The sequence below is a fragment of the Ixodes scapularis genome, unplaced genomic scaffold, assembly GCF_016920785.2.
Source record: "Ixodes scapularis isolate PalLabHiFi unplaced genomic scaffold, ASM1692078v2 PGA_scaffold12__126_contigs__length_90152505, whole genome shotgun sequence".
Taxonomy (NCBI): Eukaryota; Metazoa; Arthropoda; class Arachnida; order Ixodida; family Ixodidae; genus Ixodes; species Ixodes scapularis.
The window spans coordinates 12462684-12571810 of NW_024609838.1; the positions used below are offsets into that span (position 1 = coordinate 12462684).

General features: G+C 46.7%; 3 protein-coding genes across 3 annotated transcripts; 1 reads left to right on the plus strand and 2 right to left on the minus strand.

The window, feature by feature from the left end:
* Positions 1-399: 399 nt before the first annotated feature.
* Positions 400-11085, minus strand: LOC8032289 (kelch-like ECH-associated protein 1). Its single transcript, XM_029970525.4, has 9 exons — positions 10916-11085; positions 10217-10495; positions 9637-9786; positions 9206-9484; positions 7695-7928; positions 6558-6724; positions 5252-5457; positions 4558-4734; positions 400-2700 (listed from the first exon to the last, which is right to left on the minus strand). The coding sequence occupies exons 1-9, from the start codon at positions 11039-11041 to the stop codon at positions 2549-2551; spliced, it is 1770 nt and encodes a 589-aa protein (XP_029826385.2). The 5' UTR covers positions 11042-11085; the 3' UTR covers positions 400-2548.
* Positions 11086-12606: 1521 nt separating this feature from the next.
* On the plus strand, positions 12607-16283 carry LOC115311746 (probable ATP-dependent RNA helicase DDX46). The gene has a single exon (XM_029970532.4). The coding sequence runs from the start codon at positions 12837-12839 to the stop codon at positions 16161-16163; it is 3327 nt and encodes a 1108-aa protein (XP_029826392.2). The 5' UTR covers positions 12607-12836; the 3' UTR covers positions 16164-16283.
* Positions 16284-16505: 222 nt separating this feature from the next.
* On the minus strand, positions 16506-87654 carry LOC8034193 (ubiquitin carboxyl-terminal hydrolase 24). The gene is made up of 59 exons (XM_040211572.3): positions 87057-87654; positions 84939-85101; positions 83308-83375; positions 82927-83073; positions 81693-81791; positions 81071-81106; positions 80909-80971; positions 78256-78396; positions 77152-77310; positions 74613-74727; positions 74319-74422; positions 74050-74157; positions 72202-72297; positions 71941-72099; positions 71712-71795; positions 71144-71293; positions 68667-68798; positions 68469-68580; positions 68261-68337; positions 67572-67712; positions 67408-67461; positions 67054-67166; positions 66596-66773; positions 65898-65996; positions 64015-64122; positions 63587-63691; positions 62804-62889; positions 62506-62590; positions 62059-62241; positions 61391-61572; positions 59336-59504; positions 58252-58414; positions 55764-55922; positions 53911-54121; positions 52051-52112; positions 50240-50422; positions 49735-49837; positions 48898-49042; positions 43491-43651; positions 41796-42059; positions 39840-39978; positions 39153-39272; positions 37247-37440; positions 34434-34573; positions 33737-33890; positions 32195-32444; positions 31423-31526; positions 29271-29381; positions 28564-28657; positions 27554-27673; positions 26734-26829; positions 26171-26282; positions 24011-24126; positions 21035-21148; positions 20126-20191; positions 19924-20011; positions 18867-18945; positions 18291-18456; positions 16506-17767 (listed from the first exon to the last, which is right to left on the minus strand). Exons 1-59 carry the CDS (start codon positions 87306-87308, stop codon positions 17600-17602), a joined length of 7650 nt encoding a protein of 2549 aa, XP_040067506.1. The 5' UTR covers positions 87309-87654; the 3' UTR covers positions 16506-17599.
* Between the last annotated feature and the right edge of the window lie 21473 nt (positions 87655-109127).

Below are 109127 nucleotides of genomic sequence, written 5' to 3' on the forward strand. Positions count from 1 at the left end.
TTCTTCGCTTAGCCTCTGCGGCTTTGGTCTCAGATGTTGCTAACGTTGTTTCTTTCAATGATGATGATGATGATAATGCGCCCTCGCAGTTTCGGTTTGCGTAACAGTTGCGGCGCGGAAAATACCGCGGTACCGCCACGCGCTCTGATACGACTTCAATTTTTTTTTTTTTTTTTTTTTGCTACATCTCAGCTTGGCGTAGGCATGGCGCAATTCTTCAGTAAAATGACGATTTGGCGCTACATGTAGCAGGATTGCAGGATGAAACGTCCGTTACCACAGACTTTTGGGTTTGGTGGTGCAAAACCAAATGGCGAGATTATTACAGTGAGGATCAGCCATTTGACAAAGTGACGACATAGACAAACTTTTGAAAAGTAATTCAGTCATTCGAATAAATAAGAGCTTTCAATTGTAATGCGGTCATTTATTATGTGACCTCAATTGTCACAAATATCCGCATCGTTGCACTGGTGTCCATTTGAACAAGAATGTATATTCACAATCATGTACACCGTGGGAGCGTAGAACAGGGCTACACGACAATGAAAGGTGAGATTCGAAGTGTAGAGACAAACCAATGGTGGTCTACTTGTATAACATGGACACACACCACAAAATGGAAGGTTTCAAAAAGGATTCCTCCCATGTAAGACGTCAACCACCGGAATCGAGTTTAGCCTCTGGGCTAGACACTTCTGCCCAGAACTAAAACCCATCGTTTATGAGTTTGGAATCGGTGAGCAAAAGTGGGAGACATTTCTGTACAAACAAAAGACTAGATAATGTCACAAATTGTCTCATTTTTGTTGCAATGAACTTCCAGCTAAGAACAACAGGCGTGCTTTCAGCACGACCTCGAGACATTCTGAATACCGATAGTTACTTTGTAACGTGTAGTACTGGGATGGGCCAAGAAATTTATATGCCAAAGCACACATACCAAATGCATGCACTTGGTGCAACTAACAAACGGGTGTCACCAAGTTTTAGAACTAATCAGTTCAATCTTTCAAACCTGACTTTACAGATTTAAATTAACATTCAATATTTGGTTGAGTGGATGGCACTTTATCATTTAATTATTTTACTTATCTACCTTTCATGTGAACATAAAGGCGAGTGTTTAAAAAAGGGTAGAGATACAAAAACACCACAAGACAATGCTTCCTTTCCGATTTCAAGTGCACCGTGTGTGCCGCAAACCTTCATTTCCCCCCGAAATAAATAGTTCTCTCCTGGAGAGGAGGCAGGCAGACGTCTTCTCAATGTATGTGAAACACAAAACACAGACATACAAACACATGTACATCTATGTAATGACTATATATGTACACAAGATATATACAAAAAATTTTGTAAATCCACCAAATGCCACTCACGTGCCACAGCTGGCCAGCCAGCCTCAAAAATGCATTTTTGGACTTCAGTAGTAGCGGTGCCGCCCTACCGAAAGCTCGGTGTTCGCGCAGGCATAAAGACACCTTCAATCGAGTTGTTCCCAAGTTTCAAAAGAAATTCTCATCAACGGACGCGATCGACGGCTCTCCCGTCGACTCACCACAACCAGCGAGCCAAATCAACGAATGCGGCAGTGTGAAACTAGTCAACTAGTCCGAACAATCGCACCAACTGGCATTTGCACAAAGTAACACTTTCTACCAGTTCTGCTCCCAAACAAACGAGAAGAACGCTTTCCGGCAGCTTTGGTTGTCATCGCCTAAAATATGGCAGGTAGGAGCTTTGGGCACGACGCGTAAGCCATCACCCAAACTGCAAAATAAACTGCAGTTAAATCGCAGGCCGTACCTAGGAAGTGTTACAATGCCGAACCAATATGAAGACCACAGTCTGGCCCCAAACACACTTCAGTCTGTAACTTGAACCACAGCCAAATAATGGACAGACTGCAGTTTATACACTCGTGCAGGAATGAATCCAAGTTCTAATAGTCAGTCGGTCTAAAGCTGAGGGTGCCATCCAGGTTGAATTGGACACCTTGGTCCCCATTGAGTTATGGCATCTAACCACAGTTCAGAACATACTCCGTTTTGCCTTACGACGGACGGCAGAGGACGCTACAAGCCATCCCGACCAATCGAGCACTGTGAAAGCATCACGTGACAATGTGCCCCTTCCGAACGTCACGCGACAATCACACGGCATTGGAATGACTTCGACGGCCCACAGGGTCTTTCACCACGAGCCGTTGTACATTGTAAAGTGAGACGAGTTATAATTAGAAATCCAGACCCGAACCAGAGGCTCTAAGTCGGACGCTCGGCAAGAAAGTCGTCGAGATCGCCGACCGCCGCGATTGGCCAGCGCCGCACTCGATCTCGGCGTTGGCCAATTGCGGCACGGCGCTGGCAAAATTGTGGCGGCCGGCCACCTCGACGACTTTCTCTTTCTCGCCAAGTGTCCAACTCGGAGAACAGAGACCGACAATGCTTCAACCGAGTCGACGTCCGGCCGGTGACGATGAAGTGCAATTTACAAAGTGACCGCACGGGCGCGTCGTCGTTCGAAGGAGTGGTGCTTGGTCGGCTCATAAGATGGCGTGCATGAGGCACGGCGCCCGCCAGACGGCGGCGGCGTGACCGCTTTTGCCCGCCTGCATGGTTGCTCCGTCGACCCACTGCTCCGTTTCCAGGTCGAACAGCTCGACCGTTGACAAAAAGGAGCTTCCGTCGTAGCCACCTGGGACAAGACGCGAACAACGGTTTTGGATTGCAGTGGAGACTAAACGAATGCCCTAAGGATCCTGGGAAGTTGTTTGGGTCTGTTAAGAGTGAGCGTCTCTCGCAGTATCACTGTGGTATGGTTAACTACGGCTTACCTATACTTTCTCTCTCACTATCCTCCGTTTCATCTTATGGCGGATTGCAGTGAACACTACAATCAAATCCAATCAATCCAGCGATGTAGACGTATGACGTTGATTACACGCCCCGTGTGTTGCATTGCCTTTCTAAATGTCACGTGATGCTCAAAATGCACTTAACTGGCTCCGGTGGAGCCAGTCAAGTGCGTTCATTAATACTATAGATTAGACAATAATATATAAAAATATAGAGTGAATGAAAGATGTCGACCAGACACCCTCTGTTCAATCGTATTTGAAATCACCTAGCCATATAATACACCACTTTTCGACACCCTCCCCCTCCCCCTCCCCCTCCCCTCCCCGCCCCCCCCCCCCCCCCCCCCCAAAAAAAAAGTCACACATGCAAAAGAAAAAAAATCCACACTGAACTATTACAAGCCTGTTTTTTTAACTGAAGAGCTATCAAGATGTAAATCCATTAATCCCAGCAAGCCAGCTCCTCAACAAGCAAACGTGACTTCACGCAAAGTGTTTCCTGTGTCTAAACAGTATACAGCATGACCCTAAGAAGAGAAGGGCAGCAATGCCCTAAACCAGTCAAATTGCAAACCCCAAGAAAGCTGCAGTCTTAAAGAGGAGCTCCAGCAAAATACTGATGGTCATTGGTTTTTATAAAATTTTCACCACCAAAATCCATCCGGTGAGTGCGACTATAAAATATTTAACCAAAATATTTGCTTTGTTTCTAGAAGATGAATTTTGACAGTTACGCGCGCACCTCCGAATCACTTGCTGCTGCTCTACTGGCAACAGCAAGCGGGGGCACTCATGACGTCAGAGGTCGTGTCCGAGAGCAGACAACACTCCAACTCCACGGCATTGTGCACTGTAGTGATAAGGTTGAGAGTTGGGCTAGTTGGTAGTTATTAAACATAATAAGATACAACAGCACAGAAACGTGCAAGAGGATTGCGTCTGCAGAATGCATCTGGCTTAGGCTGTTTGCAGCATGCGATGGGGGGTCGGAGGAATTAGTGACTGGCTCTGGGGTGCAATGACACCACGAAGGAATGCGGCAGAGTGACGTCTTATTGGTTTCCGACCAAGAAGTCTCTGCGACAGAAGTTGGTTTGGGCAGTCCAATGTGAACGCCGGCTTCTAGCGTTTGCGTCGCGCCAGAAAGCGGTTCACAACTTGCTAGCAAACAAAATCTTCCGTGCCGCTCTGCTTCGAAGCAACATCCGGGTCCACGTGTCGGCGGGTCACGAATGCAGCCCCCCGGGAGGTCCCCTGGTACGCGATGCCGGCGGATCGAACGCAAGCGGCGAATCGTCCCAAACTCGGCGCCGAAAATCCTAAAACATTTGCTGGTCATTGCTCAACAAAGACAAACTCGGTGAATCGTAGTCCGTTATTTCCCTCCAACGATAGCGACGGCCTTCCTACTGCTTCTGACGCTGGGTGTAAACAGGCTCAAGCTGCCCACGTGCCGATGTTCATACAACATCTGACATCGCAACAAGATAGCGGATCGGCAAAGTTGCAGGTAATTTCATTTACTTTGTATCTCGATGATTAAAAAATTATTTTAAAAGTTTAATGGAACTTTATTTGCTGCTCTTGGCTCAGTCTTTTTAGCTCTTTCAGAGAATGTGTTTAGCTGAAAACGTTCAATATGACACCGGAGCTCCCCTTTAACGAGTGGTCGCAGCAGAGAACCGAGCACTCACCAAGAGCGTAGATCTTTCCTCCCAACAGAGCTACGGCGAGCGCGCTCCGTGGCGAACGCATGGGGGCCACCGGCTCCCACTCGTCCTTTTCGGTGTCGTAGCGTTCCACGGACTTAAGTTGGCTGACGCCGTCGTAGCCGCCGATTGCGTACACAAAGCCATCAACAGCCAGCACCCCTGTTTGACAAAAAAAAGATGTCTACAGGCAACTCCCAGCAATCCCATGCTCACCGTGATGAAGAAGTGAACTTCGAAGATTAATTTCTATAGAGTTAATGTAATAATCCAGAGGGGGAGGTTCCTCTTACGACGAGAAAATACGACACTGGTACGCTGGAACCACCTGCGAGGTGACCCTGGAACTACATCTCATTGAGCGAAGGTTTTACAGTATTTGCTAGGTCAAGTGTATGTACTGTTTAAGGGAAATTATCGTTTGTAACACTGTCAAAAGCTTTTTGAGTCGATAAAGAAAGAAGAATGCGTAAAAAGAAAAGAAAATATACGAAAACTGGATGTGTTCTACAGGATGGCCAATGGAGAGAGCCAGCTTGTTACCTCGTCGAAAGAGATTTTAAGAGGTGTACAGCACACGTTTGTGGGTAGTAGCAAAAGTGTAAACCAATCATTAAAAAGAAAAAAAAAAAAAGTGTCTGGTTCTGCAATGCATTGCTCCACAGGTAGAAACACTGACCTGCTCCGCTGCGGTTCGAGTTCATGGAGGCCACGGGAAACCAGATGTTGCGGTCGGGATCGTAGCACTCGACGGTGCAGAGGCGGCACTGGCCGTCGTAGCCGCCCACGGCGTACAGCAGCCTCCTCACCACGGCCACGCCCACTCCTATCCGGGGCGTGCTCATCGGCGTGACGGGGGCCCAACGGTCCTCTGCTGGATCGTACCTGGCAAAGGTTTGCCAACCACACTTCGTACGACACTGGCAGTCTATACAAGAGATGGCAATCATTGTTGCGATAGACACGCAAAAATCGGCTAAACTTGCGTGCCACGGGAACCGATATCGCGTGCGCAGATCGCAGACAAAAAACGCGGGAACTCGCTACAAACTCGCGTGTCACGGGAACCGATATTGCGCGTGCGGATTGCAAACAGAAACGTGGGAACCCGCTGCAAACCCGCTTGTCAAACGTAAAGGTACTGCAGATCGCGCGATTGATGCGATTCCGGTCAAACATCACACAATGTCTGATGAGAATCGGGGGATGGGGAATGTTTTGGAATTTTTGTGTTACGGATATTTAGCAAGAGAACTGGGATGGGCGGTCTCTCGGGGAAGGGTGCCCTTACGGGATCTTACGGTACATCAAGCCACGTTTGTCCACAAACAGTAAAGGAATTATCAAGCAAGTTTTGGCTTTTCACGTCTCACTTTTCATTTGCTACACTTTCTGCACGGGGTGCAACTATGTACACAATAGCGTGAACGAGCGATTGTCGGTATTTTGTTTCTCTCATAAAATTGAAAGGATGTCATCAAAACTGCTACTGCAGTGGAAAGAAGCATTAAGTAAGTGCCATTACAGAATAACCTCTTCATAGTAAAGACAGATAAGTCAAAAGTGTGCTCATAATATACTTGTACAAGCATTTAATGTTCTAACATAGCGAAAATATTGATACAGTTAAGGTTTCTCTTGAAAATCCGACTAGAGTCTGCTGCAGGTCAAGAAAATCGAGACAAGTTCCTTTCACAAAGCCCTCCACCCTTCCCACTTTAGTAGAGCAAATGCCAAGAGACTATAGTATGCTCAAGCGAGGTTCTACCGTAATTTCACAATCCGTGACAAGGTGAAAACGGCAGGGGGAGCTTCAGTGAAGCTCCCGTCTAGGAAGCGCCCTACCTTCGACGATGCTTCGCTGTCTCGTGCACCTCGAGCGGTGCCGTTCTCACTTTCTCGGTCACTATAGATCGCCACACGACTTCAGCCACAGGCGTAACACGCGAGTTCACGAACGAGACCTCAGAAGCACACGGGCTCACCTCTCCACGGAGCGGTGGTGCAGGGCACCGTTGGAGCCTCCTACGGCGTACAGGTGGCCATCCAAGACAGTCGCCCCAACCCTGTTGCGCGGTGTCGACATGTCCGCGCACGCGCTCCAGGCATTGGTTACGGGGTCGTAGCAGTCGACGGATGCGCAGTCGTAGCTCTGAATTCAAAAGACCAAAGACAAAAACAAAAAAAAGAAACCTATACTTTATAGGAGAAAACACTCAAGCTTTATAAGGAGCTACGTTTTTGCAGACCACGTTTCTGATAATGTTGCACACAGCTTGTAAGGGCGAGTTCTAGCGTCAGCGTGGATGGACAGATGTATACAGCTAAACACTTTGAATTGGGCGGCAACTTACACCACCTAGCCAGTGTTTTTACTCTCAGCTGCTAATATCCGTGGCAATTTTAAGCTCTTTAGTACAAAGCACCATTTATCAAAACTTCCGGACCTCGTGCAACAGAAGTGCCTGTTCGCAACTTGCGAGACCCGCTTACGAGAATGCCCTTTTACTGCAGACTACCACAATGAGTATGTGCACGTCGGCATCCTGAGAAATTAGCACGGGGTAATTCGATCCTACAAGAGGGACACAAAGGGACGCTTCCCAAAATAAATGCTCCCGAGACGCAACGCGCCAGGGCACAGATGCAACGCAACAGGACACAATGAAACGCATCACCTAACAACAGGGCAATCGGACCTGCTAACTGGTTATCGTGCAGAAATGCCAACTTATAAAACAATGTGACAAAACCCCTTATCAAAGTGTCCATCTTATCGGCATGCCAGGCCAATCATCATCAGATTCGCTGCTACAGTACATGGAACGCATCTCAGACTGGTGCATTTATCTATCCATGCGTTGAAAGCGGTCCCAAAGTGGCAACAAATGTCATCACCGAATTTGGAGTGCAACGCTTTCGGATGTTATGATCCTGGCGGTCAGACATAGAATGTCAGAAAAAAAAACAAAAAACACACAGGATTGCGGCCGGCCGGCGACAATGTGACACATCTATGACGTCATCAAGCAGAAATCGATCGAACCACTTTTTTTCGGATGCGGTAAACAAACCAGTCGGAGACCGGTTCCCGGCACCACAACTCGCGGCCGCATCTTTACCTTGTCCCTGGAGTTGTTCCGACCCCCGACAGCGTAGAGCTTTCCGCCAAGAAAGGCGGCGCCCAGCCCCGACCGGGGACAGGCCAGGTCGGCCAGGCGGAACCACTGGTGCGGTGGGCACAGGCACTCGAGCGCCCCCAGCGAGTTCTGCTGGTACCCGCCCACGCAGTACACCACCTGCGCCACCTGGGGCCGCCGCTGGGCTACCGTGTACTGGCGACGCACCGTCAGATCCTGTGGGGCCACCACAAGCGTTGGGGCGGATTTCGGAAATCGATGAATTTTCGGGTCGATCAATCCCGTCGAGTACCGTTGAAATTTCATAGACGCTTCGCAGCCGCTGTGCATGGACGCCGCCATAACTAACCTTCAGTTTTTGTTTCCTCTTATTTCGTTTATTTCACTTCATCTTTACCAGAGCAGGCCAGGCTATTGCCACATTAGATTCAACTGTGTCCTTTTCTAAAGCATCGGCCTTTGTAGAGGATCGTCAACTACCGTTACAGTTGCTCGGCATCTCGGTAAGACAAGAGATGGTCAGCAATGGCGGCTCTAATTTGGCGCATGTGTAAAGCGTCTATAGAATACAATACACAAAGAAATTTACAAAACAATGATCAGACTCTGTTAATTGAAGCACACAAAGTGTGCTGCGATTGAGAGTGGTAGCTGCTGAGTTGTAAAAAGGCATGTTGAAGGCGATTTTCCTTCAGTTAGTGTGCTGTGCAATGTTTGCGATGGGTTCTTTGCTTTCAGCGGAACTGATGTAGGGGACGCATGTGAGGAGATGTGTGCTTCGGTAGAATGATTGTGCGAGATGTTGCACTTGCTAAAGGAGGACTCAGAGACGTGCTTTTTTTTTGTGGCTAAAACGCTCTTTCGAAACAGGAAACGCTCTTTCGCCTCTTCCACTTTATTCGCTTGACCTTGACCTGCATGTCCGTCCAGCCTAATGTGACATTTTTCTCAAAAAATCCAGCCTTATACCCAAGTTTTTGGGTTCTTGAGGATTACTTTTTTTTTTTTCGAATTCAGGGATGTTTTTTTTGTGGGGGGTCATTTTTTTCCCCCAGACCGAGTGTTTTTCAATACAAGTTTCTGTTGTCGGACAAAAATTGGGGTTTATTGGGGCTTGTGTCGTAGAAGATGGGACACGGACACTGGATTACACAAAGTCCAGGGAACATGCACGTGACACAAATACTTGAACGGCATCCCCATACCAATTAGAAGAAATGAGAAGACATTTATGGTTCCGAAGTGAAAAGAAGCTTCGCAAGCAGTTTGTTGAAGGCCGCATTTCGGGTCGACATAAAAGAAAGCCGTAGACAAAGAGTTTGTTCCCGTGAAGCTCGATTTTTGCTTTATCTAGGACAGCTCTAATTCGGCGCTTTTCGGCTTTACTCACTTTAGATAAAATAGGGTCGGGTGTTAAGAGCATTTACCGAAACCACGCAGGCCTAGTTAGTATACCATGCTGCATCAAAAGGGCAATGCAGGGACAGACTGACCTGGATGATGCGCGAGAGATAGTCGCAACACTGGGGCATGCTCCGGACCAGGTCACAAGTCTGGAGCTGCTGCTTGAGGAAGCGGGGCGTCAGGAAGTGGCAGCGCACCGCGTACAGCACGTCGGCCATCTTGGAGCGCCGCCGCCCCTCGTCGTGCTTCACCCACCGCAGCACCGCGTTGAACACCTCCGACTCGCAGCGCACGTTCAGCTCGTCCCGCTTCACCAGTGCCACCAGCTGCCCCGCCGTCAGGCTCAAGAACTCCTCTCCCTCGGACACCTGGGGAACGAGCGCGGGGTTTCGGTGTGGCTTCTGGAACGTGTCTCTGCCTGGAAGGCGTCTTGACGTCGTCGGGTGAAAATCAAAAGATCACGATTGATGACGCATTCCAGGCACTGCAGCAGTAGTACCAGAGAAGATCCGCCACTCACCGCGGGGAAGTTCTGGTCGATGAACTCGTTGACCTTTAGGTAGAGCTGACTGCAGCCGTGTTGCAGGGCAAAGTCACCGATGCCGATACAGTTGGACGGTTCGAGCTGCTTCTCGAGGAAGCCGCAGCAGGCTTCGATGATGTGGCTCACCTGCGGCGACACCAAACAGCCGCAGATGCTAGCTTGCGCAAGACGGACGTGGTATGGCAGCTTCGGAGAACAAACCGTCCGAGTGACACGGCCCAATTTCAAAACTGCGACACACACCGACGCCTACTTCCGTGGCAACATTAGATGGAGCTTAAATCACCATGGAACAAAGACTTCACAATGACATGAACATTACTGTGGCAAAGGCAGTGGTAACATAAAATGCATTGTGCATTTCTTCAGTGATGCTGCACAGATGAACTCGGTACATGTTTTGTGCCTCGATGGCACAATTGTCGTAGTGCGTAACGCCTTTTAAAGAAAACCCTGCCAAAGCCAGCCGGAAGTCAGAGTTTACAAAAATACTTATCGTATTCAATACAACCAGGCTTTGGCAGTGCACATGCATTCCGCATCAAACTCGTCGTACCTGGAACATGGTTGCGGCAGGGAGAAGCTGGCAGACGTTGTGCTGGTCGATGCGCACGCGTCCCGTGTAGGCGAAGCGCACCACGGCGGCCATCGTGCTGGGACACACTCCCTGGATCTGGACGACGGGCAGGGCCACCTCCCTCAGGCCGCCCGCAAACATGGCCCGGAAGTACGGGGACATGGACAGCAGCACTAGGCGGTGGGCGGGGAACGACTCCGAGCCCACGCGGATCTCCACGTCGCAGAGCACGCGCTGCCGACGCATCAGGTCCATCACCTGCGCACGTTTGGTCAGAGTCGTCAAGGCAGCGAGGAATATGGGCTCTGGATCCTTCAGTATCAGTTAACCTAAATATGGTGCCCAGAACACCTCTCCGATCGGTATGCTTAATGCGTCTTGAAAAGTGGTCCCTCGATTTCCGTCCAAGGACGTCGTAACGTCGCCGGCTGCAATCCTGGCAGTAGACTCAATAGATGCCCGGTCCGACTGTGGAAGCTTTCACGGCCAGGTGTTGGAACGCCGCAACAGCGCCCGCTCGTGACTTTTGGCAGCACTTCTACGCTCGCCTGCCAGGACTACAACATCCGACTTTTGTGACGTCGTTTGTTGTTACTTCGGGACCACTTTTGTTGCGCGGGCAGAACGGGACGGGTCGAGGGCGTGTTCTGTGCACTGTGTCGAAACTGTAGGGCTTACCTCAAGGGCTTCTTTAGGAAAGGTGTCTATGCTGAGCAGGGTGCCGTTGCCCTCTGGTGGCACGTCCATGCCAGAGTCGCTGCACAGCAGCTCGGTGCAGGACCCGTCTGCCACTTCGGACATCATTGTGGAGGGAGTACTCTTCCTTTTCTGCGATCAAACACTCTCTTAAAGAAACGCCAAACCCCCTGGTATCATTAGTTTTCTCGCTCGAAAGACCACAACAATGCCGAGAGTTTCGTTTTCCTATAGGTAATTGTGGCGTGACCCCTTTATAGGGAAACAAGTTTAGAGCAAATGGCAATGTCTCCTTTTAGCGAATTCAGCCGCCACGAAGCGATGTGCATGGGTATGGGCCAGGTGGGTTAATATTTAGGGGGTTAACACGTGCCCCAGTGATACACGCGTGAAGCAGGGTAGCCTTTTTTTAAACAGCGTCCCCTTTTTGATAAATGGCATTTCTCTAAACTATGGCTCCACTTTCTCTAAGCCAAGCTTTGATCAGATGTGCCTGTTCTCAAAAACAATATGAAATGGCGTTCGATTAACGATAGCAAACGACAGCACGAGAGGCTGCAACATCACTGGTCCCATTCCCCTTCTCAAAATACACAAAAAAAAAAAAAAACACGGTAAATCAAGATTACAAAACAAACAGCTCACCTTCAATACTAGCAGACCATTTACGTTGCAATATTTTCAGTCACTGGAATTTTCTTATACTGGGCACGTGGAAAGCAGTTGAAGAGCGTGACTAGGTTGAATTCATCTTCTACATACATTTGAGTTGAGCAAAAACTCTGAAAAGACAAAAGACGACGATGAGAATCGAAAGTGAAAATGAACCTGTCATGGTCCATCGCCTCATCTTTATAAAGTCGTACTACTCAAAGTACCTATGCTAAATGGGAGGATCGACCACAGGACCTAGAAGCTAGGTTAGACACTTCGAACACGGTGAAAAGTACCCGAGGCTGAGGTTACATACGGTGTAACATAAACACTTCGTCTCAAACACAGCCATAAGATGTGCTGTTTGAGACATTTGCGTTTGTGTAATGTAACCCGAATATTTCCTCGTGTTATACCCCTACCAGCTCATCTACGCACTGAAGTTGCAAGCTTTGAAGCTTTCGTTGTTCTTTTTAAAAAAATGCAGCCGTCGTTGTGAGGGTCGTGAGCTGACCGCTTAGCCGCCTCGAAGGAGCGGGAGTATCTCGGCGCCTCACCACCACCTCACCTCTGCAAGTCCGCCTCTTCGGTGATGTGAAAGGGTCGTCCAAGACTCGCCACACGGCCACTAAACAGATTTTCTGTCATTTCGATGCAACATTAAACGGGAATTTTGGGTTTCGACCGCTCGCTTCACATTTGCGCAAAGCTCGCGGTACGAACAGTACGAAGCATTGTGGTACGGAGAACCGGAGAACGAGCGAAAACGAACAACAAAATGCAAACTCGAGAGTAATAAATATAAAACAAAACAAAATCCCTCAAGCAACCAACGCTAACCAACAAAAAAATGTTTAAATTTTGTAAATTTTAACTTTATATAATCAAAATTTGCATATACTTAGATAATATAAATTTTATTTACGCTCGAAAAATATACTTTAAAACGTAGTACATAGGTGGCGTAAGCTTTTGCCCAACTGCTAAGTCAAACACAAGTTCCTTTTTTTAATACTTTCTACCCATCTTCAAAGTACAAAATGGCGCCTTCGTGAGCTTTTTGCTGTCGTGCATCATTTGTGTTTACTCGAAAACTGCATCTTCAGGGCCGTTCCGCGAACATTGTAAAGTGACAATGACTTTCACCTGATTTTCACGGATTGCTACGTAAGCCCTCTTTATCCTACTTCGGAACACTGAAAAGCGCCGAGGTGTTGTCGTGCGCTGACCACCCCAACCACACCAAAAGATGGCCAGGGACCGCAAAAAACGAAGATCGCACTCTCGGAGCTCTTCGAGTTCGCCGGAGCGAAGCAGCCGTCGACGACGCAACAACCGTTCTCGAAGTCGTGACCGACGACGCCGCAGTATCGAGAGACACCGACGCTCGCGTTCGCGTGATCGTCGGCGGAGCCGCTCTCGAGACCGCCACCGCCGATCCCGCTCTCGTGGCGGTCGTCGGTCGCATTCACGGTCGCGGTCCCGCGATCGGAGATCCAGGAGTCGTGAGCGACGCTCGCGCAGCAAGGACCGGGACCGCAAGCCCGAGAAGAGCGCCGAAGACAAAAGAATCGAAGAGCAAGTAGCGGCCGCGAAGGCAGCTGCCGAACTTGCATGCGGCGCGCTTGAAAACGACAACAGCATGGACAAAGACACCAGACAACAGCAGCTTGACTTGGAGATGCAGCGAAGGCGTGAGCGTATAGAGAAATGGCGCGAGGCACGGAAGAAGACCGAAGAGGCCGCCATGATTGTGCTCCCTACGCCCGGGAAAAAGTGGAGCTTGGAGGATGACGACGAAGATGAAAGTGGACCACCTATCAAGGAGGAGCCCATCGATGACTCCGAGTTCGGACTTAAAAGACCGCTCAAAAGTGAGGATAAGGAAGAGGACAAGCTGGAAGCCAAGCTTAGTGCCAAGTCGAAGGCCAAGTTGGTCCCTGAGAAGGTCATCAAAGAGGAGGTCAAGCAAGAGGAAGTCAAGCCGGAGGTCAAAGAAGAGGCCATGGAGGTAACTAAAGAGGAGGTGCCAGCAGCAACAGAGGTAAAGCAAGAGGAAGAGGATGACGTGGATCCACTGGATGCTTACATGATTGACATCCACAAGGAGGTTAAGCAGCTCAAGGACAAGGCCTTCAAAGGCAACTCGAAATCCGAGCAAAAGGCCAACAAGGTTACGGTCATTGTCGGTGTGGCAAAGAAGAAGGAAGACAAGAAGAAAGGGGAGCTCATGGAGCAGAACGTCGATGCCCTCGAGTACTCTTCAGAAGAGGAGGGAGAAGACCTGCAGTCGGCCATGCAGGGACTCCAGAACAACAAGGCTAAGAAGCCAGCTACAGTCTCTATTGAGGACATCTCCTATGCCCCCTTCCGCAAGAACTTCTACATCGAGGTTCCGGAACTGGCCAAGATGACGCCTGGGGAGGTGGAGCTGTGGCGGGCGGAGATGGAAGGGATAAAGGTGCGGGGCAAGGGTTGCCCCAAGCCAATCCGGAACTGGGCCCAGTGCGGAGTAAGCAAGAAAGTCATGGAAGTGTTGAAGAAACACGGGTTCGAAAAGCCGACCCCGATCCAAGCACAGGCCATCCCTGCAGTCATGTCCGGCAGGGACCTCATCGGCATCGCCAAGACTGGATCGGGGAAGACGCTCGCGTTCCTTCTACCCATGTTCCGGCACATTCTGGACCAACCGCCGCTGGAAGACGACGACGGCCCCATCGCGGTCATCATGACGCCGACAAGGGAGCTCGCTATGCAAATCACCAAAGATTGCAAAAAGTTTACAAAGTCGTTATCACTGCGCGTCGTCTGCGTCTACGGAGGCACTGGTATCTCCGAGCAGATCGCAGACCTCAAGCGAGGAGCAGAAATCATCGTCTGCACGCCTGGCCGCATGATTGATATGCTTGCTGCCAACAACGGACGAGTAACAAACTTCCGTCGAACCACTTATGTGGTGTTAGACGAAGCGGACCGCATGTTTGACATGGGCTTCGAGCCCCAGGTGATGCGGATCGTCGACTCTGTTCGGCCAGACCGGCAGACTGTTATGTTCTCTGCCACGTTTCCAAGACAGATGGAGGCACTTGCAAGGCGTATCCTCATGAAGCCCATCGAAATCTTGGTGGGAGGAAGGAGCGTCGTCTGCAAAGAAGTGGAGCAGCACATCGTGATCATCAATGACGAGGACAAGTTTTTCAAGCTCCTGGAGCTCCTTGGACTTTATCAAGACAAGGGCAGTGCCATCGTGTTTGTGGATAAGCAGGAACATGCAGATGTCCTGCTCAAGGACCTGATGAAGGCGTCCCATAATGCGATGGCACTCCACGGTGGCATTGACCAGTTTGACCGCGATTCCACCATCGTGGACTTCAAGGCTGGCAAGGTCGGAGTCTTGATCGCCACTTCCGTAGCCGCCCGTGGCCTGGACGTGAAACATCTGATTCTGGTCGTCAACTACGACTGCCCCAATCACTACGAAGACTACGTGCACCGCTGTGGACGCACGGGTCGCGCGGGCAACAAGGGATACGCTTATACGTTCATCACGGACGACCAAGGACGTTACGCTGCCGACCTCTCCAAGGCGCTCGAGCTCAGCGGAAATCCGGTACCGGAGGACCTCCAGCGGCTCTTCAACAACTACAAGGCCAAGCAAGAGGCGGAAGGAAAGAAAGTCCGCGGAGGCAGCGGGTTCTCCGGCAAGGGCTTCAAGTTTGACGAGGCAGAGTCACACCTGAAGTCGGAGAAGAAGAAGTTCCAGAGGGCCGCGCTCGGCATGCAAGACTCGGACGACGAAGACGCCGAGGCCGACATCGATCGCGAGATTGAGTCGATGCTGGCACCGAAGAAACGCGTCATCAAGGAACTGCCCAGTCCGGCCGCACCTACGGTCAACCAGGGAATACTGGGTCCGGGCTTCGGGAGGGGAGTTCCACTCCCAATGATTGCGCTTGGGTCGACCGCGCCCGCGCCGGCTGGCGGAGTGTCTGAAAAACTCGAGATGGCACGCATGCTGGCGTGCCGGATTAACATGACACGCACGTTCAGCGCCCCGTCCCAGCCGGCACCAGACATCCCCCAGACTCCGCAGTCCGCGGCGGAGGCCATGATGCGAGGACAGTTTATCCCGGAACTGCCGACGCCGGTGGTCTCGGCGAGGACCATCGCGGAGCAGCGGGCGGAGAAGCTGAACACCCGGCTCAACTACCAGCCGAAGATTATAGAGGAGGAGGAGGTAGAGCTGCCTCCGCAGAAGGAGAGGTTCCAGAAGTTCGAGGAGGAACTCGAGATCAACGACTTTCCGCAGCAGGCCCGGTGGAAGGTCACGTCTAAGGAGGCCATGGCGCAGATCAGCGAGTACTCGGAGGCTGGCATCACGGTGCGCGGCACCTACTACCCTCCGGGTAAGGAGGCCAAGGGAGGGGAACGGAAGCTCTACCTTGCCATCGAGAGCACCAACGAACTGGCGGTCAGCAAGGCGAGGGCCGAGATCATACGGCTCATCAAGGAGGAGATGGTCAAGATGCAGCACTCGTACCAGCCCATCAACAGAGGACGCTACAAAGTGCTCTGAACTTGGATCGAGTGGCTACCTCGCTCAGTGTTTCTGGTTGAAGCCTGCGGTCTGCACAGGCTTCTTCCTGTGCGGAGACGTGTCAATAAATGCGCGTGTCTGTGGCACGTGGTTACTCGACTTCCAAGTGCTGTTGTAGCTCCGAGATAGAATTGAAGCACCTAGAAAAATGTATATGTCCACCAATTTTGAAACATGCATACGCAAGTCATGAGAAGTGTTGGTCATTGTGGCAGTAGCGAAAAGCACGGTTTGCCGGCAGTGAAAGTGATAGTTTTGTGTTTTGCAGCACATTCAGTCGTCAGTGTAGTCAAATAAACTGCCACAAGGACATCCTCCGGTACTTATATACAGTTTTATTGAGAGTTAAAGCTTTGTCGGCATTTGTTCTTTTAAATGCCTGAGCTCACGTTTTGGCAGGCACACAATACTGATTAGACCACTCCTTTTACAACAAAACCTTTCCTGAGAATGAAAAAAAAGCATATGCTCAATTGCTCAACCTTCTAGCCTTTGCATACACCGCCACTTCTTTTTTTCTTAATACACTCCTCGGCATTTTTGTTTATAATGGACACTAAATGGTATTAGAATTGCTCGTATGAAATATTTCCAAATCACAGAAGCAACATTCTTTGTAGTGCTTCGCATGTCATGTTTCCGAAATTAAAGAGTCACTAAATGGCAACGCAAACTGCGCAGTCGTTCCGATGCAAGGCACTGTCGGCATTTAAAATCGCACTAAGCTAAGAAACAAAAGGCAGACTGTTCAGAAAGTTGCTATAGACCCTGCTACTGGTACGGGTTCCCTCTGCATCCATCCATTTGTTCGCGACTCTGCACGTTCTCGGCATGTTGACTTGAGCGACCGCTACTGCACTAGGTCTCCGACATTCTACCGACCTTGCATACTGCCACGACGCTGACTTGTTCCGTGCGACCGGCACACGCCGATCGCCATATAGATGTCACGTAAAAACCTTTAAAAAAGTTCAGGTACGAAACAACGAGGAAACAAAGCATTTGCACGTCTTGGAGATACCTTCGCACACACACAGGCAACCGTACACACTTTCTCGCACCCCACACGAGGCGTCCGTATAAAAAACTCTGCAGGAACTTTTGGTTGGCCTCGCTGCGACGAGCGCGGCTGCGGCGTTGTCCGTGCAAAGACTGGATTGGAAGGAGCACCTCGGCTTTTTTGGCTTCTCCACTTCGCTCCGCATATTTGCAAACGTGGTTCTTGTCGCGTCGGTTGACACGGAAGCACCCTGAGACGCTCGTAGAGCCTTCCTTCCGAGACCGATCGGTCTATGCTAAGCTCGCGGTAACGTCGGAAGAAGCGCAGCGTTTTTGCCGTAGTCGGTGGGAGAACGTTTCCTTCCGGCGTTTTTCTTGATCTGCGTCGTCCCCACTGACTGCCTCGAACTTTCCCGTCATTCCCGTTCGATCTCGATGTAGTGCAGTCCGTCGTCGAGGCCGCGCGTCCGCTTCAGGCGAGCGTCTTCGTCTTCCCCGTCGTCCTGGTCTAGTTCCATCCCGAGCTCCGCCGCTTCCGGAGAGGACAGCTCCGTCAGCAGGGCTGTGGCTTCAGCCAGGGTGTCCTAGAAGAAATAAAAACAAAGAGGTCTTTCTGAAGTCGTACAATGTAATTTTGCATCTTGAGTCGGGTAACAACATGTGCTATGGGGCATGCACGGTCTGCTAACTACTTTTGCGGGATGTCTGCAAAGCTGACGGCACTTCGAACTCTTCTAAAAAAAACAGCCAAACATTTTTCTCAGTTTCTCTACATACTGTTTAGATGTGATACCTGATGTCTCTAATATATACGTGAAATCCTTTTTCAGCTTCTCGTGCTCACTGTTGCACGGAAAATGCCAGAAAAAGTCGAGTGGTGTTAACCTTTTCCAGTTGTGGCAAGTATGAGCTGTCGGGCTTATATAATGCGCTCGAGTTGCCCAAGTTCATTGCAACCACAATGTATAGTCACCAACATTCTAACCAAATGCCGTTTCTAGATGTACCCTTGCATTTCAATTGCACGTCGAGGAACAACTCAATCGTAATTTCCGTATGAAACCTCGTAGTAATGCCACACGGCTGGTGCAGAGTGAGAGTCCTCACCTGAGCACTAATGGTCCGCTGGAAGGTCTTGGTGTTCGAGTCCTCGTTGGAAGTGGCCGTGTTGCTCCACTGGGTGTTGAACTCAGACATGGTCTGCTTGAGCCAGTTCACGGACCACTGCCAAGTCGGGGGCGCTTGGAGGAGGTAGTCCTTGGCGTGAGGGTACCTGCGATCCCGTAAACCCGTCTTTGGCATGCCTAAATGACTTCCCTAAGACTGTCGTAAAAAAATTGACTTCGTTTCACCTTGCCAGTTGATGCAACGAGCCGAAAAACACTACGTCGCCGTGCTCGTCTTTTGAAGCATATGGAGCATGGAGCAAGCTTCAGAAACTTTTACCGAGTCTTAAAATACCTAAAGAGCTTCGGGTAGCGGGCTTGGACATTTCTTTAGGTATCCGGATTAGTCACACAAAGGTTCGTAGGCCGGCGCGGTTCAGAGGATCGTAGCAGTAGCCACCAGGGATGCTCCAAACATCGCGGGAACGGTTCGTAGCATTATATCCCAGTCATAAAATGTGACCCAAGATACTTTGTCAAGGTGGGGAACTAAACACGGCGTAGTCGACAGACTTGCCTGTGAGCCATTGTGACCAGGAACTTGACTCCTTGGTACGAACGTCTGCTGTCGTTGGTGTGGTTTGCCTTGATGATTTCTGGAACCGAGAGCAAGTCGCAAAGAAGGCTCAGTATCTTGGATGCAATGCTGCTACGGCACCACGGTTCGTGGCCAAGAAAGCATACGGCGTAGCTTCTCCACCTACCGTGCGACTCAACCGTCATTTGTATCGTGAGTGCGCTGCGAGACCACGCTTGCTAGCAGAACTGAGGGTCTGGACTCACGGTCTTAAGGCTGGTTCGTGCATTTTCATCTGAGCACGATCGATTGCGTTGCAATAGACCCATTTAGAAATGACGCATAGTTTATGTGCGGCCGCCATTAGTTGGTCATGCTCCGAGTATGCATTGGACACGAGCACTTCGTCAGCACTCGGAGCGTATACACGGATCGAAACACATTCCACACGAGTGTTGAGTCGGTGCTCGGCACGAACTCGAAACCGATTGCGGGATTCACGCCGGAAGCAATGAGACCAACTAATGGCAGCTGCGCATAATCTATGAATCATTTCACTATTTCGGAAAGGGTCTATTGCTCGTGACTGCTTATGACCCCCCCCCCACTCCCGCTCGTCGCCCGCCACAACACCCCGTCCCCCTTTCACTGCCTAACTGCACCCCCCTCCCGAGTGTTGCACCCAAGGCAGTCCCCCCACCCTGGCCCGCACCCTCCCGCCCCACTACTGACACCAATGACTGGAACATTTCTGACCTGCACACATTTCCCGATTCTTTTACATATCATATCAATAATTCCGACAACATCATAAGTGATTATTTCTCATAAATGTAGCGTAAATTTGATCCTGCAGATGCCACCAAACCTTCATTCCAGTTACACGCAAATCGGAAATGTTCCAGGGCTAACCGATAAGTGGCCCCGGCGTGCTCGCTCTTTGCAAACGGCGACAAGCAGTTGCAATGCGCTCGGACACACCTCTGACACAGATGCTAAGGTGCGTCCACAAAGCTGGAGTCGGACTTAGACAATTCCGCCCATCAATGAGACTCACCCAGGAGTCCGTCGAACTCCACCCTGATTTCCCGGGAACCGTCAATGACGAGCTTGATCCGCGCGTACTGCAGCGAGTCGTCCAACTTCTAGGCGTCGAGGAAAATATAAAAAAGGCGGGTGAGACGGAAGTCTCGAGAAGGGAATAAAAAGAAACGGATGAGACGGAGGTCTCGAGCTCTGGGGCGGTCTCCGAAACTCACCAACATCTCGAGAAGCAGGTGAGACAGGTTCTTGAGTTCGTTCGAGGGAACCGAGGAGTACTGAGTCTAAAAAAGAAAACGACAAAATAAATTTAAAAAAACGCGTGCGCCACTTTATGACGTTTTTGTGATAGACGTCTTTTCTGCGCCGAGTGAAGAGTGGAAGTACTACCATTTTTTTATATAAAAAATCCAATGCGAAAAAAAAAAAAAAAAAAGATCAGAAGGCCTTCTGTAATTGCTATATGATAGGCTTTTTCTAAGCCTATCATATAGCCATATTATAAAAAATTTTTTTGCAGTCCCTCGTTGCAAGGACCCGCTTCGGCCAAACAAGCATCTGTCGCTACGATTTCCAAAAACTAGAAATATCGCGTCTGCACAACAAGACGAGAACCTGTCAGAACGGAGGTTCGAGCGAGTTTGTTGTTCATGACTGACAAGGAAACAGTGCTTGTTTTGAAGGTGCACTGTTTCCTTGTCAATCTCTAGGATAGAAAGAAGAAAATATGACTGAACAAGAGCATTTCTTAAACATATAGAAAAGTATGCCATGGTGGGTCCCAGCAAAAGAAGAATCTTTCCCAAAATTCAATCTGACCACTCTGGTAACTATCACCATCCGAGAGTTTAAGCCACACTAATGGTGGCCTTCTGGTGGCTGACATCAGCACAATCAGACGTACGAATTAGATATATGAACGCGGTGTCAACATTAATTACAGACTCGGGTAATGATATTCGACGAAACATGTCTTCATCACCACCATTGGGGACACCGTTGGGGCATTGAATTTTAATTAGGGTCTACTGTGTCACTATTATTTCTTTCTACCTGAAAACTCTTCAATAGCAAAATGGGGCAATAATGCTACTGAACCAAATGAAATGGGGCAAAGCGAGACACACCATGACGAGCCTTATGACCAGTTCGCTGAAGGGCTGGTTGCAGAAGCTGCACTGGACCAGCATGTGGACCAGCATGTCGATGGGACCTGATGTTTCTCTGCAGGCAGAGACAACCTGGGACAAAGCAGAAATGCGGCACAGTTGAGATTCACGTCCCGACGTGCACTTCCCTTCAGACTCTCCAAGTTTCGGAAATTAGGCCCCTTTCTCGATCGAAGTGAGGTGGATGCGGGGCTATCAATACAGCGTTAAAGGCCAACGATCAGTACGTGCTTTCCACTTTTCTATCGCTTCCTCCTCTCCCCTTTCTACCCTGTCCACCATTGCCTGTCTCTTCCCCCCCCCAAGGAGAGGAGGATATTCTGCCCTGCAGAATCTCGAGTCTGGTCGTCGGCCTTTAACTGTTTGCTGAGTGAGCCAGCCTGTCGCCAGAGTAAACCCGGCACGGGTAAAAAAACGTTAGCAATCACAAATGTTCCGCAAATCCGTCGGGAAAATCACAAAATCAAAATCACAGAATAATCTGATAAAATGAGAATAAGGTGTATAATGAAATAATCACAATTTCAGGACCAAACCACCACCAAAGATTATACTAAAAGCTAAAAAAATTAAGATAACTTTTTCGTTACCACGGGGAAAATACCAGTCTTTTAAAGCTCTCAGAAAAAAAAATTTCCTATCACAAATAATGCTCCAGCACATATTGCAACACAAAAAACTGTAGACAACTATGAATGTTGTTTCCAAAAATGTAAGTTTCAAAGCAAAAACCTTTATTAAATAATATACCAAAATTTAAAAAAAAAAAAAATTTTTGTGGCCAGTTAAAAAGAAATAAGCGTGGTATTCACAGAGAGATTCACATAAAATGGAATTCAGAATATACATTTTGAAGATAAATACTGTAAACGACTAAATTTTCGAGAGGACCTAATTTTCGCTAATCGCCTACAATTTGCGAAAAATATGTCCCGCAAACAATTCGGGCTACATGTGAACGCTAAGGAAGCTTCACTCGATTCGCGAATGTTAGAACCCGCGAATATTTCTAAACTTTCAGCTTTGGCCCGATTTGCAAAAATTAAGTCGTCTACAGTAAACCAAAAACACTTTCTAAAAATAAATAAAATAAAGCTCGGAAAGACTGTTAAGACTGCTTACATGTAGGAATGCAAAAGCATTCCTACATGCAGCACTTTCCTATATGCAGCGCATTCCTACAAGCAGAACGCCAAGGCTTCCTTTTTCATTCGGCACTCTGGCGGTGACCTCACGCTCCCCCACTATGCGAACGCGGCACCCGCCGCCGGCTCTACGGCTTCCGTGACGATGCATCCGCGTTGCTGTGCTTTTCTTTGTGTTCTTTTTTTTCTAAGGAGAGTCCGCTTTGACCTCGAGTGCCCCGCCGACTTCTGTGACGGAGCATCTGATTTGATGCGTCGCAGCCAATGGGAATTTAAGGCTTGTTTTGCTGCTACCGACAACGCCGGCTTCGCTCCACGGGACGGTTAATGCTTCTGCATTAAAAACTGCATACAACTGTTTTTTAGAGACAAAAAAAAAACAAAAAAAAACAACCAACTTAGTAGTCATGGTGCTTCTGCCATGCGCCGAGGCAGTTCCTGTTTTTTGTCAGGCAGAGGTACACCTTGCACTTTTGGCACACGTTTGTTTTTCGCTCGACCTTGCGGTCATCACGGCAGATTTTGCAGTTTCGCTTTTTCGGCATTTTCTGGGGGGGTGGTGCTGCAGTTGTTTTGGTACAGGGTCAACTAAAAGAACGTCTTCATCGTCGAGCCCAAGCAGCTGCTGGATGAACTCCAGAGTGTGCATCCACGCATATTTGTTGGTGTTCTCATGGATGGTCCCTATTGGCTCCGTGGTGAAGAAGAGAAGAAAAAAATTCTAGGCAGCTGTAAACTGCCTTGCACTGCCCTGTGGCACTGGGCCGAGACGCCTCTTTTCGCCACAATGCACAGACTTCAGTTCGCAAAAATGTTTGTCAAAAAGTATAAGTTTGCCAGAGCAACGAAATCAAAACTGATTGTGGAAGCCCATTTCCTGGGCTAACCACTGGGTGGCATTAGGAGCCGAGAAAAGGCTTTCGCGCATTGAAATTGACGATTGAAATCACTGATCACTGGTGAGAATGATCTGAATAGGCATGGTAGCGAACATGCCAAAGCCCGTTAGAATTATGTTGGTTAACGAAAGGAAAATTCAGCAATGATGGCAGTTGGGTGTTGTGTTGACGACGGGGCATGTTTCTTCACCCGTCTTTCTTATATCAGCTTTGGAGCCTGCTCAAATTGCAACACGCTTGTGATTTAAAGACCTATGTCTGCGGAAAAGCATTTTGAGCAGAACAGACCCTTTTCGAAATTCGGTGCCATCTGGTGACTCCAAAGAGCAGCTTTCTTTCGATGAGCTAGTGGCAATCATGAAACTATTTCATTGGGCTTGTACTTTTGTACGTCAATGGCAAAGGAGATATAATTGTCCGATCGCCTCGCAAGTCTTTCTTAATTTGATGCAGTTTCGACAGCGTGAACGCAAGAACTGACCAATACAGACCGGCGACTCATAAGCGCCTCGATTAAACTTCCGCCATAAAAAGGCTTTGGAGCCAAACTTGTACCAAGGGATTGGTTGGAACACACTCCAAAATAAACGCTTATGCAGCCTTTGCATCCAATTCCTGCGTCGTGTTGTACTTCCATCTTGAACGTCCAGACCTCATATTGATCCTCCGTTTGGTAGTATCTCCAGATTGTTTTCCTTCATTAGCCTCAAGAAGGCCACCATAGCTTGGCACGAATGCCATACACAGAGACGACGATAGCTATCAAAAATGCCAGACGGTATCTCGAAAAGGGTCTATTGAGCAGACACTACAAGTGAGGTTCAACCACCATACGAAATACGCTCGTAAGGTTCCAAAAGCTTGCAAGAACCCGTCCACGAAAAACATACCTCCCGGATGTACCTCCAGGCGCCTGGACCGCACAAGGCCTTACGGACGTCGTCGGGCAGCTCCAGCAGATCCGGCGGACGCACCAAGGCCTCGCGGGTCACCAGGGGCGGGGCCTCTGGGTGTTGCAAGATGGCATATGGCGCGATAGCTTCGAGCGACCCTTCACACTCTACCCATGCATGCTGAAAAACATCTAGAGGTGAGACAACCAGAAAAAATTGCTCATCAATCGCATCTGTCTAGGATTCTTGTATTGCTTTTTTTGTATGGTAACGACATTTTGATCTCAGGGAGAAAATGTTGCTCATTACCTGCATTCAACACAGGTCTTATCTAAAACCAGGTCAATCATACCTTGCAAAAAGAAAACACTGGTTCCTAATGCCAAAATTTTAAACTTTCACTAGAAAAAAAAAAGACAAAAATACTAGTCATACCACAGGTATATGACAGCGTAAAATGTCATGGAAGCCACATTATTTGAATCGTAAGAACTCGTTGAAATGCTTTCACTCGGGAAAGTCCCAGGTGGCTGAAAACAGCTTTTTCCCCCCATGTCTTCCAGCAACAGTGTATTTTTGTTAGACAAAAAAAAAAGATATTCCGTAATATTCAGAGTCATCACCCCCCCCCTGCCACATCAAATCCATAAAACAAAAAAGTGGGGATGTGTTGATGGGTAAGCACAAAACTTTTTAGGGAAAAGCTGGAAAAACGCACATTTTTCTGTATGTATCTAGCACGGCTGCACAGGAGAGACGTTAAACTCTAAACTCGAATTATCGTAAAATACCGGGCAAGCGCCCACTCAATGTTTCGAGATAATCGCAGAAAAATGGGGGATGAGCACTTAGTCCAGTCATCAATTTTACATATAAATGTACCGCACATATTTTCTCAGATCTTGCAAATCGGGGGATGGGTGCCTAGTGTGCAACGGGCATATCCGCGGTATTCTACGGTAGTTTCATCGTTTTCGTACAAGAAATGGTCACGAAACAAATGTTTTACTGTCGCAAAGTCTGTTGCTTGCGTACGCGCGATGAAAACTGCATGCAGCGGGAACGTCTGTTCCGTGAAAGCACGTTTCTAAAACTGTCATGTTCTCTTTGTTAGAAAAGAAAAAAAAAAGTCGACAAAAAAACAGAAATGCCGACCAGGAGCAACGAGCAAGCGAGCGAGCGAATAGGCGAAAGAAGCGACAAAGAGCGATGCTGGGGAAGCAAGAAAGCCTGTGATCGCGTTGGCAAATATTTTGGCGTCGGGCCAAGTCGGGCACCTTTACGATCACAAGGAAAAGGCTCTTGCGCAACTTTCTTGTCTGGTGTATACATGCGTGTGTCTGTGCGCGACATGCCATCAACGCTGGTCAAGGCAACGTTGCTGCGTGGCGTGGACGGAACCGCCAACGCGCAGCTCGAAATGGGCCGCTTTACAAATGTCCGTGTGCGGCGTTCCAGCAAATCTTCATTTGCCCGTTGGCTTTGTCGCAAACACTGCACAACCTTACCAACTGTGGTCGCGACGTTCTGGAAGAGTGACCGGGTATTCGCGGTGACCTAATTTCGATGGAGACAGACTTTGATCTTACGCTCCGCAGTTAAATTACAGGATGTGGGGCGTTCCCTGAACTCGCAATCTTTGAATGGGTACCTGCTTGTGTTATCTTTCCGACTTTGTTTTGTTTTTCGTACAAATTTTAATTTTGTTATCTCCATTGTTTTCATTTCGCACGCATGCACTCTGACTTTGGGGTCACAGAGGTCAGGGAGGAAATGCGTAAACAAAGTAACGTGTCTCTCCTTCGTTCACTTTGCTTTGTCACAGGCACGCTCCAGCTTCAAAGTCCGCGGCCGCGTCATTCGGGTAGGACGACTGTTCGCGGATCACGGTGCCTGCGTCGGGGTGTTTCTTAAGGTGGGCGATCACTCTGCTTTTTTTGGAAATCAATGTTTGCCCAGAAAGTCTGGTGGGCAATGACTCGGGTATGGGCAATGACCCAGTAATTATTGTTATTATTTTTATTCCGGACACACCGACTTTGGCTATTTACTTGTGCCAGATACTTGCAATGAAAAGATTATTTGTCCCCCGAACTTCAGCCTGAATTTGCGACCCGATACTGCCTCGCAACAAAAGCTGCAGTTTGCGTGACTCACCACACGTGTACAGAGAGGTCAGGTCGCAGAAGAGGACCAGGCTGACCAGGGTGCTGTGCAGGTGTCCAAACTCGTGGATCTGGGCATGGCTCCATCGTCGTCCAAAGGAGTCCTGCACGTGCCAACCACGCACGAAAAAGAGATTGTGAAGCAAGGGCAACTGGTTCCAAAAGACAAAACGAAAAAAGAATGATTGCTTTATCTTGATCCTACAGATAGAGTCGGTATACACACAGTGTGGTGGACGTAGCAGTCACAGCACAAACTGCAGAGGGTGACGTCAAATTTAACAATTTCCTTGATAAATCTTCCTTGTAAACAATACCCAACTTGCGTATGCGCGGACAGCCTCTAAGAAGACGAATAAACATACATACAAAGGAAATGTTTACTAAAGCAAAGTTGTTAGCAAGCTGTCTTGTCCCATTCTGTCCTTTCTTCGTTTGTTTCTGTGAATTCGAGCGGACCCTTGACAAGTACACGAGAAACCCACCGACGTAAAAATGGCCAACACTGACAGCAAGCGGCGACAACGATGTTGCGAGAAACGAGGTAGGACGCACCTCGCAGTCCATGTTGGCGCTGAGGGGACCCAGAAGGAAGGACAGCAGCTTCTGGAAAGCGTCCAGCTTGAAGAGGTTGCCGCAAGCCCTCACTCCCTGCGAGTCGGTCGATGCTTTAGCAGCAACTCTTGTGCCGTGGCATTCTCAATGTACAAATTAGCCGAGCACAACCTCGCTACAACAGGTTCACCTGAAGCGAACCAGTTTCAGTGAGCAATAAATAAAGCTTGATGAGTTTATTCAAATATTGTCAACTCAATATACTAATTAAACACTAAAAATACTAGCGACATTTCCTTTGTTCAAGTCAAAGACTGTGTTCCGAAATTTACTCGAAGTCGCTTTAGATTAAAGGTTTTGTAGCTTGGCATTAAAAAACTAAGGCAGTCCAGCATTGTTCTATTTGTGTTGTCGAACGACTATGGCAAGCCGAAGTAATTTGGATCCGGTCGAATAAGATTTGGTGCATGGCCATAGATCTACTAGGTGTCGATGGCTGGTCTGACATGAAGGCACTGAGCAGAGTGGACTACTGATATCACAAAGCACGTACAGCAAAAAGCAATCCCAAAAGAATTAAAAAAAACCAACGCCCCAATCTAGCACTCGAAAATCCTCACAATAAGGATCTACCTTCATCACAACTTTATCGTAGTGAAACCTCAGTCTCCATAAAAACCCACCTGCCACCCAAAAGCGCGAGCAGATCTTTAGAAGGGGGTAGAGCAATGTTATATTAAAATTTCACCGCGTGAATTAGAGCCCCAAAATGCAACGCCGTGTCAGCGCCATCCCTTCCTGCAACATTGAGACTTCTCACCAGGCGTGAGTAGCCGCTGAGCAGGCAGAAGTACTGCGAGGAATGCCAGCAATTGTCCGCCACATCTTGGTCCAGAAAGTTGATCAAGTGGCCCAGCACCCGATTCACGTCCAACTCGCTCTGTCGTGGGAAAATAAAAATGAAAAAGAATCCCAAAAATTCCCGTTTCATTTTGTAAACAAGCGCGGTACATGCTACGCAATCCCAGTGGTTCCATTTTAGTGCCTGCAAGAATGAGAGTGAGATCGAAGCCTGGCTCTCGCGGAGCAAGCCCTAGTTGTCCGCTAAGTCTGCTACGAGATGTCGTTCGCCGCCAAAAATAAATGAAAAGATGCCTATGTGTCGTCGACTAATGGAACCGAAGGAAGGTGCATCGTCTGATATGAATGAAGTCCCACGGCAAAGTGACAGAAAGCAAGTTTAAATTGCAAACATCTGCTATTTCTAGAAGGAAGCAACCGGCAACCTGTGCTTCCCTCGCAAACGTTGAGTCGTTCTGCTATCACATGTGAACCGACATCTACTGGTGAAGGAAACAAAAGTGTTCAAGACAAGTACATCCAAGGTTGCAAGACCTCTCTTGTCACCCGTCTGCAGGTGAGAATTCCTCGCCAAAGTATCGCCCATTTGTGGACTTGCAACGAGTCAAACATTTCTCGTTGGTCGGCATCACTCGCCTAGCAGAAGGCTGCGACGCCTCGTCCAATCCGCAGCCGAAAAAGCTCCCAATCTCACTGGGGACCAAAATCAATTCCCCGGGGGCCCTATGCTAGGCGGTGGGACCAAGCTGGACCAAGGGACTGAGACAAAGTCGCCTGCTGCGAATGGTCAGTGCCACGCCGCTGACCAATCGCAGCAGACAGCATTGTCCCGGTCCCTTGGTCCCGCTTGGTCCCGCCGAGTAGCATAGGGCCCCAGGATGGTCTATATACCCCACCCTAAGGTCTATGACCACGAGCTAAACGAAACCTGACTTGGCATAGAGAAGATGGTGCTCCCTGCTTGCTCACCCTCTCGAGTCTGTGGGAGAAGAGGAAGGCCTTGTCCAGGATCTGCACAAAGGTGTGCCTCACCTCCCGGCTGGGACACTCCAACAGGTAGAGCCTTGAGAAAAGCAGACAAACGCGAGAAACATCTTGTCTGGAAAACGGTATTTTCCGCAAAGCCGGAAAAAAGGGCAACACTCTGGCACCTATGTCTCAATAGTAGTCGCTTCAAACACAGACTGACTGGAACCCCTTTCCCACTCCAATTGCTATTCCAACTCGTATTCACTATTTTTAAGAAAGTTGTCCAGGCTATACTGGAGATGTCTCGAATTTCCCGAGGTCCGACTTTGAAAGGTTCGTTAAATTTTTAATTAAGGCTCATATACGCAAAGTTTGCAACTTCAAAATTTTACTGTCAGACCTTTCAAAGTTTAACGCTTTCGAGGCTTTTAAAAGTGAGCATGACAGTTTCGAAAGTTGTCGAGCTTCTAAACCTAACAAAATCAAAAATATGAAAATCGTCATATTTCTTGACGTAACGCATTCGGAAGTTAGAAAATATTAAAAACTTTTAAGCTTCTTTCTTTAATGTTTGAAACGTGGCTTTGAAAAAGCCCGTGGCGACCCTGGTATTAAGCTGAATGTGCCGTAATAGGTAATCTCCCTTTAATAGAATGCCAGTATTGAGAGTTTATCTCGGAAAATAAACAAACGAGATTGGGACTCACTTGATGACGCTGGGTCCTGCATCTGCTAGATATTTAAGCAGCCAGGCTGCAGCCTCCTCGCTCTGGGAGATGATGGTCTCGATGCAGTTCACCCACTCCACAATGACGGCGCTGCAGAGAGGGACATGGGGAGATCTCGTCTTTCGGTAGCCCTGTTCACTACGCGGAACTACGCCAGGTGGGTCACAAACACTCGCGTAAGGAGCTCATTAAGCAGGGGGCACATGGGCGATGAAAACACAGATTCATAGCATCCGGTGCACGCGTCCCTATGACGTACGCGCCTTACGGCGCGGCACCGCTCCGATCTGGTCGGCCAGATATTTGCGCGCAATGCGCCCGTTGCACCTAGCGGCGAGCGGCGGGAAAGCAAACGTGGCAACCACCGTTTGCTTGATCGGTTCGGTTTCTGTTTGGTGATGTGTGTCTCAAACACCCTCACGAGAACAATCTAGTCGTCTGCGAAGTGATTTGCACCCAAGGGTGACACTGGAGGTGTTGTGAAATCAACATCTCAACTAGCAACAGGCGGGTCTTCACGAATAACGATGATGATGCGGAAAAGCGGCCGTATGACTCCGAGCGAGATTGTTTGGTGTTGGTGCTTTGAGTTCCAGCTGGGAAATCTATTTGCCGAAATGTTACTGCCACAGCCCAGGGCCGTAACCAGGGGGGGGGGGGGTTAGGGGGTTCTGAACCCCCCCCCCCCCCCCCCCCCCCCCCGAAAATTTTTTTCTGGGTACGGCCCTGGTCGGTGCACTTGCAGCCAGCCGATTTTAATCTCCACCTCTGCGCACCAAACCGGGAGCGGTTCTCCGGTTTGCTGCAACTCTCCATTATATGCCACTGATGCGCATGATTCATAGGCGGAAATAAGACAATAGACACTTTCAAAATGGCCGCCGTTGTCCCCGAAAAGCCCCCCCCCCCCCCCCCTGAAATTTTTTTCTGGGTACGGCCCTGCCACAGCCGATGACGAATTTAAAATGAGGGGCGTAGAAAGAATGCCGAGACGATGCACTTTGTACCAGAGAGACCTTTGGCGTCGTCAGGTTTGTCAAGCCAGCCATTTGATGCCGCCGGAAGAGGAAGAAACGTGTTGTGTGTTCCGGAATTTCTCTGCTGGCTTAGTATTTTGGACAGTGTTGGTAGGTATTTACTCTCATGCATAGCACTTTTATGATGCTTGGGGATAACGCTCTGTCACTGCTCATTTGAATGTCATGGTCAGAACACCTGATAATTATTGCATTCAGCGCGACTTCCTTGGCATAAAGTCAATAAATGAACGAAAGTGCCGAGTCTCTTATGAAGACTGGTTGCATCTCATGCAAGCGATTTGTGCAAGCCTTTTCTGTTCAATCTGAGCTTCTTCAGACCCTTGGAAACCTTCGTAGCGGCCTTCAGGGGTCCTTATGTGTTCTGTGGCATGTTTTCTTAAAGACTGACACGTTGTGCACCTCCACTTATCAAAAAAAAAAATTATTATTTTAGCTTGATTGCATAGAAAAAAAAAGCAAATGCGGCATTGCTAGTGTTGTGAACGTGCCTTTTGCGGAATGTTTTATTACACATTATTACTTTAATAGTAATATAATGGTAGCACAAGAACATACATGACAGGTTTAGTTATATTATTTTTAATCTGAATATTTTAATTTAAGTTCTGGGCATAAATATTGTGTTTTAAAATGATGTACTGCCAATAGCTTTACGTTCGGTGACAATGGTGGCCCAGCAACTATGAGCGTTGCGCGACGGGCTTTTGCGTGCACGTGCTTTGGATCCACAAATATTGCCGCGCATCGCCAGGTGGTACGTCATTTGAAGCGCCAGTTTCACTGCTCACGTGTGCTTTGCTTTACACAAGCTCGCGCTGCAGAACCCGGGAATCCTGGGTTCGATCCCCGCCCCTGCCCATTTGGTCTGGATGAGCACCATACCGGCGTGAGTTTGCGTACTACTAGTGTGTGCTGTACGTTAAAAGACCCCAGGCTAGCCGTGGTAGTGCACCGGCTGAATTTCTCGTCTACGGCCGAGACACCAGACGCCCATTGGGGCTGACTGACGTCCCGCTGTCAAAACAAACGCGCGACACAATTTTTCCCCCTCGAAGGGAAGACCATCGGGAGCGGGTGTCCGAAACACCCACCTGTCTTTCTTCTTGTACTTGAGGTATGTGTTGAGGAAGAAGTTGACGGCCAAGTTGAGACTCTGCACCATCAGCCGTTCGTACTCGGGATGGAACCGGTTGTCCTGAAAAGCACCACCAGATACGTCGGCTTGTTTGGTTACCGAAACCTAGTCATTTGTGCTCCGAGCCTCATGTCCGTGTGCCAAAATGGTGAACAGGCAGACAAATCGGTGGAGACAAAACATTCTGAAGCCGAGACTGTGCCAATAAATGGAAGATAAACAAAGAAAAAGCTCACTGTAGGCCTGTACCACCATTTGTGTCGATGTGATGAGCATGGAATGTTCGGTAGCCTTAGTGTACCCAAGTTGTGTCCCAGTTAAATTAGGGATAAAATTGAAATGTAGGCAAGTAAACATAATTCTGAAGCCATACCTAGTCCCTGGAGACTAGATAGGTCTTCACACAAGCTGAGAACTAGCAAACATCTATCACAAACCCTTATGTTATTGAAAATTTGTTTTTTATATACAAAGTTTGTTCTATCCCAAAGTTAGTTATATACTTGAATTTCATTATATTTAAAGTATGTTCATCAGAAGTTTTTCATACCAGATGTTTCTTATACCTGAAGTTTACTATATCAAAGGCTTGCCATATCGAAAGCTGCAGTATGAGTTGTTACAAACAAGCTTCTTCTGCAGAAGGAGCCGTACAAAATTTGGTGCAGTCCGGTAGCACCTGACGGCCCCTGACGACCCCCAACGTGTCCATGTGCGTGCACACCCACCAGATTGACGGAAGCCAGGGCGGCCACGAAGTCGAAGTAGTGGGAGTTATAGAGGTCCCGGTTGCGGACGAAGAGCAGGTTCTGCTCCCGCACCAGCTGGCCAATGTGGGCGGGCATGCAGGAAGGAAACCAGCCCTGCCGCTCCCCGTGGTCCACCAACTGCGTCAGCTGGCTCAGGCTGTCCCCTCGCTGACGGCTGCTGGCCGCCGCCGCCACCGCCGCCGCGCTCGGCGTCCGGCGCACAGCCGACCTGTGCAGCGAGTTTGGAAAAGAACATTTTAGCGCGTCTCGATCCTATCTGATGAACTTGGATGCGCAAAGAATGAGCGGGCCACATGCTGTGTGTGTTTGTGCGTGACATTGTGCAACACCATGATGTTGCCCGACTGTACCACACCAAAATATTGTGGCATCCCACAACGTCATGTTGTCATGCGACATTAAAATGTCACCAGGGTTTTCTTGGCCGCCATCTAAGGCAGATGGGGTTCCTCAAAATGTTTGAGGAACCATGCTTCGAAAAAAACAAGGATGTTTAGTAGGGGCTTTCAATGGGTCTTTCCAATGTTTGCAGGTCAAAAGCCTGGCAGAGCGACTCAAAATGGCACTGGCCAAACAAACGGTGATGTAGCTAGGAATTTTTCTCCACAAGTGAGGGAGGTGGGAAGGATTCCAGGCACATCAGTGGTAAGTCTATGATTATTTGCAAGTTTGTCGCGCTAACTGAGACATTTTACCACCTCAGCAGCTTCTGCAAGAGCAAGCGTCCGATGCGTGGAAAGAGATGCTTGACTTTGGGAAAGTTCAAACAATGACGTAACTGGTGCGGTCAACGAGCAAAGTTTAGCGAGGGTTACTAGAAACAATCTGAAATAAACACATCAAGATTATCTGGTAGAACATATTATGAATTAGATAGTGCAACACAACAACAAAAAGTAAAAGAGGAAGACAGGACAGAGCACTTTCTTGTCCTCCTCTTCTACATTTGCTTGTCGTGTTGCGCTATCTAATTCACAATATAAAATAAACGCTTCAGCTAAATTATTTATTTCTCGCTCGTTTAAAGATACGGGTCAACCCATACCAGAATATTTCTTTAATTATTCTCCGGCAGTCCTCTAGTATAGAGGCCAACCTATGCTCGCAGTCAACGTTACTAGATTAGCTCAGTTGTGAAACTTCTGCAGAGGAGGATACTTCCTTCCTCCCCTCAAATCTGCCTCCCGTCGTTCGAAGCACCATCTAGTTGTGCCTAAAAACTGTATTCCGTAGAGTATGGTGAAGCTCCATCACGATGCTGTGCTTCGAAACATACGTATTCCATAAAATCATTAAATATGCCGCAGTTACCGTAGCCCCTAAATCATAAATATACCGCGTTGATCGATGGGAGGCAGACCCTGGGAAAAGAGGGGGGGGTGTTGTTCGTGGAAGCAGCGTCTACGGGCATGTTCCGTAACCGAGTCGATATAACAACATAGCTACCAGCTAACCACAACATCCAGATAAACACGACCGCTCCAAGTCGCCGGCACTCACTTCGCAACCGGCGTGGCGTCCTTGCCTTCCCTGCGGAACGAGAAGCGCCCAGTGCCCTTATGCGGCGTCCGAGGAGTCCGAGAGTCCTCCTGCTTCTCGTAGAACAGGAGGTAGGCGTTCCAGTGCCGCTGCCGCGTCTCCGGGTAGCACGACGCTGCAGGCCAAAAGAGAGCCCCCCCGTCCCTTTGCTTCAGAGATTCCGCTCCATTGCCTTACGGTGCCGCACATTACTACAATGCCTGGAACGTGTCTTCGACCCGTGCGCCTACCGCATCCCCAAAGGTGGTTTCTTGATTTATCAAAAAAGTGTCCCGCTGTTGCCAGCCAAGATCCTTATGGTGGCACGACGGCGGAGGTCAGTGCGGCAGACGCCAGTTCTGCAACGGTTCACACTCCGATTCGATGGTCCAAGGAAGCTTGTGCGAGCTGGGGTGGGACGCCGCGACGACTAACACTCCAACTTTCTAGCGCTTTTTGTCGAAACTCCTACGACCGATTGCCGAGATCGCGACGTCGGACAGCACGAAGCACCGACTTTTGCGACGTCGTCTGCCACTGCTTTGGGACCGCTTTTGATGCGTGGCAAAATGAGACGATGTAAACAAACCAGCCGGAGACGCATTCCAGGTACTCTGGCGTTGCTCTGGAAACCGTGGAGAGTGAACCGCCATGGCAAACGCGTCGCGGGAGAGCTTACCAGAGTCGGACACCTTGGCCTTGTAGGTGCCGCCGAAACACTCCGTCTCAAGGGTGGCGTCGTTGAGTTCGAACTGTTCCACCGTGGTGTCGTTGAACTTGTACCAGACGCCCTTGCGCGAAGCGTACCGTGGATCACTCCTGCCGAATTCAAAACGCCACATGCAATCCGTCAATGCACGTCTGCAAACAGCCGCTTCAAGAGCCAGTCTGGCCATTGTGGGTGGGAAGCGCTTTTTTGGGGCACCAGTCTGGCAACCGTGGAAACGCCTTAGCAAGGCTTGACTATCGAACAATCCGCATGCGCTAACGGCAAAATGGCAGCAGTCAGAGTCGTGCTCTTTTTCAAGTTCTTCCTACTTGCATTGATTGATTTGTTTGTTTAGTGGGGCAGGTCCTATTACAGTACCTGTAGAACTGCCTAGCTCTCTAGAGACACTCTAGAGCTGGTGCACCGACAGCCCTCTCATCGCTCGTTTTTATGGCTACCCAGACGTTTTCGTTTCATGTCTTCGTTCATTGTGGTTCGATGGTTTCTTAAATTGAGAGTATGAGCTTTGTATGAAAGCTGTTGATCCGTCGTACAGTTTGGCAATGCCCTTGAGAGGAAAGATACACAAGGTGAGTAACTAAATAAATGCGGCAGTTGAGTTTAAGACGTGACCATTTTCTTTAACTGTCCCTTCCACTTTCGAATATTTCAGATTATCTCAGGTAATTTAACATCATGATAAAGCATTCTCAGCAGTTCGACAGGATGTTGGGAGCACAAGCTACGTTACTTTTTCGTATCTTTTATTTTAAATAGTGTTTTTGTTTTTAGATAGCCCAAACTCCATCAGCACACAAGGAGACGCCCCGGGACGCTGGCGAGAGCGCGCCAGCATCTCCGCTGGCAAATTGCTACGGCGTCGCTTTACGATTTAGATCACAGCAGCAAGGTCGTCTCTTGCTGATATGGTTGCACTGCCCAGCACAAAAATATGGGCCACATCACCTCTCTGAAATTCCCTGACTTTTCTGGGTTTTTTCCCCTCAATATATAGATTGACATTTTGGACAAAACCCCGAGACTGGGGAGAAAAAAGGACAACACAACACAGTCTCAAGTTGAGACTTTGTGTTGTGTTGTCCTTTTTTCCCCCGTCTCGGGGTTTTGTCCAAAATGTTAAACCTTCACCATCTTGTTTGCGCCTTAATTTTTTGTTCGATAATATAGATTGAATTCCTCGATCATCGCAAAAGAAGAAATTGAACAGGATGGGCTTGCAGCAGCTGTTGGGGCTCTTTCCTCGTAATCCAGTGAATCTGGCAGTGGCTTACGCTGCAGTCCTAGTGACGCCTTGGGCAGCCGTTAATCGGCACAAGAGCTATCCACGCCAATGCACGCCATACCTCCCTTTTGCTTCGTTGCGTGTCACTACGTCGCCCACAGGGCTCGTTTTCCCCGACTTGACCATTTTCCCTGACGACTTCACTGACAAAAACCCGACGTTTCAAGGTGCTTTAAAATTCACCGATAGTTCCAGGCTTTCCAGGTTCGTAGACACCTTGTAAGTTGTTCTGTACAAGCCACGGCCGTAGCCACGATGCAAGATATATATATATATATTTATATATATATAGGCGAGGACACGCAACACGGCGAATGCTGCGACGCAATCGACCAGATAAAGTCCTCTTTGCGCGCACCTAAGTAGCCTCAACAGCAACAAAAAAAAAGTGTCTCGTGCATGGTCGAGCGCTCTTTCTGCTCAGAGCATCTGCTCCGACCTTGACGGACGCTGGCCCGAACACCGAGACAGAAATCTCTCCACTTCAACGCAATCCTAAAACTGTAACTGCTGCCGTTGAGGCCAAAACTATGGTCGACTACGAAACAGCGTCCAAGCAAAGTGCGTAGCGCAAGTGCCAAGTTCTATATGACGTGGTGCACCCAGGCAACTACTTAAGGGGCAGCACTGCTTCTAGAGCTTTTTTATATAGCTTATTTCCCATTACAATCTGACTACAAATATGTACTTGGTTTTGATGTAACCTAATTAGTTTTGTTAATATTGAAAATTTCATTTGCAAAGATTATGAAAAGGAGACAAATTGAAATATTGAAATAAAAGAATAAACATATATCAGCGAACTAAAAGGTATATGGAATCCAATAAGGCATAAATGAAAGCCCTAGGATGCTTAATTAACTTTTTATGACACTTTTGAACTTTCCAGTTTTAAAATGATTTATTGCAGGATGCCTAAAAGGCCTGAAAAAAAGCCTGATACCCTATTTAATATATTTGTACCCTTTATTGCACATGTCACACATAAACCTACCAGAGAAAGGAAAAATATGAAGATTAGACATGTGCAAGCGGACATATGGCTTCCATAAAGTAGTAAAGGGTGTAAATAGTTCACTCAGAAATAATATAAAAAACAACCACAGACTCATTTTACTTTGCTTCCAAGACAATATTTTAAGATAAGAGGGACTTATTTAATGAAAATCCTTCAGGACAAGATGATAAGTGCCTGCCAATCTTCAAAAAACACAATTTCAAAAATGTGTTTTCTTAGCATATTTCTGCCTCAAAGAGCAGTGTCTCCCCTTAAAAAAAAAAAAAGCGTGCCCACCATAAAAAGAAGCACGAAAAACTGGGCTCCACGACAGGCTGCCATTAGCCAAACATCAAGGAGCCATCCGGTAGCGCCGCTTGCAACTAAGGCGAGGAGACGACTTTATCCAGCAGCTGCGACGCGCGCGGTGCCCATAACCCAGCCAACACGGGGAGCCGACCAGGGGCGCCCTCTCCCCCTCACCTTCGCTCCCGTATGTAGGAGTAGTAGTGTCCCGCGCTGGCTTGCCCGTTGTGCACCACCACGCCCGTGAGGTCGTAGAGGGCCGGGCCGGGCCTCCGGAACACCTCGTCCGCAGAGTCCCCCGCTGGGCCGTGGGCCTCCTTCTCCATCACCCCGTGGTACGTGTATGGAGACATGTCCAGCGACCAGGGGAACTGGGGCACAACCCCGACGGGAACAATCCTCAGCCCCAAAGTCCGAACGAGCGAAAAATGCCGTGGCGGCGCCAAGGGCCCGGAACCAACAGACCGCCGCACGTCGAAGACGGCCTCATACGCGTTGCTCGAGAAAAGTAATCGATTAGTCGAATTTCAAATTCAAACTCAAGGAGGGCCAAGAATTTTTGTGAATAATGCAGAGTTTGAATTATCAGGGGTTTCCTCCCATAGAGACGCATAGGATGAGACCTGCATGTTAGTTTGAATTATCCACAAGTTTGAATTAAAAGGGTTTGAATTAACGAGAGTGGAATGTACAATTACCATACTATCCAGAGAGACAGCCCACCCTAAATCGAAAGAAAATCAGGCAAAAATAAAGAGTAAACTAACTTTTCGTACGCGATTAAAAAAAAAAAAAAAAGTGACCTGCAACAGTTGTGATAGCAGGGAGGGGTGACGTACCAATCACGACTGTCCTTCCCAGTCAGCAATGTTTGTGCGTCTCCCGCCGCGGCTGAGTAACGCCGTTTCTGCTAAGGTCACAATTGACCAGGGCCCTGCAGTTACTAGAAGTGGGCCGTCTTTCGGTGCTTTTGAAAGAATAGCAAATAATGTCAAAAATAGGAATGGGTCATCTTTCGGGGGTGGGGCATCTCTACGGATATTACGATGCTCTCGGTTAAGAAATACTCAATCAGATTACTCGATTGCTTGAAAAGAAAAGTAGTAATTGGACGTTACTTCAAGAAGTAACCGTGACTTTTTCTATTGCTTCATATTTTTGAAAACAAAAAATTTTCCTGCCGGTTTGAAAACGGCTCTTTCGTATCGTCCATTATTGGATTAAAAACACCAAATGCTCATCTTCTTATACTGCCAATTTTGGTAGACCACCGTCCTACCGTAGGGTTCGTTTGAGGATTCTTGGTTGGGAAACTCGTACAAAGGGTGCCATTAGGAATGCGAGAGAAAAATACTAACAGTTACATTTAATTTTAGTACTTCCAAAAATATTTGGATTTGTCGTATGACTATACTTTCTAATAAATGTATTCGAATGATTACAAAATTAATCCAAAAAGAAATTCATTACAAGTAATTTGAATACTTGTAATAAGTACCACACAAGTCCAGTCGGAGACGAGTTGCGGTGTAGACTCATGGTGCCCTACTGAATGCGTCGAGCCTATCATGTCAAACCGTTTCCCCGGTTTTATTGACCGAAGCAACAGCTGGAAAGCAACAGCACCATACTTCTAGAAAGAACTTGATTAAAAAAAGTTCAACTTGAAAGTTTTAAGAATTTTACAGCTAATTCGTAAGGCAAAGCATAAAAAGTTGGGCTAGTTGCTATTATATATTGAATATAACAAATAAGGAAACGAAAAAGGAGAGAACGAGAAAATAAATGTAAAAGACGAAGTACTGACCCGCAAGTAAGCATTGCGAGCAAGGACTCATTTCTTTTCTTCTCCTTTTTCATACACTTTCTCAATATATTCCTTAGAGAGCAGCGCAACAGAGAACCCGAAATTAGCTTCAACTTCCACCATTCGGGAATTCTCTACCAGGTTCCTAGCTTCCCTTTAGTAGCCCGAAGCTGTTGGGAGAGGTATTCCCCGTTTGGCATGAATACATTTCTCCAAGTTTTGCGAGTCGTCCGAGGAAATGGACGTTCGAGGAAATCCCCCAGGCAGCCAGCCCACCTTGAAGTGGTAGTCGAACTTGACGGCCCTGTTGGCCTCCCAGTCGAAGCCGAACCGCTTGAGCTGGATGACGAGCACCTGGGGCAGCCTCTTGATGCAGGTCCGCTTCACTGTGTTGCGCTGCACAGTCACGTGCCGAGAGGAAGAGAGTTTGCGCTTCATCAAGTACCCAAACGCTGCAAGAGTGCATGCTGAAGGCGAGTGTTTAAAAGACGCGCCCTGCCATTCTCACTCTATCAGTGGCTATGGTGATACTAGAAAAAAAATTCCTGCTTACAGCAAATTAACTAGGGTGCCAGCCCAGATGCCGAGCACTTCTGCGCAGTTACACTGCTATGCCTAAATTTAGCGGACGATGTTCGTGCAACACCGTGATGTCGCGTGGCACCGTCACATCACGTGAGACTAAATTTCCGCTAGTATATTTAGTAGTAGAGAAATTCCCTGCAAAACTTTCCCGCTGAATTTAGCGAAGAAATTTGCCCGCCGTGTTTAACGTAAAAATTCCTCGGCTCAATTTAGTAGAAAAATTGCGATGTCGAGCTACGTGACATCGCACGACGCCGACGTCACGATGTCACAACACCTTGAAGGTCGCCGAGAGAATGAGGAGGAGAACGGAGAAAGACAAGAAAAAGAAAGAAGAGAGGTGAGATTGAAGAAGGAGAGACAGAGGGAGCCACCCACCTTCTCCCCACACTTTTCGCACAGGTAGGCGTTGTCTCCCTCCAGGAGCTCTCCCTTCACAAACTGGTCGAGCGACTCCTTCAGGCTCTGGCTCTTCACCGGGAGGTTGAGGGCCAGGAACGTCTCCTCCTGCTCGTACCTGCGCCCCGAGGAAACGCGTCCGGACTGCAACACAAACTTCCCCGCACTCTTCAAGGGCATACTCTTAAGTCGCGGTCACACCGCTAACGTACATCGTTTAAAAGACAGCTCGCAGACACTGCTTCGGGTGCATTTCTTGCTGCTTGTACTAGGGTCCTGCCCCGTCGGTCGCACAAGAACTGTTTGCAGATACTTCTGCTGTGTCTGTAGCAAATACTGCATTATTTGCATGACATGCGAGCAGTGTGATTGCGGCTTTAAGGTTCCCACTTGTGACGGCACGACTACTAGGATTGTGAAACGTGAATGACGAGCTCGGCGGCATGTGCAACGAGCGCGGCAAAAGCTTGAAGCCGTCACGTTCGTAAGACCAACGCCGTCAAAGTCGACTGCCCAATGTTGCTCTTGTTCTGTCGAGGAAAGCGGAATAATACGACCGAAGGACTCCGATCCTATTAAAACATTATGCTGCTCGTTTGGCCAATCGTGGTTGCTCCCGTCTAAAACAAATCACATACCCAAGAAAAACAGCGTTTGCCACCCTCTTGAAAAAAGTTCCGAGGACATCCATGACGGGTGGTGTACGACACAAAACGCACTGGACGGAGACGCGTTCCGGATGCCATAGTAACGTCTCTGGGCGTATGTGAATAGTGGATTTTGAGTTCAAAGCAGATTCAAAGCGAATAGCTTTTGGCTGAATATTTTCTAATTGAACACCGAATATTTTCTAATTGAATCTCGAATAGTTTCTTTGAGCTTTTTACTACCGCATTTTGAGTTCAAAGCAGATTCAAAGCAAATAGCTTTTGGCTGAATATTTTCTAATTGAACACCGAATATTTTCTAATTGAATCTCGAATAGTTTCTTTGAGCTTTTTACTACCGCATCGTGCTTAAATGAAAACCCGGCTGAACTCGTGAAGGTCGTTCCCAACCTTATACTTTTCACTTCTAAGCTCAGTTAATCTTAATGTAGCTATACTTATTAATTTATGAACTGTGGCACATAAAGGATAAATTAGTAGTAACTATCCTAATCGAAGGGATCTATAAATCTGCTTGCTATATGAAAATATACTTTCGTCAAACTCAAATTTGCGAGAGAAAAAAAAACAAAAAACAAAAACAAAAAACCGGAATGATAAACGCGGGTTGTCAAGACATTGCTGCCTAACATATATACTCTTGCATAATCGAGGCGGGATAGCCATGTTGAGTGCACTTCTTACCGAGCACCTGCGCACTGCGGGGAAGCAATACCCGCACAGCCCGCAAGCACTGCGTCTATTGCTTCCCCACAGCGCACAGGTGCTCGGTGAGAAGCACACTCGACGGGGCTAACCAGCCCCGATGAACATTTCGAGCATGAAAATCGCAAACCATGTCGAAGTAAATATCAAATAGCGCATCGTACGAAAATACTATTCAAAAATTCAAATATTCTCCCGACGGGAGAACAGAGTGCCCTTTTAAGACCTAGATCTCAAGGCTCTTGTAGCAAAAGCTCCAGCTGCAGAACACAAAATGGGTCCATCTGCTTTTTCAGTAAAACGTTTATGCACCTTACTGATAATAAACAAATTAAATTGATCCTGGATTCCCCACCCCTGCCCGTTTCAAACTGGACGAGCATCACATCAGCGTACAGTCGTACTGCACTGGATGATTTTCTCATCTCCTCTACAGTATATACAAGTGTTGCCATACCTCAAAGGCAGATTGATTCTATGCCTCCAAAACACGAACGTCTAACTTGTCTTGTTGTCTCGAGGCTTCGACTCCACGACGCCTCTACCGCGAAGGGTGGCCCACCTGTGCGGGCAGCCCTGGCAGATCTTTTGGTCAGAGAAGAGGCCCTCGTAAAAGGGCTTGAAGAGCGGGTCACAGCCAATCTTGACCAGGTACTCGTCCACCTGGTCCAGCAGGTGGTTGAAGAACTCGAAGGCGTCCTGCTGCTCCCGGACGTTTACGGGGGCTCCCCATAGCCGGAAGCAGCGCCAGAACCGCTCCGGTACGTGGTACTCCAGCTGAGACTCCAGCAGGTGCCCAAACACAGTCTGCGTCTGGTACAGGAGACTGCGCCGACAAGGTCGCCGAGCCGTCAGCCTCGCTTTCCGGCAAGGAATGTGCGCCAACATGTTAAGTGTTCTGCATCAAATAAACCAATGTCTGCACATGGTTTGGATGGCTGTGGGGCCACCAAGATGGCCGCCATGCCATCAGCCCCGCAGTACGACGAAGGACGTGCGTCAACACGTTGAGGCTGGCTCACACGCTTGAGACTGCTTACAACTCTGTACCTTGAAACCTCTTGGGACCTCTCACGACGAGAGAACAGACTGCCACCATTTGTCGGAGAGCCAGGAAACACTCGACAATTTCGTATATTTTATTTCTTTCCTACATCATTCTTTCTTTATTGGCTCGAAAACCTTTTGACGATGCTATAGACGACCATTTTTCGTCGATAGGACATACATCTGATCTCGCAAATACCACAAAACCTTCGCTCCGATGAAATGCAGTTCCAAGGTAACCCCGTAGATGGTGCCAGCGTGCTCACTTGCGATGAAGCAAAGCAAGTTTCTAATTGGAAACATATGTCTACCTTAACTCATTTATAAGTTAATTAGTAAATTAGTAAGTGGTAAGGCTGGCAACCACTCCCGAAGAGTTTTTCTTTTTTTTTTTCTCAAGTGTTCTATAAGGAATGTTTGAGAGGCTTCGCAGAAACACCCAGCATAAAGGCAAACTTTGGGCCTGCCAAGCTTGTTCTTCCGTTAAAGGCTGGGAAAGGGTTGTCTCTCAGGCAAGGGGCTACTTAAAGGGACACTACAACGAAATTTCGGCATTCATTTTTGGTCTATATGTGTTCAAAGGAGCAGTATCACATCCAACATACCAATATCTTGTTAAAAAAGTCTTGAAAAGGAATTTTAAAACGAATTAAATGATTAGCAAAGAGCACCTGGTGGATGTTGCTCACTCCTCGTTTGTAATGCTCGTCTAGGAACCTTGACAGCTAGTGACGGAGGTTGTCTCGCCTTCGGCCACGACGAAAGAAGAGGGGAAGGAGGAACTCCCCTCTTCCCGAGAATGTCTTTAGTGTGTCGCAGAAGTCGCTATTGTCCCCCTACAAGATTATAGAAGATTAACCCGTCACTCAAAATTCGTACAAAAGCAGCTGCTTCGGTGGCTGGAACGACTGGGCCATCCTCTCGACGTCAGCCTCGTCGTAGCTTTGCTCGTCTCGAGACGACCTATGTCACGATTGCGTTGGATGTCACGTGGTCTCCGCTGGGCCTTCTCCGAGCGCTTGCCAGAGTGGGCCGTTTATAACGAAAAATACAGCCACCAGGCTCAAAATACAAACGTTTGATTGTCTTTTACGAATATTGTGGATCATATTCAACCTATTTTTGAACACGACGGGAATATTTCAAATTTCGTTGAAGTATCCCTTTAGGCACATCAATAAATAACAAAAAAAGAAAGGCATAAAGTCACCTCTCCTCGTCGACCTTGTCCGAGTCTATGGACAGCATGGCCTCCTGCAGTCCCGGTTGCATGAAGAGCTGTTGCAGCACCGAGTTCATGTAGCAGGTGGCCCCTGCATTCTTCAGCCCCACGTAGCCGCTTTCCGCTCGGCCGGCTATCAGCGGTTCGTACTGAAGAGATAAGGTCGTTCCCAAATGCTTGTAAGGGCCCACCAATCGAGTCGAGTGAAGTCAAGTCCAAATGGGTTTTTATATTCAGGCAGGATGTTAGTTTGCAAGTATTTACCGTATTTACTCGCACAATGAATGCACTCGCGTAATGAACGCACCCCCCAAGTCGGCTCTCAAAATTTCGACTTTTTTTTTCACTCGCGTAATAGACGCACCCCCAAATACCCCCAACTCGGACCTCAAAATTTTTACCCCCTCCCTTCACGCACGCGAAATGAACGCACTTTTCTATCCTGGTGCAGCGAGGTCGCGAATGCATGGGCAGCGTGGGCGAACAAAACGACTTGCAAAAGGCCTTAAAATAATTCGCAAAGATCCAACGGAAGCAAAAAAAAAAAAACAACATAAAAAGGAGCTTTTTTTTTTTTTTTTTTTTTTTGCACAGCGCAGTTTGGACTTTGGGTTCTCGCGCCGCCCCACGCGAGGAGGTAAGAAAGAGAAGCGGAGAAGCGCTCTAAGTGAACAAAACAGCTTGCGAAAGGCGGCAAAAAGAAAGAAAAGAAACCCACGAAACTAAGAGAAAACAAAAACAAAAAGGAGCTTTTTTTTTTTTTGCTTTTTTTGCACAGCACAGTTTGGTTACGGGGGTCGCGCGCGCGCGACGAGGTGGCAAAGAGGAGCGGAGAAGCCCTCTAAGCAAACGAAACAATTTGCGAAAGGCGGCAAAAAGAAAGAAAGAAAGAAAGAAAGAAAAAAAAACAGACAGAAAAAGAAAAAAAACAACAAAAAAACACGAACTGAGAACAAAAAAAAAAACAAGAAAAAAGAGCTTTTTCTTCTCTTCTTTTTTTTTTTTTTTTTGCACAGCGCAGTTTGGTTACGGGGGGGGGGGGGGGAGGGGGGAGGATCGTGCGTCGCGCGCAAGGAGATAAGAAAGATAAGCGGAGAGCCCTCGCCTAAGCAACGCCTAAGCAAACAAAACAACTTGCGAAAGGCAGAAAAACAAAAAAAAAACAAAAAAAAAACAATGAATAAAAAAAAAAAGGATTTTTTTTTTTTTTTTGCACAGCTTAGTTTGGTTACGGGGTCGGGCGCCGCGCGCAGAGATAAGAAGTTACTTCGATTTTTCAGGATAAAAGGACCGTTCATTATGCAAGTAAACAACCCACGCAAAAATTTTACTTCGCGTAATGAACGCCCCCCCTAACTTTGCATAGATTTTTCGTAAAAAAATGCGTTCATTCTGCGAGTAAATACGGTATTCAGACAAGGGTCACAGAGTTTTCAAAGGAAGCTGTTGAAGGGACGCTTTAGTAATAAAGCGTTAGCAATCAACAGCTAGTTCAACAGTTAAAGGGACACTGACACCCCCCAAAATTTTTTTTTATTTTTTGCCAGGTGCTTTATTATGGTGTCGGAGGACTACCCAATTAATATTTTGCAACAGAGTAGCGTAGAGTAGTTTAATAAAGCCAAAAGACGCAACTGCTCGAAACCGAAACCCGACAGAGCTCGGAGAAGTGGAGAGAAGAGAGCGACTGGCGGAAGTCACGTGGCTACACCCGACCGTGCGTTTTTTTTTGTTTTTTTTTTCTCCTCTCCGGTAGCAGACGACACGACATGCGGCGTGCGGGAACTGCTTGCCGTGCGATTCTTTTGCAGTTATGTTTGTTCCACTCGTTGTTCTGTACTCCAAGATGAGTTGTTTTGTACATTGAGGAGTTGGAGATGAGTAGTGAGTGCCCGTGGTGAATTTCCATGATCGGCTCCGAAAAGAATAAACCCAAGATGTTGCGTGAAGAGCTGGCTCACATGTCTTGCATCCGAAAAAAAGTGGCATTGTGCGACAGAGTTTCCGAAAGATCAACGGTATCGGTACCAATGGCTGGCTGCAATTCCTGTAGAACATTTACGGGCACCTCGGAAAGCGGACGCTACCTGATTTATATGCTCCTTACATTTTGTGGAAAGTGATTACATTGAGTTCGCAGGTGTCAAAACGGAAATCCCATACCATTTAATTCAGCGAAGTATCGTCCACAACATTTGTTTGTTATTTTTTTGTTCGTTTCTTCAGTGATGATTGTAAAAAAAAGAAAAAGATATGTAAACATAAAAAAATGCTTGGAAAAAAAAAAAAAATTCACAGGGGATCGAATCTGGCCCTACCGCGTGTGAAACGGACGTCTTTCCCACTGAGCTACTGGGGCAACTCGTTTCTGGTGGATCTCTTTCCTTAGTAATAATTCAGCCGGTAAACTGTAAGCTGGAAAGTTTGCTGTAGATTTTTCTCTAGCAAAAGCACTCCCGGGTCGAAGTCGGGAAGCACCACGCTTTGGGGACATTCGCACCTAGTAAAGAAATCGTACGCGTACATATCCAACTCGAAGTAGACACGTCGTGCTTGACGTTTGCGCGAGCGTTGTCTTAAGCCACGAGAAGGGAGCGACGGCTCGGCGACGTCTTCGTGCAAATCGGCTTGGTGGCCGGGCGTGTTGTACGGGATGAATACCAATTCTTTTGATCAGTCCCAAATTTCTCTTTTAACGGTAGACAGAATTCGCCGGTACCGTGAACGACAGTTCTGAAATAGAGGTCCTACGCCCGTCGTCCGCTGCCATTGCCGTCCCCGCGAGTCCCACGATACGCGAAACGACGAACGCACAGAATGCTTCCGGTTGTCTGTGGAACTTTGTTTTTCAATCAACATATTTACAGCTTTTTAGAAGCCACAAAAAATGGGTTTCATATTTTTTTCTATTTTTAATATTGAATGTGTGCCTTCAGTGACCCACGACTTTGATTAAATTTGGTGGTCGCATCGATACCTTAGAAAACGGCCCTGACCGCGAAAAAGAGAGTGACCGAGACTCGAACCGGCCAATTCTTGATCGGCGGTTTTCGGGCGGAAAGAAACCGAATTTCGAGCCGCAAATTCTGTTCTGGGTAGTTGAACTCTCATATGTCACCTACAACTAAAAACCTCGGCGAGCATAAATACCCTGTCAGTGTCCCTTTAACCTCAATCAAAGAAACAACAATGTAAGTAAACGAGAACAAAGTTACAAAAAGTATAAATTGTGGTATGTACATACATGATAAAAACCAAGATATAAACCCAATTGAAAATTAAGGAAAAAGAACATTACACAATTCCAATGAAGAATCAGAAACAGAAAAAGTAACATATAAAAACTTGTAACATTCAAGAAAAAAAAGCATGTTGAAGGAGATATGCCTTCAGCCAGTGTGCTGTACAATGTCTGCAATCGGTTGTTTGCTCAGTTGAATTGATGTAGAAGAGACGTGTGAGGCAATGTATGCTTTGCTGGAACTAGAATCTTTCCACAGTATCGAAATTTCCAAGATTTGTCTTAGACCCGAGTCGCGGCACAGCAATCGTGCTTTAACTCAGCTCCAAAATGCCACTGCCCCGTGCAGTCAAAGTGAGGTGCGTACAGTGTGGCCATTCATTCTCGGCGAGCTCTTCAATTCCCTTTCCTGGTCAGTGGCAACATCGGTTTGTTTTTATTGAAGTTCTTTTCCTCCGTACCAAGTGGTGCACAACGTGCTTTTCGCTGTCTCGTCTGTTTTTCTAACCTTGAAGAACATTGAGGTCGATTGTTAGGCTTAGCGCCTGAGGCGTAGAGTTTGAAACGCAGCACTAGCGCAACCAGAGCAAGCAAACGAGCCGGAAACATTCTTTGTGTACCAATGGGCAATTTTATATAAAAAAAAAAAAAATCTAGAAAAATGGACGCGCCTTGTGTTCGGTTTTAACTCATCGATGCCCAGAGCTCCCACCTGTGCATACCTGCCGCAGCCGTGGTGATGTGGAAACGTTTTATATATGTTCTTTGTTGCTTTGGGCCCATCTCCGAAATGGCCGACTATAACTTCCGCCGTGGGCTAAACTGGCCAATTGGGACTGGATTCTGCAAGACTGACTTCCGGTAAGCGAACTGAATGGAATTCGGTACTCTGGGAACATTCAGCGACTCTAGATAGAACGACTGTGCGAGACGTTACATGCATTGGAGACACAGAGACACGTTTTTTGGGGGGCTGAAACGCTTTTTTAGAACGGAAGCGCCAGTGACCGTGCTTGCGGTGGAAGAAGCAAAAGTATGTACCGTATTTATTCGAATATAAGGCAGTCACGATTATAAGGCGAGGGGGCAGTTGAAGGATTCAAGAAAAAAAATCGTCATATTGCTATACTGAGCTTCGAATATAAGGCGGGGTATGACTTTGAGACTACGGATTTTGGAAAAAAACCTCGCCTTATATTTGAATAAATACGGTATGCGAGCTGCCCCGTAGAGGCGCGGAAAGAGAAGAGAACGGAACCTGCGTGGCGGCAGTGGGGAGGCGAAGGAGCGTGTCCGCCCAGCACAACCTTGTTGGTATTTCGCAAAGGCGGCAGCCGGAGGGGTGGGGAAGGGGGAAGATGGGAGGGCATCGGGGGAGGGTACGTGGATGCAGCAGGAACGACAAGGAAGAGGAGAGCACTCTCCCCGTGATCACGTGAATTTTTCGGAACACCGAAGACCTACAGTGGGGAAGGGATGAAAGTGAGTGAGCAGTATAGGTAGATAGAGAGAGAGGGGGTCTTGCCGCATGTGAGAAACAACGGGGAGAGGGAGAACAGTACCTCTGCTGTAGAGTAGGGTTTTGCGTTCGTACACAAGCATTTTTCGCCAGGTAGAGCACTAACAGCTACCGCCGTAAAAAGGGAAAAGAAAGAAGTGCCATCTTTGATTGAAGGGACAAACCTGCGCCAGTTTGCACAAAAAGATGACTACAATGCCTGGACCGTGTCTTCCGACTGGTGTGTTTAGCGTCCCATTCCACCCGTGCAACCAAAGTAGTCCTGAAGTGGCAACAAATGAAGTATGTCACAAAAGCCGGTGTGTCACGCTGTCAGATGCCGCGATCCCAACAGTTCGTGGTAGAAACGCCAGCAAAAAAAGGCAAAGGGACGTGAGTGTGGCAGTCGTCGCGGCGTCCCATCTCGCGTCTGCTTTGGTTTCCGTCGACTGTCTGGCCGACGAGCAACTTACAGCGGAACAGGCGTCCAATACCATCCACCTTCACCGCCGTACCACCGCCAGGATCCAAGCAGGCAAAAAGCACGACACTTTTACTACATCGGGCAGGAACCGAGGGAACGCTTTTAGACGCGCAGTAAACACGCCGGTCTGAGACACACTCCGGGAACTGTAAGACGACCTCGCACGGCCCACCTCAAACTCCTTGACGAGCTCGGAGGTCAGCCGGTGGTGCTTGTCGGTCAGCCAGCCGACGATCCTCTCCAGGTTGGTCGGGCAACACTTTGCAAGCTCCACGAGGATGCTGAACGCAGCCGCACGGGGCTCGGGCATGGAGCACCTGGCAAAACGGTGGCGGGGAACTCCTTTACTCACACGAAACCCAGAGTCACTGGATACCGTTCCCTTCTGCATGGCGCAAAAAGAAAATGACATGGCCGGTAACGGGCTCCTACGACCAGAGAGTATCTCGCACCGAGATCACAGACGTATTTAAAGATTGTACTTCAACTGGCCGGCAGAGCACGAGCTTCGCGTCAGCCTCACATTACGGCTTGCGACTATGTAGTCTGCCGTTGTCACACGCGAACACGCTATGTCTATGTCACAAGGTAACTCGAGAGACATGCAGCTACGTGTAAATTAAGACGGAGTAGTCGGCCGCAACGATGGTGCTAACAAAGCTTGAGATGTCGACATCGTCGATCGTGACCTCTGCAAGAAGCCGACGAGGTGGGTTAAGTGTGCACTGCTACTTCGTGCTTGGGACTGAACGCCGTCATGGGGTACGACAGAAGGCCAATGAAAAGGGGCAGGAAGGCTAGCCATGCCAATATGAGACACAAACACAGGCATGTCAACGTTATAGTCTTAGGACAACTTAGTTGCGGCACGCACATAGAAGACGTGGCGAAACCATAGCTGCCTATAATTTTAGGACGACCGAGTCGCATCGTATGTGCCAAAGACGCGGTGCAACGGTAACCACTGCAGCAGCATCGAGAGCGCAAAAATGGCTACTGCGATCCTTACTTGGGTTTGAGGTTGTCGAATGTCTCATGCTTGGCCCCTTTCTCAATGAGGTTCGAGGCTGGGAACAGGTAAGAGCCCAGAAGGCCTTCGACCAGGCTCGAGCCTGCGTTGTAAAGGCGGTACAAGTAGTGCTACAGTTCACACAAATTCATTTGAACTTTTGATATCGTTAAAACACTGACATGCATCAAGTCTAAGCATAGGTTGGCAAGGTCCAATCTGCACGTCAATGATCTAAGATATAAAGAAACAATCTCAGGTTGACAACATTTTTGCCTCAAAGCCAGCATTTTTCTACTACCGAGAGATTCGTTTGCTGCCAGGACACTGGGAAAACATTGCCGAAAACGATGGAGAGTATTTTTAATAAAAAAAAAAAGGTCCGTAACCCATTTTTAGATTAGCTCGAGTTCGTGCGTGGAGACCTTACAACTTATGCATACGCTTAATGAGCAGCCCTTTGCTACTAGTAGGAAGAGGTTGCACTGCGGTGAAGCCCACTGACCGACTTCGGCCTTCTTGTCTTCGTTGCAGGCGATGAGGGTGCGGATGAGGTTGAAGTGGCCAGTCATGAGCGTGCAGTCTGTGCTCTGGTCTCGCTGGCTCTCCGAAGGCGAAAAGCTGTGCAGCCAGGCAATCTCGTCCTCCAGCATTTGGGAAACGTCCACCGGAAGACCCCTGGTGTCGTCTGAGACGGGAGGACGCGGTCGGCCGAAAGTTCACGCCCAAGGAATCGGGCATCCTTCCTTATTTAGTTTGCTATTAATTTCTAGATCTCAGTGTTCTCCATAAAGCGCGAGGGTGAACGCCTTTCTGACACAACGAAGGAGCAAACTAAGACGGAAGTCCCCTAATCAAAACTTTTCACGTGTAGTAGATGAGGAGCCGAGCATGGCCTTGCCCAGTCAGAGTCTCGCTCTAGCCAGATGTCACAACGACGCTGCAACACTTGCTTCTGCTTTTTCGACACTCATTTTCTCTGCTCTTGGTGCAAGTTCGCCGATTAAACCTCTATTTTTAGTTTTACGTTTGTCGATCCTTTTCCATCTGCGGCGATATTCAATGCTCGTTTAGGAAATCGGGTATGGGGGATATACATTTATTCGAGCGTATTAACCTTTATTCGTCAAAAGGTATTCAATGCTCATTTTAGGGATTCAGGAATGCGAGGGTTACAATTTCTCGTTGAACGTTTCTAGCCTTTGCTCCTTAAAGGCAAAAGGTAGTATTCCACACTTGTTTAAGAATTTGGGAATCTAGGGGTTACACTTACATTTTCCTTTGAAGGACACATGCAAAGGAAAAAAACATTTTTTTTTTAACAGCTTAGATGGAAAAAGGATGTCATAAAACGATTTTACAACGAAGCAAAAAATTTTTTAGAGCTATATTTACAGCGCTATACGAATTTGTAGTTGGCGCTTGCCGGCGCCGCGGAAAAGTGGCCCTTATTTATCACGTGGTGCTTGCGTTCTTTCGGAAGCTTCGTATGGCGTCCAAAAGTAACTTATTCATCTTTTTTTGAAGTATAACAAAAAAACTAAGATTAAGAGGTAACTTTTAGAGCCAAAAAGAAACTCCTGAAAAAGCGAAAGCAGACGTGATAGACCTGTGCGCCGGTCAGACGACGGCGGCGGCGCCCCGAAGCAGACGAACTTGTGCGGCGGCGGCGACGGTGGCGTGGAGAAACGCGTTGAAGCGGCGTTCGCACAACGCTCAGCGTGCGGCGGAGGCGCGACTTTGCGGTGGCAATGACGCAGCGCGGCGGCGCGCGGGCCTACCACGTGACCAGCGGCAGCTCCCGCGGCGCCAACTACAAATTCGTATAGCGCCGTAAATATAGCTCTAAAAATTTTTTTTTCTTCGTTGTAAAATTGTTTTATGACAGCCTTTTTCCATCTAAGCTGTTTAAAAGAAATGTTTTTTTCCTTTGCATGTGTCCTTTAAGGACGTCTAACTTTCAATTATTACAAGCGAAGGTATTCTGTGCTCATATAAGGGTTCGATAATTTAGACCTTACAATTCCATTCAAGCACGTTTAAGTCCAATATTGATTTAGCGATCTGGGAATTTAGGGGTTGCATTCCATTTAAGTATCTAGCCTTCATTCATTGAAAAAACTGGTACTAATTAAAAATTAAAGACACTTAAGACTGCTTACATGTAGGAATGCTAGAGCATTCCTATGAAGATTTAGGACACTATAAAATTACATTTTTTGAAGATAAAAAAAAAAAAAAAGGATTTCTAACTGTGATAAAAAGAATCTGACTCCCAACAAAAGCCATAACGCAGACGAAATTAAATCTGCTCACCCTTGGAATCAGCGAGCAGCCGACACGCCAGTTCGAAGTACTCAACGCACTGTCCCAGCAACCTAGGAATTGAAAAACCCAGTTCCATCAGTTCCACAAACTTTTCCTAGGATACAGCTACTTTCCAAAACCATTCAATTCTATTTTCTGTCAAGACGGCAAGACAGCTATAGTAGCCCACAAACAAAAACTGGTGTCCTCTCAACCATGTATAGAAAATAAACGAGACAAAACATTTGGTGGAAAACCACAACATAGAACATGGTGGCATCTGGTGTCTACAGAAAGAAGGTAACTGTATTCACAGCCTGAACTACCCCGACGTTTGCAACCTTTTTTTTCTGACCACTGGGGCAGAAAATGTCCAGTCAACACACACGCTTATCTTAGTTTGCATTAAAACTATGTGAATTTTAAAAGCGAAAGGAGCTATGAGAAGATAACGAATTTACCTTTGTATTGTTCTATTAGTCAGCATAGAGTACCTTTTGTCAGGGAAATGACGGCTTGCCAATTTGAACAGGAGTGAGACAGACAAAGTAAACAACTAGTGTGGACTCTGCACAGATTTCAGACTATCTAAGGCAAGGGGTTTCAAACTTTTAGGGCCCAACAAACACCTTCCAATCTCGGCTTTGACAGAATAAAGCTGCGCAGAAGCCTACATACAACGCAAACAATAATGCACACTACTAGTGAGTGTTTGGCCTATAGTAATGTCTCAATGAGGACTCCAAGTCCATCAAAATATTGCTTGAACTGAAAAAAAAAACGAATTCACTTGGGGCAGCGACGATCGATGAAACTGGAGCAATGCAGAACCCTTGAGGGGAACCCAGTGTAAAGGAACACTAACACCCCCTAATTTTTTTTTTTGCTAGGTGATTTATAATTGTGTTAGAAGACTATCCAATTAATATTTTGCTACAGCGTCACATACATTTTTAATAAAGTAAAAAACGCAACTGCTCGAAACCGAAACTGGACCGGGCAGGAAGAAGAAACTTAGAGGAAGAGAGAGTTTCCGGAAGTTCCGTAACTACATTCGACAGCGGCCCCCTCCAAAGTGAGTCCATCGGCCCATGGCGCAGAGCAAGAGGCGTGAGCGGATGCGCGTGAACTCTCGGCTGCTCCCGGCTGAGTGGGAAGGGCCGCCATTTTCATTCATTCGCTCGGCGGAATGCATGAAATCGACAGCCAAATTTTGGTCCTTTCCTTTTATTTAGTAGGCTCAGGCAAGAAAATGATATAGTGCTATTCCTCGATGGCTTAAAAAGCTAACGAATGAAGTTTCTCCACATTTGAATGCAAACTTTGAGTCACGCGAAAAAGAGATAAGCCCGTAGCAGACGACGTGCAGCCTCAACAGTGCCCTGTGCAAAAAGCATTGCGTCAAAATGGCGGTCGTCTCCTCCTTGCTCCCTTCTTTCTCTCTCGCTCCTTCGGGGCTCTCCTCCCTTTCCTTCACTTTTTTCCTCTCCGGTGGCTTCATCACCGGAGCCTGCTGGGACGCACTTGAGCCAAAAATGGCGGAGCAACGCTACCAATCTAGTTTGTCGCGGCGGCACGGTACCGGCATCTATACAGTGGACCTAAAGGAGCGTGCGCGTCGCCGGCGGCGTGTTGCCGGCAACCACAGCAGACCAATAGGAGCATGCGTGTCTAGATGTTGAATGCGCCATGAGCCAAAAATGCCGATGCATTGCTGGCATCCAATAGGAGCGCCCGCAACACGATCACACAATGGCAGTACTTGAATAAGTTGGGATGTCCAGTAATTAACTCTCCTCGCGAGACATCACAAGAACTCGGTCCTAAGCATACACGAGGGTGTGAACAGGTCTCGAGAAAACCACAGACCTCTGGTTGACTCCCCGGGTGCAGCTGCACGACACCCAGAGTGGCAGGTGTGCCTTGAGAAGCACCTCGAGTAGAAACGGCCGCATGGATGAGGCGGTACGGCTGAGCCGGTGAAGTCCGTCCCGGGCCGTGGCACGCACGTCCCCGCTGCCCGAACCCAGCAGCACGTCCAGGATGAAGTCCTTGACGCAGGGAAGCTCGCAGAACCGGGCTGCGCCAAGAGCAATGAGGGTCGCAAGAGCCACACCCGCAATAAAAGTGAACTTGCCTCAAGTTCCTTGTTTTCTTTAGCTCGTGATAAGAGATACATCGACGCAAGAACATATTCGATGGAAGTCCGTCTGGTTGGGTTAACATTATGATAAAAGCAAGTAACCACCAACCAATCCGAAAGTCTGAGGAAGCGAAATATTCTAAAACTAACTTGTTTTTTTTTCATAAGAATGCAAAAGGTCAATGACTCTTGTTTTTGAAGTGATAGCTTTACGGATGTTGTCCGTCGTCGCAGCGGAGGGGGAAAAACCCCTCTCTTTTCTCACGGCACGAGGAGAGAGAAGTCTGGTGTTCCCATTGGTCGCATTATGTAAAAAGGAAAGAGAGAAGAGCCCCGACATCCCGTCAGTAACGGCACGGACGAGGAAGTGTCGGCTGAGCATCTTCTTCGTCGTCTGCTAACGACAACTTCAAAACAGGAGTTTTCAAACATTACTCTCAATAAAAGAAATCCCACTTTGGCAGTATCCAGTTGCTACGCGTACTGTTGGGGGTACAAGAAACTTCCACTGCATTCAATTTCACTACCACATCGTTACTTCTCAAACCCAACTCGAAACATAAAATCGGCCAAAACTTGTTGCCTTGCACCCGCCTTCCTCGCAGAGCTTTGCCCCGTTTACCTGCGTGCATTCCCCCCCCACCCCCGCCTCCCCACTCCACTCCCACTCTTTGCTGATCGTCAACATTACCCACTCCCTTCAACACTCAACAACACCAGGCAAACCTCTGCCTTTGCCTACGTTGTCACTGCTTTTCCTAATAGCACCGCCACGCCAAGGCCGTACTCTGTCCCAGAAGCGAGCGAGGAATGAATGGCTAGCTTCCGTGGCTCGTGACCACAGTTGTACCCACACTGACCAGCGAGAGACTGCCCCTACAACACCATTTTGCTCGCATTGTGCAAAAGTGCTACAGCTATCGTGTTTACTTCCTCACACAACGTGGCCGAAAAAGGCCCTTTTTTGCTTTCAATGTTGCAGAGATATTCTTTCTGTTTATGTGTGTGAGAGTGGGAGGGGGGAGGGGGAAAAGGGACAAATGCGGGAAGCTTGACAACTATTGTGCTCCCTCACCTACAATTCAACAAAAAAAGAAAAAAAAGGAAAAAAAATTTTATGCAAAATCATAAATATGAACTCCCCTGGCAACAATGTGCCTATAAAAGCCAGAGGAATAAACATGTCACAAAAAAGAAAAAAAACTTTGAGGGTAGTGTTTTTAGTCATTTGCTATATATGAACAAAACATAATACGTAATAAAAAAAAAATTTACCAAGGTAGTGACGCAACAGCACCAAAAAATTCTAAATGTAACAAGAACAGAAGCGGGCAATGTGGGGCACATTCGTAGGACTTGTCCAAAGCTATAATCCACTGCAGGTTAAGAGAACCAGGACAGCCTCCTACAAGAAAGCCCTTGACCCTTTCCACTTTAGCTGAGCAAACGCTATACGTGAGTTGAAAGGAGGAAACCACCCATCGTGGCAAGCATAAAAACTTTGTGGGAGGAGCCTACTTTTCTTAACCTGCAACAGTCTACAGCCTCCTCTCTGCGTAGGACGGCAAGAGGTCCCTACCCGAAACGTCCTCCCTGAGCTCGAGGCAGCAGAAGAGGACGCCAAGAGCCTCCTGGGAGAGCAGCACGTCGCGGCGGTCCACCGAGCTCTGCGCCACGCAGATGCCACCATGCAGCCCAGACGAGTTCTCGCCGTCGCTGCCGCTGCTCGTGGCGCTGCCTGCACATCCCACAACAAACAGACAAGGCCTGCATCAAGACTACGAGTTCCATGTAAGGTTCCAAGCAAACTTTATGAAGCTGTACAGGCTTGTTTTCAAGTTTTGTGGCAATCTCAAGTGTCTTACCATTTTTTTCAATCGGAGAAGCAGTAGTTCTCCGGACGAGTTAGAATTGCCCGGCATCGTTTGCAAGAACGACGGAGAAAAAAAGTTCCCAATAAAAGTTACTTTCAACGTGTTGCTAGACGCTAGTACAAAGTACAAGAAATTCAATGCCGGAAGTACTTTTTTAGACTGAACCATTATTAGCGATTTTACGACAGATTGAAGTTTAGGGTTCCATGTGTGACTACCAAGTAGTGAAACGATAGAAAGATTGGAAGTTGCTTAGGCTTACAGCATTCAAAAATCTGCTCCCAATATTACATGCAGTGCTAAAATACATGTACATGTCGCAAAAACAATTATACTTCTATCCACCCTAGACGCCGAGAGATATCTTCCGCAAATTTGCCAAAAGTTTAAAAGTTCTGCCTTAAGACGCACCATTTTATTTAAAGTCCAAAATTTGTGTGCCGGAAAAATGCCGTTTTAGCATCAAACTTTGATGCAAGTTCAACTTGCATAGCTATTATGAACTGATGTTAAAAGAACACTTAAAAGGAAAGAAAATAATTTTATAAAGCTTTTTAGAACACAAATTTTTCTTTATTTTTTTCACGGAAAAAATAAATTTATGAAATTTTTTGGTTGTCTGATGCAATTTATGTAAAGGTGGCCATGAATGTAGCTAGCAACACTCTATTTTTCGACTCCCATTAATAGGCAAGATGATTGACGTGTGGAATGTTTGTTGTAAAACTTTCTCCGTGCTGTGGTAGTCTTCTACAACAATTTTCTTTTTATGTTTGAAAAACGAACTATATAGATAAAGTCATCATTGTTTTCAAAGATATCACAACATCATCTTTTCCGCTTCGGCTTCAAACGGTGGTGCCGGCATTTGTGGCAAGCGCATAGCTTGCCGAGCTCACATTTCTTTGTGAGCGTAAGTCATTTCGCGTTCACCGAGGTGTTTAGCAAAAAATCTCTTGAACCGACCTAGTTTGCAGCAAACAACTGTCGCAAATACGTGCCTTTGGAAGTGGTGTGCAGATGTTTGTTTTCGTAGTGGGACTGGTGTAAACGTAGCGTCCCCCGTCGACATTTTTGCTTGATCTAACTTGACTTGTTTGTTTGCACGTTTTGACGTTGAATAAATGTGTCTGTTCCCGTAAAGCAACGCTGCTACTCTGGAATTGCGTAACCGCCGGGATTGCAACCGTGGTTTCAGTACCGAGGGGGAACCTACGCAGGTAAGCATTAGCGAGCCATTTGGCCGGAAGCAGGTGGGTGCTCGCTTTGCATCAGGTTTGCCAGGTACGTTTCTGTCATTTCGCTTCGGAAGGCCCTTAGCTCTCAAGTTTTGAGCAGTGTGCCTGGCTTGCTATAGCGAACGTTTTTAGGTCGCATATTAATTGTTCGTTACGACGCTGACCCACCTTGCTCGTGGACGCTGTCCAAAAAAACAACAGCAGAAAAGGTGAAAGGACTGCATATTTATTTTGTTAATTGTTTTTTAGTTCTTTCGGTCACTTTTTATTAAGCCTCATCAGACGCTGACAGACGCTTGCATTAGACCGTGGCTTGTGCATGATGCAATGCTAGAACGCCATTTCATGGTCACGTCTTGCGATCGCCGCATACAAATTTGGACGGGGGCGGAATAGCAGATAGAGGTAAGCGACGGCAACACGGACGCGCCGCTTTGATAGCCACGCTTTGAGCGTTCCATGGGTGGCAGTAGAGTCGTAAAGTGTGTTCTAAAAGCAGACTACACCGTAAACTGCTGCGCATCTGCCCACATGGCTAGCAGACTGTGTCAGACAGCAGACTAAGACGCACCGGACGTCGCAGCAGAGAGACAGACTCGCAAAGGAGTTCAGCTGAGCAGCGATGCCAATCCAGTAGTAATGGGCAGGGACTAGAGCGGGTGGTAAACTCCACCCAAATTGTGCCTCACGTCGTAAATTAAAAAGAAAAAGTAAGAAAAAATTTAGGACAAAAAAAAAAGAGTAACATGCCCTTTAAAAAATTTTCATTCCAGCTTTTTTTAAATTCAAACATAAATCTAGAAACTTGGAAGCCTTGCAAAATTAAACTTAGGAACCGTAGGATGTTCCACCGCTGTTTTGGCACAGGAAACTCCGAGGGATGTCTTGTTTGACGCCCTTCGTTCTAGACGAACCCCTTCTCTCCCCGGGCAGATTGGCGCCCGTCCGGACTGACCCGTGCTGCTTTGTCGGCTGCGTCGTCCAGTGCCGGAGGCAAACTGGGTGCCCTCCTTGGCGGGCAGCGGCGAATTGGCGAGGCGGAGCTGTCCGGCGGCAGAGGCCCACGCCACACGCACCAGGCAGTCCACCACCTCCTCCAGGGCAGGCCGCTCCATTGTCTGCAATATCAAAGGTCTCGGAACCCCTAATCTATGGGACACTATGGCGAGCTTGTAATGCTGATATAATCAAAATACCTATAAAGGTACAAAATCAAAATGCAGACACAGACAAAATGTACTTCTTATCAAAATTGGCTTTTACATGCGCGAGTGTAACATGAAAGTTTTGAAGAGGCTAGCAGCTCCCATTTCCACCAGAGATTCCACGCTAGGAACATGGCAATAATCTCACTTCTCCCAGGTGACAAACACTACAGGGAAGTATCGAAAAGCAGCACAAAACAAACAGGAGCAAAGGAGAAGGACCCAAACATGGTGCTGTTGTTATTCTCCTAGTCTGCGTTTCCTTTTTAAAGGCAGAATGCACTGTAAGGTTGACACCTAACCATTTTCAAGTGACGGAACCAGGAAATATGAGTGGCATATGCACATCTTGCAGAATAGATGCGAGTTACTCCCGCGGGTCACATGGTGCGATTAAACCCAGACACCAGCAACACGCTCTACTCCTAGCATGCGCTAGACGAAAGAGTTCCTCTGGCTTTCAGCCTTCCCAATGAGCATGTGCACTCTTTGTTTTCTCTTCCTTTAACTTTGTTTCACATCGGCGCGCTTTCTGGATAGGGCCATTTACGAGAAAACTGCGGTGCATTGCGGGTCTTTCATCTTCTCCTTTCTATTATGTCTTGCCGCCAGAGTGGCGGTGCCAAAGTTGCCGCGGAACCAGAAATGGCAGCGCTGCTGTTGCATCTAGCTCGACGCTGCATTGCGTTCTGTATTACTACTGCCTTTGCCACAGTAACGGTAAAAAGGGACAGGATTTTTTGGGGGGGTTTCCTTTGCACTCATTTCTAATATTTACGCCAGGCACCAAACGTTGCCACCATAAAGAAAACAGTGACTCGCGGCCGCCGTCACCTTGATGATGGGCGTCGCCATGGAGACGGCCGGAGCCAACACCAGATCCACCTGCAGCTTCTTGGGGGTGGTGGGCTTCACCGGCGACGGTGTGGCGCTCATTGACAGTGCCTGGCACGCGGACGAGCTCTGCAGGGCGTGCGGCACATTCTGGCCGCAGATCAGGAACCTGGGACGGGTATGAGAGGGTACAAAAAGATGTTATTCGAAGCAGACCCCATGCAGCTGAGTGCTCAAACAAAGCGTGTGTGAAAGGATGCAGTTGTTTTAGAAAAGTGTAACAGTGAGTATACATGATGAAAGCGTCCCGTCCTGCTGTTGCGCATGTTTCTTCACTTTGTCATTGTCGTTTCAGCTGTTTTCGTCATGTATTACGTTTACCAACCCGCCCAATTCACCAACTTAGTACAGTGAGTATAAAGTATAAATTTGGCTGCATATTTGGTACTTCTGCCAAATGCACTCAAATGGGGTAGCTTTATAGGGTGAGTGGTGCTCTTAGTTCGGGTGGCACCTAGTGCAGGGTTTCGTATGAAAACAGATTACGTCACACCATTGTCTCTTTGCGACGCTGCGTGTGCTTCTCTTTAGCACCACCCACATACAAAGCTTTTGCACTGAGTTTTCTGGGTCACAAAAGGAGAAGCATCTCCTGGCCTTTCCACTCCTTCTCATTCCACACGCTCTTTCTACACCACCCGTTTCTGATCCTCTCTTTCTTGCCCTTTCCCCCCCTCTGCTCTGCAAGCTTCCTTACAACTCCCGCCTCTACACCTCCCGTTCCTGCATGCTGGGTTTGTAGCTCAGTCAGCAGTTCACTCGGCTTCCACGCTGGTGACTAGGATTCCATCGCTGGCACCGGTTGCCATTCTTTTTCGATATCGTTTAGTGCTTACGGACTGATTGACCTTCACATTTCGTGCTTATGCGACTTGTGACGTTGATTGGCTCTATAAAGCTACCGCTTTAACACACCACTTCAGAAAGAATTTGTTCTAACACGATCGCAGAAAGCCATCTGGTGGCATTCTTAGTTAGCAAGAAGTTCGAGAGTGAACAAAGGAATGCGATGAGAGATAGTAAAACCTAGGATGACTTCTGGACTTATTCTTTTCCTTCACTAGAGAGTTGATATGAGCCCCTTTCTACAGTCGAGATTCACATTCATAGCACTAACTTCATACTTTTGCATGTCCAGATATGAACAACTTACCACTCTTCTAATCTGCAAGGTACAGCAAATGAAAACAAGCGAACAAGCATGCAAGTGTTACTTCAACACCAAACATTTCCCAGTCTACCACCTCAAGAACGATACACAACACTGTACGCAGAAAGATACAGTTAGTGCGAACAAGCAATTGCCAGTTTTCCCTCGCTTTCTCTTAGAATCGAAAGGCTGTCATCAAAAACTACTAGTATGGTGAGAGGCACTCATTTGGGGCAGTTACCAGAGTCGGAAAGTTTTCAACCCCTTTTCAAGGTAAACCCCAAAAAAGCGCCAAGGTTTTGTTTGCACTAACAATTGGCCCCGATTTACTTACCCAGCCTACACTGGTGCAGATACATGTGTAGCGCAATGCAGAAAAGAACAGTCAAATTTGGGGGTTTTACGTGCCAAACCAACGACGGGCATCTGGCACGCCCCAGCGGAGGACTGAGGATTAATTTCGACCACCTGGGGATCTTTTGACGTGCAACCGAAAGCTCGATTACACGGCGCCTCCTCCGCAATAAGCCTCCGTCAGATTGCGGGCACCTCGGCCGGGATTCAAACCCGCCAGCAGAAAAGAACAAGGCACCAACTGTAGCTGGTGCGGGAGCTGTAAGCAAATCAAACGAGCCTAATTCTGTGGAGCGTACGTCCAACTTCAAAGCTAGTGGCCCCGCATGGAAGAGGGGTGTGTCCCAGAATGGTAGGTACTGCTAGATCTACAACCAAGCGCTCCTTGAAACGTCACACAATACGAGCCAAGATCTATGTCCCCGAAACAGAAAAGAGCTATCGCACGTTCCTGCCAACAAGTACCTCGTCACCGGCAACCAATCACCGACCTGGTGATCTGCAGGGCGGTGAAGTAGCACCCCTGCCGCACGCCGCTGTCGACCTCCGGGGGAAAGGCGTCCCTGTGCAGCACCCGGAGCACGTGGGAAAGCCCGCCAACCTTGAGGAAGTTCTCGCAGAACACATTGGAACAGGCATCCTGATTGGCCGGCATCAGCTTGGCACTCAGCACCTGCGACAACGACGGCGCCAACTCTCCTTTATGCACACTCGGTAACAACCAAGTGTCGGCAACCTCGCGGCCTCTCGTAACCGCTTACGACGAGGCAACAGACTGGCACGCTTCCACTATCAATTGGGCAGCCGTGCAACTTTTCCGATCTGGCTATCGGGAGGCCCAACGTTCTGCAGCGTCCGAGAGATCAAATCTATGCACTATCTACGAGAAACGATCGCTTGTCGTACTGCCAGAATAGTTTTGATCCCGCGACAAAAAAATGATGCGCAAAATATATAAGCAGATGGGAAAGGTTCTAAGGCTACCTGACAGGTGGCACTGGCTAGTCCTCGTCACAAGTCTCTCACAGCTTTCGTGTGTCGTGTACAAGGTTGCAATGCAGTCGAGCGCGCTCAAATACAAAAGGTGTGAACGAGTCCTCGGGCGTAGATTAGCGGCTCCAGCCGTCGCAACAATTTCAACCGCCATGCCTCGACTTACTTGCAAGTTGTAGAGAAGGCGAAAGGGAGACAGATTGCGAGACGTCGGCTCAAGGAGTCGCTTGAGGACGACGTCCGGGCCTTCCGGTTTGTCCCTGGGAGCGGGCGACCCGCTCTTCTTGGGGCTGCCCGACAGCTTCGAGGGAGCGGGATGAGCGTCGGAGGAGTTTGCCGCCGAAGACGTCTGAGGGAGAGAGGTGGCAATCAGAACCGGCGGTTTGGACAAAGACGACTGAGCAAAAAACGAGCCCACTTTTTAGTCTACCGAATGTGCTCGATGCACCTCTTGCGCTCGAGGGAGGAACAGAAAAAGTTTGAAGGTGGGCTAGTCGGTGCACATTGGTAATGAGAGAAAAAGGCGCAAAGAAAGACGCAAGGACGAGTGTAACTGCCACAAAAATAAAGACGGCCCGTCTGACACGCATTAAAAGAGGGAAACATGACGAACCTTGGTGCACATTTGGTCGAGCGAGTCGATAACGGCAGGGTCGGGGGGGATGAGATGCAGCAGCGTCTGAACTTGCTCTGCAATCCTGAAAACAGAAGACGCACACATATCGGCATTTCTCAGAAAGGTCGATGCTTTGATCCCCCCGCAGGAGGGTTAGCACTTTGCACGCCGACGCAACTATACCGAAGAAACTAGAGTCGCTACGCTACCACAAAAGGCACATTTGAACTCTTATCTCCTTAATGAGTGTTAATCTCACGAGATTAAAATGGTTCAGACTGCTAAATCCGCCAACCTGGGATCATCCATGCTGGCCAGCTGGTACAGCATCTCGAAGACGTTGCCGCCGCTGGAGATAACCACGCCGGGAAGTTGCTTCTCCTGGAGTTTTCAAGATAGTATCGACAAGGTAGAGTCTACCAATAGATTGGCTTCACAGATCAATTTTAGGTACAGAGTGTGGCAATGTTAGCAGGAACGGGCAATCGCCAGATTTTTCGTTTTCTCTTAAACCTGGAGAGCTGTCACAAAAACTGGTAGTGTGGCGGAAAGTTCCCCTTCAGGGAAGTAACCAAAGCGTTAGAGTTTGACGCCCGCAAATACTCGGAGTAAAATGAAAAAAAGCCCCGATGTCTTTGTTCAACTAGCGGTGTCGCGCGGTGTACATAGGATTGTTCTTGATTACATCCTCTACTGCCATGATGATTCCTAAACTTGTTAGGCAACTAAACAGCTCTAACACCAAATCCACTTTTGGTCCAATTATGTTCACGGAAGATGTTGGTGACCTGCGCCTCCGTAACGATCACAAAATGCGGTCATCCAACAATCCTGTTGCCTCACCCTGGATGAAAATCTCTTGACATTTGCCAAGAGCTTTTAGTTCAACCACGTCGGACTCGAATGATTCCTCTATAAGCCCATACTGAGCTGAATGTCAGAGTATTAACGTAAGAAAATGTAGCTCTAGAACATGTGACGTGCTAAGAGATATGTGACTGCCTGGTGAGTTGATCTCAACGCTAAGCTTACACGAGCTTGGGGATTATGGTATATGCGGCTGGAGAACATAACAAACCTGCTCAAGGTAGAATGAAGGCTGCTGCCCAGCCGACGGGGATGCCGTTGCGGCCGCCATTGCAGACGCCTGGGCGGAGGGCGGCGGTACCACCGCATCCTCTTCCTTTTGTCGTGAAATGAAAAGAAAGAACAAAACACGGGCTCCATACCACAGTGAGAAACATCTGAATAAACATAAATAATGAACGGCTTTGACTGAAAGGAAAAAGAGGACAACGTCGATAAAAATTTGGATCAGCGACCATCTGCTCAATATTTCTGCGGTCCCCAGTTATCATCATTAGGACTGAAATAACCAAATAGACTAGGGTAGTGTCTCTGCGGCCGTATCAGTGAGCAGGGTTGATAATGCAAGTGGTAGCCACCATTCACTGGCTCGTTGAAACCAAGTAACAAAAAGAACAAAAAAAATAAGGAGTTACTAACGATTTGTGAAGGCAGCACCAGACCACTTCCCACCACCTTGACGTGGACGACTTGGTTCTCTTTCAACTTGAACTGTGACAGACGCTTTTGGTCTTCAGTACACGGAAGCTGTGGAACGAAAATTCATTTAGGCCTAACGGAAAAGGGAAAGAAGGAGGGTCCATTCGATTTGCCTGGAGCAGCTGAGTCCATTTGACAAAGGTATCGCCTAACAGCACTTGATTTGAACGACAGCTGTGTTCTCACCGCACCAGTTTACGCAATGGCAAGTCTGACAACAATGACTGTGCTAAAATGCGGAGCTTTGGGGGTTTCACAGCTCGCAATTTGCCAGCGATAATGCAGTCCTCCTTCTACAGCCCAGGCATGCTTCCCAACCTTCATCTAGACAAGTTTACATCTCCCAGGCAAGTCAAATGAACTACCGTATTTGCACGAATATAACGCGACTACGAATATAACGCGGGGGCAGTTTTTGATGCGCCCAAAAAGAAAAAAAAATATTATTACTATTATAACGCGAACCGATGCCGCGTCAATTTCTCGCACTCGGGGGCATAGCAGAAGTGAAAAGTCAATGGAAATAGAAGAAATATAGTTTATGTTTTGACTGCACTCATCCTCACTGTTCAGGTCCTTCCGTTTACAATCCACTTGGCGACTACGCAGGTATGCAGCAGCACGGCACCTGCTTGTCTGGTAGTTCTTTTTTCTTCCGTGGGAGCTCCTCGGCAGCCCACAATCCAAACAAGGCGCGGAAGCAGAAGCACCAACACACAAACACCAGACCACTCTGGAGCAGAAACTAAACAATGCGCAGGCAGAAAAAAGACTGCTGAACCCGATACACGATCACACTTCTTGTTCTGATCCCTGTTCGTAAACAAATGCCTCGTGTTGCACGATTGCGTAAACGCGGTCGGTGGTCTTGGCTTGTGTTGACTTAACTTGGCCCGGCTTGGCTTGGCTCGAATTGGCCGGTGCCCGCATTCCCGCATGGCGCGCGCGCGTGCGGCGTGCGCGCGTTGTAAAAACACAATAGCGATAAAAATGCTTTTTTATGTTTTCTATTCGCCCCTTCACGTGGCCCCATGGCTAGAAAATGCCCCTCCACACCCCCACTTCTTTTTCCATTGGATCTTTTGCATTGAGCTGGAGGGATGACTTTCTCCTCTGGCTTTCTCCAGACTCGCGCGCCTCGTGGCTGAACTCGATTCCGAATATAACGCGAGGTGCGTTTTGGAGCACGTAATTTCGAAAAAAAACTCGCGTTATATTCGTGCAAATACGGTAGGTGGTTTTACCTCACTTGGAAAATATGAAACTTGCAAGAGACAAATTGAGCAGGGGAAAAGAAAGAAGGGAAAGGACAAGCATGCACCAGCCAAATAATAGACAAAAAAAAAAAAAGAACACTCCAGCCTTCAAAGTTGATCAATAGAGGTCACTAACCTACCCGACTACAAACCCCACACAGGTTTATAAGCAATGCCAAAACCAGTCCTCTTTCACAAGCTCAAAACCTTTCAACGAAAATGCTTTATAGTACCATACCCCCTTCACAGTGTGCCGCATGCCTCCGACAACAGCGTTCTGCGACACTGAAGCAGCGTGCAATCGCCAAGCTATGTGTTACATATGTTACACAAGCAAGTCTTTCCTAAGTCAGTACCAACTTTGACAAGCGAACCAGCGCACATGCATACATGACGCTCAGGCATCAAATGCAAAGCAGGGCAAGCTGGAAGATCAAGATGGTGCGGGGAGCATTGTGACAGCAGCGCATGGAGAGAAAGGAGTGGAGTTGTAGACAAAGAAACGAGAGGTTGAAGCATAGTAGGGGCAGACGTAAACAAGAAAATGAAGTGGGCTGTGAAGCGCACCGGAGTGTCGTCCATCGAGATTTGCAGGTTCCCCGGCAGCTGCTTGAACAAGCGGGCTACCTTCTCCTTCATCGAGCCAATGCTAGAGTTACTGTGGCACTAGGGGAGGGAGACAAAAACAAAGAGAAGACACGCAGTCACGGTGAACAATTGGAGGAAACTGCTGGAATCGGGAAGATGCTCTTCAGAGATTGCTATGTCGCAAAGTGTGGATGCAGACGGTGACCTGCAAAATTCTGAAAGGTCTGGCATTCGTTACGTCTCTCCGATTTGTAACCAGACTGTCACAAAACGTGACGATGCCGAAAACGAAGACGTAATGTCACTTATTCGCTAGCTTATTTCGCTCGCAACGTTCCTAAGAGGAGCTGCAAAGGACGTGTGAAACGACTGAATGGAATTTGTTTGTTTGAGGACAAATGCCGCTAGTGCACAGAAGAAGAAACTACCACGGGTTTCGTAGGCGGTGAACATCATGAACTAGTTCTGAGCAGTATTTATTGAAGGTAACTCTTTCACAGCTCCTTAGAGAGGCACTCAAAGTGTGTGCTGGAGCTGTTGCAATTGGTTCTTTTGTTCGTACCGTAAGAAAATTTACGCCGGTGTTTAAGCAGCTTTTCTAGACGCAAACGCTAAAATAAATATCAATATCAAAGTGAAACAAGAGAAAAAAAAAAAAAAAAAGCCTGGAGGCTTACCCTGATCTTTACTTCATCTTTGAGACTGTCACTGACGATGCATAGGCTGACTGGGAAGCCGTAAAACGATGCGCCGTGGGGAAGGATGACTCGAGGCACAGAGTGCTGGTCCTCGATGGATGAGATGTAGCGCTCCGCAAGGTGGAGCAGACGACAGATGTTCTGGGACCGGTTGGTCCTGGCAACCCATTTGAAGAAAAGAAAAAAAAAAAAAAACAGCGAGTCAGTATCATTTGGAGAACGTCGCTACAATAGTGTGCTCATGAAAGGACCAAATGAGGTGAGCTTTGCTCCCCCAATTTGGCGGAAAAATATGCTGCTTTTAAAATTTCCTTCGAGGATCTTTTTTTGTGAGACGTACAGATGTGAAGGGGCAGTTGCTCTTGGTGCAGGCAAGTACGAGAGAAACTTCGTAGGCATGTTTTTCTTATTCCAGTTACTATGTGCAGTTTGCGTACCGTTTTGGAAGGGAAAGAGAGATGGCCTCCGACACTGCCATTGCCGTGAGCGTCTTTGTCGCGTTCGACACCGCCGTCGTCATTGCGGTGTCTCCGATTGTCTCGGCGACAGCCTGAAAAAAGAAAAATCACGACAATCAATCAAAATCAATATGCTAGGAACACACGATAGCAAGAAAATCACAAGCAAAAGCCTAAAACCAAAAATCAGCAGAGGTGTTCATGGGTCATTTGTATTTAATCAACTCCTTAACATGCAATAAAGACACATTCGCAATGCAATTGGTTTTAACAAACTTTGAAGAGAGCAACTCAAGTACAATTAAAGCGAAATGTGAAAAATTGCATACTAACCTTCAATCGATTGTAGCATTCGTTGATGAAGCGATGATGAAGAGAAACGACGTCCTGCGAGAACGATATGTTCGGGAGTAAACTAAACACGTCAAGAAATCGTTCGGCGTCTCTCGAGAAAAGAAGACACAAAACTCAAGTCACGAGCAAAGATTTGGCTTAACCTTTTTGAGCTTCGGAGAGAGAAACTTGTACGAAAGGTCGAGGATGAAGTCGATGGCGAGTTCCGCAATCTCCTCCTCTGGGGCGGCCAACGAAATCTGCCAGAGGAAATCTAGCCCGGTCAGCTCCAGCCTCTCCACAATCTGAAACCGCGACGAAAACGAACGTCGAGCCGTGGATTCGAAAAAGGGCTCAGGTACCTCTACTACAGTTGTTGCAGGTTAAATATAGCGGGGCAAGCTCGTCCCATTAAAGCCCTCTGCTCGCTGCAATTGAAGCTTTCCTCCTCTCCGGTGTTCGCTCTGCTAAACTGGAAAGAGTGGAAGACTTTGTGGAAGGAGCTTAAAGCCAATTAAGGAGTGCCAAAAATGCATTGTCCTGGTGCCCGTTGTCTTTGTGGGTTTGCTATATCACCGGCTAAAACGATTGGGTACGTAAAAAAGTGTGGGGTGGTGGCGCATTCACTGTGCCATTTTGTTTCATCGGTGCCGACAAACGCACAAAGGCGACGCGCACCACGACGCTGCACTTCAGGTGCGTGTCGACTGGCCCCATGGGATAGCAGCGTCGGCAGCAGTCAGACTTGAAGCGAGACGGAGTATAAAAGTAACAAAACAAAACTCGAGGAAAGCCACAGCAACAAAACAGAAGAGCTTGAACGCGAGCTGCGAAAGAATAGCGCGGAACTCACGGTGATGCCTCCCCGCTTCTTCAGCTTGCCCTCGTGCGTGTTGACGTGCTCGAAGTAAGTCTTGAAGCAGGAAAATGCTGCAAAAGTCCCGAAAAAGAAGACTCTCTCAGCTTTTAGTTGCTTCCCCAGAGAGATTGTTTTACGGAAACACTTTCTGGGTGTCTATTTAAATAGAACAGAAAAAACAGAAAAAAAAAAAAAGAGGGACCTTGCGAGGTGATCTGGGAAGGATCCATCTTCAGCAACTTTTGTTGAAACAGCAGAGACTGAGTTTCTGCTTCGAGATCCTGAAGGCACTTTTCGAACCACTCAAAGCACATCTGCGAGTAGGCGGACAAAATGCTGCATCAACTTCCAGTCGAGAACGCATGTCAGCTTCGGGAACGCAAATCTGAGGGACGCTTGCCTCTCGGTCCGGGTTGCAGGCGTCTGGGTTGGCTACCAGGGTGTCCCAGATCTCCTTGGCCCTGTTCCACTGGAGATACTGGGAGCCGTCCTTGAGCAGGAACTGCAGGAAGTCCAGGTACGTCATGACGTGCTGAAATGGAAAGAACGGGGAAAAAAAACATGAGGTCCAGAAAGTCGGAATAGTTTTGTAAGATGACAAGTAATCAAATAAACCCGCATTCTTCCTTGATTGTTGCCACAGAACATCTGAAAATATGGCAAGACCTTTCCATACAAAAGTACTTTCACAAAAAAGACTACCGTAATATCCCGAGTCATCGCCCACCCCCCTACCGCCTGAAATTCGTTAAAAAAGTGGGGTGGGCCATGTCTCGGTGGGTGAGCACAAACACTTGAAAAAAAGCGGAAAAAACCGCCTATTTTTCTCTGCGTATCTAGCGCTGATGCACAAGAGATACATCAAACTCAAAACTCGATTTAGCTTCGTTATTTTATAGAAAAAAATGCTCACGAAAGAATATTTTACTATAGCGAAGTCCGTTGCTTGCATATGCGCTAGAAACACCGCCGATCTGCATATAGCGATCTGCATATAGCGCGAACGTTTGTTCCGTGAAAGAATGTCACCACTATGTTCTCCTAGTTAGTAAAAAAAAAAAAAAAAAGAAAGAAAAGTCTACAAGAAAATAGAAAAACCGACCAGGCGCAACGAGCGAGCGAGCGAGCGAGCGGACCAAAGAAGCGACCAAGAGCAATGCTGGGAAAGTGGGAAAGCCGGCGGTCGCGTTGGCAAATACTTTGGCGTCGGGCCAAGTCGGGCGCCTTGTCAATTGCAAGCTCTTGCGCAACTTTCTTGTTTGGTGTGTACATACGTGCGTCCGTGCACGGCGGGCTATCAATGCACGGTTGGGACGCTCTGCAAACGTCTGTGTAGGGCGTTCCAGCAAAGCTTTATTTACGCGTTGGCTTTGCCTAAAATATTGCACAACCGCGGTCGCGACGGGCGGGAAGAAGGAGCGGGTTCGCGGTGACCTTACTTCGGCGGAGACAGACTTTGACCTAACACTCCGCGGTTACATTAACAAACTCTTATTTTGTTATCTCCATCGTTTTCTTTTCGCACGATACACGACCACTTTGGGGTCGCTCACGGAGGAAATGCGTAAACAAAAAGAAGTGTCTTTCCCTCCTTCGTTTTACTTTGTCACGGACGTCCTCCAACTGTAAGGTCCGCGGCCACGTCATTCGGGTAGGATGAGTGTTCGCTGATCACCGAGTCCGCGCTGAGGTATTTGAAGGGGTGGGCGATGACTCGGTGTTTTTTCGGAAATCGATATTGGCCCAAAAAATGGGGTGGGCGATGGCTCGGGGATGAGCGATGACTCGGGATATTACGGGTATAGTATCTTAAACACTTGTACCAGAATTACAAGCATATACAGTAACCTCTCATTAATTCAAACTCTAGGAAGCCATGAATTGTGTTTGAATTATCAGAAATTTATCTAAATATGATGCAAGAAAAAATTATGATTTGCCATACGAATGGCTACACATGAAAAGCAGATATATGATTATTTCCTTACATAGGCCCACTGATCATAAGCAGGTACACGCCACACATGAAACATTTGTGAAATGTATGACAAGTTTATTTATCCCTCAAAATGTTGTTTATCGTGGACTCTTAAGACAGCAAACGACAACTCAAAATTTATTGATAACATTAAGAAGTTGTCCAACTATGAAGCAGGGGACAATTGAGCGATGAAAACGGGCACCACGCAGCACTTTTCATAGCAATTTGCACGGACGCTGTGACGTGGACCTATGCCATGTTGCCACATCACAGTGTCCATGCAAGTCGCTCTGGAAATTTCTACCTGGCACCCGTTTTTATAGCTCATGCGTGCCATGTTAGAGCCTCGTTGAGTGCGCATCTCACCAAGCACCGGTGCACCGGTGCTTGGTGAAAAGCAACACCTACCGAGCTCCCGAGCTCCACGGGTGTTGTTTCTCTACAGTGCACCAGTGCTTGAAAAGCAGCGCACTCAATGGGGCCGAGGGAACAGAAGTTGTGAATTACTACACGAAAAAGCTGTTGGAATTAAGCAGCTTCCGAATAGGGGCTCTATTTGGTGAGGTCTTGTTTGTTGCGGCCTGTGGTATTAGCAGAGATGCGCGGAAATTTCAACTGGAGCTTAAGTTAACATGCTTTTGTATATCAAATTGTCGATATATCAAACTATTTTACGATCCCCTTTGAATTCGATATATCCGGGTTCGACTGTAGTGGAGTCTGCAATGTTGAAATAGAGCTAATAGGAGCGCAACATTTTTTTGACAATCCTTTTAATCGGACAAACGGTGTCTATAATCGAGATATCTCGAGAATGGGTATATAGACTGGAATCACTGATCATGCAACGTCAAGCTATTGTTAATAAGAAGCCGCGATTTATTTCTCGACCATACCTCCTGGTGGGTGTAGACGCCGTCAACCAAGACATGGGGCAGGAGAGATTTTCCGCGGGCCAGCTTGACCGCTTCCTTGTGACACTGGGACAGGCTCGACGAAATCAGCTTCACAATGTCCTGGCTGCGGCTCAGTTCGTTGAAAATGGACTGGAAAAATTATCCAAAACCGTAGCACAATCAAAGCTCACTCCCACTCCCCGCATGCCGCTTCTCGATTTTGAATCTTGCAACCAGAAAATAATGTCATGCGTGTCATGTGTCATCCATTACAGTCTGGTCTCAAGGCTCTATGGATTGCACCTGTCTAACTATCTAGCGATATATATGGTTCAGACTACTGTGGGGTGTTTTGCATAAAGCGAACACCGGAATCGCTAACAGACACGGCACTATCTGGACGATCGTAACCTCGTTTTTCAATTGTAGAGATATAAACGAGACATTTTGTGAATGGGATTGTTCTAGTTGGCTTAGGGCAGGGGAACATATATAGTATGACCGATTTGATGAGAATGTCTCGCGGGACTTTTTCCTTCCCAAAAGCACGAGCAGATTCCGACCTCACCTTGTCCTGCTTGTAGTAGCTGACTTTCTGGTTGCTGCCGCTCACGTTCCGAAGCAGCTTCAGCGCCGGGATCACCCAGTTGTTCTGGGATGACGACGGGAAAGCGGTTGCAACGCGGTTCATCGCACTTGAAATGCAGACGAGTGAACCAGCCTTTGAACACAAACTACAAGATCAACGATCCTCGAACGTGCAACGCGATTCGCGGCGGCAGAAGACCGGGTCCCACCTTCTTGACGTCGTCAATGCAGCGTGAGATGTACTGCTTCCGGACCTGGTCCCGGTTGCTCATCTCCGACAGGATATTGAAGAATTCCTCGACGGCTTGCTCGACGTGAGTCTTGGGCAACGTCGACGAGTGAGAGAGTTCCCAGAGCAGGTCGAGTAGCTGTACACGGAGGTGCAGCGACGTCAAACAAAAGACGCTGACAAGGCGTCACGCTTTGGAAGGCGACAAAGTGAGTGAAGTGAGTGAAAAGATGATGCTCACTTTGGTGGAGACCTTGCCTTGGTTGCTCTCTTTGCCCAGCTTCCCGATGAATGCGAGCAGCCGTTTCCACGTAATGTCGCTGCCGTTGCGCCAGGCCTGTCAAAAACAGTCACGTGATCACTTAGTTATTTATTCAACTATGCTGCAGCCTTCCGATGAAAGCCAGAGCAGGAGTGAAATACGTCGTTAAAAGAATGAGAAGAAACTAAACACATAAATAGCGATCTAAGGAAATATGTCGTCGAGTGCAGCAGCGGAATTCTCAAATGAAAGAAAGCGTTACTATAACATTCTCAGGTTAATTCGTCTTCCACAGCCCGAAGTGAAAATTAGCGTTCGAAAAAATTGGGTTTGAACCTGCATTGCTACATTGATCGGGCAAGAAACTGTCGCTTCTTTGTACGCCACAACTGAAGAGTCGCAGGCGCATTTACAGCCGAGGCCCAGCGCCGTCGACCCTTGTCCGATCGAGAGGTCTCGCAGTAAACTCCGTTTGCCGATAGCTGTGAATCTCCCACAGCGCCTACTAAAGACTGCACGCTCATTCAACGTCACAGGACCCCAATGGCTGTGCCATTTCGATCAACCACTTCATTACTCAAGTATTATATGCCATGCTTGTACAATAACTGAGTGAAAGACTGACTACGCATTGCCCTTTTTAATATAGTCCAGGGGTGCTTACGGTACGCTCTGAAAAGAGTGGCTTTGTGCTGAAAACAAGGAAGAAAATATTTTTCTAAAGCGAAGGGTAGAGAATAAATTAACATTTAAAATGGTGTAAATACAGCGTTAATCATTTGTGATGAAGTAAATGTGAACTTGCAGACTCACAATAAAGCAGAATAGAATTTCTTTCTATAGCTCAGTGGTCTCACTCATTTGAGCATGGGGACCAGATAGCCCACGGCAGAAAGGTCGAGGGCCAACGCAAGACGGGGAGGGGGGGTCAAAGGACTTTAAAGAGAAGAGTCCTCATTTTTTATGCTTTTTGTAAACTCACAGTTGTGCCAGTGACATCAATAGATTTTATTTGTTTATATGACTACTTTGGGCCCTGACCTGATGCGATAACAAGAATTGAAACGACACTGCCCCGTCAACGTGCTGGCATCGTTAATGGAACAAGAGAGCAAGTGCACAGTCGTTCCCGTTGCTCAATTCACTCGGGAATTAACCAAGCTCAACATGTATCTAAAAAAAAACAATCAGTTAATATGACAGTTCTTGCTTTCCTGACGATCACAACGCTCTGAACAAATACTCGTCGTTTTATAGTGATATTTTCTGAAGGCGAGAATCCAGAGCTCGTAGCTTTATCTTTGGCGGTTGCTCCTGCTGATCGAGAGTTCGCGCAGTTGAGATGTATCCTCCAACGAGTATCTTGCACTTGCAGCCTAGTAGCACAGTTATTGTACATTACAAAAAGCTGGGAAGCAAAAAATAAAGCGGAACAAAGGGCAAAGGAACGCAGATAAGTATAAACTATGTTAAAAGAGCAGAGCTACTTTTGAGCGAAAATGAATCGACGAGATGGGATCACTATGGTGCATGCCATTTCTAGCACTTGAGACAGGGGAGCCGGGACTCGTAGCGGGTTGCCTGCGGGCCACGTCCCAGCGAGTCGCAGGTCGCATGCGGGCCTCGTGTTCCCAGACCCCTACTCTCAAGCAAGAAATGTACCAGTTTCATTCTCCCCATTGTAAAGCATGGTCACACGAGAACAAAATGTATTTTTTAAGCTGCCGCATTTGTTAATCAAGTCAAATCAGCATACTTATGTCGAGCAGTTCTTGCCAGAAGTCACAAGAAAAAGTATTGCTGCTATAAAGACTGCGACAGGCCCACCTTGCTGATGAGAGCAATTAGGTGCTCAAACTGCTGCTGGGTGAACTTGGTGGATGCTGCGGCCATAATGCCATGAATGTTGTCCACAACCTGACAGTTCTGACGATCCTGCAACCAAACAGCAACATTGTCTACTGTCCCACTTATAACCCATCACAGCAACGTAGATCCCCTTTCATCAGAACCAACCAACCAGCCAACCAAACAAACCTACCCTTGAAATCTAACCAGATCTTAATCCCAAGATGAACAGAATAAGAAATTAGTACCTGCATCGCCCAAATCTTGGTCAATTCTTCGAGCGATAGGCGTGGCCCGATAAATTCGATGATTCCCTTGATCTTCTCCATGTACTGTGCCTGGTCAATGTTGCCTTGAAGATCCAAACAGATACGACATGGGTGAAAACAATTCTCTATAAATTACCTACGTCAGTCGACATACTATAGTTTATTTAGGAAATTCGGCACCAACACGAACATCAAAGGAAACAGTTGCCATTGTACGTCAAATGGTCTAGTCTAAAACGTCCGGTCCAGGTGGATCTAGATTGTCACACTTACTCTCTAGCGTGATGGACAGGACATTGTTCTCAGCAAGCCAGTCTAGAAGCTGCTCCGACTGAATGGTAGCTTTCGAGGAGTTTGATGATGAGCAGCCCTCGATGAGCTTCACCAGCTGGAAGAATAAATTGGAAATGGCCTTTAAGTTACAGTTGTATCGTAAAGCTGGCAAAACATAGGGTTAGTTCAGCTTCGGTAAATTGTTTCCACTACCCGTTCCAGTCATCGCACAAGGGGTGGCTGTGTTGGGAAGCTTTCGAGAAACCAGTAGTTAGTTTTGAAGGTAAAACTTGTCAATCTGTTTTGAAGATTTAATCACAACAGTTTGAATGTGCATTGCACGTGCACTTGGCCAGAGCACTTCGATGCTCTTGGTCACTCATTATAGTGATGGCAAATTACAAATATGCAATATTTGAAAGTCTTGCTCTCATTCAGACATGTACAAATTACTCAGAAAAGGTAGTTAAGTTAAGTTACTGAGTATCGACGCCAAAAGTAATTGGAGTAGAGTAGAAATTACTCATTTGTAATAGTAATTGAGTAAACTACTAACTACTGTAAAAAAGTAGCGAGTTACTTTGAAGTTACTTTCCAAGTTACTTTGTATATTTTTGTGCTAGCAAAATGAAGAGCAGTTTGATCCGTGAAAAAAACGCCCAGACTAAAATAAACGCAGTCATTTTATGGCTTGCGTTTTCACCAAAATCGATTATTCACTCGTAGAAGCAATTGACTCTCAAGGTTCTTGATAGTAGAGTTTTCCCCTTTTCCTCCTAAAGTCGTTTCCAGACAAGCTAAAAAGGCGTTCCACCGACGCGCTGGATGGAACGGCAGCGTTGAATTTGAGGTACAGACTGTGCAGGGTCGGGTAAGCGAGTGTCGGCATCTTAAGTGTCCATTACGAAACATGTGAGGTTGCCCTCGGCTAAAGGGTCTTTTTAACAAACTCTCTTTCTTTTTCTTTTTTTCGGAAAGTTGAGATTGTTATGACTCCCCTCTTTATTCCCCCGACGTTCGGAGAGTACGCTGAGCGAGTGCACCTGATTGTCATCTCGCGCCACGACGATGAGATCATCCTGACGACTCCGCGTCTCGTTACAGTGGTAGCGCTACGCTACTGAAAAAAAAATGTTTTGGTTTAGCAGAATATGAAACGAAATATACTTCGCCGCTGACGCCGGGTCCAACAAAAGGATCCCCCAAGGGTGACTCGCAATTTTTGCCGGCGACTACGGTATCCTGACGCGCCTGCCATGCCTGAAAAGTAAATCGTTTTTAACAAAGAGGAGGTTCCCCTTGCGTGGAAGTTCGGAAAGACGCAAAGAATTACGTGAACAAGCACCGTCGTTCGTACAGTTGCAGCTGGAAGCGGGAACGTGCTCCCATGAACGGATTATCCGTGTCTGCGTTTGTGCACGGGCGAGTCCGGCTTTGCAAGGGAGTATGCGCTGAACGACGAAACGGCCATGGGAACAGGCGCCCAACTGCAAGGTCATTCCAGTGGTGCCTCACATGGAACCCTTAAACCGCTTGAGGCAGAACTCACTAAAGGCAGACAACATAAAAACAACGACCCTGGGAGTGTCCCCATCTTTCACGGTTGCAGCTCGAGGCGCGGCGCCTGCGTGCATTACCGGATTAGGCCAATACCCGACCAAGATTTGTGAAGCATCTCTGCCTGCGTTCGTGCGCGCCGGTGTTATGTTTTGGCTGCTCGTCGCCACCTTGGCCCCAGGACGCCTGTGATGCAGTTTCTACGGCTGCCGAGTATAATTGCGTGGGAACGGAATCTGAGGAGGCCCCTTGTTTCGGTATGCCGCTTTATCTGCCGCCAACTTATTTATTTTTGCGCTCAAACTTTCGTAATGAGCAAAATTAGCACTATATTTTGAAAGTAGTTAGTAATTTGAGTAGAAGTTACCTGAAAAATGTAGTTAAATTAAACTACTAATTACCCAAATAAAGTTGTAATTTAAAGTTACCAAGTTACTCGGAAAAGTAGTTAAACTATAGTAGTTTGAGTAGAGTAGTTGAACTACGTCCAAGTCTGCTGATTACACTTTTTCATTCATGAGGAATCAAACCTGCCAAGAATTATTTAGATGCAAATTCTAAATCTCGAACAAAACTAATTTAAAGAAAAAAAAATCTTAAAATGTGCATTGCAGATAGTCTGGATATGTGATACAACCAAACACTAAATGTGCCCATCTCTTCGTGTAATAATTTACTAATTATTACGCACAAAAATTTCAGACCTTTAGATCAAGCAAAAAAGAAATATACTTGAAAATATTTTCTCTTAATTCTTGCCTTTTATGATTAGAGTCTGTTTTAGTGTGCTGTTTCGTTATCGTTAGGGCCTTCCCTTTAACCAAGCCAAGCTGAGCTCGACCCAAGCAAGCTTCGATTTGAAATTGGGCCAAGTTCAAAACGACCACACCAAGTCACGTTCGCAGATATATTCATTCCAAGGAGCGTCCCTTAAAAGAGCACGCCCCAATGTACGGTATGCTCGTCCTCGTCGTGTTAGTACCTCTTTGAGTCCGTTCATTCTGGCGTTGAAGTGGGAGCACCGCAGCATCCTGAGTATGACGTCCAGGCAGAGGGAGCTGGTGGTGGCAATCTCTTGCGGCCACAGGTAGACACACAGCATCTTCACAGCTTTCAGTAGCTCCGTCACAGAGCCAATGTTCTGGTTGGATTGTATCAGGTGATGACAGGTAAAAACACCGAGCAGTCCCGCATCAATTCACAATACGTTCATGGCGATAGCTGCGACACGTCACGGCGGAGCAGTTGGGCATCGGTGTCGCCTTCACGCACCGGGGAGTGCGTGAACAAAAGCGTTCGGAAGACAAGATGGACGCGCAACCCGTTTGCTCTGAACGCTTTTATTTCTTTTTTTTGTTTGGGAGCGCGTGAAAGCGCGTCTCTCGGCACGAGCTCTTGGCATTGACGGTGCTACGACGGAATTTTGTTATTGGCTATTTTTCTTTTCCAGAGAATGTGTGCAGTGGGAATCGGGTACTACAAAAAAACCTATGCTTTGCATGCAGCAAACCCGGGTTTGAATCCCACGGTCGGTGGGCGATCTTTTCCAAAGATTTGTCAACATCGACGACGGACACCCTTTGTTGCCAACTACAACACCGATGACGACAACTACTACAACATCAACGATGACAACAACAACATCTAAGAGGGACGTCGTTTCCAGTGGTGAAAAGGGCCTACAACAACTACCACTGTAAAAGAAAGCCGGATCTAGTCAAAAAAGAAAAGCAAGGCCCTTGTTGCTGCCCCCCACTTCTGCTCACCATTCACGAAGGCACACCAGTCGCACGAGGATAGAGTGGAGCTTTTTAGGAGGTAAAAACCTCCCAAAAAGTAAGCAGCTTGCGAACGACCAATTATGAGATTACTGCTTGCATGTAGACAAAGCTATCCGCTACAGAGCATGGTGCATGATGACGGTTTGATAAGATTTAGTACTTGCTCGTAAAGTACCTGCAGACACTTTAAGAGCAAGTACTCAATTTTATAAAATGCCAACTGCGCGAAGATAATAAAATCACCGTTTAACAGTCTACAGTGATGCAAGAGACAGCCTTGTCTCTTGTGGTGAAGATCAGTGTACCTTGTTCTTGAGGTCTTCGTCGGTGAGTCCCTTGATGTAGCCCATAGCCTTGCTCATGCACGGGGAAAGCAAAGAACACGTCGTCTCGGGATTGAGGAACTGGGCGCACGTTGCCAGGGGCTGTAAGAGCGCAGCCATTTCCTGCGAGGATTCCGGAACGAGTGTGAAATTCGAACGTCACATACACATATGTGAACTCTGGAGCTGTTCAGAATGTGCCTTTTCTGCTGTACGAATTAACTCGTGGTGTCGCAGCTGGCACACGCCCGTAGTAGTCGGGAACGCCGTAAAAAACGAGGCACAGGAAATTTCTTCATTTTTTCTAAAAAGGGTGTTTATCGCTTTTGCAGTGATGTGATTGGCCTAAGCCGTTTTGGAGCACCTTTTGGAGCAGCCAAAACGGTGCTTTGGAGCAGAAAAAGTGGTTTTTGGAGCAGGCAAAACAGTGTTTTGGAACAGCAAAAGTTGCTTTTGGAGCAGCCAAAACAATGTTTCGGAGCAGTAAAAGTGGCTTTTGGAGCAGATATTCTTAGAAAAATAAACATATTCGTTTTAAGTGCTGAACGAAGGCCACTTCGCTCGCCGCAATAAACAGATTATGGTCAAGTTCGACCACCTGGGAGTCTTTTAACATGTTACTGAAAAGACAATGACATGACACATTTTGCAATGCTAAAATTAAGTTATACATATATATGTACGGTTATAGATAAATAATAACCAAACTGCACATATTAAAATTTATTTGAAAATGACCAGCTTACTAGTAAATATCACAGCATTAGGTTGACCGACTCAGTTATATAAAATAATAAATGGAAGCTGTCTCCGACTGATGAAACAGGTAACTACTGCAGTGCAATGCGAAATTGTATACAAGACAAAGGTGCATTAAGACTACCGGGTGCTTTTCTTTTTGCTTTTCGAAACTTTCTACAAGGCTCCTGCAAGACTTGCTTTGCCTTTGGCTAGTAATGAATTCCCACTTTCAATGTCTCCAAAGAGACATTGAGACGTCCCACAAATGAACAGTGCTGTGGGCGGGAGGCACTCACTTGATCGAATGACGTTTTAGCGAACGCCCACGTTTCACCGAATGACACTTTAGCGAATAGTCAGACGCCGCGAAGCGGCGTTTTCGGGTGGGCCAAATGGGTTCACATTTTTTCTTATGAGCCGCCGCAGACTGTCGCCGCGAAGCGGCGTAAAGCGCAGCGCGGCGGATGGGTTAACGCGCGCCCCCGTTATTCGCTAAAACGTTGATTCGCTTAAATGTCGCTGTTCACTAAAACGTCATTCGCTCATGTGGTATAGACCCGCTGTGGGCGTTGCCGAGCAATTCCGAAAAACCGCTTGTCACCGTTTTACTGGTTCCCGACGCGCCAGATTTTCGTCAAAAGTAAGCAAACTTAAAACAATGGCTTGCAAGCGTCCCGGCTGGTGCCTCTGTCGTGCAGTCATGTCCGCGCGCACATGAGGGCAACTTTGGCAGGCTTTCATTTGCATGTGCTTCGTCGCGCGAGCGGAGATGGCTGTTCGATCGAAACAGACACCATGCCACTCCGCTCCATCGCCAACTGGTTTCCAAAATTGTATGCAAAATACGACAAAAAACAGTCCAGCGGCACGTGCTTTCCTGGCCGGCAAGCGAGGTACAAGCTAAACACACAGAAAAAAGAACCTGAGCGAGTCAGGTCAAGACATCGCGAGTCAGAGTCAAAAAGCGCTTGGAGCGCTTTGTACAACGACTGAAGCACTGAAGCGTCAGTCAACACATGCCCCCGTCTAACGTTGAATTTTTTTTTTTTTTTTAAGACGCGAGACGAGACACATGAACGACGCAAGCGTGAAACGAGAGGTGGCGGGAAAAACTATGTAAAACCAGATGGACGATTGATACAGGGTACTTTTTGTTGGGCGGCCGTTTGCGCCGCCTAGCTCATGCATGCTCAGTTACAGTACTCAGTTTAGTTTCGGTTTTGAAAGACGACCAAAATCAGTCTTTTGGCGCAGGCTTGGCGCAGATTACCCATATTTCGGCAAAATGTAGCAGGATGTAGCAGGGTTAGCCCCTAGGCGCAGTTTGGCGCAATTGGCGCAGCAATCACATCACTGCTTTTGGGATTGGGGGATCACTTCATGCTAAAAGGTCATTTTTTATCCCAAACACATCTGGCAAATAATTCTTCACAAAGTGCGTCGCACAAAAACTAGTGGAAATGACCGAAGCAAAAATGTTTGCTGAAAAAGTCGAGGGAAAGAAAATTTTACATAATCGTCCCCTTCAGTGCAGTAACAAAAACATCAGGTTCATATTTTCCTCCTTTCCTACTCTGGTACACATAAATCATTTTACTTGACCATCTAGTACTGAACTTCTATGGGGGAAATAGTCATCTGTATGGGTTTGAACTTAGAACTTCCAGATCTTTTGCACGAAGACGTCATTGTTTAATTAAAAATTTACTGACAATGCAGGAGTAGAATCAGTCATAGTTCTCTCTGCCCCAGTATAGAAGGCCACATTTTCTGGCGTATAGTGAGCATATTTGTTTTTTTACCTCGCATCCGAGGTTAATCAACAACACACATCATGACTAAAAACAAAAAAATTGAGCAGGAAACAATTAAATTATCAGAAATGGGCACTCACATTTGCCGTCAGACTTTCCGCAAACTTGTCCCGTATTTTGTCAAAGCCACCACGCCCACCAAACTGGGAAAAAAACAATGGCACGCAATGTGAACAGCTGCACAAACGTTGGTGCAACATGGTGCAACCATGAAGGTTGCACCATGAGAACTGCCATCCTACCTTATTGATGATGTCCAACAGCCAGCCATGAGGATCCTAAAAGAAGGATTGTTAAAACCATCATGAACCTGCAACGGTCATCTGGAAGTTTGCTACTACAGCTGTACACACTTATGACTCAAATTTAGCAACAAAGAAGACTGCAAACTCTCAGTACACACAATACTAATGTTAAAGTCTTCAGTGTTCAACCATTTCAAGGCCCTGATGTTCCCCCTTCTATGCTACAATCCCTGTCCGTCTTTTGGAGTACATGTTAACAAAAAAAAAGCAGTGAGGGTAAAATTCTGTCCAGGGAACCTAATTCGGACAGTTGGCGAGAAATCAGGAGGCTCTGAACGGCCAACACTGCATTTGACCTTGGCACCGGCCATCACAGCCGCCAGATTTCTCGCTGTCTTTTTTCCAAAGTGCCTAGATTAGGGCTCCAGATGTGTCACTTTCCCTAGGCGTCTGCAATTGAACTATGATACCAAGTTCATTGGTAACGAGAGAGGTTCACTATGAGAATTCTGCAACACTAATCAGAAAGGTGGCAATGTCAGGAAGTGTTAGACACATCAAGACCAAAAGAAAAACAGAAAATTTTTGAAGATTCAGTTAAATCAGGAGCATGTCTCACCAGAGAGCCCTTAGACTTTGCATAGACAGTCAGCCCTTGTTCAAGGGAGCTCGAACGATTCTTGTTCTTGATGTGGAATTCGCAGTCCGGGTCAAAAGCCTGTTGGCACACCCCGTCGAGAAAAGAAGAAAAAACAGAACTGTGGACAAATAAAAATTTCCACGGGACATCAAATATCTAACCTACCTACCCGGCTGATCCACATGGGGTTGCATCATTGACTTAGCATAGTTAGCATGTTAAAAAAGAGATCCAAATGTCATTGCCGACGACTGGCATCAACCCCCCCCACAGGTGAAGACCGACGAAAGTAATCTTTGGAGAAGGGGAACAAGAGGGACAAAGGACAAACATAAACCTCCAAAAAACAGCTAGGCAAACACGCCTGGTCCAGGTTCGATACCTGGACCAGGCGGATTTTTTTGGTCGCTCACCAGTCACCTAGCTGTGTTTGGAGATTTATGTTTGTCCTTTGTCCCTCTTGTTCCCCTTCTCCAGGAATTACTTTCATCATTCTTGTCCAGCTCGCTTGCACCTTTGCATTTAATTGCATTATAATTATAACCTTAAATTGCAAGCTTCACCCTTGTTGGTGTTCGACTGGTGGCGGCTGATAAAACCCGTTTGCTCTACTGACGTCTAACCCCTGGTTAGCTCAGTTGGTAGAGCGCTCCACTTGTAATGGAGAGGTCCCGGGTTCGATACCCGGACCAGGCGGATTTTTTCGGTCGCTCACCAGTCACCTAGCTGTGTTTGGAGATTTATGTTTGTCCTTTGTCCCTCGTGTTCCCCTTCTCCAGGGATTACTTTCGTCATTCTTGTCCAGCTCGCTTGCACCTTTGCATTTAATTGCATTATAATTATAGGTGAAGACCCATGCCTGCTTTTGGGTAACCAGCAGAGAAGTCTGCAGTGTTTTAAGATACCCTAAAATTATCTAACAGCACACTTTTCACTTCCAGTGAATACTCAAACACACAGTACGCTCAGAGTGGTGCGACGACCTGTGCCCGCTAGCACCGCCCATTATTCCTGTAGCACACACAGTTCAAGGTTCTAGTCACAGGCTGAACTACCTTGAGCTAACAGCTATCACGAGGCGAAGGAGAACACTGCAGGTGCATCCAAACTGTACGGCTACCACCGTGCCCATTTCTTCTACAGTGCCGATGGTCACAGAAAACCACAGGCCCAATGTCCATCCGAGAAACAAGGAGTGGTTCTGAGGACTGACCATAGACAGAACGTTGGAGAGGAGCTTTTCGGGGAGGGGAGGATGACTCAGCCTCTCCACCACAAGCTCGATGAGGAGCATAAGCATGTTGTAGACGCCCTCTTGCACATCTGGAGTCCAGTTGCGAACCGCCAGCGTCGTCAGGAGCTGTGGAGAAAGTGATGATCCGACACGAACCCAAATTTCAACCGGTGTCGGACCGCACTGCTTGCACCGGCTTTTTGTCACGCACATGTCGGTGCAAATCTCAAAATCTCTGTGCGGAAATCGCGTCACACCTCACGCAATTGCGAAAGCTAAAACGCAGCATGCCAGGAAAATGTCCGACGTAAAACGTTGCCAGGATCGTTTACGTGGCCTCACAAACAGAGAGAAACTTGCCTTCTTGAAGGACTCGGGCATGCAGGACTCCATGAAGTTCTTGCAGTCGGCATTTGATTCACACTGACCTGCGTTCGAAGAAAGGTCTCTCTCATCATTATTTCGCCGTCATTCATGGTAAATCATTCGGTAGCTTAGAGCTGTGGAAACCAAGGTCACAAACTGCTAATTCACCGCTACCCTTTTTCTTAAAGAGCACAAAATACGTCACATGACTGTCATGTGACGTGTGTTGAACCACATGACTCCTCTCTGCTGACAATTAAATTAGACACCCCGGGCAAAAAGTGTCTTTAGTAACAACACCTAGGGTCTGTGTTTTCGGCTAAACCCGAAAAACTTTTAAAAACACCCGCCGGTAAAATTTTCGTCAGTTCTGATTTATTTGATAAACTCCAAATTTCAATGTACCAATGCAAAAAAAAAAAGAAGAAACGGTATTTTACAGTGAAGTTAGGACAACGCACAAGGTCAATGGTCTAGAGAAAATGTCACCCCATTTTTCTGTCAAATCTTAAACCACTGACAAAAGGAATGTTACTGCTTTTCTCGTCAAGGTTCGTGAAGACAACAGGTGGTTCTGGTCACGACAAAAACGTCCGTTCCGGTTTCCAGTTTGGGCCATGGTGCTTCTTAGAGGATGGAAGGAGGGGTTGTAAGTTTGTAACAGTGAAAGATGTGAACCATAGAGATTTCGAAGAAGGGGAAGAGAGGGCGGGCAGTTGAAACCTCCATATTACACCCTTTACTCCACTACCTAGCATGGCCACAGAGCAGGTTGATGGGTAGGATGGGATGAATAGAAGCTTCCCAGAGACCACCTCCAGGAGTTCATTGATTTTAAGGTTTCGACGTTTATCAAAGAAACACTTCTTTGCAACTTTTGCCGTGGGACAAACTAGCATTGCAAATGGCAATGGCGCTAATGTCAAATCCAGTTGAAGAAATAATCATTGATACAAGCTCGTTCTTTCGAAGCTAGCACACATTACACCCTTTTTTTTTATATATAAAAAGAAACACTGCAAAATTAAGTTTTTGAATTTGAGAGAATTGAGTATCAAAGAATAATACACCCTGAATTCTCGGCAAAAGATGAACTCCTTAAAACACCCTCCGAAAAAATAAAATCTGTACCCATGAGCCAAACAAAAAAAGAATGGTTCCAGACACCCTCCCTATAAACAAGAAGCTACCATATTTACACAATTCTAATGCAGCCTCGATTCTAAAGCGCACAGAGTTTTGACACCCAAGAATAGTGATTCTAACTTGTCCCCAACGTCAGTTTCGTATCTGACTTTAGTGCGCAGACAGTTTTCAGGTATATGATTTCAAAAAGGGGTGCAGGCCGGAGTTGCGCAAGTATGGCAAATCTTTCGACAAAGGGCAGTCTCTCTTTCAGTTTGAGGCTTCCGAGAAGGCTCGTCCTTGAGCACGGGTGGACTCTGCACGAGCCACCAAGGACAGCTGGACCGAAGTGGCACTTCCCTACTCTGCGGCGCACCGCAAAAAATTCTGGGAGGCGACCGCGTCACAGCAGCCACTCTTTCTAATGGTGTGAATTTTTTGGTGCAATTTTGTTTTGAGCCCCCATCCAGCCGGTGGTGGGACATCTCGGAACCCCTCACCTTCGCGCGCGAGGTTGGTCGCTGCGACAAGGCACTTGGCCAAGGACTCGTCCTTCTTGTACGGGATGGACCACTGGTCCAGAAAGACCCTCTGCTCCAGCTCGTACAGGTTGGTCGTCGGGAAGTGCAGGCCGCCCAGTTCCTCCGGCTTCGGAGAACAGGGCTGGGAAACGGGAGTGCGGAGAACATTAAGCTGCAGTCGCACTGCATGTCGTACAAAAAAGGTGTTCGCTGCAGAAAATGCTGCAGCATGCTTCGTACATGTGCATGCTTCGAACATCTCTGCTGACAGTTTTTGTATGATTAATGAGACAGGACCGTCCTAAAAGGAAGAAGCGCACATCAGACGGTGTCGGTAAACTGTCTTTTGTACGACGTACTAGCAGTGCAACCACGACCTTAAGCGGCCCGCGTACGCTCGCAGCATTTGAATCCGGAAAGTGTCCACAGAAGGGTCAACCGGGAGACAGGTGCAATGTTGGTGCATTCCGTTAACTTATTTTTCGTCAGAATCTCTCCCATACCTTGTTTCGCTTCCAGTTTGATTGTAGCTCACGCTACGACGCAATGAGCACAAACAGGCAGCACCAAGAGTAAACATCACGACGCTTGTCATTTTTGTGCATCTGTCATCGTCGACAAAACCAATCACTTGCGGTGCATGTGCCGCAAAGATGGTAATGGCAAACCAACAAAGTCAACAAATGACGTGAGGATGCGATTTTGGTGCCGTTTGATTGGCTCCGTCGAATTGTAGCGTCCATTGCGGTCGGAGTTAAAATGAAACGAAGTGCGATTACGAGGATTTCACCATGCTTTGCCAGCAACGGTAAAAAAAGAGACTGCTGTCAACAGAACTGGCATCTTTAACGGCTCTTCCGTGATGACAACCGTTGTTACTTGTTAATGAGCATATCGATTGCCAACGAACGCTGCGATTTATGCGGAGACTGATGGGCTCTGGGCAGGCGTGATAGTCCATAGTTTTGACAGCAGCTACAACTGTGCACACCGCAGCACTGTTAATGCAAACAAGCCATCACCGGACCTCTTCATTTTTCTCTCGGCATTGAAGGATGGTCATCGAAACTACTTGGGCAGTGGAAAGTGCTCAGCAAGGGTACTAATCTAGGTGGTAAATTTTGATGAGCGCCAGCACCCTTTTGACGTAAAATGTGAAAAATTTACAAAGTCGTAGGTGCGCTAGACGCTAACCAGATTGCGCAGTGTATGCGTCCAGTCGACGCTCAAACTACCACCAAAGTTGTATCTTTGTTCAAGCACAAAAAGTGCATCGGTGCAGAAAGTGCACTGCTGACACGAGGCTATGATTTCGGTGGAATGCGGAGGAGGATGACTAAGCAGAAGAGGAGTAACGAGCCTACTGCAACAAAAGACCAATTTCATCTGCTACAGTCGTTGCCAATTAGAAAGGACCCTTTGGGATTCTCACCGTTGCCCTCGCTGTGCATAATGAACATCGAGAAGGTATGCTGTGAAAAAATCAAACTACTAAAGAAAAATTTAGTTTTTTGTACCTCGTGACTTCGTCGTAAAAACAACAGAGTCTATGCCGTCATCAATCATAGCAGCCATTACAGCTTGTAGTGCTGGCAGTGTAAGGCATGCCAGCAGGTTTGTACAGCAACAACTTTTAAACTGTCAGCTGGATCACAGCCAGCAAGGCAACGGGTCACAGCACCTTGCAGTAGTGTTTCATGAACCAGCATTGTCTAACTTTTTTCTTTTTTTGCAGTGTCAGTGGTAAAATAGTTATTGTATACACATAGCTAATACGAAACTTCCGATATTCAATGCGTTGATGCTAAAAATTTAAACCTCAGGACTCTCGAACTTCGCCAACATCTACATGCAAAATCCTTATCTTAAAGTGAAAGTAGAAACAAGGGGACAGTTTGAAAAAAAAGTTCCAGACTCTTGAGCTGCAGCTCCCACAACAGCTTCAAAGAGTATACGCCCTTAAAAACGCGCGTGTACAGCACCACGACCTCAACTTGGACCTTAGAAGGCGTGTCAGCTGGTGCACACGCCATGCCTACGCCTAGCTCGCAACAGGCAAAAAAAGAATAAAACAAAACGTCCATTCACAAAACGTACCTTGGCATCAGGAAGGGACGCATAAGGCGGCGGCGGGGCCGCCGCCGCCGTGGGCACCAGCGCCGTCGAAGTCACGTCTTTCATCTCGACGTCGTCGACTGCTGTCGGGTAGCCAGAGTACCTCTCGTTCGTCAGAATGGCCACGGCTTCGTTGAGGTCGTTGCTGCTCATACGAAGTGCGCTTCGGATCTCTTCAACGTCCAGAAAGCCCATGCCGAACAGGGTATCCACGTTTTTCTCGGTCTGCTCCATGTCGGAGGTAGTCTTTGGTACCGCACCGAGCGGCGGTCTCTCCTACCTATCCAACTCGAAGACGACGTTCCTCGAGGTACGCAATGGAGGAGGAGGTTCGCAGCGCCGAGGGTTTGAAAACCCGAGCATTTGAGGCTGCAACGCGTTTCGGAACTCGGGAAGGAAGCCGTGCTTGGGGGTGGGCTGGCCGCGAATGAGGTAATATAAAGCTGCGCTGGAAGGGTGGAAAGAAAAAAAAGACGCCGAAATGAAAAGCACTCAGCGACCAAACATCTTCCCCAACGCACCCAGCAACGAACCGCGTCGACCGCGTCTCAGGAAGCCACCATTTTGATGCGGTTGTGGCGGTGCCTGGCGGCCGTACTGGCCGTACATAAGGCGGAGGCTGAACATATTCTACGTTTGTGAGCGGAACATTAAAAGTTATATCATTATTTTTGTAAGCGATATTTAGCCTTTGTTAATTTTGGTTCGATTTAAATAATATCAAAAGCGGTTACTATATATAATACAAAGAGAATGCGTATAGTTAAACCCCTTAATTGGGTGGTGGCTCGCGCCATCTCTACATTGTTTAGTACAAACGTTTTCGAGCTGCTGCTGTGACGTCATTGGGGATGGGCCATCAATGGTACTACAGCCAGAACAGCGCTGAAACGAAACGATACGGCGTAGATTGACCACCAACAAGTTTTTATTGAAGCAATTGTTTCTTTATGGGTCATTCCATGTCAAAAGTCCCAGGTGTTGCTCTCGACCACCTTCGATTTCTAAAAAAAAAAAAGAAAAAGAAAGATTCATGGCCTTTGCCGCATTGTTAGTAGCTACGCCCTAAAATATTTTTGACAAAAAAAATTTCTTGATGGCGTGGACACGGTTTAACTTTAAAAATAGCGTGAAACTAGGTACATTCTATTATTTATGAAAAATCAACTTTTTTTTTATAAAACACCCAACAATGTATTTTTCTGAAATCTGCAGGGCTTTCGACTTGCAATGTGGTTAGGCTTGTGCAGTTGTGTAAAAACACTTTTTTTTATTTTAACATTTTTTGTTATTTTATTAAAAATATCTAATTGCTCCGGGAACTTAATAGAACTTTTTTTGGTTGCCCTGCAGGTATATATTTTACAAAAAAAATTAAACCGTTCATTTAAATATTTCGCAGTAAAAAAAAAAAAATCCCGCAGTTGCCAAAAAGAGCGTTGACGCATAAACAGTCGTTTGTTTCACCCTGAGGTGGTCCAAGTAAAAATACAAAATATAGTGGGTTTGGAAGAACAATCGATTGTCTTTTGATTCTGAAAGTTTAATCAGAGTAATTTTTGTTTCAAGCAAGAAAAAAATTTTTGAAGTTGAACTCTCGCATCACAACCCGGCGTCGCTTCTTCAAGGAATGGTGAACCGAAATTTAGATTTCATAAAAACAATCCAGGAAGGAGATGTAGGCGGAACGCTACAATCCCTACAACACTACTCGTAAGGCGATATCTCGAATGGACGGCCGTATTTTCGGTAAAAGAGATCGAGATTGAACCAGGCCGACGAAGCGCGTGACGTGAAGATACCTTGTTTCCTCCTCTCTTCGCTTCGCTCCCTCAAGGCCGCGAGGCGGAAAAGACGCGAGGCCGTTCCCTCTCCTTCTCGGAGAAACATGACGTCAACATTCCTGCCAAATGCGCCTCCTTTTCTTTAAAAATACGGTCATTCGTTCGAGATATTGCTGTATGAGTGGTGTTTTAGTGTTTGTAGCATCCCGTTGCACGCTTTTACCACGTGTTTTGTGGAATTCAGATTTCGGTTCAGCATCCCTTTAAAGGGATGGTAAACCGAAATTTGGATAAAAAAAAAAACAATACTGGAGATGTAGGCGGGACGCTACAATCCCTACAACACTACTAGTAAGGCGATATCTCAAATGGACGGCCGTATTTTTGGAAAAAGAGATCGAGATTGAACCAGGCCGACGAGGCGCGTGACTGCCAAGATACCTAGATTCCTCCTCTCTTCGCTTCGCTCCCTCAAGGCCGCGAGGCGGAAAAGACGCGAGTCCGTCCCCTCTCCTTCTCGGAAAAACATGACGTCAACATTCCTGCCAAATGCGCCTCTTTTTTTTGAAAAATACGGTCATCCGTTCGAGATAGCGCTCTATGAGTGATGTTTTGGTGTTTGTAGTATCCCGTTGCACGCTTTCGCCGCGTGTTTTGGGGAATCCAGATATCGGTTCAGCATCCCTTTAACGTCTCTTCGCCGCACAGCACGCCACCGGCGACGATAGCTGACACGATTAGTTCCAAAAAAAAGAACGGAGTTTACTGCCGCTTCCCCTTGTCCGTCTTTTCAGCTGCAAGGGAAGAAACGGCGGGCATCGTGTAGATAATCGGAGGTGCCGCCAGTGCGTAGCCATAGCAGGCCCGTTGTACCTTTCGTATCCGGGGGCGGCTCCTCACACTCCGAAACGCGATGCCTAATCGACGGGCGGCATCAGCTGACATGGACTTCTCCTAAAAGGGGAAGGCGACAATATCGCCGCGAAATCTAGCAGTCACGCTGCACGCATAATGCGTTTAAAAGCGAAGCAATTCAGCGACGCAAGAACTTGCCGTTTCAAAGCCGATCTAAACACAAACGAGGCGTGAGCCTCCAACGGAACGCATTCGTTAACACCACATCGCCTCGTCGTTTGAGATTGCCCGTTCACTAAGCTTTTGTGTTGCTGTTTAAATTGTGTCCTGACGTTGACAATAGAGAGTTATTGCGATGTGTACGTAAGAAACAGAAAGCTTACTAGTGGATGCTCTGACCCGTCAGCGCTGTCAAGACACTGGACGACCACAGGAGGACCCCGTCGAGCAAAACAATCGAAATAGTAAAAACCATAAAGCAACAAGAGTGGAAAGAAGCTTATTCCCACCAAGATACACCCGACAACTCGCGCAAACCGTAACACCGTCGCACGCATTGCCAGGCACGACGGTGGCGTGCTGTGCAGAGAAGAGGCGCAAGAAATGTCGCCAGGTTGCGGCGCAAGAGCTTAACTTCAAAACGTTTTTTTTTTTTTCTTTCCTCTTTAGAAGAAAATTATTTTATTTAAACTTTCAAGAACAAAAGGCAATAAACTCTTCTGTAAAAGTCACCATGTTTCGTATTTTTCTTTGGGCCACCTCAAGGCAGAATTGACGGCTCTTGAAACGGCAAAACGCAATTTTGCACAAATTTAGTTGTTTTTCTGCATAATATATATTTGTACATCCTGAAACTTTTCCTTTCTTTTTTTTTTGTGCAGTATACCTACAGGGTTGTCAATAAGAATTTTTACAGTCACCTGCAGCAACGAGATAGTTTGTAGCAAGACTATCAAAAATGCTAACATTTTTACATATTCCTTATTGTTTTTAATTGCTTCAAGCCAATATTCATGATGCTTATTACATAGCAATCCAAATACCGTGTGGTTTTTAGGCAAACGTATTCCACCTTTCCATAAATATATCTTACTTCTCATGGAAAAGTAAGATAGATTTATGGAGAAGTCCACGTCGCTGTTGCCGCCCGTCGATTAGGCATCGCGTTTCGGAGTGCGAGGAGCTGCCCTCGGATACAAAGGGCACAATGGGCCTGCTATGTAGGGTGACCAGACGTCCCGTTTTGGCCGGGACAGTCCTGTTTTTGAGGAGTACATAGTTTCGAAATTGGCACCAAGCGAGTAGAAGCAAACTGAAACTTTGCCTATTCGTTGCAAATATATTTTACAAAAATAACCGTAGGTACATTAAAATATTTACCCAGAGAGTAAAATTTAGAACTGTTCTTGCCCACAAACACGATTTCTTTCGCGAATACGCGTGTGTAAAAATATTTCTTTTTTTAGTTAGTGGATATAGCACGGATGTAGAATCGTGTAGATATAGCAGGCATGTAGAATCTAATTAAATTTTTCTCTCAATCTTAAACTTTAGCCACACACACACACACGCACACGCACACGCACACGCACACACACACACACACACACACACACACTCACCTCGTGTCATTTTCCTGTTCTACATGCCACTCCTTTAATTGGCATAATTTACGTTCAACGTCATGTACCCGAAAAAAAAAAAATACACGAGTATTGGTAGAGTAACACAGATGGCAGAAAGTGAACAGCAGTGATGATCCACCGAAATGGCACCAAAAAGAGAAAGTACCATTGCAGACGAACCTCAGTAGACGTTTGGTATGTAGGCGCAGAATGCCGCCTAAGGGTAGTACTATCAGACGGCGGCATTACCGTCTCGCCTGACGCCACTGAGACTGTCTGGCGGCGGCGAGAAGAGAACGGAACGAAGTAAAGGGTCTTGCCCTCGCTAAAACAAAGGAAATAAGCCTATTTACGATCCGCACGCCACTCGCTTCGCGTCGTGTTCGTTGTATCCCATCTGTTTTTTTGTTTGTATAGAATCTACATATCTATAGTCTGGTACCACGCTGCTGCGTGTTGGCGACTTCCACCAAAACCATTGTTTTTTTTTAACCTTTTTTCCCTCTTTGTTCTAACCACTAGGGTCCTGTGTTTGGTAGAGTATACATCTAAAAAGGACTTCAAGTAAATTACAGTAAATTAGAGGTTATGTAATTCAAGTAAAGAAGTAGCATACGGCCGAAATGTACTTGAAGTAAAGTAGTATAAATACAATGTATACTTTAAAGTAAAGCTTCAGTACTTTGCAGCACAATCTTTCATTACCTCTTAAGCTAGTATGCCTTGCCGCAAAGGTAATCAGGGGTGTCTCAGTTATTTTCGGAAATGATGGCGAATATTAGATAAAGTCAAGTGGCCACATAATAGTTATTTTCGGCAATGGCGCCAAATTCAAAAGTTCCTCCGATTTCTGAATTTGGCGCCGCTTGCACTGGCTTGCACTCAAGGGGGCTGAACGTATAGACCTTTGCAGAAATCGCCTTCTGCGCGCTGCCATCTTTGTCTGCTGGGCTGTGGAACGCCTTCCAAGCATGCGCAGTTGATCTGCTGTGTGGTATATTGGACGCTGCGCATGCGTCCACAGCTCAGTGACTCAGCATTTTTTCCCCGCTCGCTTCGTTCAAGACTGCCGCTGGAAAGGTCTATAGTGGGAGGAGAGAACATGACGTCGGCCCAGCAGCTTCTGCAAGCAATCCTCTTGTGGAGGAGTGTCTTTTCCTAATAATTTTAACCTCCTTAGGTATTAGTATGGGGGCGATTGAGGCGTCGACTTCCCGTTTTAATCAGTTGGCTGAGAAATTAAATATTACACAGGCAAAATTTGTAAGTCTAGAACTACTTGTCCAAAATCTAGAAAGAAAGATTGGTGACTTAGACTCTTAGAAAGCAGAAGTAGACGCAATAACCTTATCATCTATGGCATAAAAGAGCTCGGCAACGAGAGAGAGAACAAATTAACTAACAATGTAGTTAACCGAGTGTTCCGAGAAAGGCTAGAAGTTGACGTGGGGAATTTTGAAAAGATTCATAGCCTTACAACTTAGAAGATGATCTTCTGACCATGAATATGTCCTATTATCCTCAAACCTAATAACTTCACAAAAAAAAGAAAAGAAAAAAAAATGAAATGCGCGTAAGTTAATATTATTTAATATTTTTATTAACGAATACTTTTTCCTACATGTCAGAAATATACGGAAAAAGCTGTAAGACAGCGCTAAGGTTAACAGAGACGATAGCGAGAAGGTTGCATCATTGTACGACGACTTAAAAATCGGAGATGTAATGCATGTACGCCTGGGACGTCGGAGGGGGAGAGAGTGCAATTTTTCACGCGCGTCCCGCACATGACTCCAAACCGGGCTGACGAATGACAGGTCCCGCCGAACGGCTCAAAAGAGTTGATAGTCCCAAATGTGAATGCAAGGAGCATAATAAACAAAGTCTTTTATTTTGAGCACATGCTGATTGAACACGCTGTCGTTATCACAGTCACACACAGCGAACGAGGCAGGAGACTCGCACCACGAGCGTCGAACACGCGACACAAGCTCCGATGGAATACGCCTAGCTGCCACCCAGGCTCTTCTCATCATAACTTGGACATTATTTCGGACTGGCCCGTTTGTAAATATCTCTCTGTAGAATATGTAAATAACAAGTGTGTCAGCAAGGAACGCCTCTCGGTATGTGGACTACAACAGAAGCGTGGTTGAACCCATCTGGTGTTAAATTGCGAAATCATCCCACCTGGCCATAAAGTTTACAAAGAACCGAGAAAGTAGAGTGGTTGGCGTCGCCATATAGTTGTGGAGGGTTGTTTAGATTGCAGAGAGCTATAGAAGGCGCTCCAGATATAAAAAAAACAAATGGCGCAAGGTTAAGTTTGACAAACCATGAATACACTTTGAGAGCTGAGTATCGACCGCCTGGAATGGGATTAGAATTTGTAAATAAAGTGTCTAGACGAACTTCGTGCGCACTCTCGGAGAGGGACGTATTGCTGGTGATTTTAATCTTCATGATGTTGATTGCAATGGTTTAGTTCCAACGTCTCCAGAGACCCTAGTATCTTACGCTTTACTGGATATGATTGTTTCATATAATTTGACTCAAGTTGTCAAAGATCCTACGAGAATTCAAGATTTGTGTAATTCCCTTCTTGATTTTTTTTTTTTTTAAATTAATAACAACTTTTTCTTTTTTTTTTTTTGGGGGGGGGGGGGCACTTTTACATACAGTATATATAAGGATTTCAATAAGCCTGGCGATGACTCCTGTCTTAGATTAACTACTCTTATCCCACGGAACCTTTCCTGAAATAATGAATAACCCGGCTGTACCGGTCGGTTAATAACCTGTGGCTTTACTTGAAAAAAAAAAAACTAATTACGAAGTGTTCAGCAGAATGCGTACTTACTAACACCAAGAAGAAGGCAAAGCAAAATCCCTAGATCAATAGTGATATTATTCGCATGAAAAGAAAAATACCATGACCTCGAGTTCGGGCACAGTTCGGGGTGCATTTATCCGCGGTTGGACGTCGCAACTCGGGTGGCTTAGACAAAACCTAAACCATGATTAAAACTGCAAAAGATAACTATTACAACAAAACCATGCCAGCCTTCTTGTCTTCGTACCCTCGCAGATATTGGTGGTTCCTTTCACCCATAAAAGAGTGTGCAGAAAAACTAGATATTGATGGTAGTGTTATCCAAGATGAATTCAAAATGGTGAACTGTTTTAATAACTTCTTTTTCTATCGCATTTTCTTATGATGATAAGGCAACGCCGCAGTTGAGTAAATTAAAGGACGCACGTGACTCCTATCCCGGATGTACGCCAGTACATTTGGGATAACAGTCATGTGAGAGAACAAGAACATCTCGCGAGGGAATTGTCCAACTTCTTCGTATACCTAGATTGTAAGAAAGCGACCATATATGACAAAACACCCGTTCCTGCTACGATATGCTGAATCACGGTCCCACTATAATACTATTATTATTTTTGAGAAATTCCCTTTGAAAGTTTTTATTATAGCTAATGACTTGAAGATCGGTAAAGTCGTATACCTGCGCTGAAGTCCGACAACGCTTCTTCTGTTAACAACCGTAGGCCGATCTCATTAACATCAACATGGGGGAGAACTTCTTGAACATAATTTCGAGCTCTTTTCTGGGAAATTACAACCTGCTCAACAGCTCTCAGCACGGCTTTCGTCAAAGGTTATGCACCATCACCCAGCTGGTAAAAGTGGTGCATGATTTTTCCGAAGCTCTGAATCGCAAGGATCAGGTCGACGTTATTTTTTGAGCCTCAAGAAGGCGTTCGATAAAGTTAACCACAGGAACTTACTAATTAAACTCAAAACCATATTGAAAAAAAAAAAACAAAAAAAAAACCTTCAGCCTTTTCCCTTCTGGTGAAGAAGGAAGAGCAGCGAAGCTGTACTACGATGGGACGACCTCAAAAGCGACCCCAAAGACAACGCCTAGAGGACGACGTCTAGGATGACGCCTCATGGATGACGTCTCGACCTCAAGGACGACTTCCAAAACGACTTCGGGGACGACCTCGAGGACGAAATCTAGGACGACGCCTAGAGAAGTTCAGCCTTTCCACTCTGGTGAAAACCAGAATGGAACGACTGGAAAGGTTGCCGCCATCTATGAGCGACGCCGGCAAGCCGGTTGTCTGATTGCCGCCGTCGCTTATAGATGGCGGTAGCTGTGCAGAGTTTTGTGTCGACATTTGTATGGTACCGGACACAATCCTCGGGAACCTAGCCTTTAACAGCTCCGCTGTAAAAATTCAGGCTGCTCAGATGGATAGAGATGTTCTTGTACGAAAGATGGCAATTTGTAGAAATCAAGGGTAAACAGTCCGATATGAGCGATGTCAAATCGGGCGTTGCCCAGAGTACCGTTCTCAGACCACTGTTTTTCTTACTGTTTATTAATGACATATACTGTCTAATAAAACGGTTTCAAACGACTGTATTTTTTGCATACGAAAATTAAGACGCCCGCCGATCATACGTTAAATCTTGAAAAGACCGTTTCTATGACCATTCCGCATGAAACCAAACCTTCTGAGTTTGCATGCAATCTCGAAGGATATCCGGTTGCAAGCGTTTATTGTTTCAAATATTTGGGAGAACCATCTCGCACGATCTATGTTGGGGAACCCATATAAATATTATTGTAAAAAAAGCGAATTCCAGATTATGGTATACTTACAGCGGTCCTTGAAGCTAAGTTCAGCAAATAGGAAATTTATGGCATATAAAACACTCATACGTCCATTGACGGAAATTGGAATGTGCATGGGAAATGTGGGATCTTCACACTTTTCAAGGCGTGCATAAACCGGAAACAGTGCAGCGGCTTGCTTTGTGTTCTATTGATTCCGAACATCGTCGATTGGACTCTCCAACGGCATTGTACTCGAAAGGTAACCTTCCGATACTCAGGACGCGGCGCAAGGGAAAAAAAATGTTGAAGTTACTGTACATGATTCTAAACGATTTTCTGGAGATTGATAAAACAGCCTACGTCATTTCTCACGTATCCAGACTTACTCGCAACAAGTATGGCCGTACCCTTCGTCAACCCGAATGCTTCGAGGAAGGTTTTAGAAGTTCCTTTTTCCCCCTTAACTACCAGCGACTAGAACTTTCTCCCTGAAGATGTCATTCACTTGAATCGTACCGTTCATTCCTTGCGTCCATCTTGTAGCCTGTGAAATAAATAAAAAAAATTAAAACATTGTTTTTCTGTTGTTTTTTTTTCTTTTGGGTGTTTTTTGCTCCGGCGTTAGTGATATTCTAGATTATCATTTAGTAAAATATTGCATGCTTTATTGTATATCCGTTCAGTAGTTTTGCAAACCGATCTGAAAATCTGTTTAACACATCTTATAGTGTTATTTGTTATGTTGCTTTTCTTCATGTATTTTGCCAGAAAGCGTATATGCCCATTTCTATCATAGTCTCATAAGGGACTGATAGTGTTTTAAAATAAATCAATAAATAAGTTGCGAGTTCGAAATATTGCACAAAAGCCGGCCCCCCCCCCCCCCCCCCCCCCCCCAGTATAAACGGAGTGATGCGCGTTGTCTGCTCACGTCTCTGGTGAGGGTATAGAATATATGCCTCCCAGTATTTCTTCACGGTTGACAAAATGCACTTTGAAGTCAAGAATTGTAATTTCGTCAAAGACCAGAAAAAGAAAAAAGAACTTTAAGTACAAGTTCGTACTCAGAGAATGTACTCCAAGTCATATACAGGTTTCCTAAACCCACTTGAAGTAGGACTTTAAATACAACGTACCTAAAGCATACTTCCCGACACTGATATTTTATGGACTGTACCAACACCGGCTAGACAAAAGGCCTCCGCATGGTCTCCTCTCCCTCTATGAAGCGTACTGAGAGTCGGATCGCGCAAACTTGGCTATTGGGCCCGAACCCAACCTTCGATGCGCTGATTGGACACGAGCCCCAGCCAAACACTGACACAGCATTCGTGACCAATCACACGCCTCGGTCGATGTGACCGTGATGACGCGGTCGGAGGCCTTCTATCTAACTGGTGTTGACTGTACCCCGTGAGAAACTCGCAAAAACAAATTTCGGCACAAAAAAAAAAAAATAAAGAAAAAACGTTTTTTAGATAGTCAGCGCCCGTAGTCCGGACCCGCACAATTCGCACTGCTTCGCAAGTAAAATGTCACACACAGCGCAAATTAAAAAAAAAAAAATATATATATATGAAATATCCCGCTTTAATAACGCTGTAAAAACTTGTATCATGCAGAAATAATCGTTAACATAAACTGCCATTCACAAAACCCTAAAATTTTAAACCTGTTGAGGAAGAGGAGGGCGAGGGGGTGGAGGAGGAGGATGATGGAGGAGGGGGTTGAGGAGGGGAGGAGGGAGGAGGAGGACGTTGTCTACAATCAGGAGAATAAGGTACTTGGTGTGGTTGCTAATTACCGTTCTTTCCTATGATAACGTCTGCACTCACTAGTACACCTATGGCCGTTCCTTTTCTGCGACTAAAAATGCATGCACTCCAGCTGTCACAGTATTAAGCAATAAAACAGATGGAAGGCTTAGTTGTTAGATGACGAAAAGCGCCGAAAAAGGCAATGACAAGCGTTTGTGTTTAAACACCGATGGCTACACCCCTTCAGCATCCTCGTTTCGAGAAATACACCCTTTTAAAACAGAAAGAATTCGCATAAAACACCTTTCACGTTTGAAGGATGCAAAAAGGGTGTGAAAAGGGTGCTCTCTGGTAGTCTAGGTCGAGGTCATTTTAAGATGTGAGAGGTCGCTCTCGCGGTATGGGCGAGGTAGTGGTACTCACTTATCCATTCCTTAGTCTCCTAAAGGCCGCCAAACTGAACAGAAACAAACCGGATTCTGCCCATTAATAACGGCTCGTTTTACTTCTCTTTCCGTTTTTCTATCCCCCTCACGTCCTCCCCGTTTCTTATTTCCCCTCTTCATTTCCGACGAAGTGGCAACTTATCTCCCCCTTTAAATGTAAACCTTCCTTCCCATCACCCCGCGACCACCATGAACGCACTCCCCGCTGGTGCTTCGACGTGCACAAACCTAAAAACAAAACAAAAAAACACCATTATCTCGACCGTTATCTAAAACCGAACCCAATCCTCCACCACGCCGCCGTCGCTTGCTACATTTTCTTTTCTAAAACCAAACACGGAGGAACGCTTCTGTTTATTGCTTGTTTCTATCCCAAGGAGAAGCTTACAAGCATGAGAAGCAACAGAACCACCACCACCAGAAGCCACATCACTGTTTTCTCTTCATTTTTTTTTTTTCTAGATTTGTTTTCCCATCTGCTACTTTCTTTGTTTCTTTGTCTGTGTGTATTTTTTAGTTTTGTGTCGTTTTGCTTTCCGACTACTGCAGCCGCTCGGTTACTAACTTGGCAGTGACTGATTGCAGTGCCACTCTAGTTCTTGTATATCCTCTCCAATTTCGGCAAACCTAAAAAGAGAAAAAGAAAAAAGGAAAAGAAAAGGTGTCTCGCCGACGCCTACGCCGCGACCGACCTTCTGGGTTGGGAAAGGGGACGGGGTGGAGGCTGCGGTCGCTCTCCTGTCGTTTTTAAGGGGGCTGTCATGGTTCCTGACACTAATGTAATGCAGTAGACCCTTTGCAACGGCAATACCAGCTAGAAGACGAGGCCTGACCGCTTTCCCCCCTCAAGCGTCATCACCAGTGGGCTCATGCAGCACCAAGCTCGCGTCTGCGTCGCCGCCAGAGCCCCCCTCACACAACGAACGCGACGCTACGACGCTAGGACGCGTCGACGCAAGGACGGATGCGTCTGCCGCTTTGCGGCGACTCTCGTCTGAGCTTCGACGTGTTTGCCGCTAGGGGCGGGTCGGTCGGCGGTCCATCATTGATGACGTCACGCGTGGGACTTGTCTTCGAGCAGTGTACACCCTTTTGCAACGGTCGCCAGCCAACCTCACCCTCGCAGGCCATGCCACCATGCTGCGACGTTCCCAGGTTTCCTGTGGACGCCGGATTCCTCCTCTCGGACTTCTTTCAATTAGGAGCTGCGCTCGCGGCTGGAAAGATACTGCTCTCGTTTGAGTTTTTCTTTTTCTTCTTTTTTTATGGAATGTCTGTTGATTCCTTCTATCGCCGTTTTTCACGGATTCTCGTCCATCTTTCTTGCGTTTATTTGTTTGCTTGCTTTTAGCTCATTTTGAGTTTGCGGCTGTTTGCGGTTAACTCGCTAAATTGCTAGCGGATGTTTGCTGGGACTTTCTTTAGTGATTTCTTTTTCTCTTTTCTAGTCAGTAAGTGATCGGTGTTTGGTGGTGCGCAAGGTACACTTTTTGTTTCGCTTGTATTTCGGTTCTGCCAGTCCTTTGGCACAAAAAGTAGCAAATTACAGAAAAATAAAAATACGCAATTTTTTGTTGTTTTCTGATCACCTTTGCTGCTTCGGCCGGCAGGTGCCGTAAAGTTGTGTCTGTTGAAGAAAACAAACAGCTGCCGAGTAAGTGTTCACTGGACGCCATTGCTGTGTGCATTGTTGTTGTTCTGGGTGTACCGGCAGGGAGCCTCTGCAAGATTAATTTTCGACCGTGAAAGCTGGATTTCTTGACACGAGATGAGTGTCTTTGCTGATAACTCGTGCTGAGTGGGGAAAACATATGAACACCTCCTTTATACTTTCCCATCTCTGAACTTGGGATAACTTAGGCACGAATATGTGATGGCACCAAGGAGCGGTAGCGAGCAAACCCACGGAGCCGCCGAACAGAAAATCTCCACAGCACCTGGCGGTCGAAACATGAAGCTGCGTAAAGTGTCCGAGAAAGTTCCGCGCGCTGGTCAGGAAAAATGGCGGACGAAAGGAGGTCCTTTTCCTCGTTCAGCACACGGACCACCATAAATTTCTTGCACTGCAGCGTACAATCGGTGTTATATATGAAAGCAAAGCGATTTTTTCGGCGGTAGAAACCTCCTTCTAGTCAGTGCGTAGGTATGCCACGACGGAAGCATACAAATAATTACCGGGGACGATGTTTGTTTCTATGCTGCCTACCATGAACCAAGCAGCGATAGCAGTCGAGAGTCGAAACGACCTCCTCTCTTGAGCGTCTCGTCGTTGCCATTACGCGGCGTTGATTTTGCTGGAGTCGCCAATAGGGTTCCCAAATGTCTTGAGTGTATCCTGCTTTCACATACTTATGTACAAATCTATGACGGCACCAAGCAGTGGTAGCCAGCCAATCCACGAAGCTACCGAAGATAAAATCTCCACAGCACCTGGCGGCCTAAACATGAAGCTGCAGGAGGGGTTCGAAAAATATCCGCTGAGGTGCTCCCAAAAGGCTTGAATAAAGTATATCTACCGACGCAGTTCACTTCTCCGTTATGTTTTCAAGAACTGCGAACTTACAACGAACTTCTCCGCAGTTTTCCACACATTCTCAGCAAACATAATAAAAAAAAAATGTTTGGCTAAATGACGTCACATGATCCCACGCCATTTCTGTGTAGTCTATTTCGTCGCTACCGTGAGCAGACAAGCAAACTCCCAGCTGCGGGCAGTCGTTGACTGAGACGTCGCTGATTCATGGACGGTTTTTCTTGTTCGTTTTTCTCAGAGGTCACCAAACTCTGCTGCATTTGTCTTGTCGTGTTAGTGTTTTGTGTGTATCACCGCGTGAGCCATTTGGTTTTAAGAAAATAACCTAGGAACGCAAAGTTGATCAATGTGTCACAGATTTTTGTTTCCTGTGGCGGACGTTACCGGATGTTGGGAGAAAAGATAACCGGATTTTCCTCATCACAAAAAAGAAACGAGACGTTCGCAACCGCTCAGTCTCAGCCATATTGTAGCACTCGCAGTTTGGAGAAGATGCCAGAGTTTCAAAACTTTCCGTAACCCCGTTAGATAATTTAAAAAGTTATCAGCGATTTCCGGAAACTTTTGAATGAGACAATGGCGGCTGATGAATTCCGCGAATACGTGGAGTTGAATGCGGTGTTGGGTGAAGTATACATCTAAAACGTATTTGGAGTGAAGTACAAAGAAAATGAGCAAAAGCAAGTAGTAAGCACACCGGGCGCAATGTAGAATAAATGCAATGTAATTTGAAAATGAAGGGCGATCGCTTTTTCTCATTTTTATGATGGCGAGTGGTGGCGAATATTGGATAAAGTCAAGTGACCGTTTCACACTCGCTGAGTAAGTATTTCTTCCCAACGTTTCTTCGGAGTTGACAAAGCATCATTTTGTGATACAAATTTAGCAACATCAAATTTGGGAAATGTATACTTTAAAGTCGGGACTTGTACTTTCCTTGGAAAGTACCAGACAAAATACTTTAAAAGTACAAGATTTCTAAACCGACATTAAATAGTACTTTAAATACAACGTACTTTAAAGTACTTCCCAACCCTGGGCGAATGGAGTTTACTACGGGAAACAGACCTAATTTTCTTATTGAAAATGTCCAAAAAATAACCTCTAACTTTTGAATGAGCCAAAGGTTAAAGGGAAGATGGGGCACTTCTACATTTGAGAAAAAACGCATGAATTGCGTTCATTTGGCCTTTAGAATAACAGATATCAAAATTATATTTCAATGCGACGCGCCGGAGAGCCACAAGAGCAATTTCAAAATAGGGCTGAAGCCCCGCCCCCCTAGCCTTGGGCAGCCAAAAGAGCCGTCGATGACGTCACGGACAGCGACTGTCTTTCGCGTTTTTCTCGCGTTTACCAATACTTACGCAGCAAATGGTTTGGGTATTCGGGTTCACGGGGTAAAAATACAGTAGAATTCACTTCTAACTCATTTTTTCCAAGAAGCTCCGTAGCTTCCCTTTAAGTTTTTAAAAGGGCGATTCAACAATGTTTCTACTTTCAATAAACACAGCTTTATATTATTCTTCGACATTCATAACGTATAAAACGCACGTTGCCTTTCTCTCTCTCTTTGCGCATTGACAGTCGCAGGAAACTCCCCTCCCCCCCCCCCCCCCCCCCCCCTCCTCAACTCGCAGCCAGAAAAGGCGGCCACGTGATCTGGAGCCAATTATATGCCGCCAATCTTTTTAACATAGCCACTCGTTGGGGTTGGCACAGTCTTGGGAGTAATCCTTGACAAGTAACGGGATTACTTCTAATTATTTTCTTGTAATTTAGGAATGAATCCGTTACTCTTTGAAAATGTAATTGGTAATGTAATCTCATTACTTTTTCAGTAACGAATTAGTGAAATTACTCGTTACTATTCTTCCGTCCCATCAAAGGGAGAAATAGAGTGGAAGAAGGGCAATGCAACGGCCTTCGCGCTTTTAGCATGCCAACACGAGACTCGGGTGACGTGCTTTCTTGTGGGAAAGGAAAGGAATTCACGGAAAGCACGAGAGCCCAACCAGAGCTCGTATAAGGACTCGTCCGTACGTTCAGCCAAGCTGGGCGGATTCGACTGTTTACATGAAGGCAACCGGCCTCGACTTCTTGGAAAATGAAGGGACTGCTGCGAGCGCACAAAAGAGCGCAGAAAACTAATGGCCCATAAAACCGTCGCGTGGGGTTCGTGAGGACTAAAACCGTGAATACTGTCACCGTGGTGCATACATCCGTTCCCTTCCCCCCCCCCCCCCCCCCCCCGGCTTCCTTCTTTCTTCCCCACCCCACTGAGTTTTTTCCCCCATAAACCAATCAGTGTCCTTTTTTTTTTTTTTTTTTTTTTTTGTTACACGAAACGGTTTTGTGTTTGTCAATGTTTCCGCCAACACCCCCGGGCAAACACGAAAAAGAAAAAAGAAAAAAACAAAAGCTGTAATGAGACATCGTTTGCTCATCCTTGACAGCGCTGTGAAAGCTGAATACTGGCTGGACCAACCAGCTATGGCTTTTTTGACTTGACATCGCACTAGCGGGATGCATAGGGCAAAAACATAAGGGGTGCAAAAGTAGCAGTTTATTAAAACAAAAAAGAAAAGAAAAAAGAAATCTAGCGTCAACCCTGCTGTCAGTTTAAACAGTATACCTTTCGACAGCAGGCAATGAGCAAAGTCGGGCAGCACAACAAAACGGCTTAACACATCCCAGCTTAACCCGTATGACACATTTCAGCGGATCGCGGCTGCGAGAACTTAGACCGAAATTTTAAGGAAAGAGCACACGGCCCGAGTTTTCTGAGAACAAACAGTGGCTAACTTGGATATTGGAGCTGAGAAGCAGCCATCTAAAAGCGTGAAAGACTTCACTGAAAATTGTGCTTTCTTAAATAATTTACAAACTGCAAAATCAGTTCAGCTGAGAGAATATGCATCCATATTCCGTGTGACGTCTTGGTTCTGATAAGTTTGGTGATCAAGAATTAAGTGGGTCATTCGGTCGGATAACAATCTTCCTCAAGCGGGAATCTTTGAAATGCACCCAGACGCAAGTAACGCGTCTTGGTCCCACAGCCAGTCCGATTTAGTCGGTAAACCAGCCACTATTTAGACAACATGCAGCTAACATAGAAAACACATTTCTTCAGGGGAATAGTGTTTTGAAGCTCGCCGATGCCAAACTCGGAGGAATTCGAATGGTGTACGTGCCTCCACCGCCCAAGTGCATTCGTCACATGTTCATGTTATTTAGTTCTGTCACGGTTGTACAGCGCAAGGCTTGTTTACCTTGAGCACCTGTTTGAGTCCTTTAAAATTTTATAGATTCGTTCTCCTACAATTATTGACCTAAAACGATGCGTACATAGCACTGAATGTACCATGTACGCATCATTCCGAAATTTTCCCCTTCAAACACGCACTATATGTAGTGCGTCTTTTTCGTGTTTATTTGAAGAAAGGCAAAAGTAATCAAGTAAAGTGACGAAGTAATTAATCGATCACTTCTTACGGAGAGTAATTTGTAACGGTAGTCCATTACTTTTTAGGCCAAGTAATTGTAACTGTAAATAATTACTTTTTTGAAGTAGCGGGAGCAGGGCTGGGTTCGCAGAGTACAGGGCGATCGGACATGAATCACTGCCGAATCCGTGCCGAGGCGCTGAATGTCACAAGCCAAAATCGAATGCAGTCTTCGCGTCCACTCTGAGAGCAGCATGTAAATATTGTCACAGCGGGGATCGTCAAGTTTGATGACACACTCCTGGGGAGATCGTGCGGTCGTCATTGCCTCCGCGGCTCTGTCATCAAGTTTTGTGAAGGAGAGACTGAAAGAAAATGTCCGCCTTTATCCTTGGAATTCCACCGCGACGAAGACACGTTCATTCGGCCTCCAGGATCATGAATATCGAGATTATTATTATTATTATTATTATTATTATTATTATTATATAGTCAACCCGAAGACTCATTGTGCACGCGCTCGTTTATAGTGTGCTTCGATATGGAATTACCTTGTTCGGGCAATGCACAAGCCTATTAGAAACTAAAGTAAATTCTCTCCTAAAGGGCATCTTGCGTAGCGTGGCATATGGCTCCAATATTGAAACATCCGACAACATCTTTGATTATCTCTCTTTACCATCCTTTCGAGCCCTATTTCTGCATACCGTTATACTCCGACATTACTGGGATAATACCTTTAAGGTTCCCAACGTGGTTTGTCGTGACCTTCGGAAAGTGGCACCATATGCCACGCCGCGAATTAGTACTCATTTTGGGACATGCATTCGGAATTATTATGTTCCAAACACCTTCAACAAACTCCCACCTGTGCTGAGTGGCATTACTTCTCGTGGAAACTTAAAAAGAAAACTGAAGACTATGTGTTCGCCCATAGGAAAATAGCGTCAACCTTCAAGACTTTTTGTAATGAATTTGTTCTGTGCAATTCGTCTTTAACGATATTTACCTTGTCGCGTCTCTGAATCTCTGTAACTTCTTTGTTCTGTGTTTTTTTGGTTTTCTTTGTGTGTGTGTGTGTGGTTTTTTTTTTTTTCATTGTTATGCGTGCTTTTGTTGATATTTTGTTGGGATCAGTCCTACAAGTCTTTAGGACTTTGACGATCCCGAAATGATACTCTGAAGACGTTTAAGCACCTGCAATAAATTTATTATTATTATTATTATTATTATTATTATTATTATTATTATTATTATTATTATTATTTTCTAATTTGGTGCACGCGAAGGCTGGAGAAAATATATTTTTTTTTAAAGTACCGCCGAAGCCCCTCCTTCCCGGGGCGTGACGTCATACTAGGAGTTTTCGCAATCTCTGCTCTCGCACATCTTGTCAAAGCTATGCAAAGCTATGCACGCGCACTCTCGCGCAATTGCACGCGCTGTCCACCTGGGCGACACGCCCACGTGACGACTGGTCGGAGGTTTTTAGCGTTTATAGTTACATCGTCGGGGAAACCGAATGTGATATTCAAATTCACAGGATAAGAATACGCCAGAATTCACTTCTAACTTTTTCTGTTTTTTTTTTTTCTTTTTTTTTCGAGAGGTTTTTTTGGGTGTAAAGTGGGAAACGGTCCTTACCTAATAGGGTCGCACAGCCCCTTTAAACTTTGTCTAATTTTTGCACCGAGGAAAAACAAGCTTTTCTTTCCTCCAAAACACGCGCAATTTATGAGGGCATAAAAACAACAGCCGCAAACAGTAAATATAAAGTGTAAAAAAAGAAATACAAGATTTTTTTTATATAAGTTTTTAATGCAAACAAAAATTACGCAAAACCGGAGGGTCAGTCTCCGCCCAAATGAAACTCACCAGAGACCAACATTTCAATGCTAAGCGCTATCTTATTAAAAATAAAATAACCGATTTTCTGAAATTTTCAATGGGGAAACGGCGTCCCATGGACCTCTTATAATACATACAGCTGAACGGCGCCAGTTACCGAAAACGAGCAAAAACGGGCTCCATTTTCCCACAGAAATTTTCAGAAAATCACCTATAACGTTTGTCCTTAGATAACGGTTAGTTCCGAAACTTTGGCATACAGGGTACATTTTAAATTTTTTTTTTTTTAACAGGCTGCATATTTGTGCTTAGCATTTTCAATGCAACTAAAATTATTGCAGAGTAAAAAAAAAAAAAGAAAAAAAAAGAAAGTTAGGTTGCAGGTAACATGTTGCTACGTAGAATCCGTCGAAGGAAACGCCACCCTTAAATTGCGGCGCAAACTTTGAAGGACGCGTTAGGTACCAGTGTGATATAAGTAGTTTACCAAATTATCAAGTAACTGTATATTTGTAGTAAAAACATTACGTAGGAGGTTGACAGACACGAAGAAAGAAAAAAAAAAGTATTTTACAATTACGGGCGAAAGTTTGTGCAACCGCGGACCAGAAATGCAGAGAGTGGCATGGTGATCTTGCTTCGTGATTGGTTGTCGGGAGTTCTGATCGGCTAATGCCGCAATCCTATTGGTTGCGGAACGAAAATAAGATGCCCGATAGTTGGCCCGCCCTGCATTTCTCAAGTTGCGAGTGACACCCCCTTGACCCGTCACGTCCTCGAAAGCAGGCAACTTTCTATGCCCCCCTCCCCCTTTCCAACCCCTCCCCCCATATCCCTTTTTTCCCCAATAACAAAAGCGTCGACCCTTGCATTCGATGTTCACGATGATATTGAAATCTCAATATTCTCACCTGCCAGAAGACGGCCTCCACCCAAAAACAGCAAAAGACGTTCAACCTGACATAAATTGACCTCCCCCCAAAAAGGACGGAAAGCCGTCCCCCCTTCACCACCCGGCCTACCCTCGAACCGGAGAGTGAACCCTCCCTCCACAAAGCTGCCGACGGAGGGCGCCACGGAGCAGACGGGGCACGACCAAAATAGCAGACGAAGGAAACACGCCAGTCTGCGAGACAGCGTCGTCAGAGCGGTTTCGTGCCTCGCGTGCTCCGTCTTCTGTCTGTGTGTTTCTCGAGGCGTGTTTGAGGCGCCGTTTTGTGTCTTGTGTTTGTCCCAAGAGTCCGTCGTGTTCGGAGTGCAATAATCGTCGTTACTGCCACGTTTTCACCCGCTGCCAGGCTACAGCCAACAACGACAACAACAAAACAAAAACTCGCGGAGCAATCTCCACTGTTTTGATTCGTCTTTTGACTGTGGTACAGTTTTCGATGTGAAAAACACAATATGTGTCTCGTCTGGTGCCGGGTTTGAGACGGCGACGAAGTTTTCTACCCGCAAACCTTCCACCCGTGCGCAAGTGATTGCGGTGATCGCTTGTTAGTGATCACCACCACTTTTCTCGGAGTGAATCAACGACGCCGGGCGATGTCGGTCGAGCGCGGCGGGACATTTCAAAGCGGCGCAACGGACAACGACAAGGGAGGCACCCGTTTCCGAGTGATTTCGAAGAGTAGTGGGTGTTCGTGCTGATGTGGTGATTTTCGGCAAACTCTTCCGTTGTCGCCCTCCTCTTTTAGTGATCGCTTTGTGAGGTTACAATGTGTGCGTCGTTTCAGAGAGTGGTTGGATTGGATTAGTGTTTGGAGTGATCGCGAGTGTCACCGAACGAGACGGGACCATCATGTGGGTTCGGCATCACCTGCTCACGGTACCCTGGATAGTGGCGGCGGTGATCCTGGTGATGCCGCTTCACTCGGCGGCGCGGTCTTCGGTGCGTCAGCACCGATCTTCGTGGGGTTCGGCGCCGAACGGAGAGGTAAGCGGGTCAATCGCCAAACCTAGAAGGAAAAAAAGAAAAGAAAAGAAGCAGGCGTGAGCAAAAACGAACGTCAAAGCGGGAAACGTGCTGGTCACGTGGCTACTCAGAAGAATGAGGTCGAAGTATGTGCGCGGCAGAGTTGAAATGATCTGCGTGAAAAAAGTTTCTCTCGATCGGCAGTTTCTCACCGAAAACGTTGGGACGATTCTGGACAGCACCATTTTTTTCGAGGTGTTCCGCAGTCACAGGCATTCAAAATATAATTTCAGTTACTTGCAAAACAATTAGACAAAAAATAGTCACGTTACAAATTTACGGGATAAGATATACATGGAGTTATTGAGGACTTTAACAGGGTTACAAACGAATGGTGATTAGCTTACTAAGCATTATAATATAATTACTATGAGTAGTAGTTAACTTACAAGTCCAAGACAAGTAGTAATTAACTTCCTTGGTAGATTAACTAGTGCTTCCCTCGAAAAGTAACTATACTCGTTTTCCTTTAAAAGAAAGATTCAAAGTTTTTCGAATTGTTTATTGCCGCGCGAAGTTGTTTCCTTGGTTGTCGGAGGAAGGAGCGATCGATACCTTCGTCGTTTTTGTCTTGATAAGATACCATATATATATAATAGTGATAAGATAGCATATATAATCTAAAATGCACTTGCATATACCTGTCTTAATTCTCTACGTAAAATGGACCGGACTTTTTTTTTAGTATGGCTCTTGAGGGTCACGTCAGAACAGTCGGAAGTCTGCAAAGAGAGTCCAATAGACAAGACCGGTGCTTGATGACTATGACGTCAAATTCAGGCAGTTTCCTGCAACTTAACAAAACAAACGACTTCCAGTGAGAAATCTCAGTATGATAATGGTTTTCATTCACCATGGAAGTTTCAACATCACCAATAATGCCCAAAACGGGTGTCGTAGCTACCAAATCAATATTCGCGAGTAAATAATAATAGTAATAACAATTTAAAAAAATAGTAAAATATATTCTTGGTCCACAGATATTATAATAGTGACAGCAATATTAATAATAATAATAACATATATATATATATATATATATATATATTATATATATATATATATATATATATATATATATATATATATATATATATAAAGAAATAACTATCAGACAGGCGATGGCTATAGATTCGTGGTCCAAAGA

What these genes read in the sequence shown, in the direction of transcription:
- LOC8032289 (XM_029970525.4), bottom strand. Translation starts at nt 11,041, where the DNA reads ATGATGTCCGAAGTGGCAGACGGGTCCTGCACCGAGCTGCTGTGCAGC. An exon ending in CTGCCGCAACCATGTTCCAG is followed by an intron (nt 9,787 to 10,216) that starts GTACGACGAGTT and finishes GTGTCGCCGCAG; the next exon opens with GTGAGCCACATCATCGAAGC. An exon ending in ATCTCTCGCGCATCATCCAG is followed by an intron (nt 7,929 to 9,205) that starts GTCAGTCTGTCC and finishes GTGGCCCCACAG; the next exon opens with GATCTGACGGTGCGTCGCCA.
- LOC115311746 (XM_029970532.4), top strand. Translation starts at nt 12,837, where the DNA reads ATGGCCAGGGACCGCAAAAAACGAAGATCGCACTCTCGGAGCTCTTCG.
- LOC8034193 (XM_040211572.3), bottom strand. Translation starts at nt 87,308, where the DNA reads ATGGAGCAGACCGAGAAAAACGTGGATACCCTGTTCGGCATGGGCTTT. An exon ending in TGCCCGAGTCCTTCAAGAAG is followed by an intron (nt 83,074 to 83,307) that starts GCAAGTTTCTCT and finishes CTTTCTCCACAG; the next exon opens with CTCCTGACGACGCTGGCGGT. An exon ending in CCTGCAACCCGGACCGAGAG is followed by an intron (nt 68,581 to 68,666) that starts GCAAGCGTCCCT and finishes GCCTACTCGCAG; the next exon opens with ATGTGCTTTGAGTGGTTCGA.